The sequence below is a fragment of the Patagioenas fasciata genome, chromosome 2 (assembly GCF_037038585.1).
Source record: "Patagioenas fasciata isolate bPatFas1 chromosome 2, bPatFas1.hap1, whole genome shotgun sequence".
NCBI classification, from domain to species: Eukaryota; Metazoa; Chordata; class Aves; order Columbiformes; family Columbidae; genus Patagioenas; species Patagioenas fasciata.
Genome location: NC_092521.1, coordinates 117,993,532 through 118,137,710, shown reverse-complemented (window position 1 = coordinate 118,137,710; position 144,179 = coordinate 117,993,532). Strand labels below are relative to the sequence as shown.

At 42.1% G+C, this 144,179-nt stretch overlaps 2 protein-coding genes across 10 annotated transcripts; one reads left to right on the top strand and one right to left on the bottom strand.

The window, feature by feature from the left end:
• Window positions 1-75,548: 75,548 nt before the first annotated feature.
• On the top strand, window positions 75,549-112,507 carry STARD3NL (STARD3 N-terminal like). 9 transcript variants are annotated; one of them, XM_071804815.1, is made up of 11 exons: window positions 75,566-75,646; window positions 81,644-81,761; window positions 86,974-87,143; window positions 97,329-97,625; window positions 101,392-101,469; window positions 103,332-103,409; window positions 105,124-105,177; window positions 105,280-105,397; window positions 108,051-108,149; window positions 111,135-111,204; window positions 112,021-112,507. In XM_071804815.1, exons 4-10 carry the CDS (start codon window positions 97,401-97,403, stop codon window positions 111,185-111,187), a joined length of 705 nt encoding a protein of 234 aa, XP_071660916.1. In that variant the 5' UTR covers window positions 75,566-75,646; window positions 81,644-81,761; window positions 86,974-87,143; window positions 97,329-97,400; the 3' UTR covers window positions 111,188-111,204; window positions 112,021-112,507. The 9 variants fall into 9 exon arrangements, with proteins under 9 accessions (XP_065688014.1, XP_065688018.1, XP_071660919.1 ...); XM_065831944.2 differs by lacking the exon at window positions 75,566-75,646 and adding an exon at window positions 80,840-80,969; XM_065831943.2 differs by lacking the exon at window positions 81,644-81,761 and having other exon boundaries at window positions 75,553-75,646.
• A 3,283-nt stretch (window positions 112,508-115,790) lies between these two features.
• Window positions 115,791-134,948, bottom strand: MLH1 (mutL homolog 1). The gene is made up of 19 exons (XM_065832119.2): window positions 134,492-134,948; window positions 133,275-133,365; window positions 133,066-133,164; window positions 131,542-131,615; window positions 130,392-130,464; window positions 129,244-129,335; window positions 127,659-127,701; window positions 126,941-127,029; window positions 125,365-125,477; window positions 124,694-124,787; window positions 123,656-123,809; window positions 122,582-122,937; window positions 121,648-121,796; window positions 120,021-120,129; window positions 119,131-119,194; window positions 118,518-118,682; window positions 117,752-117,844; window positions 117,262-117,375; window positions 115,791-116,759 (listed from the first exon to the last, which is right to left on the bottom strand). The coding sequence occupies exons 1-19, from the start codon at window positions 134,596-134,598 to the stop codon at window positions 116,592-116,594; spliced, it is 2,247 nt and encodes a 748-aa protein (XP_065688191.1). The 5' UTR covers window positions 134,599-134,948; the 3' UTR covers window positions 115,791-116,591.
• Between the last annotated feature and the right edge of the window lie 9,231 nt (window positions 134,949-144,179).

Genomic DNA, 144,179 nt, shown 5'->3' with positions numbered 1-144,179 from the left:
CTGGAGGCAAGTGCAGGATGTTTCCACATGACAGGCATGTCAGGAAACCATCAGCTAGTTGCCTGCTCCCTAGCCACAAAGAATAAAGATTTCAAAAGAGTACCCTCACGAAAAGACAGAGGTCTGTGATTGTAAAGATCTTGAAGTCTCTCTCAGCTACCTTTCCAGGAGATTGCATGTAAGGTATGGACTCAGGCACATACAGATTTAATCTTCACATCTACGCTTGGGCATAGAAACAAATTAAGCAAGCTTGGAGGGCTCTTTAAGCACTTCTTTAATGCCTTGTAATGGGAGAGGGAGAAAATCTTATAATCCAATGAGTAGTCTCAGAAAATAGTGACTAATATGTAAGATAAGAATGATGAGATGCTACTATGAAGCTGCTAGGATAAATTTGCAAACATCACTTTGAGAGGATACTGATTTAACATGCTCCAGGGTAATGATCCATGTAGTTTGATATGGCTGTTTCAGCATAGAACCTGTAAGAGCGTACTGAATGAAATTATGCACATAATTACAGTACGATATTTTGTTTGAAGTTAAGGACAAATAGCCCAGCAGTGCACATTTTGCAGGCATGAGTGAATGACTGGTGACCTATCTGTTTAGCTGCAGGGAAATACGTGCTTTTCAGGAGGGATGCTGCTTGCTGCCTCTCAGAGGAGGCAGAGCACTTTGGAGGACAAAAGAATCACTCTTCTTATCATTCCATCCATGGGAACCCGCTTTGGGGTCCTTCCTTTCCCACTCTGCAAATTGGGAACAATAATTCTGCTTTTCACCTGCTCTTGTCCCAACTGTGACAGCTCTGGGCCAATGTCATCGCCTCAGCCAGCAGGGCCCTTGGAGGCCTGGAGGCGTTGCTGCAGGAACATGAATGTCATAGAGGGTTCTCAACCTCCGCCTTACAAGGTGTGATAAAAATTAGGCGTGTGCGTGTTATACGTGTGGGCTTACCCTTTGCACCCCTGTGTGCTCACTTGGTACATGGGGCTGTTGCTCATGCGCTCAGCACCTGGCTGTCACCATTAATTGGGCTCAGCTTGGGCTTCATTGACGCCAGGCAAAGAGGGCTTGCGAGCAAAAGGAAAAGAGAGGAAAGGAAAGCCTGCTGGGCTCACCTTGCTCCCTGCCAGGGTTTTTGCCATGCTTGCCCGGTGCTGATAAACAGCTCTGACATTCCTGAAACAGCAGCAGCTGAGTTGCCAGTGTCATGCTGAAGGAGAGGGCTGGCTTTCACCCTCTTCACTAAAATTATCCTTAAGGCCAGGCCAGGGAGTCTGTTTTGGTGGAGAAAGCATATTTGCTTCCATCATATCCTCTGCTGCCATCCCAACCTGCCTGTCAGAGCCTTGTGCCCACAGCACCTGTCCCCATCAGCAGCCTGTGACAGCCCTGGGCAGCTGAACAGTGCTCCTCAACCTGTCCCCACTGTCCCCTCTCCATCTCCCACTCTGCAAGACAAGCAAGGGTCCAGCATGGACCTCACTGTCCCCAAACAGACACTGGCAGGTCTTCTCCTCTTTCCTGTAGGGCTTGCAAAGGTTGGGGGAAAGCTCTTTCTCTCTCCCCACTGCTGTGCCTTTTCAAAATCCATTTTTGATGTGGTTGCATCAGCTGTTTCTTTCTTCTTTATATGAGAGCTCCTTGTGTTAATTTGATGGGGTGATTTGTTTCAGGGATGCTGAGGTTGGGGTTTTTTTACCACCCTCCTGGTACCAGGTAGCAACACTTGAATATTTCTGCAATATCTTGGTGACATTCTTGGTGATGACAGCAGCTGTCACTGATAAGAGCACAGGTGGTGAAAATACTGGAAGTAATGAGGAGTAACAGCAGACATACTGTCAACTGGTGGCCCAAGTAGCTGCCATGTACCATGACTGTTAATTCTCTGCGGAGAGCACTCTGGAAAGGCCGTTGAAGCTTCACCCCAAGAAATACTCTACACTTCCCCAAAGGAAAACCAGGACCTTTGCTGGGCAGACCACATTGCATTCACTTTATTAAGTTAGTATCTTGTACTAAAACCTGTATGCGTGATCACATAGATCACTCTTGAGCATTTGCTTCATAGGACAGAAAAACAGATGTTTTCTCCCAGTATGCTTCTACAGAAATGATGTAGAACTTAGTTATCTGCAGAAAATATGTTGACTTCTGAATTAAAAAATGGTTTGTAAAAAGTTCCAAAGACTTGTAGTGAAACAAAAGCTATATCTATAAAGCACTCTGTAGCTTTAAGCTATTTTTCAGCCTTCGAACTTCTACATCACCATTAATAAATAATGTCAGAAGAACTGAACTCTGAATAAAAGTTCTCAACAGGCATTGAGCTTTGAGAGATGCTGCTTCTGTTGTGGGCTGGAAGAGGGGCTCTTGCCTAAAGTTTGCTACTTTTTCCAGCCATACCTATTGAGCTAATAAAAGATATTGCCTCTTCCTACAAACCTTGTCCTATCAAAGGATGGGGTTTCTTTACTTGTGTGTACATCTGGTACCCTGAAGATTTCCAAAGAAAGACGATGCTTATGCCAGCACAGGATTTTTTTTTTTGATTGAATGAGCTTGCTTGAACAAAGAGCAGGCTATGAGCAACAGGCAGTGTCCCTTATCGTGGGAGAAAGCTTACCCAAACTCATGACATTTTTCCCTGTTCCTGGTGTGCTAGGACATCCTAGACTGTAAATCCCATTCAAGGAATCTGTAAGGTTCATGTTCTGTGTAGATGAGAATGAGAGAAAAACAGAAGTGCAAAAGTGAAGGGAAAAAAATGTTAGATGAGGCAAAATCAGAGTAGAAGTGGTAGCCCAGAAACCAGTCAACCATGCCTCAAACAAAAGAAGGAAAATTTAAAACAAACAAAAAACCAAACCAAATAGAAACAAAGACAAAAGAAAGAAAAAAATAGAAAGACAACTGTCTTTGCTAGCCCCTTCTCAGCGTGCTTTACACGTTTCTAGAAAATACATGGGGATCAACTCCAAACATCACCAAAATTTATTTTCCGCCAATATAATGCCCTGAAAGACCTGACAGAGCACACATGGGGTTTGTTCACATGGACACTGCTCAGTCAGCATCCAGTGGTGCCATGGGGACCAGTGCTGGGCTTTTGGGTGCCCTGTGGAGCGAAGGAAGCTTTGGGTGGGCCTCCACCTTCTCCTTGGGAAGGAGGCTTTGGGTGGATTTGACCTTTCAAGCTCACTTCAAGGAAGCATCAAACATTTGCAACTCGCACTGAAGTGGATAGACTGAACACAAAATCATCTCTAGCCAGTGGAAATCAACAGTCAGCGCTTATGACTCTGTTCTTTCCTTTCCAAGAAAAGTGTTCTTAGTCAACTGAGTTGCTGAATTTGGACACTGAAAGCACCTAACTCCTCTCCATTTAATTTCCACCTTGTGCTAGGTCATGCTGCCAGAATGATATTGTCCTCAGGAATATTTGTTCCACCAGTCTCGCTATTACAGATGTGGATGAAAAGGACAGATGGTCCCTGTGGGAAACATCAGCAGCAATAATCAGAAGGAGAGCTCCAGAATGAAGCAAAGCAGGACATGTTCCGTGCACCTGCTGCCTTTCCCATCACACCAGCCACCCCAGCTGGACTTATGAAACGGGCAGTCGCAAAACTAAGCCAGAGGAAGCAAAGTGCTATTGCGCTTCATAAATTTGGGCTAATATTGTCTGTATTAGAGTGGCACTCACATGATGTCAAACATATTACTCACTAATGAAATCTCCCTTTCTGGAAGATTTTTTTTTAAGAGCAAAGGGAAACGCTGGATATTTCGAGTCCTGTCCCAGACAGCCAAAAGCACCGGGCAAGGGTGGCCAAGCACAATACAACTTTAAAGCTTCCTTTGTTATTCCTACAGCAGCTGCCTGGCCTGAAACACGACTCTCAAAAGGCTTCAGAGGAGGAAAACATGTGGCATGTGCTTGGTCAGGTGTCTCAAGTGCTACAATGAACTTTGGGCCACCTGAACCTGAGGGTGTGAGCAGAATCATTGCACTCGAGTGCTGTAAACAGCATTTGCTTTGCACTAAAAACTCTCACACTGAAGTGCCCTGCTGTGTAACAGGCGCTCACAGCAAAACATTTGGAATGAGATATAAACCTCAGATCAGGCCATCAATGGCCATGGTTGAAAAGAAAAGCCAAGAAATTGTTAGAGAAAGCAAAAAGCCAAGTAACACCTGCACTTCAAAAAATTTCCATCTACATTGGCCTAAAGAAATGACCTTTTTTTATTGATGTGGCAGCCAGCGCAATTATCGAGGAATTTGTTACTTCCAGTCTGGATTGTTGCTAGATACAGCACAGTATGGGAATGCAATTAGGACAACTAGAGCGAATTGTTTCAGGATGTGCTAGTTCAGCACTCATTTGCCTTCTGGAGCCCTTTGGATAACCCAAAGTGTGGTCTTAAAATGCACTGGCTACCTGTTTGTTTTCAGGTGTAACTCAAAACATAGGTTTTAGCTTAAAAATTCCATATAGTCTGAAATCCTTGCTACTGACAGAGTAGTTTTTTCCTCAAAGCCCTCTGGACAGGGGACACTCATGGCAAGGGAATTAATCTCTAGCTTCACTCTGCCTGCTGATCCATCAGATCTGTGTTTGGACACATGCAAGGGCCTGTCCTGTCACACTGAGCTTGCACTAAAATGTTCAGATTCTTTAACTGAACAGAAATAGCCTGGCAGGTTTCTGCAATCATTGCACCAGTTTTACAAACGGATTAATCCCAAAGTGCATGTTAGAAGATTGTTTTCTGCAGTTTCTTTCATAATTAAAATTAAGTTCCTTTGTATCTGGATGACATAATCAGCCATGTCATCATGCCGACATCCTCAGGTGGTTTCATGCAGGCATACAAAAAGCAAAATCTTCAGTCCTTCTTTGCAGCTATCTTAAAAGGAACATAGGGCCCCTTAAAGGGAGGCAGTTGCCTTTTAGTGTCAGATGGACACCTGACCAGACACCTAGTTACCCATCTCAGCATTACCAGCAACAACCTTCATCTTAACTGAACACCTACAGAATTAATTTAAAAAATCATCAGAAACCTTTGTCCATGCTACTGGAGAGTCACAGTGCCCCAGGACAGGATAAAAACTGCAAGCCTCCCTTGTCCACTGCCAGAGCTGCCTGGGGGGCAGCCCAAAGACATATGAGAAGAAGTCCCTGAGGAGCTGGTAGAATCACTTAGCAGGGGCTGAGAGTAGGTCACAGGAGGACTATAAGCCACAAACGTGATACAGGCAAATGCACTCTGGTGTGTCAGGCAAGGCATTTCCATAGGAAAGGCAAACCTTGAACAAAGCCCTGGTGAGAACTCACCTCGACCACTATGGACATTTCACATTCCTCGGGTTCAGGAAAGATAAAGTCCATCTGGGATGAAAGCGAACCAAGACTAAGTAGCTGGTTAGGAGCATGGAGGGCCTTCAGAAGAAGACAATGACTAGAAAGAGCAAGACAAAACCTCAGGGGTCTGCCATAACTTTCTAGAAAGATATCAAGGATGAAGGCCAAAGGAGGAAAAGAGCTATCAAGTGCAAGGAAATATATGGTTAAAACCACAAAACAATACCAGAGTTGCGTTTGGAAGGAATAGTGAGGAAATCAGGCATGCTCTCGACGTCTTTTTGGCTTTCCTCCAGGCTGCGGCTACCGAAACCAGCCCCTGCTGTACCCTCAGAAAAGGCTTTGTGTCCCTAGTCCTCCTTGCTGCAGGGCTCCCTGGATGTCAGCGTTGGTGCAGAGAGGTACAACAGCTACAAGGGGTGGTCTCAGGGTGAGCTACAGGGTGAGTTTCTGCTCCGGCCCAAGAGAAGAGGAACAGCAGGAGGTTTGTTCTGGGAAGCCGAAAGGCAGAAGAGGCATCAGGGATGCACAACAGCTGTGCCAGTGCATGGCCACCAAGGGCAGGGACAACTCTCTGGGCCTCCTGAACACAAGGACTGATTCCAGGCCAGCACCTAAAAGGCTGCCTCCCAAGGATGCTGGGTGGAGGCGGGGTGGGTGGGGCTGAATACCTGTGGCTCTGTCACACCCATGTCACAATGCCAGCACCTGGCAACGTTGAGGTCACAATGCCCTGGGGCACTATAAAAGGGAGCAGCCTCCTGTGTCTACCGCCAGAGCTGGCCTGGGGGCAGCCCCAACACATCCCCGAGGAAGCACTGGAGCAGCCGGTGGAATCACAGGGCAGGGGCTGAGGGAGGAAGACCTTGCATGAGGCTGCAAGGCGATCTGCTGACAGGGCCACCTTCCAAACTCATCTGATGCGTGGAAATCCTTTCCAGCTGTATAGCAGTGGCAAGACCAAGGGAATTCCTTCTTGAGGAGCAGTGCAGAGCTCACCATTCTCATCCCCTGTGGGACCAGGGCCAGTAGCTGTAAGAAGTGGGATGCCCAGATGTTGAAAGGGGGCCCAGGGCTCTCACCCCCATCAGAAGGTACGTGTCTCCTTGCCACAAGGTGACAGAGCCAGTGCCGAAGATGGAACACGCTTCAGGGTATTCAGTGCCTTCTGGTAGTGCAGGGATAGGAAGCAACGACAGCAGAAATTTCTTCAGCATGTACTGCTAGGGAAAGGAGGAGGTAGGAACAGAAGGAGAGAAGACTTCAGCTGGAAGGGACCTACAATGATCATCTACTCCAAATGCTTGACCACTTCAGGGCTGAACAGAAGTATTAAGGGCATTGTCCAAAGGTCTCTTCAACACTGACCAGGTAAGGGGCATCAACCACCTCCCCGGGAACCCTGTTCCAGGGCTTTGACCACCCTCTTGGTAAAGAAAAGCTTCCTCTTCTCAAGTCCAAAGCTTCGCTGATGGATGCAGCTTTGAGCCGTTCCCACACCTCCTGCTCTTGGCTATCAGGGAGAAGAGACCAGCAGCTCCCTCTCCATTTTCCCTCCTTGGAAGCTGTAGAGAGCAACGAGGTCGCCTCTCAGCCTCCATCTCTCCAAACTAAACAAATCCCAGGTCCTCAGCATCCATCAACCTTCTTCTGAAGCTCTAGCTCACAGAGTAGTTCTACAGCCCCCATACTCCTGCCCACCCAAAGCTCTGACACAAGAGAAATCCCCTACATCGAGAAACCCTGCGTGAAGATCTACAGCCTAGAAATAGGGAACACAATGTCAGACAGAGCACCATCAGTTTCTGGCACTGGCTGAACACATCGGAGTAGAAAAATGCTCCTGGAGGCACAAGTAGGTCACAGCATGACGGTGAGCCACAAATGTGATACAGGCAAATGCATTCTGTTGTGTCAGGCAAGGCACTGCCACAGGAAAGGCAAGCCTTGTGCAAAGCCCTGGTCAGCACTCACCTGGACCACTAGGGACATTGCTCCTTCCTTGGGTTCAGGAAAGATAAAATCCATCCAGGATGAAAGCAAGGATGAAGGCCAAAGAAGGAAAAGAGCTATCAAGTGCAAGCAAAGATAGGGTCAACAGCACAAAAACAGTCAAGTCTTCTCCCCAAGCAGACAACCTCACCGTAAATGACAGCACAGCAGCACGTGTGACTTGCTGCATTGGGAAGGAACAGCACAGGGACTGACAGGGCAACCTTCCAAACCTATCCGATGGATGGATGAACGGATGGATGGATAGATGGATGGATGGATGGATGGATGGATGGATGGATGGATGGATGGATGGAAAGCCTTTTCAGTGGGATAGCAGTGGCAAGACCGAGGGCATGGTGCCTTCTTGAAGAGCACTGAAGAACTCGCCATCTTCATCTCACGCGCAGACAGGCTCAGGAGCCGTAAGAAATAGGATACAGAGCAGTTGCAAGGGGTTGCAGTGCTTTGGAGCACTCACTGGTGTCCTGACAGGCACAGGAAGGATTCTTGACCCCAAGCTCCATCAGCTCAGAGGCATTTGGGCACTCTCAGAAGTCCGAGAGATGGCTCCAGGTGGAGGGAGGATAGGATAGGATAGGATAGGATAGGATAGGATAGGATAGGATAGGATAGGATAGGATAGGGCGTGGGCAGGTCCTGGGAGGCGTGAGCAGCCTGTGGGACAAGGAGCCAGGTCTGGCTTACATGCTCAGGGAACAGCCGATCGCCAGCACTGGGGTCAGGAAGGAATTTTTTCCCCCGGGGCAGATTGGCACTGGTCCCCGGGGGTTTTTTGCCTTCCTCTGCAGCATTGAGCATGACCACTTTGCAGAGCTCCTCTGGGCCCTTTTGGCTCGGATCCTGCCTGCTGCTCAAGCACCAGGAAGATGGCCTCTCGTGCCCTGCAGCTGGGGGGAGGAAGGCTTTTTTTTCCCCCTATGTGGGACACCAAGTGTCTCTGGGGGTTTTTTGCCTTCCTCTGCAGCATTGAGCATGGCCCACTTGCCATGGCTTCTTTGGGCCATTGTGGCTGGGTGCCTGCTGCTCCACGAGGTGGCCCTAAACTTAGCTAGAGCAGCCTACCTAAACCAGCATAGAAAAACTCACCTAAACCAACCTTCAACAACTGGAAACAACCAACCTTAAAGAACCTAAACCAATCTGCCTTAAAAAACTTCAAACAATCAGCCACAAACAACCTAAAAAGAACCTTCAACAATCTAGAACAAATTACCTAAACCAACCTAAATCAAACAAAATAAACCAACCTAAACACTCTAAAACAAACCCACCTAAAACAAATGACCTAAGCAATCCTACCTAAAACAACCTAAAACAACCTAAACCTGCATTCTTCAACCAACCTTCAGCAACCTAAACCCAAACAAGCTAAATCAATCTAAACCAACCCATCTTAAACAACCTAAGCCAGCCCTTAAACAATCTCAGACCACTTAGAAACCACCTAATAAAGTATAAAACCACCTGAAACTACCAAGCTAAACTAACTACCTAGACTAACCAGCTTAAACCAACCTCAAAAATATGAAGCCAAACAAACAAAATATGAAGCCAAACAAACTCCAACAAACAAGCTAAAACACTTGAAAAAACCTACATGACCAAAACCCAACCAACAAACACCCTACCCCACGCAGTGCCTCACTTGGATGTGCCTGCAATCTCGAAAGCTTGACTACCCCAGCCAGGTGCTCCTACAAATGCACCTTGAGCTTCTTTGAAGCTTCTAGAAGGGGAGCGCAGCTACCGTATACCCTTGACCCACGAATGGTACCCCTCCCACAGGGAAGGTCATCCTCTTGGAGTGATCGTCTGGCTTTGGGAAGGACACACGTGGAGCAGGGAGGGAGGAAGGGGACACCTGTCTAGCCAGCCACATCAGTCCAATCAACCCTGGCCATCAATGGCGTGACAGAGGTCACAGCCAGATTGCTCTCACATCCAAAACAACCAACTACAACCTAAAACCAACCAAAACCACCAAAACCAAAAGACTTACACGATCTCAACCAACCATCCTAAACAATCCAGCCTAAACCAACCAGCCAACCTGCAACCATCAACCTACCTACAAACAAACAAACAACTAAATAAAACTAAATAAAAGAAACAAAATCCTGATCCCACTTTTCCTCTTTGTGTTTTGTGTCCTTGAAAGTGGTTTTGGCGCTAAAACCCCCCTGGTATTTCAGGGATATAGTAGTTTCATTGTTATTCAGTTCATGGTGAGCAAATAGAATAGAAAAGCTCTGCTCTGCTATGCCTGGAGTTCTGCATGACGAGCTCTGACCCAGCCCTGAGGGCTCCCTCCATCCAGGAGAGCCGCTCTCTGCAGGGCAGGGCCCAGGCCCAGCCTGGGACAGGAGCAGAGACGAGATGGGCACACACACCTACAACACGGCTCAGGCAGGGACTCAAGGCCCCAGGCTGAGCTGAGACAAGTCCCCTGGGCACCCCCAGGACCCTGGCAGAACTAGGCTTGCAAACATTTCCTTCCATGTCTTCGAAATACATGCTGACTCAGGGACCATAAACGATACATCTGGCTACATCAATGACCCTGCTGTGCTTCCTCACCATACCAAGCACAGGCTCCCTGAAGAAATCTTGGGTTTCCTCTCTCTCTTTGCACTGAGAAAAGGAGATGTGCCAGGAGGCAGCAGACGTCCCCACAGCAGCCGGGTCCCTGAGCGCTGGGAGATGCAGCTGAGCTGCCGGGGACTCTGGGTTCTCCAATGGTCCAGCCCGGCTGGGAGCTCTGCCAGGGCTCTCTTCTACATGCAGCCACCTCACCTCAGAAAACAGCCCCAGCTTTGGGACCTCTTGCCTGTTTCCTCCTCTCATGCACTAAAAATTGTGAAGGCACAGAGTGAAAAGATGGCCATGAGGGGGACTGACCAACCTGCCGGCAAAGAGACGGCTGGGATCACACGCACACATGGGCCTCTTCTCATCAGCCTCAGTCCTGCACAAGTCAGACTAAACCCAACACAATCAAGCTTCACCTTTTTATTCAAGATGCCACGTGCAATTTACAGAAAAAACAGCAAGACAGGAACATTTTCTCAATTAGAAAACTCTGTGTGTGAGTTCATAGCAGACTGTTTCTCAACTGTTCATTAATTAGCAGCTGCTCCCAGCAAAAGCAAGCCCCCCAAAACATGATCTGTATAGAGCATAAAGAAACACTACTATAATGGCTGGAAACAAAACGCACCACTGGACTGTATATATGACAACTATTGCACTGTTACCTTCTCCCCATCACATACTGTCAAGAGCTGCACGGGAAGGGTTGATTTGCAAACTGCACCCGAGCAAACAGTTTGCTGTGGAAGCCACGGTCGTAGGGCACGGGTAGGAAGGTCCCAGTGTTAGACACTCACAGAGAGAAAATCCACCGAGTCCCCAAACCCATCAGTGCCAAAACATCCACTGAGGCAGGAGGTATCTAAGGAAGAGAAGAGAAGGTCAAAACGCAGTGAGTCATTGCACAAAGTGCACTCTCAAAGCCCTTGTGGTGGCTTCAGGTCAAGGGAGAACAGAGCTCAGGCATTTCCTGGGCAGTACGAGCAGCCTGTGGGACAAGGAGCCAGGTCTTGCTCTCATGCTCAAGGATCAGCCGATCGCCAGCACTGGGGTCAGGAAGGAATTTTTTCCCCCGGGGCAGATTGGCATTGATCCCCAGGGGTTTTTTGCCTTCCTCTGCAGCACTGAGCATGACCACTTTGCAGAACTCCTCGAGGCCCTTTTGGCTTGGTTACTGCCTGCTGCTCAAGCACCATGGAGATGAAGATGGTCTCTCATGCCCTGCAGCTGGGGGGAGGAAGGCTTTTTTCCCTCCATGTGGGGCACCAAGTGTCTCTGGGGGTTTTTGCCTTCCTCTGCAGCAGTGAGCACGCTTCCTTGGCCCTGGGCCGCCTTTGGGCCATTGTGGCTGGGTGCCTGCTGCTCCTGCTCCACAAAGGTGGCCCTCGTGCCCTGCATCCGGGTGGGAGGAAGCTTCTTGGACTCCCAGGTTGAGGCCCAAGGGTGCTCTCGGGGTCCTTCATGGACTCCCTGGGGGAACCCCAAGGGTGCTGCCTGGGATTGCTTCTTGTCCTCTGTTGCACTGAGCACAGCTCCTCTTCAGGGCTCCACTGAGCCCTTTCCCCTCATTTCCTGCCCACTGCTCTTGCCCCTTCAAGGCACCACCTGTGCCCTGGCTCTCTCAGGCTCTCTTGCCCCATGTGAGTTTGCAGCAGGAGCCAGCTCTGCTCTTCCCTGGGCTCCATTTCCTCGGGAGTTCTTGCTTGTGCAGAGCAGTTTGTGCTTGGCAGGGACCCAGGTTCACTGCACCATCCGCAGCTGCCACTTGTCAGCTCTCCCTGCGGGCAGTGCAAGTGCCGGGCAGCGATGAGAGCGCTTTGTCGTACATCCCAGGCCAAAACACCCAGTGGTGGAGCAAGTTTCAGAGTGTAAAATTTGCTTTCTTTGCAGACCAAAATACAGAATCATGTGAAAAAAAAAAAAAAAAATTATCAAAAAAAAAGAATCACATTCTTAAAATTTTGAGTTAGTTGTAGAAAGACCTTTCTTTGTTCATCAGTCAGTTGTCTGCTTTCCTGTTTCATGCAAAGTTTAATATTTTATTGTTAATTTCGGTGTTTTTTTTTTTTCAATATCAGTTACATATTTTCAGGATTGTTGTGTCATTTGTGGGTTGACCCAGTGACTGTTCCTGGTTTGAAGGAGGCTGGGTTCAGCTGGCGCTCCTTCTTTTGGCTCCAGGCAGTCCCATGTTTGGGTTATTTTTTATGGCAGGCTTCAGGAAGGTTATGTGTTCAAAATGAATTATGTCCTATGAAGGAATGATGTTTACAGACTGGTATGTTCATTCTCTGAAGCTCCTGGGTGAAGGACATTCACCAGGAAGATAACAGCCTGTAACTCATGATATTGCAAGGAACTCTGTGGGCAAACTTGCCTGGAGAGGCAGAGTTCATAGCAACTGTGCTGTATACTTTACTGTGACACTAACTCTTTGTCACAAGAGACATATGATTGAGCCAGAAATTTGTATTCCCCATGCAATCTCAATGGCACATGGCTCTCCACAAGATATGAGGGATTTGCGAATTTCTGTAGCTCTCCGACTTTCCTTTGCCAGACCTCAAGTGATATTTTTTCAAGCTAAACTAAGGATTGGGTAGGCCTACTCCTGGTTACACTTGTGCCTTGTGTTAATGCTTCTGAAAAGCTGCTCTGAAATGGAGATAGAATAAGAAAATAAAAGCCTGTTTCTACTTGTATCCTTTGTGTTATGTGTCCTTGAAATTTTTTTTGGAGCTTAAATGGCCCAGACAGTTCAGGTAAATAACAGTCTCATCGTTATTCAACTCATCATGAGTGCAGGAGAATGGGGTGGTACCAGGGAGAAGACATCAGCACCTCCCTCTCCACGTCCCATCCTCTGGAGTGGTACAGAACAATGAGGTCGCACCTCAGCCTCCTACTCTGCAAAGTAGACAAATCCCATGTTCTCAGCCGCTCCTCAGAGGACACATGCCTTCCAGCCCCTTCACCAGCTTTGGTGCCCTCCTCTGGATGCATTCAAGGACTTTCATATCCTTCTTAAATTGTGGAGCCCAGGGGAGTCCAAGGGGAGGCAGCAATGCTAAATACAGCAGGATAATCAACGGGTTATGCTGTGTTCAGTGCACCCCAGGATGGGGTTTGCCCTCTTGGCTGCCAGGGCACACTTTGCTGACTCCTCCTGAGCCTCCTGGCAACAAGCACCCCTGAACTTCTTTTTGCAGGGCTGCTCTCCAGCCATTCTTCTCCTCATTTAGACTTGTGTCTGACATTACTCCATCCCAGCTGCATAATCCTGCATTTGTTCTTGTTAAATGCTCTGCCATTAATGATTTTCCAGTGCTTCAATCTATTCAGATCCATTTGCAAGGCCTCATGTCCCTCCAGAGAGTCAACAGCACCTCCCAGTTTGGTATCATCAGCAAACTTGCCAATGGTCCATTCAACTCCTGCCTTCAGATCATTGACAAACATATTGAGCAGATCTGGCCCTAGAATTGAGTCCTGAGGAATATTGCTGATGACCAGTTGCCAGCTAGATGTAGCCTCACGTGCTACAACCCTTTCAGCCCTGCCCTTCGGCCAGTTCTTCACCCAGTGTACCACGTACGTGCTCACAACTTGTCCAGAAGGAGTCTGTGAATGACAGTGTCAAAAACCTTACTAAAATCCAGGGAGACTATCCACTGCTTTCCCTTCACCCACTAGGCAGTGGACCTTACCATAGAAGGATAACAAACTAGTTAAACAAGATTTTCCTTTTGTGAACCAATGTTGACTGTGCCTGATGATTGTGTTGTCCTTTAAATTACTTTCAATAACACCCAGTATGATGTTCTCCATAGTTTTTCCAGATACTGAGGTTAGATTAACAAGGCTATAGTTTCTGGGGTCTTTCCTCACACCTTTCTTGTAAACTGGAGTACCATGGGGACCTCTATTGCATAAAAACCCCTTGTTCCATCAGCCTGCTTGCTGGAAGAGTATAATTGACTAACCGGGCTATAAAAAGGGAGTTTAAGAACGCTTTCAAGAATATAGCTCTTGCTTATTGGTTGTAATGGTTATATACTTGTAATACAGCCTTCTGTGAAGAACACCTGTACTATCGCATTATGGTTTTTTGTATTCTTTTTTTTTTTTTTTTTTTAGAAAATGAAAAGCCTAAACTTTCTGTGAGTTTATGCAAGTACAGAGCCAAGGACAATTTAGTTGGACTTTCAGATATTCTTTATAGGAGACATATCTTGGAAGATTAATCCAAGGAGTCAATTTTTTCATTTGCTTGGAAGACAAATCCAGGGAGTCCATTTTTCTATTTCATTGACAGAAGTTAGGCTCACTCATTGCGTAGCATCAAACAATAGAAATAATCAGTTTCAGATCAGACTTTCAGTCAGGTTTTCCTGGCAAGTATGACAAGAAAGCAGACATCGCAGCAGACAATTCAAGCTTGACAATGCAAGACTCAGTAGCAGGAGCCTCAAGGGCTCTGTAATATGGAGATGGGCATGAAGGAGCATCATGAAAGAATCTATTAAATATCTTTGATTCCAGGTCAAATATGGTAATGATCTAGGCTCCTTATTTGTTCATTTTTCATTGCATTTTTTAATTTTCCCTTATGAAATATCTTTCTGGAAGACTAGAAAACTTTAAGAAGAAAAACTTGTGTCCTGAATTCATGCAGTTCCTGGAAGGGCAGAGGCCCATTGGCTCTGCAGTTCCTAGTATTTTATTTCAAGTTATCTGCAGTAGCTGCAAAGCACAGCTGCCACCCGTTGAAGTTTAAACTTATACTTTCCTGTCTAAAGTCCTTCTCTACACACCCTATGGCTGGCCTGTGCTCCAAGCTCTCTCATACCAATTTGTTTTTCCACTTACTCCACCTCATTGCTTCCATTTTTTTAGTATTGTTAAGCACTCACAAGCATGTTGTAAACATTGCTTTTATGCTACTAAAATGTTTGATCCCTTTTCTGATGGTGGTTGAGAACACCTCACCCTTCACTCTTAACAGAGTATGATATTACAGGTGCATGTTATACATATATGTACAACACAAGGACAATACATGTAATTGCCAAGTATGAAAGCACTAATCCTTATTACTGTGGTTATTTACATGAGAACTTTTGTTCAGACTGTTCATCTCACATGCCACAGTTATAACACCATGTTTGGAAGTTTCCACCACTGCTACGGTCATGATATGAAGTATTTGCAATCTTATTCTGCTATTTTTCTTTTCCTATAAAACTTTGTTTCGGTCTAACATTAAAAAGGTTGACCTTTGATCATGAAATTCACTTCTATTTTGATGTTCCTTTGTAGCAAATCCTGGCAAGGATATTGGCAAGTGTGATGCTCTGTATCACTGTATATACCCTTAAAATACATTTATCACAGAAAGCTTTTCATTTGAACTCCCACTGCCCTGGTAGGGGTCTTCCTAAGTTAAACACAGCATCTCCAGGAGAGAAGTCTTTACAGATGGTGTGAGCTCATTCTCATTCTGTGTTTAGCTTTAGGTTTGTTTCCACAGGATCTAAAGATGGGCTGAAGTTAAAAAGCAAGTGGAAGGCTAAATCATGAGGGAGATGGAAAAGAGTGTTTTCATGAGATCTATAAATCTTCTCGAGACATTCTAAAATTACAGATAGCTGCCTTTGCTGGGTTTAATGCTAGCAGTCAAGAAACTAAGCACTAATTTTGCATTTTTAAATTGTCTTAAAACTGTTTATTTTTCAGTTGGAATGCAGATGATTCACAGCAATCAGGAGGCCCAAAAGACCATGTGCCAGATCCTCAGACGGCGCAAACTGGTGTCAGTCCATAGCATCCAGTGAAGCTACGTTGTTTGGCACCAAGCGAGCCACTGACTCTTACCTGCTATTTGCTAACCATGAAATCCAGACAAACAAACCTTTTGGGGCTGGGGATTCTGGGGATCTCCAAGGGCCATGTTAGAGACCTCCCTTTATACACCTTGTTCAGTTTTATCCCTGTTTTTGCTGACCTTGGCAGTGGTGTGTTGGTCAACTGCCTCTGAGACAGTATGTGAATCCCCTCAACTTTGCTGGTGTGTCCGTGCAACTACCCCAGGGGACATGTGACGTAACACCAGTGAAGTGACCCCATAACATTGGCCCGTCTCTGGCATGATGAAAGCAGGACATTGTCACGTAAGCGGTAGACAAGCGCACACTTGAATTTACTGACATTTCCCTGTCACCCTGCAAGGCACAGTAGACGCCAGTGCTGTCCACAGTTGCATAAACACACACGCCATCAAAGACCTGGAAACCACATGCTGGCGCAGCGCACAGGCAGAGCTTCTGTTCTTGTAATTAATGAACTCCTGGCAGGAGGCTCAGCATCCCCTAATGAGCACATGCCAGACCACGCAGGGGTGGCATTCATTGCGACTGAAGACACGGGTCCAGTGAAAAAGAAAGTGGAAGCAAACAGCAGCCTTCTGCCAAGGAGCACATTTCATAAGGTCAAGGCTCAGGAGCCGTGCAAGCTGCTGCTTTGCACAAATTGGATTTTTTTTACTCATGCTCAGCTCAGTGCTCATCAGCATCACTCACAGGCTATATGATGTTGCCTGGGTGTCCTGTTTGGTATGCAGACCCCACAAGTCTAACCTCTGTGCACCTGGAGCACCACAAAAGGTAGTCCCAACCCAACAAACAGAAAAGGTAAAGTTTGGCCCGCCAAGGTGTGGTGCATGCGTGCAAATCCAAGAGGTCCCTGTTGCTTGAGGTTTCCATACAATGTCGTTTGTGGCACCCTCTGTTAATAATATGGATAACCAGTTCCACTTAGAGGAAATGCCTTGAGAGGACCCAAGCTCAGCCCACAGGAATGTTTGTAAGGGTGCCAGTGGAAGACCTGAACCAGAACAACAAAACTGAGATAAGCTACTGAAAAATCCAATGCCTAATGCTGTGCTAACACCAGGATATCACGATACTGAGCTACGCATCTGTTCAAGGTGAATGAACTCAAAACAAGAATCAAGTCCTAACCAGAGGATTGTGAATGGGAACCTTCAAACTCAAGCCTAAAGGTTAACTGAAAGCCACCAATGTAACTCCAGAGCAAGCTTCACTTTCCTGGGCTGGGACTGTCCATTTTTTTTGCTGTTGTGGCACTCAGCATGCAATTTCTCAATCTGAAACGCAGCATGTTTGCTCTTATTCGATGCTCAACACGAGACTGCATGGGGCAAGCAGGAAAATGTCCCACTGTGATGCCTTGCCTTTGTGAAAGCTGCTGGCACATAGACAAGGTACAGTGGATTTCGTGGAATAATTTGTTGAAACAAGAATTTCTCTGGCATAAACTCCATGAGTCTTACTCCTAACCCTTATTTCTTCAGTGCCAGCACAGCTTCAGACTGTTTTATACCCCCATTTCTAACATCTAAGTTCTGGTTTATAGTCATAACCCTTAATAATCTTCAACTTTCCAGCGTTGGAAGCTCCTTACGACTCGTTGTACAGTCATGGTAAGCATTAAGAAACCAAATCACCTCGCTATTTCTGGCTTGAATGGAATTTTAGTGTTAGAAATTATGCTTAACCTCTTATTTTCTGATCTTCTTTGCCTATGTTTTCAACTTAGAAAGAAACTTTGGGTAGGGGTTATTTCTGTTTCAATGAGAGAAATGCACAGCAGAGATGTGCTTAAGAAAGAGAGGGCAAATCAGCCACAGGTAGCAGACATACCTAATGGATTAGGAATTCTTTTTACATTTAATTTGGAAAGTCACACATACTTTGATAAATAACCTAAAGCCAAATTATATTTAGTTCTGACTTCTGGAGAAAACCTATGTGAGTAATCAGACATTTAGGTCAAATATTTCCTGAGTCATTTAATATATGAAATAAAAAGTTCAGCAAGAATTATTAAGCATCTGGGGGAAAAAAAAAAAAGTCATAGGTTAGTTTTCTCGATTAAAAATCACTCTGATACTTTCAAAGCTACTCGTGCAATCTAGACCATTTTTGGTAGGACTCATTGTACCCAGCCTTAGGTATCAGTACGGGAAGCTCTATGTGTGGCTGAGCAATCTCTGTTTCCCATAGAGGCAAAAAATAAAAAGAGGTACTTTATGGAGTGACCTATGTGACCTGAGTGAGAAATCTGCTTTAGGAGGAGACAAATCAGTCTCTCAGAATGATGGTTTATAACCTGCATTGACTGAAAAATTAATCTCTTTAATCTAGCTGCAACACAAGTAACTTTGGTGACACCTGCCATGGACCTTGTGCAGCTTGTCTCTGTTTTCTACTGTTGTTAGAGGAAATTGCCCAAAGTTCCCAGATTTAGACACCCAAACTTGAATATTTTTGTGTGTGTGCAAGTATTATTGCCTCATATTGCATATTTTAACAAAAGTTGCTATGATTTTCCCTTTGGGTAGTGATACAGATCTTGCACTGTGAAGTGATTAATTTCGTAGATATTTTTTCATCTTTCTTTATCACATAACTACTTTCTCAGGTTATTGTTATCATTACTATCTGAACTGAAATTAAAGGTTTTTAGTCTGTAGACAGGCTTCTCAGTTACTTAAATGTGGAGCAAATATTCATACAACTGAAGATAAAATGGGACCTCTTTTACTTCAACAGCTATTTTCTTTTTTACCAAAACCTGAGGAGGCAAATATCATGTGTTTGCTAATCTCTGCAGCATATGTTTTTTAGTGAAACTGTGTTACCAAGAAAGTCACCTCGGAGTCCATGTTCTACACACTGAGCATTGGCTTACTGAGATAAAAATCTTAGGACAAAAAAAAAAAAAGAGAGGCTGGGCGCGCTAAGGAAATGAAGAACAAGAAAAGAAAGAAGAAAAAGAAGGGGCTTTTGGAAGCAGCACCTTATGGACAGCAGATACCACTTTACATTTCTCCACTCTTTGGGATGTGTGGTTCTAGGGAGCCATCCAAAATCACACACCTCCCAGTGTTGCCAGAAAGTTATTAAACAACATATCAACTCCCAAATATGAGTTATGTCTCTCTTGCACTGAAACTTACTGCTAACTAAAGGTGATGGAAGATTTATCTGCCTATGTAATAATGTAAGTTTATTCTACCTCAACCAGAATATGCGCTGAAACCTAACAAAAGCACTGGAAAGATGCCTATTGACTTTAAAGACGTTTGGATCTGGTCCTGATCTGAATGTTAAAGAAAAAAGCTATTCTTCCTCTTCCTCTTCTAAAATGAATCTTGAATGTGATTGCATTGTCATGATGGAAGACAAGTTGTGGTAACATAATAACAGATGACAAACAGGCATTTTTGTGTCTCAGTGCTTATCCCATGTGTCAGTGTTCTTAACACGTATCACAACCTAACAAAGACTTACACAGTATTCTTACTCACTTAAGAGATTTAACTACTTCTATGTCTCTTGTGGTATGCTGCTGTATGCAATTGTCCAAAACAGGTGGGTTCATAAATGTATAACTGAAAAAGGACCATGAATCTCTTTTCCATGGCTCTGGTCAGTGTAGGGCACAGACTGGCTTACATATATACTGCGCAAAGCCAAAGGAAAATTTTGTCTGGTTTCTTAAAACCTTTTTTATCTCACACACACTACAATAACTTGTCTCTGTCCAAGGGGAGTGCAGGGGCTGGACAGGCTTCCTGCATTATGCTCCCAGAGTCTTCTGGCTTGGGAAGTGACAACATCTTGAACTAATTTTTTTAAATGAGGGTTGATTTTAAGCAACATATTTTCCAAACTGCTTTTTAAAATGTAACTTTAATTCTTTTATTTTATTTTATTTTTTTTTTAATTTGAACCTCTTGGCAGAGGGGAGAATTCTGTGCAGGCCCTTGAATGGGGGACAGTCAGGGCAGCCAAAGACATCAGACACATCTGCCAGCCACCTCTGGAAGGCGAGAGCATCACTGAGGGCTGGACGTAGGCTCCTCGATCGGCAGAGCCCTCAGCCGCAGACAGGATCAGTAACCGCAGCCCAATCTGCTGCTCTTTCTGCAGCAGACAGTTGTCCTTTTCCACACAGTCAGGTACATTGCTTTTGGGACAAATTTGGGCGTTTTCATCACCGACAGTGAGGGGGTGGGAGAGAAGCTGCATCCAAATAAAGGACCACCACATGCTGCGCTGGAGTAGAAAGATCCTCTGTTAGCCAGGCTGTGGATTCAGGGATAGGCTTTCTCTGTAGTTTCTCCTCCTGAATGTTAGGAGCCATTTGAAGGGCAGTGAAACACACAGCCAATGTTTCTTCCACCCCCGCTACCTTTGTGCAGCCACTCATGGGGCTTCCTTGGCACATTATGAGTCTGCACGACAGGGAAGAGGACACGACCAGCCCCAGACGCCTTGAGCTTTGTTGGCTCACCTTGCATGGAAAATATATAAAGTGCCAAATATCATCCACTGAGGCTGTTTTGCCAGCGCCAAGCATTCAAAAGTCAAGAAAAATGTTCACAGATATAATGAGAGTGGCTTAAACCCCCTAAAATTAAAGCGTATGAGCTCGACAGCAGATGTGCAATTGTTTCTTTGCGACTCATGGTTGGACACTCCAGCATGCCAACAGCGACACAGTTTCTTGAAGGGACTTGTTTTTTCTTATGCTTGTCTGGTGCAGCGAAGTGGAGAAGATGCTGCAAGAAACCCTGAGGTCCCTGCCAGTGGGACAAGATGAGGCCCTGTGCCGTGGGCAGGGCTATCGTCTATTGTGGTGCTCGGGAGGGCGAACCCAGATTCTTCGCATAGATTCAAGCTTTTCTCATTTTGTGAAATTTTCCACCTCTGCAGACAGGCTTCTCTGGCTCTAGGCTGGTTTCCATGAGGCTGGACAGGAATGCTTTGCAGCAGCAGGATGTTTTATTGCTGCCTTTTGTATTTTGCCCAGACAGCATTCCTCTGTCTGTGTGCCCAGTGTCGATGACCGTAGATTTTTCTTTGGTGCATAGAATGCCTTTGTCTTCCTGGAAAGCCTGCTCTAAAGACTGTGGCGGACAGGTAGCTGACATTGAAGCTAGGAAGCACTGTGAAGGACCAGCCTCTGCACAGTGAGGTCTGGATCCTGCCCTGAAGCAGAAGGACATTTGCCACATGGCTCCCTCGAGCGAGGTGGGCAGCCAAGAGTATGTCCTGACATCCAGCCTAACGTCTGCAGGCAAATAAGTAGGCTTCCTGAAGCAGGGAGGAGCTTTTTGACTAGATTTGGTGTTTTGCCCAAGGACAGGAAATTCATAAAAAGTATTTGCCCAAAGGGTATCTTGGTTATAGCCAGCTTTCCAGGCTCAGTAAAGTTACAGCCTCCCTTTCCACATCAATTTCATGTCTGTCACACACCTTAACCCCTTATACTAGGCAAAACCAGGCTGCAGCTAGTTTTAGCACCTCCACCTCTCCAGCAGTTAAGATAGAAAAGAGTCATTTGAAACAACATAATGATAGTTTCACCCTGTAAGCAACATATTTTTCATTGTATACATTGCTTTACATTCACAAATGATTTTGGTCCAGGTCTGCCCACAAGCATTAGTCTGTAAAGGTCTAGGCTTTTTAGGGAGTGAGTAATTTGGAGACAGGGGAAAGGAAGTTTACCATAAACATTCATGGCACTGTAGCTGAAGTACTAGGTTCAGGCTTGCTACAATAAAACTGTAACGAAAGACCTCAGAATGAGTTAGGACTCACATGTAATATTTAGAGATTATGCATACAAATCAGATGGTACTATATCAAAATCTTACTCAGAGCGAGCATGCACACTGGCGATCTTGAAAGGCTTGCACCCAGCTCTTCGTGTAAACATAAGGATGAAGTGGGGAAAAGAAGCCAAATCAGCAGTTTTGCATTACAAAAAAAGGGAATAAGTTTGTGTTAATTCGCTCAGCACCAGGCAGCAGGAAGGGCTCAGACTTTGGCTGTGCAAGTGTTCCTAATGAAAGAAGCACGATCAGGCAGTGTGTTTTGGTGCCCAGCTAATCGTTTCACAGCAGATGTTTTCATCAATTATTCAACTATGTCAGAGCATTTGTCGCCAAGATTGCCACTGAACTTCATCTAAATCTCCAGAAATCTGTTGGGAAACACTCCCATTGTTATAGGCCTGTGCATCATTACTTGGAGCTGGAGCAGACAGGAGCACGGTTTTAAAATTGCATTTTTGCCATTATAAGATGCAGACGTCCAACGTTTCAGAACTTTTTTTTTTTTTCTGAAATGCTTGGGATCTGGTAGCCTCTAGCCCACAAAAAACATTTAAAATGTAATGCCTTTTTAAACACTATGGGGCTGTAATGATTAGCAGACGCAGCAGTTTTGGCAAGAGACAATGCAAATTCTTCGCTTCACCAAGTTCAGCCCCTGCCACCTAAAGCACACACAGCCCTGCTACATGCAGATGTAAAAAGTTATGTAAATACAAAGGACTGAATGGGAGGCAAGGGTTACAGTGCCTGGGCTGTGGATGGGCATGATGCCTCCTGGTAGTGACAGACCCCACTTCTGTCTCTTCTCCCTGCTCCCAGCAGCAGTAGGATGAATACGCTGGCTTCTCCAGAGCTTCTGTCCTGATTCCCTTCAAGCCTTGGGATTTTAGCTGTGCAAGATCGACTTGTGTTGATGCAAAAACAAAAGAAACACGAAAGTAGCTGATTGCCATATGATGCCAGCACCTGTGAGACAAGTGAGCATCAGAAATATCTTTTATTTCAGGTACTGTTTTGACTTCAAAGTACATTGCAGGTAGCTGAATTAGATGGAGCTAAGAACCTCATACTCCATGGTAAGACATAACACTGTATTTTATGCACTTGGAAAAACTGAGATCAGGCATAGCAGTGTGATCATGCCAAGCAAAGAGCTCAAACTCAGTACATGGACACCTAGAGCTACAATTAAGAGAAGCTAAATCCTGGACGCATCGCAGATGTCTCCTGCAGGTGCATTAATCAGGGGGATGGAGGGGCTGCAGGAGTCTTGGGGCAGATCCAAGAAAGGACTTTGCTCTTATGGAGGATGACCCAATGCTCCTGTAAGATCTGTGACCTGAAATGGTGGCCTATGCACCCAGTGACAGAGGTGATTGTCAATGCTTGCCTGCAGATTTTGTGGACTATTTGCCACAGCACTGAAATGGGATATATATTAATAGCACGTGTCACTGCTGCACCTCAGACCAAACACTCATTGGTTTCCCGTTTCTGTGAATATCCCTCTTGGGAACAGAAAGGGATTAAAAAGACATAAGCACTTACACATTGTTTATCTTCTGAAGTCCAAACTGAATTCACTGGAAAGGTTCCACTTAGCTTCATCTGGCTTTGTACCAGTCTCTCAAGGAAAAGATGCAAACTTTGGTTTGCAATCTACTGTACCATCCACTTGAATTAGTTTGGGAAGCTAACTTGTAATTTAGAACTTCAAACATTTCAACCACTGTTACTGAGGAATTTTAAACCTAAGCAATATAAAAGGTCATTACTCTTGGACTGCTTCTTAAAGTCAGGTATTTAATTTGTATTTAAACTATTATTTTACCAAGTATGATCTTCCTTTCTAGGTGAGACTTCAAATTCAGAAAAATGGTAATTTATGTTTGCATATCTAGCAGTGGACCAGAAAGCCTCAACTGATGTTCATAAAGCCTTATGTTAACATGAGATTTAAAGACTCTGGTAATTTTGCTTATAAGATACTTTAGGAAGGGATTTACCTGACTTCTTTTTAGAGTATTTTCAGCTTTAAGAAGTTCGTCACTAGAGCTTGCTGCTAACTTAAGGATTTGAACTAAATCCCTTCAGAAGACAATGAATTTCTCACTGTATATTGCAAAAAGTGCATCCATGACAGAACTTTACAGAGTATTTTCTATAATCTGAGAATCTGAACAAGATTTCAGTTCTAAACCTTTCTTCCAAACTAATTTCTCTTCTTTCACTTCATCCCTCTGAAGGGTATGAAAATGTTTTATTCAGTCTTTACACCTCTACCCTATCTGGATATCTCACATGACAGTCATTGACACATGGGATAGCTGAGTCTGGAAGTGACAGCTGGTGGTCCTCACGTCCAACCTTGCTCATTGCAGGGCTATCTCCAAAGAGAAGTCAGGTTGCTCAGGACTATGCCCACCTCTGTGTTGAGCTTCCCCAAAGAATGCATCTCCAAGGATGGACTTTTCCATCTCCCAGGGCTGCACCATTCCCCCAGTAGATTTTGTTTCTCCTTATGTCCAACCAGCAGCATTTCCTTTGCTGCAAACTTCAGCTGTTGCCTCCTGGCCTTTCCCTGGGCACCTCAGAGAACCTAGCTCCATTCACTCTCTAGCCAGACCTCAGGGGGCTGAAGGACAGCATCTACCCTCCCCCTTTGCCTGCTCTATGTGCCCAGCTCAGACGTGATGTCACCACTTTGGTGGGTCTGGGGTACCAATTGCACCTCCAGGTCACTTTCCACCTCAGGCACCCCAGGAAGCTCTCTGGTTCTGGTATGCACCAAAAACTCCCAGGGCTTCAGATCCTGGCAAGCACCTTCTTCTTCATGACTCTAAGGGCATTTGGGTACCAAAATGTTGGTCTCTGCCACCCTTGCTGTGTGGTCTTCAGGGGTTTACAAAGTCTGGACGATGGAATCCTACACCTTGATCCCCTTCACTGTTTCACCTAAGCTCCCTTCACTGTTCTTCCCCTAAGGAAGAACAGAGGAAACAACAAAATAACTCCAGAAAATCTGAAGAGTTGAAGATTTGTTTTATATTTTCAGCAGTATTTTACAACATTTTCCATTTTTCCTTTGAAATCAAGCTTTCTAATATTCAAGTGAATTTAGGAATGAAATACTGATCTGTTACCAAAGGCAACCCATATTTCGACACATAAAAGAATGAAGAGGCATATGCAATAGATGAAATCCCTAGATATGGCATGGTAAGCCACATATGTAGACAGACTTATTTTGTAAAATGAAGAGTAATTAATGGTCTCCTATTAGAGCACCATTATTAATAATACTACACTGAAAACAATTTTCAATAGCACCAGATACAATTTTAGATAATTTACTAAAAATCCAGGTCTTCTAAATTCAAATTACATTTTCAAAATATCACAAAACACAAATGCAGTCATAAGAACTGATCACCTTCAGATCACAGAGGAAAACAACTTCAACTTACTTGACACGTTTTCACTGCCATTTAGACCAAGCAACATCCTCTGGAATTGAAATTTCAGTTTTCTGTGGCAAATACTCCAATTTCTGATGCAGTGAGGCACAAAAGTTTATGACTTCCACTGGAGCAAGCAATTTATTTCTCTAATGACAATAGCAGTTATAGAAAAAATAATACTTAGGTTGATACACAGTCATGAACTGCTCTGCTTCACAGTGCCTCTCTAGATTTTTCTCAATCAAGTGAGAGCATGGTCCAGATCAAAGCTGTAAAAGCTACTATTAGCTTACTATTCAAACATTCAAAATTGATGGGTAACTGAAAAAAAAAAAAAAAAGAGAGAGACCGAGATGTTAATCTCAGAAGTATAGAGAACAGAGACTTGGAAAAGTCAGGCAAATTTTAGTCTTGAACCTAAGCAGTTTCTCTAAACATAACCTCAGTGGCTGATGTTAATTCACGTTCTGAATTCATAACCAATAATTTAATATGGGAGTATTTTGCTCTAGCTGAAGTGGAGCATTCACCCACCTCTGAACTAAGTAAAGCACCTGGGTATATAATTAGAGAGACCAAGCATTCTCCTCAAATTTATCCACTTCCTCCAACGACCCATGACGTTTCCAGACGCAAATTGCCATTCTGTACAACTCAAGGCAATACATTTTGGCCCTAATCTTCCAGACCAGGCTAGATCAGCCATCCCCAGGCAGGCAAGAAACCAAGAGCTACTCATTGGCACTTTAAAGCTCCTGCTTAGGCTTTCTCTGAATCTTTGTCCTTGTGTATAAAATAAATGGCATTTTTTTCTAACCAGCACTTAAACCCTTCAGAAGAATGGCAGTATTTATGCAGCAGATAGTTATTTACAGATTTGCCATAAAACCTTTGGGTATTTAGCATCCTTTTAAAAGACCTAGATGGAGAAAGTCTGCACCGGAGGGGAAGAATGATGCTGGTCCTTGCAGAAAGTGTCCATCCCACCAGTACCGCCGCTATTTCATTCACACATCATTTTGAAAGAAAAGGGAGGTGCTGAGCAGCCCTGAATACATGCATTTTCTAATGACCCTGTGAAGGATTGCTTTCTCCTCTCCTCTGCTGGCCTGTGCCCTGGCCACAAAGGGCTGGCAGTGACGTGCGTGCCCTTGGCCCTCTGGAGATGCCTTCAAGGACTGTACCTGTCAACAGTATCAAAAGGAGATTTACTGACTGATAAAATACAAGTCCTTTTGCTGACCTGCTCTGGTCAGCTGACAGCAAAAGTTAGGTGTAGCTGAATGTCCTTTCCTAAAATCTGTTTCCTCTGCACTGAAGATAGAGCACTTACTGTAAAATTATCATTGCCCCAGAAGGAACTCTAGACAGATATTAGACTGCATCTGAAGGAATAATTGGATGAGAACTAAAAAAACCTATTATTTACCAAAATGCTTCCAACCCAAACCACGACAGAGACAAAGCCACTACATTTCACAAGACTGGTCTGGAGGGAAATTCTTGTGCGTCATTTAAAAGGCCATTTATTTTTAAAATACAGGACCCTCTAATGGAATAAATGTTTCACCTCCAGCTCACTTATATAATTTTTGACATATTAAAATTTTGCCTTCCTTCACGAAGACTTGTGACCATTCTTCAGAATTGTGAGAGAGAAAATCCAGCAGGACCGTCCCAGGCTAATGATAGGGTATCTTTGTTTTTACTGAAAAGAATTTGTTAAGAAAGTTAGAGAATAAAAACTTCAAATATTGACCTTGCCATCAGCTTCCAAAAGTATTTTTATTGGCAGAAGTATTTCTATATTCCTCCCAAATAACCCTTTGATAATATTTTAACTTTATTTTTACATATTCTTTGAAAACAAACGAGTTTGTTGAATCTTTTTTTTTTCCTGCAAATTGAACAATCATATGAAGCCTTCAGTTGTAACAAAAACAATATTTTAACAATGAGACATCCAAAGCTTCCTGCAAATAAATTATCACATAGTGCAACCTTAAAGAACAGTAATTACAGCACTGGCAAATTTACCTTAAAGGTTAAAAGACCTTATCATAGGGTAATAGTTCAGTTTGCTCCAATCATTTCCTCTAGAAGGTCTACAGAAGTAGAGAGGTGGGTGGCCAGGTTTGAAGAAGTCTGAAAATCCCAGACTGCAGTACAGGAACTGTTCTTCTGAATTTCACCCCAGGTTTTCTTGTAGGACCATGCTTTCATAAAGATATAACATTTTACAGTTAGAATACTGGGGGCTTGTAAAGAGAATTTAAGCTAAGAGTGTTACATCTACAAGGGGTGAGCAGACAAGATGGGAATCTTTCCTGTACATATTTTTAAAATAAGAATATATTTGTAATTAAAAAAAAAAAAAAAAGAGTTTGAGTTGTTGAATGAAGGAGAGCATGACTGTAGGAGCCAATGTACTTTCCCCTCATTTTTAAAGACATGATGGAAGTTCAAGGGCAGAGTAAGCTCAGGCAGGATGTGCTCAATGTCAGGCTTTGAGATTGCAAATTTTGAAGCCAATTAGAAGCAACGAAGACAAATATAAATTTTTTATATAAGTTTTTCAAAAACATGAGCTTTTTTCCTGCTGATTTTTTTTTTTTTAATAAATAATCCATTCTAGAAACACTGTTTTTGTCTAGTTACTAATAAATCAAAGAAAAAGCAGCTAAAAAATTAGTGTGTAGTCCGAAGTCAGATGCAACAGAGTTAATCTGTACCTTCAGGAAAGCCAGAAAGCCAAATGCCAGTAGATTTTTTCCCTGTCGCCAAAAGAAAACTGTATCATCTATCAGTGAACAGGAATCCAGCTCTGACCATGACTGCAAACCGCATGGCACAGGAAGAGACAGAGACCAAGATAAATAATTACAACCACGTTAAAGGCTTTCTGAACAAAACCCAATATGACAAAACTCTACTCAGCATCCAACAGACGCTCATTTCGGTTCCCAGTATGTGGGTGTGATGCATCGTGGAAAGGCACAGCCTTCGGTACCAAGCTGCGATCTGAATCGTGCAATGCCTTCCACTTTGGGAAAAGCATCAGGTGTAAGCAAGGCTTGTCGCAGAAATTTGGTCCAAAGCTGACAGGTGAGGAATAAAAACATTCCTCTACACCAGAAACCTGTGATCACCAACAGCAGTGATGACTTTATATTGACATGGATGTTAACTAACCCCTTAATCATTGCTTTTCCAGGTGATATCACTGTGGAGATCGCTTCCTCAGACTGGCTGACATGGAAAACTACTCATCACCTTTTGCAAAGCGAAAAATTTAGCAGATAATCTTCCCTCTGATGAGCATTGCAGAGTTGTTTAAGCATCTGCCAAATGGTTTCCAAACATCCTATTCTGTATTCCTGAAGATGGTCTTAATTTAGGTGTCAATTTGTTACAACCAATACATGCAGAGTAAGCACTACAGACATGGAGACTTATTTGAACACTTGTTTTTCTTATCTGGACTATCCATTAACACTGTCCAACAGTTCACATTGCAATAAATACTTTGAAGTGAAATCTGGAAGAAGCAGCCACACTTGCTTTCGCATAAAAAAATCTGTCTTCTGTTCCAGACCTGTAGCTGACTTGCTGCGACTGTTGGCAAATAGCTTAAACCAATCTTGCTTTTACATTTATTGAGTTACTTGTTAATACTGTTTATTAATGTTTATCTTTTAAGAAGGGTCCCACTTGCTGCATATGTAAAATATTTTTGATGGAAGGTGGTGGCTGATACTTAAATCTGGAGAGAAATGGCTCTTGGGAATTATTTCATTTTGCAGAACGCGCAGCAGTACACCCTACTGAAGTACAGAGAAGAAGACTATTTAGTAAGACATTCAATAACAACACTATCCCGTCATCACCACCCCTGCCCCCTCCCCACCACCCCCCAAAAAAAAACAACCAAAAAAACAACCAACCAACCAACCAAAAACCACAAAACCAAGACTATAAACAACTAGGTTTAGGTATATAACTAAAAGAAATAATGAGAACTACTGTAAAATATTCTAATTCTGTATAAATGTAGCAAGCACATCAATCAAACGTGCTTCCAAGTATTCCCATTAGTATTTGCTCATCATATTATTTGGAAAATGGCTCCAGAAGATGGAATGTTGTAACAGTTGTCTAGGGAGTTGTAGGCCAAGTCAAGATAGAAAGCTCAGCTCAGAGGCTGAGCAATCTTGGAACTGAACAAGACAAAGATGTATTGTGAGATGTGAGAAACATGGCATCATATATGGAAGAGCTCCCTTGTTTTCTACTTTGTCAAATCCCAGAATTACATCATATCTTTTCAGAGGAAGAATTGTTTTCTAAACCTAGGCACAGAGCACATGAAAATTCAAGGAGAGTGAGAGATCCTCAAGCATGACACATAAGTCCTTCCCATGGCTTGGCTGCTGTTGATGACAGCCATCCTTTTTTAAGCTATGTTGACCAGTCCAGATGTTCATCTTCAACACAGTGTCACAAAGTCCCTATGGGAACGTCTGTTATCTTGACTACAGAGAGATGATAAACAGTATCTAGGTCCTGGACATAAACAGTAAAGTATAGACTATCTCAGCTGTATTACAGAGATCATGGGATGTAGTAATAGATCCCTGGTCTTAGTGAAGGCTGGTGGTATTTGGTAGTGGGTAGGAAAAACTGACACAGGCAATGCTGGAAGCCAGTTTCCAGCCTTGGGTAAAGATCCTACTGTAACAGCCTCAAAACAGGACAGGCAAAGCCCATCCCAAGGAGCCTCCGCTGACTCATAGGTGTTAGTGGTGTCAAACTTAACTGGGATCAAGGAACAGTTGCAGACAAGTGGTGAATCATTCTTCCAGTTTTATTCTAGGCGAAAACTCCCCACTCCCCCAGCCATATTATTAAAGCATAAAACATTTCAAAAACTGCTTCAAACCAACTTCAAGACAACAAAATGTTTCCTCCCTTGACCCTTCTCTTCTCAGTTGCTTAAAGTAACTTGTCTCTATCGTTCCATCTTTTTCTATCTGTTTCTATTACATGAAGGATTTCACCTTCAGATACCTATCGAGGAATGTAGCGTATACAAATGAAGCATTAAAAATATTCCTCAGAGATATATTTATTTCTTTTGAGCAGTACATTTACCTTGGTTGGGAGAGGGGGGTTATTTTAACTGAGTTTGCAACAAGTGATTCACTGTCTTATAGTGTTACTGCTACCCAAATAATTAGTAGCAGGCTCTCTGCAGATGGTTTTACTTGTTAATATAAAAGGATGTTTCTGTAATTCTTTCATTATCTAGAATGTGGTTGTTAAAAAACCTGAAGATTTCACAAAAAAAAAAAAAAAAAAGAACAATTACTTAGGTAACTAATTTCCTATTGAGGTCAGCACAAAGTTGGGAAACTAAATACAATTTGGGACCTCAGAAACCTGGCTGACTCAAGCTCCTCTTGGCTTCCCTTGTCTACCATGACAGATTAGGTGAGCGATCTCCGGTTTAGCATCCCATTTGTAAAAAATAAAATAATAATAATAAAAAAAAAAATTGCAAAGTTTTTTTTTTTTAATTTCAATATAAAAGCTATCTATCTATCTATCTATCTATCTATCTATCTATCTATCTATCTATACGTCTTTCATATATACAGAGCTTCCCAGAGGAACTGCATTGCAGAAAGTTCAAAAAGTTACATGAAATAGAAGTGTGCCAGATGTGCCTGGAAGACTACACATTTCTGATCATCACATTTCCAGTTTTTTTTGGTCTGATACTCAGACTAACCACTGTCAAACTTCAAGCTGATAAAGTAATTTCCATTATGCCTTGATGTTATGAGAATAAAGTCGACAGTAATTGTCATGTAATACCTGAAAATGTTCTCAAGTTTCACACATTGAATGAGTGCTGTCAAGGCGTTATTACTGACAGCAGTCATGCAAGCTGGGGCAAATGGGCAATCAGAATTATTCACAACACTTTGTATTTCTGACCACAGAAACCTGTGAAATAAATTTTCTGTCCATTTGCAGTTGTAAATTCATTAAACTCAGTTCTGGCACTACAGCGGACACTGTTTTCTGCTTTCACTCTTCTGAAAGGAAACAGGAAAAAGAAAAGATCATCGCACTAAGATCTAGGAGATAGTGTGTTATGGAGCTTAAAGACAGACTTGTCAGCCTCACTCTGTTAATCATCAAACAGATGGAAAATTCCAACACCCAAATGCAGAAGGTGCTAATCATTACAAGAAGTGTTATTCAGACAACAAAAACTTGCTTGATTTTGCTAGTGTAAGAAGTGGAGTTTTTCCACCAACTATGTACTACTTAAACTTGAAAATTAATCACTCCCTCTAAGAGACCTCTGAATTTCTTCCTACATGGGCTTACTAAACATCCAGATGTTACCACCTCAGTGGCTGATATTTGACCTCTTTCTCTTAATGGTTTCCCACTTGACATTTCCCCTGTCTTGTGTACCATCTGGTTGCAATGAAAGCATTCCAGGGGTTTGCACGCCTTCTCAGCCTAGAAATCTTATGTGAAAACCTGCTTACGCAGCTCTGTAAATCTATTAGATCTTTAGTGTCTTGACCACTTCAGCAATACCTTCTGCCGAATTGTTTTTGCTGAGACTGAAACTAGTGCTGGGTAGGAAATCTCTTTCATCCATGTCATAGCAGCCTGCTGTGGTATAATGGATGAGGAAGATCCCCAGGCAATATAATTCTCTGATTAACCTCCACTCCTCCACGTTGCTGTATCTTTGTGCAACTTTTGATGACACTTCGACTAGCTTCTGTCTTTCCAGGACTTTTCACAGGCATTATGGAGGTTAAACTTCAGAGCCACTCATTGCAAAACCTTGATAAGTAAATGTTCATAGTGCCTCCGTAGAATTTTAAACAAAGGCACAATTCCAGTCCTCGGTGAAACATTCCATGTGTATCGAACCATCAAAATAGTATAAAAATAACAGGTGTTTGTAGCACCGGAGTACTTTTAATCAAAATCTATTAGACACATTACTCTTCACATTAATTCCCCACAGTTTTTAGATGCTGCCTTTTACCCCAAGGCATTGTCAAAAGCTGTTTCACCATAAGCACTGGCACTGTTATGTGCTTGAGCACACCTGGTTTTTTGGGGAGACAGTGTTTCACTACGTCATGTATTACATACCACATAAACATGGCCCGGAATATGTATTATTGGGGTTTACTCCCCCTTTCAGTCCTTTCACACGATGAGAGCCCTGTTTAACAAAACCTTTGAGAACACCAGCTCTCCAGTTCTGAAAGTGGTGCCAGGACCAGTTCTAACGATGAATGCCTGGATCACAGGATCCACAGGTCTGGTTTTGATCCTGCTTTTTTTCCCATAGCCCCAGACTGATGCAGTTGTTAGGAGAGGCCAGAATGGTACCTGAAAGGCACATTGAACTTATCCGATGTGGTGGTAATGCTTGATGACAGCCTCTGAAGTTACCGAAGGAGGGGATTTCTGGGTAGTTCAGGGACATTTGGGCATAGATACCCTATTTTGCATCTACTCTGAGACATAAAGCAACCCAAAACAAACTCCATATCTCTTTTTTATTGCTTTTCTTTGAAGATCAAATGCTGCAACCTAAGACATGTGGGATAAATGGTTTCTTGATTATGTTGCAATGGTGAGAAGACATAGACTAAACCAATAGCACAGAAACTTTTTGTTGCTGCTGTTGGATGGTAAGCACTGAACCTTTGTTTTCTGGCAATTGCTTTCAAGTGGTATCATACAGACCCATCTCCCCACAGTACAACTGCCCAGCATTTTCAGGCGGGCACAAAACAGCTGTGAAGCTGTTGTTTCTTTGAAGTGGTACAGGCTCATTTTAAAAAATATCCTGGAGCCCCCATCCATATTTCCCAGTGTTGTTTTACCAGGTCAGTGATTTCCAGCTCGCAGGGCTGGATGGTACCTCAGCAGGCTGTTTAACCCACTTCTGCTGCCCCATGGCTTGGTCAGCTCTGTCTGCTTCATTCCGGATCCATGTTTAACCATTCTGCTCCTAGCAGTCTCCAAAACTAAAGACCTCACTGCCTCCTCTGGTCATCTATCCCATGCTTTACTTCCCAGGTTCCTAGGAGCGTTCTAGCTGATGTTTAGCCCACAGTCATTTGTCTTACCCTATGGGTATTGAAAAATTATTGTTCCCTTCACCATTGCAGCAGCCTTTCATGATTTAAAAACCTGTGATATACTTGCTTAGTCATCCCTTCCTCAGGGGAAACACAACTAAATTCAATTTTTCTTCAAACACTGTTTTCTAGGCTTCTGCTCTTTGTCATTACTCTTCTCTGGACTCTTTCCAAGTAGTTATATCCTTCTTTATGTGCAGTCCCGTTCACCTGTGGCTATGCTGTAACACAAGGGCTGGGTTTTTCCATCCATGCATCTTTTAGGTCATCCTCTTGTTTATGCAGCCCAGTTCTTACTTTTCTTGTAGCTCTACAACTTTGTTGACTCACATTCAGCTTGTAGTCCCTTTCCTACTGACATGCTGCCTAGCCAGTTTTTACTCCTCAGTATCTGCACACTCCACAATTGTCCCTCTTTCAAAGTGTTTTCTTTCATTTTGTTTCCATAATATATTTCAACTTGGCAAGTTTTATTTGAGTTCTAACCTTGTCCTCTTTCCCAACTTGGTGTCATTTGCAAATTTAATACAGTACTTTATTCTGCCATCAGGTCATTCATGAAAAAGTTGCATAGTGTCAGACTTGGATTAAGCACCTGCAAAATCCTACTCACGGCATCCCTCTGACTTCACAGATGATATAGTTTTCTAGAATCTTTACCACTTCACCCCCCAAATATTAATTTAATTTTGACCATGCTTCCCTAGCTTATTTATGGGTGTTATATGAAACATGTTTAAGATACATGACACCTAATGCATTTGCTTTGCCCACAAATTCTATGACAGAAGGAAATCAAATGGGCTTGACAAACAAATAAGAGCAGAGAAAGGTATCTAACAGCTGTGGTGAACAGTAACCAGGTAGACCTTCTCTAGAAGGACTATCTGGACCAGTATTTCAGATTGGAAATGAATTTAATTCCTGACAGTGTACCCTGACAGTAATCAGCGTATCACAAATTTTTAGCTCAGCGGGTGCAGAAAACCCGTTTTGGTAGAAGGTCAGCCAGACGTAAAGGAGGTTTTGTTGAACACTCACACAGAAATACAGGGAGGAGAGGGTAAGTGCTCTGGCAGCCACATTTTTAAAATTTGTGGATTTTATACATGTTCATTAGAGAAAAATGAAACCATCTGATGTGCCTTAAATGCTGGTAGCTCTTGTGGCACAAAGGTCATGAAACCCCAAAATCCAAGACCTGTTTACCCAATAGTAGATAGGGGCAACACATCTGGTTTTGAAAAGGTTTTGTTGTTGGTATTTTTTGTAAAAAACAAAGAACCCAGAAACATGACACTTCTCTTCAAACATTTGGTTATAACTGATGCTTAATTGGGCAAGGAAAATGTTCCCAGGGCTTCATTAGCCACAAATTAAATTAAAAAATAGAGAGGCTGCATTTTTTTTTTTTAATGAAGTACTCTACACTTGAAGCTGTGAGTGTTGCCTCACTCATTCACATTGCAGGAGTCCCCTACAATGTATCTCCAGTATACAGGAAAATGAATTTTTTTGCCCTATATGTGTAAGCAACTTTCTTAAACTCACACTTCCTATGATCAAGGAAGCACTAGGACCTCTTGGAGCACCAAGGCCAGGTCCTTCTGTTACCACACCTCCCTTTCACAAGCACAGGATTGCTCCATCTTAAAAACAGTCATGTTGTTTCGTCTCCTGCCGCTCTTATTAATACGGTGTTGCAAGATCTCCCCACTCTAATAATTAGAAACCTCCTGCTTTACAGCTTTAATTTATTCATGCCTACTTCATACTCCTTTGCTGTGCATGCCTCTCTTCTGCTTCCACTTTTGCCCTACCAGGAACTGATATATGGTGAAGTAAACCAATGGGGAAAGCCACAAGGGTTGTGCTGGGATCTTGCAAGTACTGGATGTAACATTAACTGAGCAATGTCTGAGTCAGTAAAGCAAAGAATTCACCCTCGCACCGATTATCTTTCCCATCAGTGTCAGCCACTTAAGCTCTCTCCCAGAAATTCATCCAGCTTGGTTAAAATTTCTGGGAAGCAAAGGTTTCCTCCGTTGCCTGTCCAAGTCCACAGCTCTAGGAGTGGAAAACATCAGGACAAGTTACTTTTAGCAGATGGATAACAGAAGTTGTGTTTCTTTCTGGTTCTGTGAAATCTTTTCTTCTCCCACACACGGTTCACATGTGCTATGCAACTATCATAACCATGGTGTACTGGCACCCTCCTATGCCTTTCATACCTTAAATATAAGTCCTTAGGTCGATAGGGAAAATCTGTAGTCTCCATGAGACCTCCACTAGACACCTTTCCCCAGGGCAGTGAACAGTAACAATGATACGAGACCAGGTGAAGTCATGACCCAAAGGCAAAGTCTTTGAATGTTTGTACTCTAATGTTGCCCAAGAGTTTGGTTGTACAGCACCATCTAGCTTGATTTCTCAGGCCAAACTAACCTGGCAGGGTCACCAGGTATGGGACCTCAGTGCAGCCTCTTGGGGTGCAGGAGGAAGTTACAAAGAAGAGGTCATCACCTTGGAGGCTCTCAAGACCCAAGTGGACATAGCATTGTGCAACATATTCTGAACTCAGCTCTAACCCTTCTTGGACCACAGACCTCCCGAGGTCACTTCCTGCCTGAGAAACTCCATGAGTCCATGCACACAGAATACACAGATGAGTGATCTAATCCATTATCAACTCACTGGCTAGCATACTTCATACATACGAATTGCCAAGTGACAGGCACTAATAAGCCCTGCAGCTGAGAGCTGGAGATGAAGGAAAGTAAATAATCCAACACTGGAAATACAGAAAGCAAGATGAAACAGCCGTGATTACTTCAAAGTAGGTACCAGATGCTGAAAAACTTAATCATGCTGAAGAGCTGTGTGAAATAAGTTGGCCTCTGCCTTCAGTTGCAGAAAATATGCCTTCAGAGCCTCCCACTGAGATTCTAGCAGGCATCGTTCCTGGACGTGATCTATTGGAAAATGATTGATTCCTCTTTGACACAGCATCAGAACATCTTTGGAATTTGAGTCTCCTTATGTTTGGCAAGCACTTTGAATTATTAAGAAATGGAAATATCAAAATGCAAGTATTCAGTACTCAGTTTTATGACTACCTTGCCTGAGTGACAGATCTATACAAGATTGGAGACCTATTAACACTAGCTGTTTTTAAGCCAATAAAAGCATTGTTTTACCTCTCAGTATTATTGTTCTCTGAGAAATTACCCAACATAACACTTCTAAATTCCAGGACTTCTCCATGAAGTTCTTTGCACTCATAATGTTGCAGGCAGGAAAGCTCAAAAATTACTATATATCACAAAAAAACCCAAGAAAACTAGTGTTGCCATTGCTGACCTCACATGCTATGTGGTCAGTTCTAAGCTGATAATTTATTTAATAATTTAAAATAAATTACTCCAGAATTATTCCTTCATTGTGCTCTATCTTGCAATCAGAAAGCTGAACCTAACAGGGAGCGTGTATACAGGCCCTTGCTTAAACATGCAGCATAGCAGTAAAAGACAATGCACATCACTACAACACAATGCATTGGCAACACTCCTTCAGTTTGTTCCATAACTCTCATACTAATGCTTCTTCCAAGCAGAATGGGTGATCTCTTTTTCTGTATTTGTTTCATATAATTCACCTGGGTAAATTCACAAGGCATAAATGCTTAATGAGACTAGACTATTTCTCTCAAACAAAATGCAAATTAAAAATAAAAAAGATCCAGAAAATATATTCCCTTGTCACAGAAGGAGGCTGAGGGAAGACCTTATCCCTCTCTACAACTACCTGAAAGGAGGTTGTAGCATGGAGCATGTCAGTCTCTTTTCCCAAGTAACAATTGATAGGATGAGAAGACATGGCCTCAAGTTGCGCCAGTGGAGGTTTAGATTGTATGGTAGGAAAAAATTCTTCACTGAAAGAGTTGTCAGGCATTGCAATAGGCTGCCCAAGGAAGTGGTGGAGTCACCATCCCCAGAGGTATTTAAAAGATGTGTAGATTAGTTTCTTAGAGATGCAATTTAGAGGTGGACTTGACAATATTAGGTTAACGGTTGGACTCAATAATCTTAAAGGTCTATTCTAACCAAAACAATTCTATTTCTCTTCTGTCTCCACCAAAGGCTGTAGACTATAATAAGATGGAGCTTTTAAGCCTCTCAGATTCTTGCAAATGCATAAAGATTGCACATTCATTTTTGGCTGCAATAAGTTATCTCAATTTCTTGTAGAAAGGATATTGAAATATTTGTTTCAAAGTTCTTGTTCAGAGGCAAATTATATTTCCATTCTCTCTCAGTCTTCATTTGACAGGTCTCAGTTCCTGCTCTTCCTCTGCCAAATGCCACTTGCACCCCTCCATCCTAGCTCGGAAAACTGCTGTTTTCTGCTCAGTTGCTCTAAATGATCATGCTACAGCATCACTCAGGGGATGGAGACTCTTTTAAGGGGGATCCGGGAGCACACAGTTCTAGACACTGAAGGATATTTTCTGTTTTGAGGTGTGGGTCAAGGAGGCCCAATATTGGCAGCCATTCCTCAGGTATCCAGTCAGGGGATGCCTCTGAAAGCACCTCAAGGCTGTAGCTAGGTCAAACTCGGACTTCACGCGTGCTCTACGCTGTGCTGGTAGAGAAAGGACTGAGCATGAAAAACAGCAGCAGGCCAAGGGTACAAATGGTGGCATTGTAGGTCTTCTGCAAGCTTTGCTGAAGCTTTTTTGAATATTTGATGCTGGGAAAACTTGTACACTTTGGAAAGGTGCTGTCCTGTGAAAAGTGGTAGTTTGGTTACAGCTTCTTTCACCAGCCCTTGGTCCTTAAACACACTTCACTGTCAGTCTGCTCCAAATTAGGCTTCCACAACTACTCCTCCACTGAAAACCTGCCAGAAGTCTGTTTCCCTGTTTTGCTTACTCAGGCCAAACACTATATTGCCCCAATTTCAACTTCTCCAAGTAGTTAACTCCACCAGTCACTGCTGGATTTTACCCCAGGCCTTTTCCAGTCTAAGTCCCAAGCCCTGCTCCCAGGCCAGCACTTGGGGACCCTTCAAAATGTCTTTTATTCCATAATTGTTTCCCACAAACCACACACCGCCTTCATTGGATGCTGGAAGGCACATAACAGTCTTGCAATAAGCTTCTGACGCCTCAGACTCACAGGGTCACCATCGCTGCCCACAGCAAAGCAACTTTGAAGCTACTCAAGGACAGAGGGCAAGTCCTGGGATGATTCGGCTCTGCTGCAGCTGTGTGTTTCGCTCAGTTGACTTCTCTGCAGTGTACATGCTACGGTAGCTGAGCAAACTTCTGGTATTAATAGTGACCTACCTTTCTGGAGCTTGATTTAAGAAGGCAGCTGTTGACCCTGGCTGTCTCTTCTCTGGGTACATTGGCCAGTTCCAATCAACAGCAAGCCGACGGCAACAGGCTCTTTGCCCAATTGTGCTTGCCATGTGACCACTACCATTGCATCCTGTCTTTTCCCTACAGCTGAGTTCATATTTCGAAAACCTTGCTTTTCATTATTCAGGCATTAATTACACAATCAAATTACTCTCTACTTTAGCTGTGAAAAACATGTCTGCAAATTTTAGAAGTGCAAGTGGAGATGGAACACATTTTCTCACTAGGGAAAATCCTGTAACCGTGTACTTATGTACCCCAAGTAGTTTCAGAAGTTTTTAGAGAACTTTACTCTTAAGGTAGAAAGTTCATCCACAACTTGGCAGGAAATGTATCTCTCAGAAGTATTTAAAGGGAGCTTATAGTGTTGCTGTAGATTTGCTGTTGGTATCTGGAGAATGAAGAAAAGTTTAGTCATAAATAACTCCCAGGCTTCATGTGCCAGCAGAAATATTGCCACTTTTTCAAGTAAAACCAGATTCAACATAAAAATCAGATCTTATCACTTATTCAGACAGTCTGATTTATAGGGACTAATGTGCTCAGTGCTAGTCATCCTGATTGCATCCTTGTACTTTTTCATATGTTGCTAACACTATCTCACTTTGTGGCAATAAAATCTTGGGGTGCAACACTTTTATTGGGTAAGAGCTGATTATAACTAGTCACTCAAAGTCACACTCTCTATCATGGAGGGCTATTTAATAGAAATACGCTTAAACAAATGAGATATTAACTTTGACAGTACAGTACATTACCTTTTGTTTGTATGTATCCACATATCGGTTAGATAAGAAATACATAAAATAGAAACACAATTAATACCACTTTGTCATCATCCTTCTTTCCTTGGGTGAAAACTTTCAGGGATAATATAGTGTCTTGGAAGGACTAAGTGGGTTGATCCTGCCTCAGTAGGAAATTTTACATACAGTACTCATTGCCAGGCAGTATAGATTGCCAGACTGTAATCAATTTACGGAAATCTTATTTTTTCCCACCTCTTCTTCCAAGAAGGTGGAGTACCCCTCTGTGGACTAGGAGGATTTCAACCCGGCTGTATTCCCAGTAGTCCGAGCCTCATTCTTTTCATGTGCTGCTGAAGAAGAAACGGTCATATATTTGGGTTTTCTGGGAAGGCAGAGACTATTAAGCACAGGGTCTGGAAGAGATGGGATGTTTTGGAATTTCTAGAAAAGGACGGTGGTTTGATTTACATAGTTTTGCTGCTGTCTGGTGGCACGAAATTCGGACAGCATCTGTTCTGTTGCATCACCATTACTGGACATCACGTGATATGATAAGACTGACCCACCCTGGAATGACTAATCGAGTGGGATGCTTGAAAAGGTTTTTTTTCTTTTTTACAACCCTCAATTAGAGAAACCACATTTTCCAGGGAAAAACAGTAACTTTTAAGCGTGTGTGAATGTGTATGTGTGTTGTGCTTTTTGTTTTTAGGTTTTGTTGTTTTTTACAAAGAAGGTTCTCCTGCCCACTAAAGAATTTGGTCAGAGAGGCTTTTTGTTTTTAAACCTGTAGTGAATCAACATGAATCATCTAATTTTAACCAGCAACTTTATAGTTTGAACCAAAAACTAAGACTTACTCCCTAGGCAAGGCAAAAATGGATTTCCTGGCTCATGCCGCTTGTCGCCCCATTTGTTGTGAGATATACAACCGCGTTACTTTCCCTGCTTTCAGCCATGCCTATTGGAATTGCAACTACGCCATTTCCCAAGAATATGCTTGGTGCGTCAGCTAACCTTTAAATATTAAAAATGGAGAGTGGCTTTGCAAACTTATGCCAAAATGGAAAGGTGTAAGGAAACCGCAGTCTGGAACACGAGAACTTGACATTCCTCATGCTGAGGCCCCTCTGCATCTTTCAACACTGAGGCCATGGGTGGTTTCTAGAAATAATATTGTGTTTGTAGCTGTGGACTGCTAGAAAATGGCTTTCAGACCTACCTGTTTATGATAAAGCTCTAAGCAATAACAACTGTCTTTCTCCTCTACTGCTGAAGTTGGCGTGCTTAACGCCTCAGTAAGGACTATGTCACATTTTGCCCCTCTGTCCCCTTGCAGGATATATATTCTACTGGCCTCAGCAGGGCTTAACTGTAACACCCAGCAGACTGAGTGTGGGACACTCACTATTCGAGATGTTCAGCTGTGTTTATATCTCTTCAATAGTTTTGTAAGAGTTTTGGAGTAAAAGGCATTATGAACCACAGTTGAGGTAGGGATCATCCATTCCCTGTGTAAATTTATCATGGAGCAGATTGAGAAGACATCCTACTAGCCACCACAGTGCAATAATAACTATCCTTACAGCCTGGTTGTGTATGCTAAGTAGAGCCTTTGGTAGAGCAGGCAAACAGTTGCTGATCCAAGTCTTGGTCTGCTGATTTTGGAGATTACTGTCTACCAGGCAGTCTACAGAAAACTCACAATCTTCCACAGAGATTGAAAGGTCAGACATCAGATGTGGCAGGATCCATAGTGTCTGGCCGTATCCATAAATAACTGCTGGGCTTTACAAACCATATTAATATGTGGTGCATATGGTTAGAGGTGATTTTATTATTATTTCTTCGTGCTCTTCAACAAGGTTTGAATCTACACAAAACTGGGGGATGGAGGTGAGACAGTCTTTCATTTAGAGCATCTATCCACTATCACTACAAGAACACATCTCCATAATAATTATCTGCTTCTTGTAGGAGCTTCAAGACTGTTCCTGCATGTTTTGTATAGACAAAGATTTCAGCAGTAGCATGGTGATGGGCTCTATGCTAGTAACCTGCTCAGCCTTGCTCTGCTTGAACCTACTGGAAAGCTGACTGGTGGTAAAGGACATGGGGATGTTGGTTGACAGCCGGCTGAACATGAGCCAGCAGTGTGCCCAGGTGGCCAAAAAAACCAACAGCATCCTGGCTTCTATCAGAAACAGTGTGGTCAGCAAGACTAGGGAAGCAATCATGCCACTGTACTTGGCACTAACGAGGCCCCACCTCAAACACTGTGTTCAGTTTTGGGCCCCTCACTACAAGAAACACATTGAGGTCCTGGAGAGAGTGCAGAGAAGGGCAATGAAGCTGGTGAGGGGCCTGGAGCACAAGTTTGATGAGGAGCGGCTGTTTAGCCTGGAGGAAAGGAAGTTCAGTGGAGACCTTATCGCTCTCTACAGCTACCTGAAAGGAGGTTGTAGCACAGATGGCGTTGGTCTCTTTTCCGAAGTAACAAGCAATAGGACAAGAGGAAACAGCTTCAAGTTGTGCTGGGGGAGGTTTAGACTGGATATTAGGAAAAAATTATTCATCAAAATGTTTGTCAGGCTTTGGAACAGGCTGCCCAGGGAAGTGGTAATCACCCCTGGAAGGATTTTAAAAGATATGCAGATATGGTACTTAGGGGCTTGGTTTAAACGTGGACTTCACAGTGTTAGGTTAATGATTGGACTAGAGGTACTTAAAGGTCCTTTCCAACTTAAATGATTCAATGATTCTACAATACTATTGGGATGACAGAATAGGCCATTAGGGTCTATTAATAGTATTTTTTGCTGAAGAAAGTGTCTTCTTACAGCTCAAATTTAGCTAAAATTCCTTCTAGCCATGCTTTTTAGGATGTGCTCTCGGATGTGAAAACAGCAATCTCACAGACAGTTTCGGAGATGAAACATCTTTTCTATAATTTCCTAACCTGATTCACACACTCTTTCTTGACACTTGTAGGGTGGGATGACATATTTTCTGGCAACATATTCTGATACTAAAGTTACTTTAAAGGAGTACAAAAGATGTCCCACTCCTCTGAAAACTTCTCCCTCTAGGTAGCCCCAGAGAGGAAAGCTGCAGCTCGAGCTGCTGCCATCACCTCTAGGGAAGCCAAAACGAAAGCAAGCTCCTTCAGGTAAATCCTGGGTTAAAAAGAAAACAAGCAAACAAACAAACAAACAAACAAAACTATGAAACACAAGAGAACAGTTGGGAAAGCACAGCTAGGGCCCGCAGGGCTTATATTCCCATCAGGTACATGCTCTAAAACAGTGGAAAAGGGTTGTGGTTTGTAGCTTGTAGTCAACTGGTGGATTTGAGCTGCCCTCAGGGCCCCCGCAGGCTGTCAAAACAAAACAAATGGTTCCTGCTGCAGCTGCTGCCCGGGGAATCCCTTGGGCTGTTGGTCACGGTCTTCACGCCCCAAGCTTCAGACTCCCAGTAACAAAACAAAACACTGAGGAGCTTCATGAGACATCAACTTCCAGCTCATACAGTTGAAGGGAGACAGGTTCTATAAAAGGATCCTAATATGTTATGGGAAGGATCTCATCCTGCTGTAAAGGTAACAGTCTGTCTGCAAAAACCACTGGTATTTTAGGGAGTTTTCCCGCTCACTACAACAGCTTTGTTTGAATCTACACAGTCAGGGCTGACAGGGAGCAGAACAACTGCTGGTCACCCTTTACTGCCTCCCACTATAGCTGCCCCTTCTTCCCAAGGTGCATCTTTTGAAAAAACAGGGTTTGCATTAAGTCAAGGATCTTAAAAAAGGAGTGAGAAATACATCTCAAGGCTTTGCTGATTTATTAAAAAAGACTGACCCTTAGGCAAATGGCCAAAGACCACCCTTAAAACACTCTGTAGACAAAGCCCAGGTTATTTATCAAAATTGCTATGCTCCATTCTTCCCTTTCTTCCCTAGAAACCATGATGTAGTTGACAATATAGCTGGAAGGTTATGAAGAATTCAAGAATTCAAGCACTACATAACCCCTCTTCTTCCTACCTAAACCTACAAAATAGTCTGGCTTCAGAAACTTTGGAGAATGAGCCAAGGTTTTAGGACAACTCAGAGATCATGCTGTGCCTTAGCACCCTGCCTTGATGGGCCAAGCAGGTAAATTCCTGCTTCCAGGGCTACCTATAGGAGATGTGGCTGCTGCCCTCTCCTTCTGCTCCTGCTGACACTCATGCTCTTCAGGTCTCAGCAGGACTCCCGTTGAGGTCTCTGGATGACACCTTCAGGGACTACTTGGTCCCTATTGGCAGCTCAAACAGCAGTCCCCCATCTCCTCTCAGGGAAGGACAAAATGGATTGCATCTTAGGCGCTGCTCACAAATTTATCAACTACAGTTTTTGGTCTTCCTATTCTTTATGAGAGCAAAGTAGATTAAAAGGTTTGAAAAATGACTTGTTAGAGTTCTTGTCAAAATCTCGCACTCGTTTGGAGATACTGATGGTGTTTTTGTGCTAGATTTTCAGTTTGTGCACTGCCACAAATTTCCTATGGCTGTAAAGGCAAATACAACCATGTAATTATCATGGTTTTCATCATTCAGTGGCATTAACTGGCTGGTTATGGCGGCTTTTTTACCCCGGTTTCTAGCCACATTCTAACATTCACTCATAAATTTGGTCCCTGAGTCAGATCCACATTTCATGTCTTATCATGGTAGATTAATGTTTCCTCTAGCTGTTCTGTACTTTGCCAAGTCTGTGCATGCTCACAGTTACTGTATACATACCCAAAAAAAACTTAAGCAAAACTTAGAATAAATACAGAGAGAACTCAGCATGGATACTGGTGAATGACTGATTTGAAAGAAAGATGTACTTTCATTGAGAATGTTATTAGATGGGCTTTTAAAGTGTTGGACAGAGTACAACAAAATAACCATTTTGCAAGGAAATCACAGGAGGTCAGTGGGATGGTTTGTTGAATATCTACACATTTATTTCTTAGCAGAGGTGGTCTGGTCATGGAGGTGGTAGTGGAGCTCCACAGTTGTGCCTCCTCAGTGGGGACAGGCAAGGTAAAATCTTCCTTGTGCTTTTGAGAATCCACACATAAATCTGTGCTTTACTACATTCAGAGGAGATAGAGTTTGGATTACTTTTGTATCACTTACTCGCTATAATTGCCATTTTCATTTAAGGAACAATAAATCGAAACATTTTTATGGGGACACAAGTTTTGGTCAATGGACAATACTATGGTATGGAAAAATTTTAACTCATTCACCAACCCATAGACAAATTAAATGCACGTAGCAAATAAAATCAGTGGAACATGATTTAAAATGCCCCTTGAAAAGACATGGCTAGAGCCCTTTCAGTTGTAAGTGAAAAACATGAAAGGATTTTATATCAGAGCAAATAAACTTCACATGGTTGGACTGGCCATAATAAAAACCTTGTTGTCGATTCATTTGGAGCATGATGAAAACGCATAAGCAGTAGGAATCTTGACATAAAACTTTAACTACATCAGGCAGAGGCCCTTTTAAGAGTCCCAGGCAGATGCAAATCCTTTTCTGCAAGGGAAGTTTCACTGTGAACTGGAGTGGGAAGAAAGGTGCAGCAACAGGAGAAGGTTACACTCTCACCTTCATAACCAGTCTCTGCTCAGAAGCTGTATAGAATCAAATTGTCCATAATATCTATAGATAACACAACTGAAGGAGGATTTTTTGCAATAAATCATTAGCTGTGTTTCATGCAGTGCCCTGATACTAGAGACCATCCCACTAGTGAGCTGAATAACACAACTGGCCCCACCACACCAACCAGTTTCCTTCCTGAACTGAAATCTTCTCCTTGAACAAGACTTTTCATATTTTAAGACTAAAATATGAAAGCACTTGATCAAGAGAAAACCAAACCAGTGGCATAGCATAAGGGTCTTCACATGTTCTAGAATAAGACACATCCTGCCTTGTCCTCCAAACTCTGACATAGTGCTACAGGATGATTCATATCAACTAGAATAAAAATGCCAGGAAATATATGACTACCAGGTGAGTGATCTTTCTTCCCTCCTCCCCATCCCTGCCTCTCTTCCCTCCCAGATCCAAGAGGTTAGCTGATTAGAGACCTGTAGCATCAAGTATATCATTTCAACTGCTGCTACAAGAAGTGAAAAGATTTACAGATGGTGGTGTAAGCCAGCAACTCTTGTTCAATTTCTCAGGTTCATTATTTGAACAATAACTCAGCACCAGGGTCACACAGCTTCTTCTGTCCATAAATCTCCTTAAACTCAGACATTGAAAGCCTTGTCCTCCACCTGAATGTCTTGTCCTTTTTTTTTTTTTTTTTTTTAATAACTGAAGGTGGTACCTCGGAGGTCCAGTACGAGTAGTATAGAAATATTGATAATAAACAGAATCACAAAAGGGTATTGCAATTACCAAAGGCACCTGTGGGCAACTCTCATTGTTTTTAAACTCTGCTTTCTGCCAAAGCATTATACAGCACTAGAAAGCTGTATAGTCTAACTTTGACTTGGGTCTGGCAGGTGGAAAAGTTATTAAAAGAAAGGCTGCTGTGCCTGGAGGTTTCATTTTCTTGTACAAACATAAGGGTACATTGGAGCATGTGGTGTTGATGATATTGCGGGGACAAAGCACAAACTACTTAGGCCATTAAAAACCCACATCCCAGACTATGCCACATGGCAGCACAGAAGAAAAACCAAGCATTTCTTGCTAACACAAACCAATTATATTATTTTTAGCTTCTACGAAAACAAAAAACACAGCAAAAAAGCAGCCACACAGGTCACTAAGACAATAAGTATTTCTAAGATTAGCCTTGAAATTCTCTAAATACATGCACCCCCCCCAACACCTCCCAACCGGAAAATCATAGAAACCATTAGGGTGCCTGCGTTTATGACTAAAGCCCATAAAACAATGACTTAGATTAAATGCTGAAGGTTTTACTTCACATTCTGCTGTGCAAAAGGAGCATTTTACTCTTCTTTACACCAAATAAAATGATGGGTAAGGCCATTTTCTATGACTGCATATTCCTCTGATTTCCCTGTCCCCATGTTTTTTTTCATCAAACACAGTAAATTGGGATATTAATTCTTCTACAGTCTCTGCACCTTGTTCTTGGCTTCACAAGAGCGATTCCGGTAGCTCAGTTCCCCAAGGCGTGCATTGTTCTCCCCTTTCCTCTGCCTTTACCATGAAGTAGTTCTGCCTTGAGATTTTTATTGAAAAATATCATGCAAGAAAAAAAAAGTAGGGAATAATAAAACCAAGCATATCCTGGATATGCTTTATTTTCTTGGGAAACAAGTTAATGGGTGTGTCTTTGTGTGTCTCCATATAGATGTGCATAAATACATTAATTCACATGTATGTGTTTGCATATGTGTATCTAATGATCCTGTCTATGGACGGTAGGGCCAAAATGTAAGAAAAGGAGACTAGAATAACATTTTTTCATAACCTGTGAGTATTCTTAAAAGCAGACCTGAGGTTTTAGGGGTTTTAGCAAAGCACTCTGCAGGCTTGTACAGCGAAAATATCCAGTAAAGGTGCCATGATGATACTCATTAAGGAAACTTAACTTGTGGAAGACTTTACAGATGGTTATTATCTGAATCCCAGAAACAACAAAAGAAATAAGAGTGGGACTTAGATACTGTGTGTTGGTGTTCTTCAGAAATTTTCCCGTTTATAGCAAAAAGATGAAATTGCTTTTCCGCTTAATTAACATGTAGTGACATGAGCTGTTACTTTTTTTTACCTGAAATTAAGTTTGATACTGATTGTTGTAAATTTTGCAAAATTAAATGTATAAATATACATTTTTTAAGTCTTTGCATGTAATGTAATTTTCAGAACAGCTGGTTTAAGCAATCTCCCCTTGTCTTGCTGACTGACTTACAGGGTAGCCTTCAGACAGCTGATGCAAAGGAACCGGTGGGCAACCTTATGTAGATCTAATTCATGTCCCTTGATACCATATTTTGGGATATTCCAGTTAAAAACCATTGGGTTCCTAAAGGTGTGGAAACTCGGATGTTCAGTACCCTGTGGAGAAAACCATAGGCAATTCCACTGTGCATGGCATGCTTGGAGTGAATTGACACTCTAATTAGAGGTTAAAACCATAGATTAGCAAAACGTTGGGCAAAGAGTTTTTAAGAAAGGAAAAAACTCCTTTCATGAAGACGTCATTTTTTATGTGGCAAGGACTCTGTGTGGATCCTGCATGCCACTGCATCCTTTTTAAATAAATCAGTTACTGAAACAGGCTTCTACGAGGTGCACCCAGCCAGTATGGCCAGAGGAAATGACTCGATGAGAGCAGGGCAGGCAAGCCAGCCAGCTGTAAAGGTGCTCAACAGGCAAAATGAGCATTCATGGCCAAAAGCAGTAGATGGTGGAGAACCTTGTCATAGGAAAGCTTAGCAGCAGCAGATCTCAATGGCCTGTGGCTGCCTTCTTCCCTACCACAGTACGCTAGAGTTAAAAAAATAATATTTTACAGCCATGTGTCCTCTACAACAAATCTTCACTGTGTGGGATGACAGATGGGGCAGGATGTATCCTGCTGGAGGACAGTCGTGGAGTGGGTCAGTTCTCACCAAGAGCTTTATTGAGGGGAAATGCATGCAACCAGGCATTACTGTTGGATCATTCATTGGTGCTTCTCTGGTGGCTTTGGAAGGCCTTGTGTTTTGCGTCTCACACTCCTTTCTGTGTTTCCATGTTGCTCACCATTAACACACATCATCACGGCGAGGCTTGGCTCAGCAGCCTCTGCTCCTCCAGCTCTATCTTGGCACCGAGGAAAAGCAAGCACCGCCCTCCCTGGTGCCAGCCCCTCTGATTCCTCACCACTAGCAGAGCAACACTGCCTGACACAGTCCATCATTTTCAGCCATCTCCTCTGTAGGCTGGATAAGCCTTGTAGGCTCAGCTGATGCATCTCAGCAAGGTGGGGGGGAATATATGTAATTTCCATTTTCTACCTCGTTAACTTGATATGGGTTGTTCCTGTGATCATCAGAAAGAAACCCAAGTTTAAATCCATGTCCATCTATACATTGTGCTGTTTGGTCTTTTAACCTCTGGTGATTACACGCTGTGAATCCTCCTAATTTTTCAATTCTTCCTCCTTCCTCCTTCTTGGTTGTCAGTTCCTTTTCTTAGCAGTGGTAGCATGCTTCAAATCAGAACATCATACTTGGCATCCCTGATGCTTTGCAGTGGCAGTACTTATTTTTTCAAATTGCAGGATTTTGGTTATTATGAGAACACTTTATTTAAAGTGCCTTCTGGCAGCAAATTAAACATGGCAAATTCACTGCATGACATAAACACCATATATCATGCCACTGATTACAAGACCACCTATGTAAGTTCTTGAACATCCTTGTAAAATTCCCTGTTAGCAAAGCTGTTTTGTCAGAACATTGACTCTGAAGTCTAATTTCATGGAATCTGAGCAATTACTTCCTTTCTCAAGGATGGTCAAAGATGGCAAAGCCCAATAGGCAGTCCAATGGACATACCACATGAAGATACATATTACAGATTCTTTTTTCAAGTTACTCATAATTAATCAGTTTGTTTTTTGTTTTTTTTTTTTTTTCAGGATTTTCATTTTAGCTGTTCTTATCTACAGAATTTTACTTCAGTGAGTTTCAAGTCTCCCTTCAGTTAATGCCATAATTTGGTCTAAAATCCTGTCCTGACAATTCATGTTGCTGACTTCAGGGAAAATGGAGATGCCTATTCTAATTAACACAAATTATTCTATGGTCTGGGTCAACAATTATTTCTGAAGACCAGCAATTTCACTGATTTTATCTGCGTTTTCCTTAAAATGCAATGATGACTCTGCAGTCTGTCTTCCCACCTCAACCTTCAACACCCTGTCGTCCCAGTGAGTCATTTCAGAAAATTCCCCTGCAATTGTTCAGTGTACTGATTTTTGTCTAACTAAGGGAGAAGCTGCCTGGGCTACTGCTGTCTATCAAACAAACATGGCACATATTTTAGTGGGTCAGTTGCACAGGTATCACCTATAAACTCGTTAGAGATCTTTGTTGTTTCTGCATTTAATTATACAAAAAATTTTTGTTGTACAAGGTTCAACATAATATCAGAATGATTCTTCTTGGTTTTGTAACGTTAAACAACCCTTTTATGTTAATCTATATTATTGTATTTCATTGGTGGCATCCATTTTCATAGAAAAAAAAGGTACTTAAAAATTCATTATATGCCATTTAACAATAAAATGGTTATATAATGCTTAGTAACATTTAATTTTTTAAATTTTATTAAACTAAAAAAAAATATTAATGCATTTTTTTGCGTGAGAATGTTTAATAAGCTAAGGAAAAGTTTATATTACATACTCTATTGCATATACAGGCCACATCAACCATGTGAGTACCAGAAGTCCTCTCAGAAATATTTTTTGGTCACAAGTTTCAAACCCCACTTTGAATACTGGAAAACAAATACTTTTATTTCATTTCATGCCTAATCATTGTAACTAGACCCTGTGTCCACACTGTGAAATTTTGCTCTGGTTTCCTCCACAGCAAATGATGGGATCAAGTACAGTTAGTCTAAAAAGATGTAAAGGTTACCAGTGGCTGGTTAATTAGGCTTCATGGAAGTTATGAGCATATAGTCCAGATACATAACCCCAAAATCTTATTTGAAAACCTAAAGGAAAAACTTGTTGCTCTCGCTGGAGTGTTTCCCACATTTATAGTCCCTGACTTTATCATATGTTTACACAAATTTGTGCATTACATTATTGTGAATGAAAGGTTTGAGGCTCTTCAGTATCTGCCTAAAAAATGAAATTTAAAAAAAAAATAATAAAAAGACAAAAACCAGATTTGCAACAGCAATTTGTCAGCAATTTATTAACAACACTCTGTGCACTTCATTTCTTCAGACAGACTGATAGCAGCAGTCTCTAGTCCTCTTCTGTCCCATGGGGCTTCTCGTAAAAATGGAGAGAGGAGGTGTCTGCTTTTCTTCTCAGCCCACGCATGAGCAAATAAAGCTCTCCTCTTCATTCCCTTCCCTCCACATATGATGTTTATTCACAGTTCAACAGGGTGGAGTGAGCTCACCAGCCCAAGGGCCATTTGCTGGGCCTGGATGGTCCTCACATGTTCTCTGGGGGTGGCCTGTCACCCTTCACTCTATATGATGATGCACTTAATGCTGTGATTAACATGACTGGCAAAAGATGATGCCTGCTGACATTTCTTTGGTAACTAATACACTGATAACAGCTTCCTTCTCTGTGATGATCGTCTAACTACCTGCAGTTGGGCTTAACTTTACTTTCTGATGTTTTTTTTTTAGTTTTGCTGTGGGTGCTGAGGCTTGTGTAAGCACAACATAAATGCAGCTGGAAGCACACCAGTCCTTTGAACTCCTCATTTGCTCTTCCCAGAAGGTCTGTCTTATTAGTTTTCTTCAAGGATACGTGAAGTTGGCCGCATGCCTAGATTTGCATCTGGTGTCTTAAAAAGAAAAATAACAATTTGCTTCAACACTATATTTGTAGATGACAGAGGACAAGAAGAAGCTGAGTCTGAGAAAGCCATTGTCACAGAACTGAGCAGCCGCAAACATCCTACCGGGAGTTTGAAGATGTTAGTCCTGGGCCTAAGAGCAGGGGCCAGGGAATACAACTTTTTCCTTGTATACACGTCTTCATAAAAGCAAACTGCAATAGACTAGAATGTGATTTTTTTCAAGAACCTGCCAGCTTCTAATTATATGCTATGATTGCTTTGATTGTAGAAGTCCTCCAGACAGGTGGAGCAATGTTCATCCTCCATAGACTAAGGAAGATTTGTGCCAACTTGCCTCTCCTCCTCTAAAAATTTCTTGAGGTCATAGAGATAGTCTTTTGGCATCACAGTTCTTCAGGAGATTCAGCAGTGCATGGGAACATTATGGTTCTTTAAGACTTTAGGTATACCCAGGAAGAAAAAAATCATCTCTTTCTTCAGAAGCACACAAATGCACTTAATCATGGAAAAACCAAAGAGGTACAAGACCCTCTGCTTTCCTTTTTTCTGTGATGGAAAATTAGCAGTAGCTTATGGATAGCATCCAAAAAACCAAAACATTTCTCCAGGGCTGTCAGCTGAGTGTTTCTACTTTTGACTCCTTCACAAATTGCTCACAAGGTTAATTTCCTGCTGGTAGGGCTTTAGCACTTCAGAGACTGTCTCAGTCCTCAGCCTGCTGTACACTTTTTGTCAGTAGACTTATCAATACTTACAAAATTCAGTGCCTAATATGCAATAGCTGCTTCCTCTTAAAGATGACGTATTTGGTTGAAGCCCAGCTGTCTCACACTCCTGCTGCCTCAACTATGATGTGGAGCCTGGTCCTCTGGGTTTTTTTTTCATCCACAACTTGAACCATTGCATTTCACTTACATATCAGTATTATAAGCACTTCTATCCTGAAAAGCAGATGAAGGAAAGGTCTGATGTGCCTGATTTCTTAGATAACCAAGGAAGCATAAGGAAAGCGTGTACTTAATTGCTTTGCAGTGGAAGACTTACTGCAGTGAGAGTGTTTTGCATAGTGTCAGCATCTTGGCTAGCTAATAATTAACCTGTAATAACTATCCTGTTCTTACCACAGGATGTGCAGCCTCCTAATTTTTGTGGGAGAGATGATCAGTTTTCGCAGGATGAGTATTTCCATGGATTGGATCCTATTTTGCTGAAGTATGACTGTGTGAAGGAAAAGTCACTCCTTTCCCAGGCTTGAGATCTGCATTGAGCAGGAAGACAATGGTCACTCTTCTGAGACTAACGACCAAGTGAAGTTTTCTTTCCTCAGGCAGTTATTTAGCCAAAACTATCGGTCCGAGTCTTCATTCATGCTAAGTCCTAGCATTATTTCAATGCCTCTTTAGGGAAAACAGTGTTCATATTACTTTAAACATAGATTTATAGTAGAAATGCATATTTCAAATGTTATCTATGTATTGTGGCCATGATATACTGCGGATGTATTTCTATAACTACACCCTAAAATAACCCAGAGGAAGACCAGATGGAAAAGATTTCTAAAGCCTTCATAACAAATCCTAAGCAATTTCCAGAAACTATGTCAGTTAGCATAACAATAATTGCACCCACAGTTCTTCCTTCTCGAAAGATTTGATACTGTATGTATAGGACTTCATAGTCCTGTATTGCATTTCTACAGCTTTTGAAGTCTGATTTAAAGTTTGGAAAGTGAAGCTATTGGAAACTTGGCTCTTCCCTTGTACTTGATGGCCAACCAAAACACTGGGTATGTCTTGTCAGATGTAAATGATAGGATAGTATGTTGTGATGTGTGTATTTGAGAGACCAAATCCTTGTTTGTAGAGGTTTTATGTTGACATGGGAATCATGCGCCACTTCATCAGTAATTTCACTCTCAAACCAATGTAATTATAATAAAATACAATAGAGTAGAACCAAGCCACAACTGAAACATCAGCTTTCTATCCCATCCCATCCCTTGTGAATGAGATGTAAAAAGTTCAGGCTTACGGTAATTCTGTGCTAGTGCCCAATACACAGGATTTTGATCAGTAAAAACAAATATTTTCAAGTCCTTATTGCTCTTTTTTTTTTCAGGTTGCAAGCCAAACAGTCTATAAAAACACCCTCATAATTCTAGCAACACATGGCTTGCTTAGGTTTGTCTTCTTGTTTTAGGAGATACAACTCATACATCAGTAGAACATGTTTTTCTGAGTTGACCATCTCTTTTAAAGCTTCCTGTCCTGATTGTCTTTTTGTAGGGCATCTGCCTGATGAAACATGCTTGGCTGAATTCCTCTTTACTAAGGTACCTATTAAATAGAAAATTTTCTTCAACATTTCTACTCATCCACACTGTTATTTTTTTCTCCACTGTTTTGCTTCTATGTTATCTGCACTTTTGGCATCCTTAAACAGTCCCTCAGCTGTACTTGTTAACCTTGTGAATTTAGGGCACAGATAACAAAGTTGCTGTAATGTTTTCATTTTTATTACCAGAATGATCCCAACAATAATCTCTGGCAGATCTGCATTCAGGTCAATAGTCAGTTGAACTGACTTTGAGGCATTGGTTTAGTATCTTGCTCTTGCAGTAGTGGCAGTTCTTGGAGACTCATCTTGTTTTCTGTACTTTGTACCTCACCTGCACTTCTGTAGTTACCATCTCATTTAATATCTTCATCAATTACATAGACAGTGAAACTGAGTGCACCCTCAGCAAGTTTACAGGTAATGCCAAGCTGAGAGGTGCAGTTGACACACCTGAGTGATGGGATACCATCCAGAGGGAAATGGACAAGCTGAAAAAGTGAGCCCATGTGAACCTCATGACGTTCAACAAGGCCAAGTGCAAGGTCCTGCACCCAGGTCAGAGCAACCCGGTACCAATACAGGCTAGGGGATGAAGTGATTGAGAGCAGGAGAGCAGACCTGACGAGGACTTGGGGGTACTGGTGGATGAAAGATTTGACATGAGCCAGAAATGTGCACTTGTAGCTCAGAAGGCAAATCGTATCTTGGGCTGCATCAAAAGGAGCATAGCCAGCAGGTCGAGGGAGGCATTTCTGTCCCTCTGCTCTGCGCTGGTGAGACCCCACCTGGAGTCCTGCATCCAGCTCTGGAGTCCTCAGCACAGGAAAGACATGGCCCTGTTGGAGAGGGGCCAGAGGAGGCCACAAAAATGATGAGAAGGCTGGAACACCTCTGTTATAAGGACAGGCTGAGAGAGTTGGGGCTGTTCAGCCTGGAGAAGAGAAGGCTCCAGAGAGACCTTTTTGTGGCCTTTCAGTAATTAAAAGTGGCCTATAAGAAAGATGGAGACAGACTTTTTAGCAGGTCCAGCCTGGATGGGGCTCTGAGCAACCTGATCTAGTTGAAGATGTCCCTGCTCATTGCAGGGGGTTGGACTAGGTGAGCTTTGAAGGCCCCTTCCAGTTCAAAGCATTCTATGATTCTGTGGTTCTCCTCTTCAAAGTGTGTTGCCACACACCTCGTGCAGTCCAATCCCCCTTCAAAAATCAACAGCATCACTGTGTTCATGCCATGAGTTGTTCTTACTGACTTTCAGAATTAACTAACATAATTCAAAATGCAAGTGAACTAGTTCACGCATCACCAGTAATTCAAGATACTAAAATGTTTCTCTAATTAGCCCTAAAAGCATCATAAGTAATCTTCAAAAATTAGGAGGCTTTCCTCCCAGTGGGTCACAGTCCACATCAGCATAAATCCCAACCACTGTAAAGAGGTCAGTGTCCATGCTCAGCTGTGATGGGTATTTGCTGTCATCCTTCATCTTCCTCCTGGGAAGGAAAGGACAATTCCAGCAACAGTGCTGAGAAGGAATGGTAGGAGCACCACATGATTTCATGATGGCCATTTGGTGATTGCACTAGAAATGTATTTATCCCTGAGCAGTGAGTTCTGTTTGGAAGCAACCTGTCCTCATTGCATGGAGTCACTTCACTGAGGAACTTGTCTCTCTGGCTTTCAGTGCTGGCTGGAATTGAACACTCCTGTGTCTGGAGACTCCACTGCTCTTGTAGAAGATGTGTCTGGTAACTTCATTTGGCCAGTTGTTTAGTTAGCTTCAGAGTTCTTCATGTTAGGTACCATCAGAGAGGAAAACAGGAAAACGGGCATTTGCTGTTCTTTTACTTTAGCTAGAGACTTGCTGCACAAGCTTAGATAACTTACTTTCACCTGCAAATGTGGCTAACAGGGAAACTAAGGCTTTGAAATATTTCTGTTTGGTGTCGTTATTTAATGTTACATATCCTGAAAATGTTATAATTCTTCAACATAAGGTTTTCTTGAAATGTATTTTCTTGAAGATTACCTGTAGTCATATCCCACTCTAGCAAGCTTTTGTATGCTGGGTAAGCTTGTGAACTTAAACACTCCTGGCTGAAAGTTGTTCTGTAGTGAGTAACGTATTTGTGTCTGTTTTCTCTTTTAGAACATTCAAATTGCAGGCACAAAATGCAGCCATCTCCGGAGGGGTTTTTTTGCAATCACCTGCTGTATTTCTCTGTGACACAGTTGTACTCAGCAGCACATGGGCCTTATTCATGCTAGAATTTAATTAAATTGCAAAGTTCTCAAAAATTAAAATAATGACATACTGTGTAACTCTCTCTATAAAACGCACCACTGCAGACTGCCTGTAGGTGTCAGTCGAACATAACTGCTTAGTTTTTTTGAATTTTATACTCTTCATCTACAGACCGCACAGATTTTTACAGAAGGGCTGAGTAGTGGTACTTGATACATACTTCAGATGGAGCTGTAGCTGCTCAGCACTTTTCAGAAGCAAGATCCAGGTGTGCAGGACCCAGGAGAGCATTATAAGGCCCAATTTTAATGGGTAGCTAATAGGAGGGGTTATAACAATTCACTGTGCACTATCCATATACTGTGGTATTGTTTTCTTCCTTCTAGATGATTCTATTGAAGTCCTTGCATGCAAAGTGCAGTGCAAGAGTCATCTGACACCCATTATAGGAGGCTTCGTTGTTGAGAAATTTGTGGCCACCACGTACCATTGCTTGCAGTTTAATTATTATAAATGTAAGTAGTGATTTAATGTGCTTAAATAACATTAGGATGATGTGCAACAATTTGCATTCATAATCTTTTCCCTCTAGTTCTAATGCTTTAGGATGTACATAGTGGCCTCCAGAATCTGCAGTTTAACCTGTTCCAGGACAGAAAGTCTGGGCTGCCTGATGTCTCTTTTCTCCCTATGTAACTGTAGTTAACAGGCAAAGGAGAGAAATGTTATGTATAGAGCCTGTGCTCATCAAATTGTCCACAACAAAATAAATCACTGAATATTAGTCCCATAAGGGCTGGATTTTGCCCAGGGCAGGCACCTCTGAAGTTATGCACAGTTGTGACTGATCTCCACTTGGGTGTAGGAAAAATGAGGCAGTCTCAGAGTGTGATCTGATCCACCTCTGTCCTTCATTCTGTATATGATACCTACTGCCAGCACATTTGATAGGTAAATCATTCCACAAAAGTTGTGGTTTCTTGAGGAACTACTTGCCCTTTACGTAACACATGTGGCCCTTATAGCTGTTCCTGCAGGCTCCGACATCAGAGGGCAGGCACATCCAGACATCTAGCACCAAGCCATGAATGACTTTTGCTTCTGTTGTTTAGCTACACATTTTACACATTGACTCTGTCGGTTCTAGCACAAAGAAGTGGCTTTTTCTTTTCTTGCTTTTTAATAAATACCCCAATAGGGATCACCAAGCTGTGCGCTGATGGCTCACTGATACTGGGATACTGGCATTGCAGGAGTGCCAGGGGCTCTCAGGGACCTCCAAAGAGCAGCAACCTTCAAGCAGTGCTGCCCTCACAGCCAACACTAGTCAGAGCTGGGCATCCACATCAACCTCGGGCAGGCCAGGCAGGAAGATCAGCCACTGTCAAGCCACAGATGAGCCTGGCTTCCCACCCTACATCCCCACCCCTCATGAAGGGGGCATCTCCTCTGCCCTGAGGAAGAGGTGAGGAGAGGGGCTGCCATCTTCTCACCAGTAGTTCCAGAGCACCAGGAGAAGTCCCTCAGAGCCACTGGAGACCACAGGACACCACAGAAACAAGTATTTCCATTAGTTAGATTCTGTCAACTTTTATGGTGATTTCGTATAGCCTATGTGAGGTACTCGTGGTAACAGAAACAGTGTTGGCATTTGATTGGGTCCAGTCACATGCAACTATGGGTTTCCCTCATTCTTCTCTTCCACAGTTCCCAGTTATGGAGCTTGGGACAATCAGAGGGTGTTTGAGAAGGCAGGAGCTGCTGCAAGAACCTCTACCTTTGTTACGGGGTTCACGTGTGCTCTGTACTGCAGAGACTCCCTGCACATGGAAGGGCTTTCCTTGGCGGCTTTTGCACAGCTGACAGAAAAGGGACCTGTGGTGGTTTGGGCTGAGACTGAATTAATTTTCTTCACAGTAGCTATTAGTTTGGGGCTGTGTTTTGGATTTGTGCTGAAAACAGAGTTGACAATACAGGGGTGTTCTCATTACTGAGAAGTGTCTACACAGAGTCAAGGCCTTTTCGGCTTCTCATAGTACCCACCATCAAGTAGGCTAGGGGTGCACAAGAAGCTGGGAGAAGGTATAGCCAGGAGAGCTGACCCCAACTGACCAAAGGGATATTCCATGCTCCACAATAAAAGGTGAGGGAAGAGAAAGGAAGGGATGGATGTTTGCAGTTATGGTGTTTGTCTTTCCAAGTAATGGTGACATGTGATGGAGCCTGGCTTTCCTGGGGATGGCTGAGCATCTGCCTGTGCCTGGGAAGTAGTGAATTAATCCCTTGTTTTGCTTTGCTTGCATGTGCGGCCTTCACTTTAAAGTGTCTTTATCTCAATCCATGAGTTTTTCTCAGTTTTACTCTGCTGATTCTCTACCCCATCCCACAGGGCAAGAGTGAGCGAGCAGCTGCTTGGTGCTTAGTTGCCTACTGGGGTTAAACTACAAGGGGAACATATTAGAGACTTGGAGACAAAGCTGTATGAGGTATGCTTTTTATTCAGAGCCTGGTCTTTTGGAACTGTTCTATTACTTCTCTTATTAGGTGAGATTCAAGGATCCCATTTTCTTACATGCTCTAGCCTCTCACTCTCCTTTCCCTCTTGCTGTCATCCTCCATCACCTCTGTTCTGACCTCTTAACACATTCTGTAATTCTCACCTCTCGGGCTTTTCCTTGCTTCACGAGTCCCTGTAAATCACAGACAGGAACACACCTGAAAGCCCCCGTATGAAGATCACTGCCGGAGCTGAGCAGGTGCAGAGAGTTACTCAATTGCCCGAGAGGTGGAGCAGCCCAGCTCACAATAACTCGGACACTCGGGGTAAAGATCCCGATGAAAATCTCTTTCACCACCTGTGCTTTACACTCGCGTCGCAAAGTCCCGCCGGCCGAGCAGAAGCTGGACCCAGACCCGACCAATCGCTGCCGCCTCCCGCAGAGACCAACCCAGCGGCCCCGACGAGCGGATGGCAGAGCCGTCGCTCCTCGGCCCCTCCCCGTGTGCCGGTAAACGCGGGAAGGAGCGGGAGTCGCAACAAACGGGTGTCGCGGGAGTCGTCCGTGTTGGCTGGGTAACAATAGAGAGCTAAGGGAAAAACGCTTCCCACCCCACGCCCCTTCTTCTTCAGCCGGGTAGCCTCCTGGAGCTGCCACCGGTACAACTGGTGCGAACAGCCCGGTGGCCCCGATATGCCACCCCACCCTTAAATCGGTCTTGTTGTGTGGAGTGGCAGGTGGAGGGGGTTGATGTGCAGCATGTCACAGCTATTTTATGAGCTTTTTTTTTTTTTTTCCCCCCCAGATTTGGTCATGAATTCATGAGAAGGCTATTGCAAAAAGGATTGTTCTAAGCCCTTTAGCAAATATATAATCAGCATGGAGCTAAAAAAAAACCCACCAGCTGTTCAAACATGCTTTGCCTGCTTAATGCTAGAGTATTAAAGAAAATTGGTGGTTTGATTTCTAGAGCCATTCTGTGGAGGGTCAGATTCCAGAAGAACTGAGCCTTGATAAGCTCTGTCCTCTGCCTTGGAGAGTAATGCTGCCTGCAAAAAATGCCCCCACCTCTCAGAGGAGGGACAGCTGCTGGTGTCACGGGGCTGCAGGCTGGGATCTCAAAAGATCTTAGTTCCCAGGTAACTTCCAACACTTGGGCTTTCTGCTCCTGAACTGAAATACAACTTTTGCAACCACCTGATGCCACTGCCCTGCTGGGCTGGGCACAGGAGCCCTTCTCCGTGACCAGGGCAGGGAGATGCAACGCTGTGTTTGACTTGCTGCGGAGCTGCAGGGCTGGTGTGTCATCCTGCAGCAGAGGGGGATGATGAGACAGCTGGGGCACTGACAGTGACTGTGCCAGTCAGCGCAGGGAGGAGTCCCTTGGAGCCACTGCAGACCGCAGGACACGGCCAGAGACCCCAGGACACCACTAGAGCTGGAGCTTGCCTTCAAGGGAGAAGGTTTACACATTGCACAAATAATTCTGACTTTTCTTTCTCTTGCCTTCTCCCTATATATGTATATACAGACTAGATAGTTAACAGAAACAAGTACATATAGAAAATAAAAACTAAAAATGCGTGTGCACAGAAGCCCACTGGAGACTGCCAGAGACTGCAGGAGACCGTTGGAGACCGAAGGACACCGCTGGAAACCACAGGGCACCACTGGAGAACGTGGGAGACCAAAGGACACCGCTGGATCTGAACCTTGCCATTGAAAAAGGACAAGTTTTTTCCACATTTCACAAATACTTAAGACTCTTTCTTGCTCCCTCCCTCCATAAAAAATAGAAATGCAGTACAGGAGGAAGGGAAAACAATGTCTTCTTTTTATCCTAAAATTTTAACATTAAAAGAAACATGCTCCTAGTGATGCAGCTAGTAATAAAACACCAAAGATTTGCATCAGTTCTAGGGTACCATTGTATCTGCTGAGACTATGGTTTCGATAGGTGTAATGTTTGAGAATACATAGGCTGCAGGAAAGTTTGTTGATAGAAACTGGGAAACTTTGATTTTTATTTTTTTTTCCCCAGTTAACATTTTTTTCCCCTTTCCTCTTCTTCCCATCCCTGTTTAGGCTCATAACCTTCCCAAAGCTATTGCAGCAGCTCACACATTTCTTCTGATATAATTCTTAGAGGCTCAAAAGACTTTTTGTTTTAACATTTTAAGTACCTTAAGCTTTTGTAATGATTGATGCAAGGCTTGATTCAAAGGGACTGCAACTTGCTGCAGGACCATGTATTAAACAGATTGCAAACTTGTAACTTGTACCATGTGTGGTTTCACCTGAACTAAGTCTCCAAGCCTGGGCCGCTCGTTTCCCCTCTAATTTATGGGGATGGGACACCCCGTGGCCCCTGCGCAGCAGCCTCAGGATGCCAGGCCCTCTCCTTCCCTCTGCCCCTCTGGGCTCCTGATGGCTGCGGGGACGATGCCACTGGCATGGAGCTGAGCGGCTGGAGGGTCACGGAAATCCCCCGAACCTCCTGGGACACTGTGGCTGCTGTCCCATGAGGGGACCCCAGGCCTGGCACCAGGAGGCAGCTGGAGCCCCGGGCACACAGGGGCAGCTCTGCCTGAGGGGCAGCATTTCTCACAGGAGAGCAAAATGTCCCCGCAATGGGGCCTTCATGGCCTTGTGCGCTGCCCATGCTGGCCACCGCAGCGTCCATTGGGGACGCCACCAGCCTCCGTTACAGCAGCTGGAGCACAGCTGTGCCAGCTGCGCCATCGTTGGATCACGCTCAGAGAGAAGAGGCCGCAGACGACAGCACCGCATCGACCCAAAGCAAGAAGAGGAGCTTCAGGGACCCCGTGAGGATGGCTCCGCCACCCAAAAAACGGCGGCAGCCTGTCGGGAGCAGCAGCGCTTCCCACAGGTGAGAGGAGCCAATGGATGTTGACCCACCCCGGCTAGAGGAGGAGCCCATGGACACGGATCCGCCTGGGGAGGAGGAGGAGCTGATGGACCTGAATCCACCCCAGGCAGGGCTGAGGGGCGGGAATGCCTGAGGGGTGGCATTTCTCACTGGATGGCAAAATGTCCCCACAAGGGGGCCTTCATGGCCTTGTGGGCTGCCATGCCGGCCACTGCAGCGTCCGTTGGGGACGTTACCAGCCTCCGTTACAGCAGCTGGAGCACAGCTCTGCCAGCTGTGCCAGCGTAGGATCGCGCTTGGAGAATAGAGATCTGAGAAGACTGTGCCTCATTGAGTAGAAGAAGAAAGAGGAGGTTCAGGGAACCTCTGAAGATAGCTCCACTGCCCAGAAAATGGCGGCTGCCTGTCGGGAGCAGCAGCGCCTCCCACAGGCAAGAGGAGCCAATGGAAGTTGATCCTCCCTGGCAAGAAGAGGAGCCAATGGAGGTGGATTCCCCCGCAGGAGGAGGAGGAGGAGCCCATGGAGGTAGATCCACCTCAGGCACGGCTGCTGAGGCACAACACCACCACGGCCGGACTGCCTCCAGCCCTGTGGTGCCTGAAGCGCCGCTGGATGGCCGGGGGCTCTCGCAGAGCCCCCAAACAGGCGCCTGGCAAGAAGCCGCGCTGTCCCTGCAGCCCATATGAGCTGGAGGGGGCAGCACAACCACCTCCGGGGGATGGGCCGGACCAGCAGCTGCTGTGGAGCCACAGGTGAGCCCGGCTTCCCAGCCTGCACAACGGCCCTCATGCCGGGGCATCTCCTCTGCCCTGGGGCCTGGGGAAGAGGCAAGGAGAGGCGCTGCCATCTTCTGGTTGGCAACCCCGGAGCACCGGGAGGAGTCATTAGGAGCCACCACAGATCGCGGGACAGCACCAGAGACGCCAGGACACCCAAGGACACCGCTGGAGCTGGAGCTTGCCTTCGAGGGAAAAGGTTTTCACATTCCAAAGATAGTTCAGACTTTTTCTTTCTCTCGCCTTCTCCCTGTGTATGTGTATACAGACTAGATAGTTACTAGAAACATGTACATATAGAAAATAAAAACTATAAATGCATGTGCACGGAAGCCCACTGGAAACAGTCGGAGACCGAAGGACACCGCTGGAATCCACAGGGCACCACTGGAGAACGTGGGAGACCAAAGGACACCGCTGGATCTGCACCTTGCCATTGAAAAAGGACAAGTTTTTTCCACATTTCACAAATACTTAAGACTCTTTCTTGCTCCCTCCCTCCAATAAAAATAGAAATGCATTACCGGAGGAAGGGAAAAAAAGTCTTCTTTTTATCTCAAAATCATTACGATGCTATCTGCAACAATAGTAGATTTTAACATTAAAGGAAACATGCCCCTAGTGATGCAGCTAGTAATAAAACACCAAAGATTTGCATCAGTTCTAGGGTACCATTAATCTGCTGAGGCTGTGGTTTCGGTAGATGCACGTTTGAGAATATATAGGCTGCAGGAAAGTTTGTTGGTAGAAACTGGGAAACTTTGATTTTTATTTCTTTTTTTCCCCAGTTAACTTTTTTTTCCCCTTTCCTCTTCTTCCCATCCCTGTTTAGGCTCATGACCTTCCCAAAGCTATTGCAGCAGCTCACACATTTCTTCTGATATAATTCTTAGAGGCTCAAAAGACTTTTTGTTTTAACGTTGTAAATACCTTAAGCTTTTGTAATGATTGATGAAAGGCTTGATTCAAAAGGGACTGCAATTTGTTGCAGGACCATGTATTAAACAGATTGCCATCTTGTAACTTGTACTGTGTTTGGTTTCACCTGAACTAAGTTTCCAAGCCTGGGCTGCTCATTTCCCCTCTAATTTATGGGGACAGGACACCCCATGGCCCCTGTGCAGCAGCCTCAGGACACCAGGCCCTCTCCTCCCCTCTGCCCCTCTGGGCTCCTGACGGCTGTGGGGACAACACCACTGGCAGGGAGCCGAGCAGCTGGAGGGTCCCATCCCTGTTTAGGCTCATGACCTTCCAAGAGCTATTGCAGCAGCTCACACATTTCTTCTGAAGGATCCAGATGCTGAAATGATGCAAAGAAATGTGGCCTACTGTCAGAGCAGACCTGATGCTGAGGAGCAAATTAAAGCCTTGGAGACAAAACCTTATGAGGTACGCTTTTTTTCAGAGTCTGGTCTTTTGGAACCGTTCTTTTACCCCTCTGACTGGGTGAGATTCAAGGGTCTCGTTTGCTTATGTGTTCTGTGCTCCTCCTGTACTTTCCCTCACGCTCTTTTCCTCCATGATCTCCGTTGTCTCTTCTTGTTGCATTCAGTTATTTTCATCTCTGGCATTTTGTTTTTTTCTTCCCAGGTTTGGTCATGAATTCGTGACAGGGCTGTTGGAAGAAGGATTTTTTTCAAGCCCTTTAGCAACCATATTATCAGCTTGGAGCCAAAAAACTGCCAGCTGTTCTAACACACTTTGCCTGCTTAATGCTACGGCATTAAAGAAAATTGGTATTTTGAATTGTAGAGTTGTCGCACATTGTGTGATGCTGGGCTGGGCACAGGAGCCCTTTGCCGTGACCAGGGCAGGGAGATGCAGCGCTGGGCTTGACTCGCTGCGGAGCTGCAGGGCTGGTGTGTCATCCTGCAGCAGAGGGGGATGAAGTGCCAGCTGAGGCAGTGACAGTGACTGTGCCAGTCAGCGCAGACAGGTCGCAGGAACAACCATGAAGCCACACATGAAATGCAAAGAGTGCATGTATTTTCTTTACCTCGCCAACCACAGGGTCTCCAAAGCAGCACCGCGGTATTGGCACAGAAGCTGTGATGCAGGCTTACATGATGGCTGGGAACCCTGGTCTTCAACTCAAAGAGTTGCTTCATGGGCAGGGGGTTTAGGTCCCTTAGAAAGAGGTGACCCCTTGTGCATTGAGACCCCCCTCCTTCAGTCACTTAACTGAGAACCTCCAGAAAGCCACCCGTCTCACCTAACGTGTGACTGACATTTGGTTCCTCAGCAGAGTTCCCCGCTGCTGTTAATCGCCAACCCCGACAGAATGACACCCCTACTCCAGGGCCTGCCTGATTCCCTGCAGCTTCATGTCGTACAGCTGCAAGATCATCTGCCTGATGCTTTAGCCCCCAAAGATGGGGGGTGCGCTGGAGATGCAGCAGCATCGACTTGGGGGGAAGAGGCGCAAGAACTGGGTGGCTGTGGGAGGCGGATGGGGTCGACCGGCCCTAATGCTGAACAAAAGACCGTGGTGAGGTGGGCTGAAAATCATGAGGGGCCATCTTCTGCTTCATGAGCCTCAGGGGCCAAGAGAAACCTACTGTGGGTGGAAGGAATCAAAAAGGGATCTCATGGACTGTATGCCTACTGGAGCTGTAGAAAAGATTGCTGGAGCTTGGGAAACAAAGGGAAGATGACTTCCTTGATCTTCAGAGAGGAAACTGGACGTGCTGCTCCCAGTAAGTGAGCCAGGGGATGACCAGTGGGCCCATTTAAGAAGTCTCATGGAAAATAAGATATGGGACTTGTTGATTACTTTTCCCCTTGGCCCCTTTTAAACCTTAATCAAACCGGTCAGGTAAGGGAAGCCACTTTGCTGCTGGGGTGGTTCAAGACTGGGCCAAAAATGGAGGAATTCAATGGGTTTTCCACACTCCCTACTATCCTCAAACTAATGGGTTGCAAAGCAGTCAAACAGGCTCCTGAAAAAAGGGTTTAAACTTCATGAGCCTGGATGGGTGTCACAATTATGGGATGCAGTTTTCCATGTTAACAGTCGATGGGCGGCCAGTGGTTGTCCCCAACTTAATCACTTTCTGTCCCCAAGCCCCCTCTATTCTTCCAGGGAAGAAGGAGAACAAGGACCCGTGGCCCCACTCCACTACACCAGACAACCTGTCCTCACAGAACTACCCACCCTTGGCACTGTATATGTCTTTGGAGAAATAAATCTGCAAGTTTGACAAGTGTGAAAGATGTCTTTGCAAAATCTATTGGCTTTAGGTTTGTCACTGATGAAAGAATGTGGGGCCCATAAACAGGGGTGAGCTCATGAGGAGAGGGTCACTCTGTCTCTCTCTGTTTCTCACATGACTGATGACCTCTTCATCTCACTCTCCCTCCTTTCTCTTCAAGTTGTTAGGCAGCGTAAGGCTTACCCCAGTGTAAGGTTGGTGTTTGCATGAATCCGTGTAGCTTATTGAGGTAAGTGCATCATTTGGGGTAAGATATAATTCTTAGAGGCTCAACAGACTTTTTGTTTTAACATTGTAAGTATGTTAAGCTTTTGTAACGATTGATGCAAGGCTTGATTCAAAGGGACTGCAACTTGCTGCAGGACCATGTATTAAACAGATTGCCAGCTTGTAACTTGTACCGTGTGTGGTTTCACCTGAACTAAGTCTCCAAGCCTCGGTCACTCGTTTCCCCTCTAATTTATGGGGACGGGACACCCCGTGGCCCCCGTGCAACAGCCTCAGGACGCTAGGCCCTCTCCTTCCCTCTGCCCCTCTGGGCTCCTGCCGGCTGTGGGGACGACGCCACTGGCATGGAGCTGAGCGGCTGGAGGGTCACGGAGACCCCCGAACCTCCTGGGACACTGTGGGCACTGTCCCATGAGGAGATCCCAGGCCTGGCACCAGGAGGAGCCCACTGCAGCGTCCGTTGGGGATGTTACCAGCCTCCGTTATGGCAGTTGGAGCACAGCTCTGCCAGCTGAGCCACCGTTGGATTGCGCCTGGAGAGAAGAGTTCAGTGAAGACAGCGCCACATCAAGCCGATGGAGCGAGAGGAGGTTCAGGGAACCTCAGAAGATGGCTCCACTGCCCAGAAAATGGTAGCTGCCTGTCAGGAGCAGCAGCAGCACCTCCCACAGCATTGCTGATTTGGTCGCTTTTTCTCATAACTGATATTCTCTTATTTATATACTGTTTAAATAAATGGTGTTCTCTTGCTTGTATTTCTATCAATATGTGCAAGTATAAGATTATACAAAATACATCACTGTAAAATCTCTTAACTTTGCAGAACCATTTATTGCAAATAGATTACAGCTGAATACATTCTCAGCATAAAAGGGAATAAAATGTCTCTACTTTTACATATGAAGTACCTTTAATAAATGTGAAGAAAGGCAGCACTCTTGATGGCTGCTGAATCAATTTCTTTATCCAAATTTATCTACATCGGTACAAATGATTATGAAATGCAATATGATTCATATCTACATTACACTAATTAAAAAATCCTTTAATGTCTCTAATGCATGTGAGCTTGATCTGTTGGATCCAACCCTGTTTTTAGAAAGTAGCAGTCCACAGCAATACTGATGTCATAACTGTCTTTTCCAACAAAAAGATGGCCGCACAAAACAAGGATTTTCCCCTGCAGTGTTATTTCCTGGAAAGAAGGGAAAACTCCTGGACAAAAACCTGGAAATAATGTTTCTTTTTCTCTTGTAAAGCCTCTACGAGAGGTAGCTCGAATACAGCTGCAGTGGGTCAGACACTATTTTAAAATTTTCATAGATACCTTTTTTCTTCTCTCTGTAGTGCAATTGTTCAGGATTGCTAAACTGAACACTAAGAACGAGAACAGCACAGTGTTTTAGCTTGGCTGACAACCAGATGAACACTGACAAAATACCTCATGCATCTGAAGGCCTTCTGTCAGGGTATGCTCTTCTTATATATCTTTGCCTCCAGCATCCAGTTTCTACATTTTGATGACCAAAGGAATTTCTGAATTTCATCCTTTCCAGGATATCTTTTGCGTGATGAGAGAGGTAGTATTTTCTTACATGCCAGCATTTCTTGCCATGCAGAGACACAGATGACTTTCATGGTCCCTTCCAATGGCTTCCTGTCCCCCAAAAAAATGCTTCAGGCCCCTTTTCCTGGGCGACGAGGAGTGCAGCCATGGGGTGTGGGCAAGGGGACCCACCAGCCCTCCGCGCCACCGGCCCGGCACGCACCCGGGGTGGCTCACGGACACCAGCTCTCAGGCTCCCGCTGCTCTGTCCATCACCCAGCCTCTGGTCTGCACTCACCATAAATCAGCTGATGCCCTCCCCCAAAACAAGCATTTCCCCTGAGTTTATCGGTAGGACAAGCACAAAGGACCAGCGTCCTGGTTGTACCCATTCATGGTGAGAGATCACCAAGTTTCTGAGCAGCTTGAAAGATCCCACTCTACTCAGTGCTTGTCACAGCACACGTAGAATGTTGTGTTCAGTTTTGGTCCCTGCTATACATAAAAGATGTGGACAGGCTGAAGAAGGTCCAGAAAAGTGCCACAAAGATGACCAAAGGACTGGGAAGTTGCCATGTAAGGAAAGGCTGAGGGAACTGGGCTTGTTCAGCCTTGAGAAAAGAAGGCTTAGGAGAGACCTTATCACCCTGTTCCAATATTTAAAGGGTGGCTACAAAGAAGATGGAGACTTCCTTTCTAAAAGGAGTCATGTGGAAATGAGAAGAGGTGATGGGTACAAGTTACTCCTGGGGAGATTCAATTTGACATAACAAGGAATTTTTTCACAATGAGGACAATCAGCCATTGGAATAATCTCCCCAGGGAAGTGGTTGATTCCCCAACATTGGACAATTTTAAGATTCAGCTGGACAGGGTGCTGAGCCACCTTGTCTAAACTGTGTTTTGCCAAGAAAGATTGGACCAGATGATCCTTGTGGTCCCTTCCAACTGGTATTCTATGATTCCATGATTCTGTGATCCTTACTGCACACCCTGAGTGTGCCTCTGATATGTTTTATATCCCACTCGAGCCAAAAGGGGCTTTGCAGGGAACCCATGTGATGGAGTAGGTGCTATGCCAGCACAGGTCCTGAACAGCAGCTTCAAAAAGAGCATCTCAGGTTAGAGTAACTCACCTGACTAGATTCAACTGAAAATGCACCCAATACATTGCATGTAGATCCATGTATATCATTTTAGAAAACAAACTTAAACTGCATGGGAATTTCACAAGAAACTGCAGTTGTGGAAACAGCAAAAGAGATGGAAAGGAGTACATGACATTTTCAGATAGTAGTCAGTTAAAAGAACAGAGCAAATAAGCTTCATTGAAAGGGCTGGGTCTCTTCACTCTGGAGAAGGGCATCGTATCAATTTTTATAAATATCTCAAGGGTGGGTGTCAAGAAGATGGGACCGGACTCTTTTCAGTGGTGCCTAATGGTAGGATGTGGGGCAACGGGCACAGACTGAAGCACAGGAGATTCCATCTGAATATGAGGAGAAACTTCTTTACCTTGAGGGTGCCAGAGCACGGGAACAGGCTGCCCAGAGAGGTTGTGGAATCTCCTTCTCTGGAGACATTCAAGACCTGTCTGGACACATTACTGCACAATCTGCTCTGGGTGAACCTGCTTTAGCAGGTGGGTTGGACTAGATGATCTCCAGAGGTCTCTTCCAACCCCAACCATTCTGCGATTCATTAAATTTGAGCACAGAAAATTAAAAGGTGAATTCTGCAGTTCATTCTGTGGGTTTGTGTATATTGTTTCGGGAAAAAGGACTGTAGATATTTTAAAATCTGATACCCATTTATATGGTCATGTGCTAAAGCATGGAGAAAAAAAATAAAGCACAGGGTTTAGTCATTTGAGTTTTTCAGTTTTCCTTGCCATCTGCATAATTCTGCTTGTCTCATTTTTTATTTGCATGATTTAATCTTTTTTTATCCACTTAGTCAGAATAGCCCACAAATGTTTTGTTTAGAAAAATATTTGTCACTCAGACAGGAACAACATTTTTTACATTAGTGGTGTTCCTATTAGAACATCCTTAAAGCAAAACAGAGAGGAGGAAGAGCAGGGAGGAAACTAGGGTAAGAGGGACCTACTCACTCTTTAGCCATTTAAGATTTAAAAAAATGGATGGTAGCCATTTCAGCACTCCTTTGAAACGGTTTGGAACAGCTTTTTTTGAAATATCCTTTTAAAGTAATCCTTTTGTTGAAGCAACATGTCAGCATTTTCAAGCTTTCTAGAACTGATGTTGCTCTAAATATACATTAATTCCTTAGAGTTCAGTATATTTATGTTCAGAAAATGTTATTGAACATAACTGGGGGTAAAGGACTTTGCAAACATTTAAATTACCCAGGAGACAGTTACTCTCTTGTTAGTATTGCATTGTTAACCATGTACGTCTAAAATCTGAGAAGTATTGACTATCTACTTAGATTATTATAGTCATACTGATAAAACCATAACTGTAAATTTGTTTGTTGAAGGCTGTAAATCTACTTAACTCTGTTGGTGTGATGTCTCAGGCTTTACAGAATGAGCATTATGAAACCTTTTTGGGTAAATCCAGTTTGGTGAAAAACTGTCTTGCTTACAGGGCGGTTTCTCTACAATAATCTGGACATATTTCCTCTTTTAACAGCACAAAGCATATAAAATGGTCATACTTAAAACTTGCAGCCCAGGATGTTGGGGTATTTTCGTAATTTTAACTTCTCCTTTTTCAGTTAAATATATTTGTTTCAATAAATCTCATCACAAAAAGGACAAAAAGAATATCCTTTTAAGCTTCATAAAACGATCAGATGTTTATTTGATCATGCAAGCATATGCCCATATTCCTAAGGTTAACCTTAGATGCATAAAGGAAGTTATTTAGGTGGAATACATGGAGAATTAAAACCAGAAATATATAAAAAGCAGATAAAAGAGGATAAAGCAGATCAAGAGAAGAGTATATATATATATATAGTAGTTCATGCACAAAAACATAGCTCATGGCTAAAAAGGGGATAATTATTCATGTCTATGAGGTCTGCATATACAAGGTTTTTGATAAAGATAGCAAAATAGCTTTAGGCACAGGTAGAGGGTTTATCATCAGTTTCTAAGGAAAAGAAACTGTGAAAACTCCATTAAATGTTTGAAACTGCTCATTCTTGCTCTCATTAAACTCAAAAACTCCCACTGTGGGTGAGAGCACTTTTCCTGGGGGCAGAGGCTTGATATAAAAGAAAAAGGAAGGACAATCTGAAAAAGTTAAATAGAGAAACAGGGCCTCTGTAAATTGAATGAAGGGGAACTGATGAGGGTAAAAAAATTAATAGAAAATAATAATATGCATTAGAAAGATATGGTAATTGAAGTGGAAAAGACAAAGAGTTTGTAGAGAGATAGAACATGAGTGTGCACAGCCAGAAAAATGAAAAATCAGCTGTGAAATGATCTGGCAGCATTCTGTGTGCTCAAAGGACTTTCTAAAAGTCAACAGAAATTCAAAATGGTCTTCTGTTTAAAACTAAAGTACAAGTATTTCTTGCTTCTATCCAAGTGAATGAGCTCCTATCTTTAAGATAGAATTTGTCTTGCTTTGATGATGGCAAGAGCTCAGAGAGGAACATTTCCATCACTGGTTTGACTAGCAAGCTGCTATAGGTTTAAGCCAAATAAAGCTTCAGTTGACATCAGAGAGAGTGGGATTTGGAGGCTGTTTCTTTTCCAGGGAAAAGGTTCCCTTTAGATCCCAGGGTTATAAAGTTTGATTCATGCACATGTTAGAAATTTGGGGGCTTTTAGCATTTGAGAAAACAAGTGTAGGTGGGAAGTATCTAATTTCATGGCATGCAAAAGGTACCTTTTAATACAGTATTGTTGTGAAATATTTTGAGCAGAGCTGCTCAGCTACTGCACTGATTATTAAGCAGCAATTACTGCTTCCACTAGTACCATCACGTCATCCTAAAAAAAAAAATCTAAAAAAGAATGTATTTTATTTCAATGCCTGACAAATGGTTGAAGTTTGGGTCTTGGATTCACTTAGTCATTTTCTTGTCACAAGGTAAGCTTACAGCTCTGAGTGGTTCGTTCCCTTAAATTGAACCACATAATGGAAGAAAGCATTAACACCAGCTTTAACATTGAAGTGTAATAGGCAAGTTATATGAGAATCTTAACTCTATAATCACTTCATAATTTCTCATGCAAAAGGGATTTTTCTTCCTGATCTGTTGCAGAAATACTTAATCACATCCTACCCATATTATCTATTTGGGAGGCAATCTGATCACCCCCAGTGTAACCTACTTCATTTTTCTTGAAGGAAAAGTAGACATTAAGAGCTTATTCACCAGAGAAGCAGAGTTGTTAACTCCCAGCTAGCCAGGGATGTCTTTGGTCATGGGTTTGCAGCTTGAGGTTTGACAACCAGAATGTCTCATCACATCCTTAAATGTATTTAAGCAGATCAGTTCCTTTGATTTCAAAGGAGATTTGGGGGTATAATGACTTGGTCCATCTTAGTGTCTATCTTTAGCTTCTGTGTTTATTTACAGGATTATTTGTTTATGTTCTGTTGCATGAACCAACCAACTCATTTTAGCTGTTTACCACAGCATGAAAGAGCAGGAAGAGATACTTGACACTTTTAGATCAGAAAGTGGCTCATCTTGCATCCATCTAATTGATGTAATGAGGCATATTAGAGATAACTGTTGCAGTGCCCAGGTTTCACCCTAGAGCATTATTTGCTGTGAGAAAATTAAGTGATGTCCCAAAGCCAGGGTGGACAGCAAAGAGTAGTGTCTTGTCTTAACTGAGACACCCTGTCTTTAGACCTGCTAAGTCCTCTACATAAAGGATCACACTGAAAAATGAACCATATTCCAGTTCCAGCACTGGCTAGGAAGCTCTATATCGCTACCTGCTCCCCAGGAAAGCCAAGTGGCAAGACTCTTGCTCCTTCCCAAACTCCTCTCCACCGTTGCCGCAGACTGACACAACCTCTCTCTAAAGAGCAGCATTAGGAAGAGCTCAGACATATTTGCCTCATTTGGTATCCCTCTTGCCTCACTCTTGCCACAGCTTAAGGCTGAATAATCTTTAGAAATAAATTTAGATCCAGCGGTGGTAACACTTCTGAATATAGAATTAGGATTCCTTCAGCCCTCAAATAAATACTGAACCCGAATGGTTTCTCCCCAGAAAAAAAGAATTTAAAGCTGAGAATAAGCATGTTGAAAAAAACATACATAAATATTATTAAACTGTCCTGGTTGCTGGCTACTTACTCTGCCAAGGCGCATGTTATTGCCACACACTTTTTACAGCGGGGGCAGACCTAAAGGCTGAAAGTAGGAACTTAAGTAGAAGCAGCAGAAAACCAAATGAGGAAGGCTGTAACTTATGAGTCCTGACCCTACGCTTCCCTCTCCATTCCTCTTGCTCTGGAAGATTCCGCACTCTTTCCTCAGTGCCCTGTAATAAGCACACGTGAACAAAGTCCAAGGTAAAAAATGAAGCGGAAAGTTGCCCAAGACCTACCTCCTTTGGAAGGAGGAGCAGGCACTCCATTAACCTGCACAATAAACTCAGTCACTCACATTCAAACATCAGCATCAGGACAGAGAGACATGCCTCCGTTTATAAAACGCTATTGAAGAAGCTGCAGAGTCCTTTCTTACATGATCTGACGTTGTCTGTCCTTCCCTACATTCAGATCCACTAAAGTTTAGGAAAATATCTCTGCACAGCCTGGAAAAAACTGCCCATTAGCCCATGCTCAGCTCATTTTTTCCAAGTCTGCACTGTTAAATGACCTCTCTTTGGGCAGCATTGCAATCATAAGATTGCTTGATTAAACTTGTTCATAAATAAGGATTTTCAAAGATAATTTCTATATAATTTAATCTGTCCAGAGTTACCCAAGTGGTTTCTAAATATAAATCCATGAATCTCTCAAATTGTTATCCAAAAGCAGAGGTTGATTATCAGCTCTCAAAATTAAGGTGTTATTTAGCTCACTAAGATGATCTGAAATGAAGGCATTCAGTAATGATACTGTGTGTGATACACAATAAGATATTTTGCTTCTCAGAATTTCAGTAGATTTGAAAACATAGCCTTAAAATATTGTGCTAAGCACTTTAATTGTTTTTTCAACAAACCTTACTTGAATTTCCCTGAATAATGCAAGACATGATCTTTGACTCCTTATAGCAGGAACTTAAACAGTTTTTCACCCATCAGGATCACCTTCACGCACCCTGAAGAACAGGAAAAGCAGAACAAATGCTGTTTTCTCCTCAGTGAGATTCTGTAGGGTAGTATTTTGACCAGTCTAGCAGAAGAGAGAAGATAGGCCATTTAGGAGGAGGAACAGACTCAAACATTAATCTGACAGGTCCTTAGACACCAATTTTTTATCTTAAGACAAAGATTTGTCCTCTCTCCTAGATGTGATCCAGGATCCCTTTTCACCCTGCCTTCCATAGTTGCCTCATGCCTTTTCCTTAAAGCCAACCACTCCTTTCCCTAGCTCTGCACATCTCTAGAGCTTAACCTCTCCCAGTTCCCACCAGCAGTCTAGAAGAGCTGTCAACAGGACAAGAAGCTTGAGGTGAGAGACAAGTTGCACTAGCTAATATTAATAGTTTAAAGAAGATGTTTTTTCTGTTGATCTCAGTGCTACTTTACATTACTTCTACATTTTCAGGAATTTAGATTTGAGAGGTTTTTGCTATTCTTCTAATACCATATCTATCGTAACTATAAACCAGAACAGCCATTCTGAAGCTACAAACTAATCACCTTCTACATAGTTCTTTCCTTGCAGCCAGATCTCTGTTTTATGATTAACCAGTCAGCTGCCTGGTTCTGTGAATATGTAAGGTTACCAGACCTGAGTCTCAGACGATTATGACTATGATGTGCCTTTATTGTTTTATACCAATTTATTCCATTAGTAATCTGCAGGAATATTGAGGGTTCTGCTTGACTTGCAATATTAATGGTTACACACAGCCTGCATAGGTTTTAGCTAGCTGAAAGCTAGCCTGTATTTATTGAACCTGGCTATATTTTCAAGATGTAACACTGGGCTTTTTTGTGGTTTGATAACCACTCATCAGGCCTGATTAACAGTGGCTTCTCATGTGTTTTCACAAATTATGCTCCTAATCTGTTCAGCTAAACATCAACCACACTTTATTTCAAGACAAATTTATTTCAGCGTATGCAGTGACAAAGGGCAGCTGCTTTTGTTTTGCAATGTGTTAAACAATGTGTATCGAAACTATTTGGGGACAGGAAATTCAACTACACGCTGCCACTGAGATTCAAAAGTCTTTCTCTTTGCATTTGTGTGAAAAGTAACAATAAATCCAAAATATAGCTATGTGCCTGAATGCTTGAGGTGGTCTTTAGTACAGTAACTCTGAAAAACTAAAGCAAAACCAAAAGCGAACAAACAAACAATATGATAAAAATAAACACAGGCAAAAAGCATTCAAAGTCCATAAAGTGATTGTGTGCTTACTGACTGATCAAGAAAAAACTATTAGCAAAAAAAAAAAAAGATCTTGCAAGATTTTCCTCACAGCTAAAGGAACCCCTCTCCTTCCCATTAACAAGATGCAGTAGTGGACAGAGCATTTTATTGCAAGCTCTGTGTTTGTGGAAGGGTGAAGGGATTCATCTCAGATATTATTCACCAGAATGTGTTTTATTAGATTAAGTGCTTAGAGTACTTGTTTTTCACCTGTGTCCTGACTGCAGGTCAAACACCTCAGTAGTCAGCATCACCGTCCTGCAGCTGCTGTGCCGTCACCTCCCTGAAGACACACGGGGGTCCTGCAGAACCAGGCAGGGTGGGGTGTGTGTCCACTAGCTGGATAGATGCCCTCTGTTTTCTTAGACCCCTCCTTTAAGCCTTCTTCCTCCATTTCCCTGCTGTAATGCAATAGCTGTGATGAATTTTATTTTGCTCTTCTTTTCCCCGTATATCTTGATACGTACAGCAGAGTAGAGTATTGCTGTTAATTTCTTGTTACAAGAGACATATCTTGGATCTAGCCCTCAACACTGAACTGCAGGCAAACCTTATGATATATACAAGCATTTGCCAAGCTTTGGGCTTTGATAAGGACACAGACCCTACTTCTTCAAAGAACAAGATGGTTTTCTTAAGTGGCTGGTTGGCTGAGTTTCTGTCATAGTCTCACAACAATGCCAATCACACTCCAATTTTCTGGCACTAATCTCTGTATAAGGACTCTACTATGACAAGACACAGGAGCTTAAGCAGAATTTAGGCCAACGACAGATACCCAACCTCACTGCTCCTTTTGAAGGTTTCATTGCAATTCGAGAGCTGCCCACATGTAAAGAGACGAGGCCTCACGAGCAAGGCACATGGCCAGTCATGATCCATCCGCACCCTCCCACCCTCAGCCCCCCGCGCTGTTCGGCCGCTCAGCCCTCACACCGCGGCCAGGCCGGGGCGTGGCGTGGCGTGGCGTGGCGTGGCGTGGCGCAGCCCGAGGCGGCAGCGACAGCAGCGTGGCAGTACCGAGACCCTCCCGGTGGCACTACAGCACATCCCTCTCCCTTTAATTAAGTTCAAAATCCCGCGCCGCCGCGCCACGGAGAGGGCAGTGAGATAAACCCCGCCCCTGGCACAGGCCCCGCCCATTAACGGCGCATGACCCCGCCCCCTACGGCGTATGGTCCCGCCCCGCCAGTCCCGGGGGCCTGCGGCGGTGCCTGGCCGCGGTGTGGTCCTCGCCCTCGGCCGGAGCGGTGCTCCTGGGGTAAGCGTCGGTGTCGCTCCTCGGTGAGGAGCGAGGGGAAGGGTCGAAGGGCGGGAAAGCGCCGAGAGGGATACGAGGCGCGCTGCTGACGGGCGGGCGGCCTGGCCGCACCTCCAGCGGGAGCCGCCGCCCCGGCGAGGAGGCCGCAGCTGAGGGGAGAGGGGCGAGGGCGGCTCGCGCGGGCGGGGGGGGCAGCGCGCGGCCCCGCTCCCCCTGCCACCCCTTTCCCCTCCCTCCCGCTTTCCCTGGGGAGGGGAAGGGGCGGCCCGCTCCCTTAGGACGGCTTTGTGCCCCCATCCCGGTACCGCAGTCGCTGTCCTGCCGATGCGGGAGGGCGAGAAACGGCGCTTGGTGGGGGTGGAGAGAGGAGGAGGAGGAGGAAGAAGGAGGTGACGTGCTGGAAGGACGCCGGGAGGGGCGGGGGTCCCCTGTCCGGGAAGAGGGGTTTTGGGGGATGCTGAGGGGCAGAGCTGCGTGTGCTGCCTCTCCCGCTCCCCCGCCTCCCTCATGTCTCTCCTTCTGGTGGCGGACCTGAAGGCTGGGGTGTGGGAATTGCTTTTTCCTTCTGTCTCAGACCCCAGTTCAGCAAATACATCTTAACGGAGGTATAGTGACTTGTTCGTCCTGCTGATAACGGCGTGAACAAACCAGGGCATGCAAAACCTCCGGTTTCCATCAGGGAAAATGTTATGGTGAGGTTTAATTTTAGCGTTGGACTGAATTTAAGCAACTTAAGGGAGGCACTGTGTGATTTTAGCATCCAAATGAGAAGTGGGTCATTCATTCCTGAGGTGTGATATTTTACATGTATCTCAAGGGTTACACTGGTGTGTCCGCAGAGTGAACTGGTTAAGCTTAACAGCAGTTTGATCTGCACTAACAGTTAAAGTTACTCATTGATGAAGTGCTAACTTTGAGTCACTTCTGATTTTGTGGTGGTCAGGTGTAAGTAGATACAATGATTGACTTTAACTTGGAGAATATTCACCAGAAATACTAAACTTGGAGAAAGAGGTTTTGTTGTTGTTGTGTTTTGTTTGTTTTTATTTTTAAATCACGTTTTTGTGCTTAGAGGTATAAGCCCATCATGGTATTTCTGCATAGTGTTGCCAGTCCATTTTATTATGCATATTTTTCATCCTGACTTTTATAATGTGATGTAGGATTGTGTTGAGCTGTGATTTTGCTCTGGAAATCTCAGTGTTTGGGGGGATTGTTAGTCAATCCAGCATTGCAAGAAGGCTCATTTCTATCTATAAGGCAATAGTTCGTTTGTTTTTTTCTTTTCAGTAGATGTTTTTCATCAGCTTTGCAGTTTTAAGTAGGCCAGATGCAGAGTAATCGGGTTTTTGTTTGTTTGTTGATAGTGTTAAGGGCCATATACTTTTGGTAAGATGCACCAGTGTTCCTCTTGTTATGACACAGATCCTTAACTTCAAATATTTGCTGCTATTTGTGTGTTAGACTTTTTCAGGATGAATGTTGTTCTTTATACACTTGTTTTGTCAGAAAGGAAATATTTGACCTTTTTAACAATGCTGAAATTTGTGAATTAGTAAACTCTTAGTTCAGATGGATTAGGCATTCTTTTTGGTGCATTCAGGGGCTAGAATGTGGTTTTCTTGATGTGATGTGTTCTAATTTTCATAAATACTCCAGTGTTTAGCCATGACTTTAGCACAGTTGTTTTAGGCCTTGATTCATGTGAAAGAATGTACTGAGACTTTACTATTTTAAACTGACCATCCGAGTTAAAAATACGTTTTAATAAGTGTATTTGTTGAAATGTTTTACAGGGCTAAACCTAATTTCTAATAAGCAGGGTTAATGGATTTGATTCAATGAATTAAGTCAGCAAGCACAATATTATCAGTGCTTTTGCAGAAGCCGTTGGTGATGTAATGGTAAATCATACCTGTGACAACAGAAACTCTGATTTCGTGTGGTTAGATAGCAGCATCCAGTAACTCAGCTGAGTTATTTTAAAGGATCACAGATGTATTCCTTGTTAAATGTTCTCTAATTTAACTCTGTCTGCTAAAAATCTGTTCTTAATTTGAAATCCTTAGTGATCATGTTAAAAGACAGCTGGTATATTACCTCTCTGCCTCAGTATGTTAAATTCAGCTAGGAGTAAGATTGAAAAAAAATAATCTTAGCAATGAATGAAATTAATATCTGGTAATGGCATCACACTTTTCGTGTTAAGATCAGCTACTAGGTCATCAGCTGAAGGCCTGAAACAGCATCACTTAAGACATCAGGAGTTAATTTCTATCTAGCACTGACAGCAAAAAAATAGATGAATTATGTGGAGGTATGTCAGAATAAATATTTTATGCTGAAGGTTCAGATGTAGTTCTTTGCTAGAATTTGCTGCTGCTTGGACTGGGTAATCATTCCCTTACATTACACTGTAAGCCTTATAAAGAGAAAAATGTAGGTAATATGTAAACCCTGATACTTTTGTTTTGAGGGATATTCAAGAGCTACAAAATAGGAGTTAAGAATGAGAAATCTTACGAAAGTTTATCTTGTATTCTAAAATGGACATCAGTTTCTTAAAATACTGTATTTAAGAGCTCTGAAGAATTTCTGAAGCTTTAGTTTGCCGGGAGAAAACTTTTGCACTGTTTTGTTGAATAGTTTTTGAGGGGGTGATGGAATGCTGAGCCTTTCGCACTAATACATAAAATGACTGACATATTTCAGAAAGAGTCCTGCAATTCTGTGCCAGCAAAATAAGAGCTTTTCTTGTCCAAGTAGTACTTGACTAACAGTCCTGGGGCATATGTTTGTTGTTGAGTTGGAGAAAACAGACAAAGGTGTATGAGTATCCTGTGTAATAAACCAGTCTCATGCTTGAAGTTCAGGGCAACCAGATATTTGGTCTCTTTAAGGAATTGTATTTTGTATTCAGAGAAATGCTGACGTGACAAAATATATATGCTTTTGACACCTAAAAGGTTTATTTGACTTAACAGCATTTTTTTTTTTTAATTGCATGTGGCTATGGCATGTTACTGGCTCTACATGTACGTAAAACATACAAAAATACTGTACACATATGTTAATATGGGGAACTGATTGCATTTAACCTTAAAATCCTGACGTAGTTTCAGGTCTTTGGCAAGACCAGACTAGAACATCTAAACCAAAAAAGAGGTGGTTTATTTTTAAGAAAATAGTTCTGGTAATTAATTAAAAAACAGAATAGTATCAATTGGAATGTATTGGTCTAAAACGAGATGATATATCATCAGTTCTGTAACTGAGATACTACTTTGTATGTTCTAAGGATGTAACTGGTAAAATGCACGCACTTCAGTTTTGTAGTTTGCCGTGGTTAAATATCTTGAGTGCAGCTGAGATCTGAGGCAAACCTTCAGAATGTGTTATGGTGCATCTTTTTTCTGTGTTAGTTTTTAGTATTTTTCTTAGAATATAGTTGCATACTTAAGATCACACTCTTGATTAAACAAAAGCTGAACACACATTTTGAGTTCTGGCAAATGTGTTTTCAAGTGTGTCATGAATTCAGGATAGAGTATATTTTTGAAGTCATTTTGATTTAACTCTGCAGAACTGTTCTTTCGTGTGCTGTTCTCTGTGTCTGGTTTGAGTTCACTCATATGTAGGTACAAAATCATACATGCTCATTTTAGAAGTAAAAAGTCTGGGATTTGCTGTTAAAAAGGAACCCAGAGGGGGAAGAGGCAATGGAGAGAAAAGTAAGGCAATGCTGATACCGAATTTGCAAGTGGTTTACTCTGCCATTTTCTCAGCTCTTGTAGAACCAGAAGTGAAGTGATTGTGAAAGGACAACTGCGTTCTGCAGGACACTGCTTAGTAGCAGAGCTTCTTCAGCTGCAGGGAAAAATTAGTCCAAGGTTAGGGCACTTTGATTTGACTTTGTGAATCTGTGAGTCTCACTCTTGGGATGGGAGAAGGTGACGTTGCTGTTTCCTCAAATGTCCTACTGACGCAAAAGTTTTCCTTTTTTTCTTTCTCTTTTTAGCTTGCAAATTGTGCCATGCATGCTTCAGCACCACCTTCCAATGTTCTGAGAAGAGTATTGTTCAGTATGAACATGGGATGTGTGCAACTGCCCTGTTTTCTTAGGTCACCATTAGAGTATAGGAAATTGGAGAAACATATTTCTCAAAGAAATTAAAAAAACAAAACAAAAAACAAAAACCCACACAAAAAACAAAACAAAACAAAGCTGGTGTGGTGGGTTTAATCTGTTTTTGAGGGGGAAGAAGTTGTCTAAATATCTTTCAAATGCAGTTCTTGCTTAATTAAACAGCATGACTTTAGAATTAAGTTGTGTAATCGCTTTGTAGAAACCAAGATTTAAAACCCATGAGAAATAAATAATAGGAAGTAGGCAAAATTAATTTGCTAGCAAAAGCACAAATGCTCATGTTTCTGCTTACTTTGTAACCAAGGCAAGATAATGGCTCTTTTTGCTTTGCTCTTATCTGGCATCTAGCCATGTGCTTCATGGCGTATCTTTCAAAAATCTTGGCGATAAGTTATTTCAGGGCTCATTGGCATGAAACCAGATGTGCATTATAAATGTAAGAGTAATTTGCATGATGTATAAGCTGTACTCAAGTATATTTTGTGTATTCATCTTGCGTGTTAGATGAGAAATGTTCTTTTGGCCTGAGGGGTAGGTAAGAGCAGCTATTTCAGGGTCAAGCAGAGCTACCTTAGTTCTGAATGCTCAGAGAAAGCAAAACTTATTGCAAGGAGTTCTCTCCTGTATGCTGGTAACTCTAGCCCTGCCCCTCTGACGGGAAGTCTTCCCAGTCTTTAAATATGTCGCATATTTGTAACTTGTAATTCCTGCTGTGTTGCTTAATTGAAAATCTAGAGTGTTGCCAGAAAGTTACATACAGCATCTTGTGCTTGTGTTTGGGGGATTTTGTGAGCATGCACGGGTTTCAATTTTTAGTCTTATTTTGATTAAAGTCTCTCATGTCCATTGAATACAACACTATCTAAATGCCTTTCCCTCTCTCCCCCCCAAATAACTATCTAGGAACTCAAGAGGACAGAGTGTAAGATAAGGTGTGTCTTTAACTGTGTGAATGTTGGAGGAGGCCATATCCTACAGACAGAGTAGGAAGGTGTGCTTTACTACTTTGCAGGAGTTTCATGAGAATAAAGCTGAAGAGGACAGGAAGGAAGCCACGGAAGACAAATTGAATGTAAAGGAGATACAATCCTGTGCAAGTCAGGAACAACAAACGACAGACTTGGGTTGAGGGAAAACTTTCTTTGGACTTAACAGTTACCAGAATTACTATCTATGGTACAATTTTTTTTTTTTTTGCGTTAGGCTTCTCCAGGCGGTTTTTGGGAACTTCATATTGGTTCATACTAATTAATCTCACTATTCAGAACTTGGGCCTCTTGGTGCAGTGTGCAGCTAAGAGTTTTAAGTTGTGCCTGCTCCTGAGACACAACCCGCTTAAAAGCAATTAAGTCAAATTAATATTAATTCTATAAGTGGTCATTCTATGTTTGGGTCTTCTGATGATATAATGTGACCTGAAAGTTAACTAGAATGTCAAATATCAATGAAAATGGCATATCTTTCCTATTTTAGTCCCCTTTCCAAATGTTAACTGCTGTTCTTTTAGCTTGTAGTTGGTTATTTTGTAGTTCTATATTTTTTCAGTAGATTTTAGTTTTGAATAGATATGTCCCGTACCATGGTGTACCTATTTGCTTGTCCAGTACCATAGTGTACCTGTTTATATAGTTTAAAAATTTCTGCCTCCCTATTTTAGAACCAGCGATATAAAACCAAAGTATTTTTGTGGACTCTGTGTTTTAACTGGAAGAACAACATCTGTAGAGAAAGGATGCAGGGTAGTCTTAAAATTCCAAAATGTGCTGTAAAGTAATTAATAGGCAAACAGATAAGTTGGATCAATTTGAATAAGTACAGCATCAATTTTTTTTTTGTTTCATCTAATGCAGGATTCAGGTGCTGTGCCTCTGATCTAATATGTTATGGAATAAACAGGGTTATGAACTACATGATATATCACTCATTAGGCAACTTCTCATGACTCTGAAGACTACTACTATATGTCAGGTAGGTGTCTTCAGGTAGTCCTGTAAACCTCTGAGTATTGTTGGTTATTAGAGTTATTGCCAGTAAGATCTCCCAACAAATCTTTGCCTTAAAAAGATAGCAGGTTGTTTTTTTTCTTTGGCAAGTCTGTGTGGTGTGGTTTGTTGTGGGGTTTTGTTTTTTTCCTTTTTTTTTTGTTTTGTTTTGTGTTTGTTTGTTTGTTTTGCCTGTGTTTGTTTGTTTATGTGGTGGTGTTGGGTTTTTGTTCTGTTTGGTTGGGTTTTTATGGCTTCCTTTCATGCCTGAATTTTGGCTAACCACTACGTGCCGCTGAGCTTGAGTATTAACGCAGTGACAGATGAAGCCAAACTCAACTCAGCTGCAGCAGGCAGCAAAACAAGGGGCAGCTTGTGAGACTTGGGTTGAACCATAGGAAAACTCTCAGTGGGAGTTAGTGCAGCACATGTCGCCTAGAGACACTGTTAGAGGCTGGCTAGGGCAGTGGCTGAGTCATCATCCCTGGAGGTACAGACATCCTGCTTAGGGACATAGTTTCGGTGGACTTGACAGTGCTAGGTTAACGGTTGGACTTGATGATCTTCAAGGTCTTTTCCAACCTAAACGATTTTATGAAGCTGTTTCTTCACTAAAAGGTTTTCAGGACTCAACTGTCAAGAGCTTCAGCTGATCAAGCATCAGCACTGGTTAAGTCCAGTGCTGGTCCTGCTTTTGGGAGGAGCTTGGACTAGATGACCTCCAAAGGCTCCTTTCAGCCAACATTTCTGTGATTCTGTGGCTACACAAATCACTGAGTTTTCATTCTCGCGTTTTTCTGTAACTATGCCTGCTTCATGTTGGCCAGGTTTTCTATGAATTTGTCTTTTTATTCTGGTTATGCTCTTTGTGTCCATGTGCAGGAGTTAGTAGACAGTTGTTGACCAGTCTCTGGACAACTGTTTTGTGATAGTGAAATCTAAGGGCTTTATAATATAGGTTCTTGTTTAGCTAAAACACACATTTGCAAGACAGAAGTGCATCTGGACATATTTCCATTTACCAAATTCTGTACTTTCAAGGTCAGGCTATAATATCAAGTAACTGAATCAAGTTTGGAATTAAGGTGGTGTATTTCTTCAAATGTATGCTGTTTATTTATTTTTTTTTTATGTTCTCTCATGTTTACAAAGGGACATTTGTTTCAAACAGCACATTACTTTGGACTGAAAAGTATTTTAAAGGAACTGAAACCTTAAAATTCTTCTGAGACAATGATGTGTTATAGCTAGAGACAGAATGAGTGCAGCTTGGAAAGGATTTAAGTGCCCTTCAGGAAAGTGAGCAGTGACTATCAGGAGGTCACTAGTAATGTGTTCACTACTATACAAGTGGATTTAATGAAAGTCAGTTCTTTCAATTATATAAACAGAAGAGGGAGAGAGTGTCAACAGAATGTTTCTGGTTCATTTATAGTAGAGAACAGTATAAAAAATGTGTCTGGATAAACTTTGCAGGCAGTCTCCAGCTCTAGGGATTGTTTTGCCCCCCTGAATTTATAGTCAGCATTACCTCATCTTCATAGAATTTGAATGTGTCTGTGTTGGCTCTTAGTCTAGGTTTATACTGGCACTGTCAGAAAACACACTGAGGAAATTTCGCTAATACTTCTGCAGGTTAATACAGGTTCATACCAGATATTCTCAGTGTATATATGGATTACCAAAGCAGTCTTTACAGTTGAGTATTCTGTCCAAAGTGATGGCTCAAGCAACCTCTGTCTATGACTAGATAAGGAATGAAGTTGGAGTTTGTGATGGATGAAGAGCAAATGGGTATGACACTTAGTTCCCAGACCCCAAGGTCTTTTGTTGCTTCCCAGATAATGTGTTCAGTAAACTCACATCTAGCATAGTTCACTGTGCTGACAGAATAAATCCTGAAGTATTGGTGACAGCCCATTCACTGTGTGGTAGCTACTGCCCACACTGGGCCTGGGGTGGGGTAATGCCCAGGGTCCTTCTCACTTGAAAAGTTGCTGATTCAGAGCTTGCTAAATTGAAGACTCTTTTTCTGCAGGTGTTATGTTGCCTGTTATGCTTATACATAATTGTCTTTTATGCTACACAATGTATGTTAAAATGATCTGAAATTGTCTTTACGTATAACTTAAATATTTGAACATCAGGGATATAATACCAGTTACTGTATTAAGTTCTGGTCTTGTAAGGAATTTTGGTGTTGCTAGGCTATGTAGTGTGTTCCTACAGATGAGCAGGTAGTGTAAGCAGTAATGCAAGTCCTTTTAACAGAAAATCTTTTGGTAAGGGGATGGAGATGTAAAAAACTGTCATGATTTATTTATCTCCATATGAGGAACCTTTCGGGCAAATAAGTGCTTTAGTTTTTTTGTTTTGTTAGGGATGAATACTGTTCCAGTGTCAGCTCTCTCATCAGGAAGAACTTCTAGTACTGAAAACCTTGTAGTTTTACAATACTTTAGCATCCTGGCCACTATATTGGCCAAGTAATCCTATTTTACTCACTGAAAAGAAAGAAATACTTTCAGATTATTTTTCTAGCCTTCACAGAAAAGCTATTTATGATTGGAATTCTTGGGAATTACTTAGTGTTGTCAGAAACATACATAAAAAGTATTCTAGGTTTTCAATAGGTTTCAACAAGTGTGACAGAATGTTTGTTTGTGTGCCTGTAGTTATTTTATGCAAATATGGTTTCTCTGATATTTTAAACTAAAACAGGGTTGCTGTATCCTAGAATTGCCTCCCTGTGACACTCGCTTTCAATTTTGCTGAGCTGTAGATAGCCCTTTGAGTAAGCCTCTTTTTTTTTTTTTAAATCACTTCTGTTATTCTTTCTCATTAAAGTTCTGATGTGTGGTTTTTTACCTTGGAAAGAAAAAAGCAACATAAATTGTGCTGGTGCTCATGAGTGAGACATTAACATATTAACATGAAAATAATTTAAAATAAGGACAATACAATGGAAGAATAGTGATAGTATAATGATAGGAAAGAGAAGAGCCGTTCTGATCCTGCATCTCTAAGATATATGTAAAACTGATGTGAGCAGTGCATGCCGTCTGCTGCTCACAGTATGAGTAAAAATAATGGTGTTAATTGTAAATGTAACCTGAAAATTATGAGCTAACTCTCAGCATGTATTATTAAACGCCTTGATAGACTTTAAGGGCAGAGAAGGAGTATAGTCCTAAGCTTGCTAATTTTAATTAACTCCTTTACTTTTCACTTCTTAAACTACTTAGTAATAATAATGAGAGTAAAATCTTTAGTTCACTAGGACAAGTTTTGGAATTTAGTTCTGTTTGGAAACCTTAGTCATGGCTATAACAAGTGTTAAAAAGAAGAAATCAAAACACACATTGATTTTAAATTAAATAGATACCAACTTTGCTTCTTTCCAGGAAACAAACAAACAAACAAAACTGTTGTTTATGACTTTAAATAGATCAGTATAGAAAACTTAATTAGCTAAGTATTTTAGTGGTAGAAGTTGAATGAAAGTGAATGTATGCAGTTATGAAGAAAAGAAAAAAAGGTAAAATATTCTCTTGAAGTCAGGAGGAGTGAGGGGAAAGTATATCACAACTACAATAATGTGGATACTAATCTCAGACTTTTTATTTCCCTCTTAAATGTTTTGACATTGAAGAGAGCTTATAAATTCTGTCATTTCACCTGCTTGAAGGGAAGGCAGTGGATGGCGTTTTTCTGGGTTTTAGTAAGGTTTTTGATACTGTCCCTCACAGCATCCTTCTGGACAAGTCATCCAGCTGTGAAGTGAGCAGATACATGGTGCACTGGATGAAGAACTGGCTGAAGGGCAGGGCTGAAAGGGTTGTAGTGAATGAGGCTATGTCTGGCTGGTGGCCGAGTACCAGGGGTGTTTGTCAGGACTCAGTTCTAGGGCCAGGACTGCTCAATATGATTGTCACAGATTTGAATGAAGAGCTGAAGGCACCATTGGCAAGTTTGCTGATGATACCAAACTGGGAATTGCTGCTGAATCTCTTGAGGGACAAGAGGCCTTGCAAATGGATCTGAATAGATTGAAGCACTGGAAAATCATCAATGCAAAACATATAATAAAAACAAATGCCTGATTCTGCAGCTGGGATGGAGTAACGTCAGACAGAAGTCTAAATGAGGAGAGGGGTGGCTGGAGAACAGCCCTGTAAAAAGAGGTCCAGGGGTGCTGTTTGCCAGGAGGCTCAGGAGGAGTCAGCAAAGTGTGCCCTGGCAGCCAAGAGGGCAAACCCCATCCTGGGGTGCACTGATCACATCATAACCAGCCCGTCAAAAGAGGTGATTATCCTGCTGTATTTAACATTGGTGTGGCCCGCCCCTTGAGTGTTGTGTGCAGTTCTGGGCTCCACAATTTAAGAAGGATATTAAGGTCCTTGAATTCATCCAGAGGACAGCACTAAAGCTGGAGGGGGCTGGAAGGCATGTGTCCTCTGAGGAGCAGCTGAGGACATGGGATTTGTCTACTTTGGAGAGAAGGAGGCTGAGGGGCGACCTCATTGTTCTCTACTACTTCTGAGGAAGGGACATGGAGAGGGAGGTGCTGATGTCTTCTCCTTGGTGCCCAGTCCCAGGACGTGTGGGAATGGCTCCAAGCTGCATTCGTTGGGGAGGTTCAGACTTGACATGAGGAAATATTTCCTGAGAGGGTGGTCAAACCTTGGAACAGGCTTCCTGGAGAGTGTTTAGACAATACACTTAATACCATGCTTTAACTTTTGATCAGCCTTGAAGTGGACAGGCATTTGGACTAGATGATTGTTGTAGGTACCTTCCTGCTGAACTATCCTCTGCACTAGCAGAAGGCATCAAATACCCATAACCAGGTCCCAGCCTCAGCATGGGCTCTTATAACTTTATGGGAAAGGGGCACATAACTTCTGATGGGGTGAGAGCTGTGGACCATCTTGAGATAATTGGACTGTCTGAATTAATTTGCAAAAAGCAAGTGTAGTTTTTGGAAGTCTTCTGTGTTCATCGAGTTCAGCTGCTGGGTTTACACAGGATAGCAAATCTCCACAACTCTGGTACTGGCCAAGCTGAAAGATCCAAACCTTGGTCTGAAGCAGGATGTGCGCCCCAACTAGATGTTAGCAAATGTTTTTGAGGTGAGCAATACCTGTTCATTACCTGTGGATTTATTTTTTTTTTTTTCTCCTTGTACTCATTTTTAGAAATGCCTGATCAGTTTCCTGTGGAAACACATACTAAATCAAAAGAGACTGAGAACAACAGAACTCCATCAGAGAGAAGGTCCATCTACCTCAATGCCCAGTCTTCAAAATTGAGAACCATCCATGTCTACAGAGGAGCACATAAGCAGCACCAGTCTACTTCTGCCAGGGTACTGGGTCCACGCTTCCAGGCCTCAGTGGCTGGGACCGGCTTCCCCTGGGACCCCCACCCACTGCCACAGTCTCCTGCCAGGGAACGTGTCTCAGCTCAGCCTGAGGCCTTGAGTCCCTGTCTGAGCCGTGTTGTAGGTGTGTGTGCCCGTGTCATCTCTGCCCCTGTCCCAGGCTGGGCCTGGGCCCTGTCCTGCAGAGAGCGGCTCTCCTGGATGGAGGGAGCCCTCAGGGCTGGGTCAGAGCTCGTCATGCAGAACTCCAGGCATAGCAGAGCAGAACTTTCCTATTCTATTTGCTCACCAAGAACTGAATAACGATGAGACTACTATATCCCTGCAATGCCAGAGGGGTTTTAGCTCCAAAACCACTTTCAAGGGCACAAAACACAAAGAAGAAAAGTGGGATCAGGATTTTGTTTCTTTTATTTAGTTTTATTCAGTTATTGAATTTTGTTTGCTTGTTAGTTTGTTTGTAGGTAGGTTGATGGTTGCAGGTTGGCTGGTTGGTTTAGGCTGGATTGTTTAGGATGGTCGGTTGAGATCGTGTAAGTCGTTTGGTTTTGGTGGTTTTGTTGGTTTTAGGTTGTAGTTGGTTGTTTTGGATGTGAGAGCAATCTGGCTGCGACCTCTGTCACGCCGTTGATGGCCAGGGTTGATTGGACTGATGTGGCTGGCTAGGCAGGTGTCCCCTTCCTCCCTCCCTGCTCCATGTGTGTCCTTCCCAAAGCCAGACGATCACTCCAAGAGGATGACCTTCCCTGTGGGAGGGGTACCATTCGTGGGTCAAGGGTATACGGTAGCTGTGTTCCCCTTCTAGAAGCTGCAAAGAAGCTCAGGGTGCATTTGTAGGAGCACCTGGTTGGAGTAGTCAAGCTTTCAAGACTGCAGGCACATCCAAGTGAGGCACTGCGTGGGGTAGGGTGTTTGTTGGTTGGGTTTTGGTCATGTAGTTTTTTTCAAGTGTTTTAGCTTGTTTGTTGGAGTGTTGTTGATTTAGCTTGGTTGTTTTAGGTTGGTTTTGGTGGTTCTATTTTGGTTTAGGTCATTTGCTTTAGGTGGTTTTGTTCAGGTTGTTTCTGTTGTTTGGTTTCATATTTCTGAGGTTGGTTTAAGTTGGTTAGTCTAGGTCGTTAGTTTAGCTTGGTAGTTTCAGGTGGTTTTATACTTTATTAGCTGGGTTTTAAGTAGTTTGAGTTTTTTTTAAGGGCTGGCTTAGGTTGTTTAGGATGGGTTGGTTTAGATGTATTTCGTTTGTTTGGATTTAGGTTGCCAAAGGTTGGTTGAAGAAGGCTGGTTTATGTAGTTTTAGGTAGGATTGTTTAGGTCATTTGTTTTAGGTAGGTTTGTTTTAAAGTGTTTGGGTTGGTTTATTTTGGTTGGTTTAGGTAATTTGTTGTAAATCATTGAAGAGTTGTTTTAGGTTGTTTAAGGTGGTTTGGTTTAGATTACTTTTGCTTGCTTGGGTTGAGGTTGCTGAAGGTTGGTTGAAGAACGCTGGTTTAGGTCATTTTAGGTAGGATTGTTTAGGTCATTTGTTTTAGGTAGGTTTGTTTTAGGGTGTTTAGGTTGGTTTATTTTGTTTGATTTAGGTTGGTTTAGGTAATTTGTTGTAGGTTGTTGAAGGTTCTTTTTAGGTTGTTTGTGGCTGATTGTTTGAAGTTTTTTAAGGCAGATTGGTTTAGGTTCTTTAAGGTTGGTTGTTTCCAGTTGAAGATTGGTTTAAGTGAATTGTTCTATTCTGGTTTAGGTAGGCTGCTCTAGCTAAGTTTAGGGCCACCTCGTGGAGCAGCAGGCACCCAGCCACAATGGCCCAAAGAAGCCGTGGCAAGTGGGCCATGCTCAGTGCTGCAAAGGAAGGCAAAAAAACCCCCGGAGACACTTGGTGTCCCACGTTGGGGGAAAAAAAAGCCTTCCTCCCCCCAGCTGCAGGGCACGAGAGGCCATCTTCCTGGTGCTTGAGCAGCAGGCAGGATCCGAGCCAAAAGGGCCCAGAGGAGCTCTGCAAAGTGGTCATGCTCAATGCTGCAGAGGAAGGCAAAAAACCCCTGGGGACCAGTGCCAATCTGCCCCGGGGGAAAAAATTCCTTCCTGACCCCAGTGCTGGCGATCGGCTGTTCCCTGAGCATGTGAGCCAGACCTGGCTCCTTGTCCCACAGGCTGCTCACGCCTCCCAGGACCTGCCCAAGCCCTGTCCTGTCCTCCCTCCACCTGGAGCCATCTCTCAGACTTCTGAGAGTGCCCAAATGCCTCTGAGCTGATAGAGCTTGGGGTCAAGAATCCTTCCTGTGCCTGTCAGGACACCAGTGAGTGCTCCAAAGCACTGCAACCCCTTGCAACTGCTCTGTATCCTATTTCTTACGGCTCCTGAGCCTGTCTGCGCGTGGGATGAAGATGGCGAGTTCTTCAGTGCTCTTCAAGAAGGCATCATGCCCTCGGTCTTGCCACTGCTATCCAGCTGAAAAGACTTTCCATCCGTCAATCAGATAGGTTTGGAAGGTGGCCCTGTCAGTCCCTGTGCTGTTCCTTCCCAATGCAGCAAGTGACACGTGCTGCTGCGCTGTCATTTACGGTGAGGTTGTCTGCTTGGGGAGAAGTCTTGACTGGTTTTGTGCTGTTGACCCTATCTTTGCTTGCACTTGATAGCTCTTTTCCTCCTTTGGCCTTCATCCTTGCTATCTTCCTTGAAAGTCATGGCAGCCCTCTCAGGCTTTGTCTTGCTTCTTCTAGCCGTTGTCTTCTTCTGTAGGCCCTCCGTGTTCCTAACCAACTACTTAGTCTTGATTTGCTTTCATCCTGGATGGATTATATCTTTCCTGAACCTGAGGAAGGAGCAATGTCCCTAGTGGTCCAGGTGAGTGCTGACCAGGGCTTTGCACAGGGGCTTGCCTTTCCTATGGTAGTGCCTTCCCTGACACACCAGCTCTGGCGGTGGGCACGGGAGGCTGCTCCCTTTTATAGTGCCCGGGGGCATTGTGACCTTCAGCGTTGCCAGGTGCTTGTATTGTGATGTGGGGGTGACAGAGCCACACGTGTGCAGCCTCGCCCGCCCCCCATCCTCCGCCCAGCACCCTTGGGAGGAAGCCTTTGGGATGCTTTCCCTAAGGCATTTTCTATGCCCTGAAGGCGCAAGGAGCTGTCCCTGCTCTTGGTGGCCATGCAATGGGCACTGCTGCTGGGTGTTCCTGTCCCCTCATTTGCCTCTCAGCTACCCAGGACAAACCTCTTGCTGTTCTTTTTCCCTAGGTCCACAGCAGAATCTAGCTCTGTACCTGCTGTGTCCTCCCCTGGTAGCTATTCTCTCTCTGATCCAGAGCTCATGTCTATGAGGCCCTACAGCGAGGAGGACCAGGACCACTCTTTTCCTGCTTTGATCTTCATCCTTGCTATCTTCTGTGAATGTCATGACAGCCCTGTCAGCCTTTGCCCTGCTGTGTCTTGTTGTTGTCTTCTTCTGTAGGCCCTTCATGTTCCTATCCACCTAATTAGTCTTGGTTTGCTTTCGTTCCAGATGGGTGTTATCATTCCTGACCCCCAGGAATGAGAAATGTCCCTAGTGGTCTAGGGAAGTTCTGACCAGGGCTTTGCACAAGGCTTGCCTTTCCTATGGCAGTGCCTTGCCTGACACACCAGAATGCGTTTGCCTATATGACATTCGTGGCTCACCGTCATGCTGTGACCTACTTGTGCCTCCAGGAGCATTTTTCTACTCCGATGTGTTCAACCAGTGCCAGAAACTGATGATGCTCTGCCTGACGTTGTGTTCCCTATTTCTAGGCTGTAGATCTTCACACAGGGTTTCTTGATGTAGGGGATTTCTCTTGTGTCAGAGCTTCAGCTAGAAGGCAGTATAGGGACTGTAAAACTATACCGTGAGATGGAGCTTTTCCTGGCTCATGGATGCCATGAAATCCAGAATGTGATGTACCCTATGTATGTATCTTTTGGACCAGACTGGGAGCATGTCTCTAGAGGTGGTTTTCTGCAGTCTAAATTCAAAAGATCTGGCCATGAACATTATTGTTTCATCCATTTGATTACTTCAAGTCATGAAGCATGGAGCCTCAGAGATGTGTTAAGTGCGCAGCCTGCCAAAATCCAGTTCCACACAGTCAAGTTCAGCAGATTCTGCCCTCTACCAGCTGGTTGAGCAATGGACAGGCTGTGTGGGTGTGCTCTGAACATGAATCTGGTGGTGTCAGTCCAATCACTTTCAAGATGGCCATCTGCCTCCTGAGGATGATAATATCCACAGCTGACATGAACTGATCTTCCATTTTGAAATTTCTTTGGAGAAAGTACCAAATCACCCCAGACATGGAAAAAACTACAAGACACAAAACACTGGTGCGTCATTGTGGTGGATTTCATGGCACTGCTGTCTGTGGGGATATGCTTGACTCTCCAGGAGTGTGAACAAAGGTCTCTGATGATTTTTAAATTAATTCTGTAGGTGTTCAGTTAAGAGGAAGGTTGTTGCTGGTAATGCTGAGATAGGTAAGGAGGTGGCTGGCCAGGTGTCCATCTGACACTGAAAGGCAACTGCCTCCCTTTAAGGGGCCCTATGTGCTTTTTAAGATAGCTGCAAAGAAGGACTGAAGATTTTGCTTTTTGTATGCCTGCATGAAACCACCTGAGGATGTCGGCATGATGACATGGCTGATTATGTCATCCAGATACAAAGGAACTTAATTTTAATTATGAAAGAAACTGCAGAAAACAGTCTTCTAACATGCACTTTGGGATTAATCCATTTGTAAAACTGGTGCAATGGTTGCAGAAACCTGCCAGGCTATTTCTGTTCAGTTAAAGAATCTGAACATTTTAGTGCAAGCTCAAGTGTGACAGGGCAGGCCCTTGCATGTGTCCAAACACAGATCTGATGGATCAGCAGGCAGAATGAGGCTAGAGACAAATTCCTTTGCCATGAGTATCCCCTGTCCAGAGATTCTTGAGGAAAAAAATAGTCTGTCAGTAGCAAGGATTTCAGACTACATGGAATTTTTAAGCTAAAACCTATGTTTTGAGTTACACCTGAAAACAAACAGGTAGCCAGTGCATTTTAAGACCACACTTTGGGTTATCCAAAGGGCCCCACAAGGCAAGTGAATGCTGAACTAGCACATCCTGAAACAATTTGCTCTAGTTGTCCTAATTGCATTCCCATACTGTGCTGTATCTAGCAACAATCCAGACTGGAAGTAACAAATTCCTCGATAATTGCCCTGACTGCCACATCAATAAAAAAAGGTCATTTCTTTAGGCCAATGTAGATGGAAATTTTTTGGAAGTGCAGGTGTTACTTGGCTTTTTGCTTTCTTTAACAATTTCTTGGCTTTTCTTTTCAACCGTGGCCATTGATGGCCTGATCTGAGGTTTATATCTCATTCCAAATGTTTTGCTGTGAGTGCCTGTTACACAACAGGGCACTTCAGTGTGAGAGTTTTTAGTGCAAAGCAAATGCTGTTTACAGCACTCGAGTGCAATGATTCTGCTCACACCCTCAGGTTCAGGTGGCCCAAAGTTCATTGTAGCACTTGAGACACCTGACCAAGCACATGCCACATGTTTTCCTCCTCTGAAGCATTTTGAGAGTCGTGTTTCAGGCAAGGTAGCTGCCCGGTGCTTTTGGCTGTCTGGGACAGGACTCGAAATATCCAACGTTTCCCTTTGCTCTTAAAAAAAAACTTCCAGAAAGGGAGATTTCATTAGCGACTAATATGTTTGACATCATGCGAGCGCCACTCTAATATAGACAATATTAGCCCCAATTTATGAAGCGCAATAGTGCTTTGCTTCCTCTGGCTTAGTTTTTGCGACTGCCCATTTTGCAAGTCCAGAAGGTGCACGGGAACATGTCCTGCTTTGCTTCATTCTGGAGTTCTCCTTCTGATTATTGCTCCTGATGTTTCCCACAGGGACCATCTGTCCTTTTCATCCACATCTGTAAGAGCGAGACTGGTAGAACAAGGACAATATCATTCTGGCAGCATGACCTAGCACAAGGTGGAAATTAAATGGAGGGGAGTTAGGTGCTTTCAGTGTCCAAATTCAGCAGCTCAGTTGACTAAGAACACTTTTCTTGGAAAGGAAAGAACAGAGTCATAAGCGCTGACTGTTGATTTCCACTGGCTAGAGATGATTTTGTGTTCAGTCTATCCACTTCAGTGCGAGTTGCAAATGTTTGGTGCTTCCTTGAAGTGAGCTTGAAAGGTCAAATCCACCCAAAGCCTCCTTCCCAAGGAGAAGGTGGAGGCCCACCCAAAGCTTCCTTCTCTCCGTGGTACACCCAAAAGCCCAGCACTGGTCCCCATGGCGTCATCGGGTGCCGAGTGAGCAAATATCATGGGTGCTCTATCAGGGTGATGAGGTCTTTCAAGGGATTGTATTGCCTGAAAATAAATGGTGATGTTTAGGAATCTTTAAATTTTTATTTAGTCCCCATGTCGTCTCTAGAAACAGGCTGAGAAGGGGCTGGCAAAGACAATCCTCTGCTACCTTCCTTGGGTTTTTTTTTTCCCACCTTTTTTTTTCACCTTGCCCCGTTCTCTTAAAAATTAAAGTATTTTTCTATCCAGGCTTCCTGCAGAGGTGGTCGATGCCCCGTGCCTATCAGTGTTTAAGAGGCATTTGGACAATGCCCTTAGTACCATGTTTTAACTTCTAGGCAACCCTGAAGCAGTCAGGCAGTTGGACTAGATGAGCATTGTTAGTCGCTTCCAACTGAACTGAACTGTTCTAGAGAACTGAGAGTCTGATGGTACTGATTAAATTAATTGTAGTTAGTACTATTTCTTTGTGGGGGAAGAGAGGATAGAATAAATGGCAGTTCTTCAGGACTTTTACTCGATTTTCAAAATGTTGTTCTTCAATGAAGCAGCGTGAATCTTGGGGTATGGAGTAGTCTTTCTTAGAGAATGTTATGAGATAACCATGTTTCTGTTCAACTTTAATGAGTACTGTACTGAAACATGTCTTTGGATAGTGAATAGTTAAATGATGTTTTGTTTTGAGTAGACAGGTGTTTTAGGTAAGGTGGATATTATAAAGCTAACAGATAAATGTGTTTTGTAGAATAAGGTTTAGTGGCTGGTTTTTGAAATAAAGCTATAGAAGTAATTGCAAAACAGTTTCTGACTGAAAATGTATATCAGTCTACAATAGTTGGAGAGAAGCAGGTTCACTGGAATTCTTAATGTGGAGTAAGTCTCTGTTCATGTTCCTAGTGTGAAGCTTCCTAGAGTCCTTCCAGTACTGTAACTATACATTTGTTTGTTTGTTAAGGTAGAAATGTGATACAAGTTCTGTTTAACTTCAAAGTTTGACCACTTGTCTAATGGTGTTTATAAATTCTAATTTGTGCACGACTCAGAGGAAGGGAGGGAGCATGTGTTACAGAGCTGAGATTAGTACTTTCTGGGAAAAATCATTGCACAAATCCCGACACCTCTTACCCAAAGTTCGCTGAACAAGAGAGTGACAATAACAAGTAATGAAGATACTCAGTTATAAATCTGCTTGAAAAGGTCTTGAAACACAAACGAGTGCAGAAGAACCATTCCTGTTTTTTTTTTTAATTGCAGTTAATAATGGAACTGACTATTTCATATTTCCACTTTTAAATTTCTCTGGTGTCGAGGTTTTGATTGCGGGGTGACAATAAAACTGTGGCATATATATTGTTGACCTCCTCTCCCCCCCGCTTCCCCCTTCGGCTCCTCCCTCTCCCCCCTTCCCACTAAGGACAGGCGATTGGGAGGGAAAGAAGGACAGAGAGAGGAGAGTTGGAAAATTTACAAATGTTTTACTAATACTACTAATAAGAATAGAGAAAATAATACAAAATATACAAAACCAATCTTCAAAGTCTCCGCAACCGCAGAGGCAGCACCCAGAGTCCTGGATTGGGCTCTGCAGCCAACCGGAGCTGGATTGAGTCTGTCACTAGGCCTCAGTTCGCAGGGACGACTAGCAAGGTCCTCTCCTAATGTCGGCCATAAGGAAAAGGACGAGATCCTCGTGATCTCCCACTTTTATATGAAGTATTCACGTGAATGGGATGTTATACTTCGTTGGTCGGTTTCTTGGTCCCCTGTTTCTTGTTGCCCCTCTTGTGAGAGGTACATCCATGCTTATCAATAACTTCGCATTCCATTGCTAGATTTACCAAAACATGTATCTGGTTCTCCAGGAAAATGCAGCTAATATGAAAGCTTTAGCTGACAGGCAAATTCACTTAAAGAGAAACTTGTTTTTAACAAAACCAGGACATCTGGCCATGTGGACTCTGCTAGCACCTCTCTAAGGGAGATTAGGCCCAACAAAAGGCCTGATGACTCTCCTAGTCCCATGGCTTATGATAGAGAACTGTAACACATATACCTTGGGTTGGCTTTGGAAAGCCATGGGCAGGAGCATCCTGGGGTTGATTGCCAGACAGGAGCAGGATGGCAGGAGCCTGCCTGTGCTTGTGCTTGGCCTTGTGCTTGGTTTGGCCCACAGCCAGATGCCACAATGAGATAGTGATTGATACCGGCGTGGTTTGCCTTGGATTGCCTGTTCCCTGCAGGCAGAGACTCAGCTGGCAAGGTGGTTTCTGTTTCAGTGTGGGTCTGTTACTGTTCTCATGACGTTGCCCAAGAAAAGTGGACTTTGAGCTACCTGAAGGCTGCATGTGTGACTTGACCTAGACATTGGCCATCCCCAGCTGGCCTGCCCTTTGCTCCTGGCCCCAGCTTTCCTTTTCCCCTGTGTCGTCGTACCCTCGTGCTTGCCTGGCAGTATGTGTCAAGGTTTGATTGCAGGGTGACAATAAACCGTGGCAGATGTTTTGTTACTCTCCCCCCCTCCTCCCCCTTTCACCTCACCCTCCCTTTCCCACTAAGTACAGGTGATTGGAAGGCAAAAAAGGAACAAAGAGAGAGAGAGTTGGAAAAATCAAAAATGTTTTACTAATACTACTAATAAAATAGAGAAAATGTTACAAAATATACAAAACCAATCTTGATCTTGAAAGTCCCGGCATCCTTATCAGCGACCTTGCATTCCATTGCTATGTCTACCAAAACATGTATCTAGCTTTCAGAAAAGTACAGTTACTAAGAAGACTTTAGCTGAAAGGAAAATTCATTAAAAGAGAAACTTGTCTTGTTTTTAACAAAACCAGGACAGTATGTTACAGATCCCCTGTTGTGCTTGGGCTGGCTGTGATTTTGCAGACTTGGGAGTTGAAACACTGTTGAAATAAGAAGAGTGGGAAGGGTTTCTCTTGCTGTTCTGTGGTTTGTTGAAAGACAGCCCACACAGGAAAGAGACCAAGTTTTGTTCTTGTATCTCAAAAAGTTATTGCCCCAGCATTAGAGAAGCTTGGATGATGTGATTTGTATTGCAGGTTGTATAGCTTCATCTTGTTAGTATTTTGCATAAAATTAGAGTGCATTTCCTTGACACTTCTGTGACACTCTTAGTCAACTCTTTCTAGAAGCTTTAATTGGAAAAAAGGTTCTCATGGAGTAATGTAGTGAATTGTGCATCAAACTGCTGCAGTTTTATAAGAAATTTTACTTTTTTTTAAGTTTTATCATCAAAAGAGATTTAGGATTTAACCACTGGGTAGCATACAGTTTTTTCAGAGAGACCCTGTCTGGCAATGTAAGTTGTCATAGCAGCTGAACTTATCTATAGAGCAATTATTTGCTTTATAGGATGATTACGACACTATTTAGGGTTTTTAATGCACATTTAATCTTTTGATTGGGTGAAGTCTGGATGTGCTTGTAGCTAACACTGCCATTTCTGAGAAATTGTATGTGAAACTTCCTTTAAGTTGGCTTCCTATTGATAGCATTTAAAGCAGAATTGCAAACCTTAAAGATGTACAGTGTCATGCTTATTATTGATTCCCATTTAATGATCTCACTCTTAACAACACGGAGAATGGAGCCTTCTAAATCTAGACAGTGTTTCCTTATTCCCACCAGTCTAATTGAACATTAATTCTCTTGTTTCACAAATCCTTTGAGAGATTAATAGCCTAGATATATTTTAGAAACAATTTTTGGAGCGTACTTGCCAAATTATCTTAGTTGTCAGTCAAAAAGAGAACTTAGATGATAAGATGAAATTACCTACTGGAATTCTGGGATTTTGGTGACTAATGTGTTTTGGTTTTGTTTGTTTGTTTAGACGTTCTTCCTATATGGATCAGCTGTCTAGTGATGGTGAAACTGGAAGAAGACCACTCTAAGCAAACCCAGGATGAATCGGGTGCCAGGTGATGCAGAAAATGCTCACAGTAGCAGCGTGGAATCCTGTCCTCCCTTGCGGGATGTCCCCTCCATCAACCCAACGCATCTGATGGCAAGGATTGAGTCATATGAAGGCAGAGAGAAGAAAGGCATATCAGATGTCAGAAGGACTTTCTGTCTGTTTGTTACATTTGATCTCTTATTCATAACCTTGCTGTGGATAATAGAATTAAATGTGAGTTGGCTTTTCAATGCCTTTAGACTTTATTAATTTGTTTATTCACTTCAGGAATGGTTATTAAGTTACCCTTTTCTGTCCCAAATTATAACCTTGGTTATTGATCTGACATTATGAAGTTTCAGGAGCTGACTGTTCAAGTAGTTCATTGATATAGTGAAAAATACACTTTCTGATTTTATTTTAGAAAGCAGACTTTGCTTGCCTGAATGCTGTGATTTTGGGGCTAGAGCTCTGTTGTCTCTCTAGGTGGGAAGACCGTTGTATCTGGTACCTAAAGTTAGCTTGTCTCAGAAAAGCAGCATAGTGTTCTGATGCATTTCTTTGTTTAGGCCAGTTTCTCAACAGCTTGTTCAACTAAGAGGAGCAGAGTCTGGGTTTGATTCTCTTGTGAGGGACTCAGAGTACAGATTTTCATATTAGCACTTTCAGAATATTCAGAACCCACTATAGAAAATACTACCAACTCATGGTGTTTCATTTTGAATGCTGTAGCATAATGGAACCTCAAGATCCTAGAAGGGTTTTTTTCTGAAAAGCTTAATTTTGAGGATTATGAACAAGAGTTTTACACTGCCAAATGTCATCAGGAATGAAAACCAGTTCTTTGTCTTCAGAAGTCGTAATAGTAGAATTCATCATTTGAAATCTGGGATCTGGTGCTTGGTTAGTTTTGGTTTGGTTGTTTTGTTTTGGTTTGGTTTTTTTTTGTTTTTTGCTTTTGTTTTTGTTTTGTTTTTTGTTTTTTGTGGTTTTTTGTTGTTTTTTGTTGTTGTTGTTGTTTTTTAAATTAAGTTTTATTCATTGGTAGGTCAAATAGTACTGTGTTAGAACTGTCCATATCTGGTACATAAGTAATAGGACTTCACAATTACTGCCAGAGTTCCTGTAAGTATTGTTTTCCCTTTGTCACTGTTATCCAGCATGCTTAGATGTAATTTATTTTTAAACACTTCAGGGAGTGGTTCCGTGGCAGTTCAAGCAAACCCTAAATCAAGGCTGTCATGGTTCTCTCTTCATCTTTATGTTAACATAGTGCTCATCACAGTATCACAGTATGTTTGGGATTGGAAGGAACCTCAAAAGATCATCTAGTCCAATCCCCCTGCTGGAGCAGGGACGCCTAGGAGAGGTCACACAGGAATGTGTCCAGGTGGGCTTTGAATGTCTCCAGGGAAGGAGACTCCACAACCCCCCTGGACAGCCTGTTCCAGTGCTCTGTCACCCTCACTGAGAAGAAGTTCTTTCTCAAATTTAAGTGTAACCTCTTGTGTTCCAGCTTGATCCCATTACCCCTTGTCCTATCATTGTTTGCCACTGAGAAGAGCCTGGCTCCATCTTCGTGGCACTCACCCTTTATATATTTATAAACATTATTAAGGTCACCCCTCAGTCCCCTCTTCTCCAAACTAAAGAGACCCAGCTCCTGCAGCCTTTCTTCATAAGGGAGGTGCTCCACTCCCTTAATCATCTTTGTTGCCCTACGCTGGACCCTCTCCAGCAGTTCCCTGTCCTTCTTGAACTGAGGGGCCCAGAACTGGACACAATATTCCAGATGGGGTCTCACCAGGCCGGAGTAGAGGGGAAGGAGAACCTCTCTCGATCTACTGACCACCCCCCTTGTAATACACCCCAGGATGCCATTAGCCTTCCTGGCCACAAGGGCACAGTGCTGGCTCATGGTCATCCTGTTGTCCACCAGGACCCCCATGTCCCTTTCCCCTACACTGCTCTCTAATATGTAATTTCCCAACCTATACTGGAACCTGGGGTTGTTCCTGCCCAGATGCAGGACTCTACACTTGTTAAATTTCATCAGGTTATTTCCCGCCCAGCTCTCCAGCCTGTCCAGGTCCCGCTGGATGGCAGCACAGCCTTCTGGCGTGTCAGCCACTCCTCCCAGCTTAGTGTCATCAGCAAACTTGCTGATAGTACGCTCAATTCCCTCGTCTAAATTGTTAATGAATACACTGAATAATATTGGCCCCAGTACTGACCCCTGAGGCACTCCACTAGATACTGGCCTCCAACTGGACTCCGCACCATTGACCACCACTCTCTGGCTTCTCTCTTTAAGCCAGTTTGCAACCCACCTCACTATTGTCTAGACCACACCTCCTCAATTTAGCTGTGAGGATGCTGTGAGAGACTGTGTCAAAGGCTTTACTGAAGTCAAGGTAGACCACATCCACCGCTCTGCCATCATCCATCCACCTTGTTACATTCTCATAAAAGGCTATGAGGTTGGTCAAGCATGACTTACCCTTGGTAAAGCCATGCTGACTGCCCCTAATGACCCTCTTATCCCTGATATGCCTTGAGATGACACCAAGGATAAGCTGTTCCATTACTTTCCCAGGGACAGAGGTGAGGCTGACCGGTCTATAATTACCCGGGTCCTCCTTCTTGCCCTTTTTGAAGACTGGAGTGACATTTACTTTCCTCCAGTCCTCGGGCACCTCTCCCGTTTCCCAAGACTTGGCAAAAATGATGGAGAGCGGTCCAGCAATGACTTCAGCCAGCTCCCTCAGCACCCGCGGATGCATCCCATCTGGACCCATGGATGTATGGATGTCCAGACTATTTAATTGCTCCCTAACCCAGTCCTCATGCAGCTGCACAGTGAACAGCTTGGCAGAGGGGAAGCTGATCTTCCTTATTTATGCTGGAAACAGATGATCACACCTGATGCTGTAGAGCAACCAAGGGGAAGCTATATTTAGAGAGTTTTTTTGTCAGGTGACCATAGAGGGGTGGGAGAGGAAAAGAAATAGAAGAAATTTGGGGTTGGGGTGCATAGGCAGTCCAGCACTATAGTTGGGAGACATTTGGAAGTGTCTAGACTGTATTGCTTTGAGATGGTGAGGATATGTTGCTGGCGTGCTTTGGTACCTGCTTTCTTTGAAGGGATGACAATAGTAAAACTCAATATTAAAGCCTTCTGTTGGTGGTGTTTTCCAGTGCTTTACATAACTATTTCATGCAGTGCCTATTTAATTTAATATTAAAAACGATAGGATGTGGACACTAAGATTTTTCGCTCCCATCTCAGATATGTGCTCCTCTTACTCTGACTCAATACATCCTAAATTGTTTTCTTACTAACTCAGTTTGAACAGGAAAGTGGTGAGTCATTCCATTGGAAAGGAACACAGTTGCCAAGGAAGATGCAGTTTTGAATCCCGCAAAGAATTAAACTTGGGTGTTAGTTATTTGTGGGAGAATGGTCTAATAGTTGCAGCTTCAATGTTTTTTACAATGGCTTTTTTTGCCCTCTTGAAACAAAGTTTGTGTATGCTGATAAGGAAAAGATCTGGAGTATGAATTCAGTGAATGTTTTGTTTCCTATTTGCTAAAATGTGACTAACTAAAGTGAGTTTCTGGGTGGCTTTTTGATCAGCTGTTTTGATCCTTGTTATAAGACATAAAATGCTCTGAATTTGTGTAACAGACCTTACTTTTAATCATTTCTTCCTCCCTCAACAACTTGTTTGCTTTTATTTTGAGGCAATCTGAAATATAGCTTGCACAGGCTAGCTCATAATCCTAAATGTTTTCACTTTGAAAATTATATGTAGTCATGAAAAACAAATAAGGACACTAAACTTGAAATTTATATTCTTAGCATATATGTCCTCTGTACTTAGTTTCTGGTTGTTTTGTACATCAGTGGGAAACCGTTAATTTCATCTTTCAGATTTGTGTGTATTTTGACTTCAGTAACTTCTGTTTTAAAGCTGTGTGTGGTGTTTTTTCTTTGCAGGTAAAAGGAGGCATTGAGACTACCTTAGAGAAAGAAGTCCTACAATATGACTATTCTTCTTCATATTTTGATATATTTGTAAGTGTTCTTTAAAAAAAAAAGACAAAAAGTATAGATTTTCAACATTCCTTCTACCAAATATGTTCTCTAGTTTGAGTCCTGTGAAAGGGTTGATCTTTTGTTGGTAATTTAAACCAGAAGAACTTGTGCCAAATTTCACCCATCTAGGAGTTGCCCAGTCCTGCTTTGGCAGCAGGCTCGTGGAGCCTGTCGATAGAGATGCTTAGGCACACTTAAATTGCATCTTCTGCTTTGGGGGTGGTGGAAGAGCAGATGAAAAACTCAATCAAAAATATGAAACTGATGCAGCATAAAGATAATTCATTAAAAGAACAATCCCAATAGTCATGCAGCTGTAAAATAGTTTTGTTTAAACTGGCATTTTTGTTCTCCCACAGAAATAAGTCAGTTGCAGTGAGGAAAGACTTATTCCCAGGTTGGCCTGTATAGGTCATTTTTTTCCAGATTTCTGTGTTTTAACTCAATCAGGATTTTTTAATGTTCTACTAAAAACAGATCACATGAGGTACGATTCTCCTTTACTATGTATAAGCACCTTAAGCACATGGGATGAGGTCCTACTGCATTAGGAAATTTGCCTTTCAGCAAGGCTGTAACTCTGTAGTTGCAATGCATTTTGCACTGCGTGGACCATGTTACTGATGTCTAAATAAAAGCTGTTTCTTTACAGTTCTTCTAAAGGGCCCCGTGTTTTTAGAAGATCATTAATTCTACCAGATCTTGTTTGCCTGGCAGAGGTGAATTGGTTTGGTATCAGTCATGTTATATTGATTACTCTATCCAGAATGTCTCTTTGAAACTAGGGTAAAAACCTGTCCTTGCTTCTGTATTGGACCATTTACTGTGTCAAATGGAATGAGATACTGGACACAAGACCTTCATATGCTAGCAAACTATGCTACTTCTTGCTTTCTCTCTCATAATTTGCTGTCAGGTTCTCCATGATACATACCTTACTGCAGAAAGCAAAAAATGTTACGTGATTGAATTCTGCAAAATGATTTGTGGGCTAATACAGACTTTCTTGTGTTTCTGCTACACATCACTGGAACATATAGATTTGCATAAGATTAAATGGATTCATTGTACCTCTGGCCATGGCGGTCCTTGATTTCTATTCATTTTTAAGTGTTTCACTTTTTTTTAGATTCTGAACACATCTTTTAACTGTTGGAGGCAAATGAGGGCTAGGGTCTCTGACTCAGAACTCTCATCTGTCAGCTACTCATTTCATTTTCTGGCCTAGAAATACTGTAACTTAGCTTTCTTTACTCCAAAATATTTGGAATGACTTGCTTCTGCAGGTGTCTCCATAAAGAATAATTGATTGTTGCAGCACTAATATGTCAATAAATGCTAAAAATATAGTAAGTAGAAAATAGTTTTTAAAAACTCTTCCCATTTTCCAGTTGCATTTGTGAAGTTTTTATAGTTTTTTTTATTATATTCTTGTGCAGCAGCATGCCACTAAGATTAGTGGGATGCACAGTGATGTTCAAGGTATTTGCTGGATTAACTGCGTCTAGATTTAACTGCCTAGATTCCAGTCAGGTAAAATGATCATGAACATCCTTTGTGTAGCTTGCTTATGTTTCTAACTTATTTCTGGAATTGCACATGCTTGCATATTTGAGCCTACGTAGGCATAGGCTGAGTAATGCCATTTGCTTTACAAATGGGAAATTATGTTCTGTTTCTGGTTTATAAGCACACATTCAAATTTGTTTCTCAACAGCAGAACTTAGATTGCCCTGTTTTAAGTTGTTTTGTAAGCAGTTAGTATTTTCAGTGAGCTGAGAATCTTGTGGTTCTTCTTTGTTCTGAATTAACCAACAAATATTTTTTTCCTTTCTCTATAGCTACTGGCAGTCTTTCGATTTAAGGTGTTAATACTTGCATATGCAATGTGCAGACTGCGCCATTGGTGGGCAATAGCTGTGAGTAGTAGCCAAGCATAATGCAGTTTTAACTAGAATGGACCAAACAGAAAAAAATTTTAGATGCCTCTTAACGCTTGTATGTTAAGAATCATCTCGATGCTATATATAAAAATTTGCTGTACAGTAACAGATTAAAAACTTCTGTTCTGGAAGATTTTCAGCCTAAAGACAAGAATTTAATAGCAGAGTGGGTGTGGTCCCTTATTAGGTATCATGTTAATACAAATCGAAGACATATTTTGAATCCAGTATGGATGGCTAATCGGAACCACTTGTTACATCTGACTTGTTAATTGATGTTTGAAATATATTTGCACATGAAATTGTGATCTGTATTTCAAAAAGAAGAATTGGTGTTATTGTACCAGAGATCCAGCTGTCCATTAACTCCCACATTCTAGGCTTTTTAGTTTTAGGTGCCAGCCATTGAGCAGTACCATTGCTTCATGCTCCCGTACAAAATGTTGAATATGCATCCCGTCTTAGAAAATAAATTCTTGGCAACTATGGGTAATGATAATTTTTTTCAGTGGATTGGACCAAAGATCTTTTATGCAGCTGTCCTGTGTAGATGAGAAAGAATGCATAACCTGATGACAAATTCATATTTCCACCAGTTAGTACTATAGATTGTGAAACAATAGGTATGTTGCTGGCTTAGTGCATTTGCAAATCTTAGACTTGTTTTCCCCCTTGCACTCTGGTAGGTGCATGTAGAATGTTTTCATTTATAATTTTCTTCAAGTGAGCAGCATGCAGTTTGTTTAGTAGTCTGAGATTACACATCATGAGTTTTTTTAATTGTATTATTAGCATGGCACAAACACATGCATAATATAACTGCTGCTCTGTGTTTATTTTTAAGTGCATGCCTGTCAGAATCACTTACTCTTAGTTGTGTACCTTCAGAGTATTTCTTCCAATAACATCCTTCAGCCTGATGCTGTTGGTTGAGAGGTGCTGAGAGTGAACCCATTACAGTGGTAAAAAACAGATATATAAAACTTCACTGAAGGTTTTGCAGAAACCAGTAATCTTAAAATCCTACCTGAGCTTAACAGAAGCTGGTTGGGTTCTGCTATTATTTAAAGTATTGCTGGACACAAATGCACTTAGAAGCCTTGCTTAAGTGAACAGGACTTGTCCACTGCTTTTTTTTTTTTATCAAGTGTTTTATGCAGCCTACAGTTTTTTACATGTCAGGGAATATCAAGTCTTCAAAGCGATTAATTTTTTCACAATCTCATTACGTGAATTTAAATATTAGTTCAAATTTACTTATGCAAAGATGTTTTGTCATTTGAAGTGGATCTTTGGATTTGGATGGTAGTAAAAAGCTTTTGGAGCAATTGCTGTTTGTTTTTTCCCAAATACATAGATAGATGATTTTTTTTTAAGGGACTTGATGAATAAAATATTGCATCTTCATTCTACAGTAAGATTTCAATTTATATAACAACATCTGTGAAGCATCTATACTACCTATCTGCTATGTGGAATTCAACATTTGGACATGTCTGTATTAAAAGTTACTTATATTGAGAAGAATATTATAATAGTACTTGAATTCTGTCATACCCAATATGTTTTTATTAATCTATGATCTTGCTGTTGTTAGTAAATATTTAAAATTGTAACTGATAGATAATGGCAGAAATGAGAAAGTAAATCCAGTTTTTAGTCTTAACTGTTTTTACCCTGTCTCTTTCAGTTTACAACAGCAGTGACCAGTGCCTTTTTATTAGCAAAAGTAATTATTTCCCAGGTACATATTCTAATCACATGTTTGTTTTACTTTGTTGTTTTCTTGAAAGTGAGATTCTTCTGGGTAATTTCTGTAATTTTGTGTGGTTTTGTTTCCTTCAAGCTGTTCTCACAGGGTGCTTTTGGCTACGTGCTACCCATCATATCCTTCATACTGGCCTGGATTGAAACTTGGTTCTTGGACTTTAAAGTGTTACCACAAGAAGCTGAAGAAGAGAACAGTAAGCTTTTGGTTTTCCCTTCAGTGACTGCATTTTGCAACATCTGATCCTGTGTTATCTGGCAGAAAAACGCTTCTTTTAGCTTCTCAAAATTTGAAGAGCTGTGGGAAAAATTAAATCATATGGCTTGATTTTTCTGTTTCTAAAAAGAAACATGCCTTCAACAAAATAGGTTCTTAATGAATTTAAGGAGGCAAAGTTAAAAGTTATAAGGGCCAGATAAGTAATTTGTCAAGCACTCAGGAACGTATATAATTTTGTATCCTTCAGACATGAAAATTTAACTGACTTGGGCTTCTAAATTTTTTGGGGGGGTGCATAATGCATAGAATAAGTTGCTGATTGCTCTTTTAGGAAGAGTAGGCACAGTAACCAGCTCCATGTCACTAACCTTTCTTTTGAGGTGGAAAAGGGAAAGCAAAGAAGTCTTGTGGAGAGTCTGCTTCACGCACAGACAGAATGAGACCAGAACAAGTATGAATTTCAGCCTCTTCAAGATGAGGCAGCAGGTCATCTGATGCTCACTGTACTCAACTAATTGGAGGAAACCCACTGATTTAGTCGAAAGAGAATATTGCATGAGTGGTGAGGAAGAGAAAGCATAGATTTCTCCTACAGATGTTTTGTTAGTTTCAACAGCAGGAGAGTAACCGTACAATGAACCTGTTGTTCATCACTATCTGAAATGCAGTCTGAAACTGTGTTCGAAGGGCATAGTTGCCTGTTACTTAAAAATGAAAACTTTACATGGGCATGGATGACTCAATTTTTCTAGCGCTCTGAAATGTGGTCTTTCTGTTTCGGTCCCTTCTGTCATCTTTTCCACCACTCCAAGAAAGAAGTTTGTTGAATTAGTATGTTGGGTTTTGCCTAAAGAAACAGAAACTTGGGGTACCTTTTCTTTTTTTTGAAAGCGGGGGGGGGGGTGCGGTGAGGAGATACAGCTGCATCACACCTTTATCTCAATGGATAAGAAATCTAACCAGTTCAGAGACTTTTGCATGTTTTATAGTGAATATTCATGGACAAAGCATTTGATACATACACATATAAATACTTGATGATCATATTAATAAAGTTGAGATATTATAGGTAAAGATACTTAATTTTTCTTCATTCCTTGAAATCAATGGTATTTATTTAGAAGTATGAGCTTTTAATTTCAACTTTACATATATGCCAAAAAGACGGGGTTTCGCTGGAAAATGCTGATTTTAAGCAATTAAGTCAGGCAAAAGTTAGGCATGGTTGTTTTGTGTGGTGGTACTTATATAGTGTCTTATTTGCTCTTAAATCTAGGCAGATAATGAAGCCAGATTTTAATAGTTTTTTATTTTTGACCAGGTATTTTTCTCTCCTGTCTTTCACGGGAGTGGAAACCTTACTGGTTTTTGTTTGTTTGGTGGTGGTTGGGTTTTTTTGTTTTTGTGTTTTGTTTAATCACAAAACAGAAAACAAACAAACAAACAAAAGCCCAACACAACACTAAACCAAAACAACAACAAAAAAAACCACACCAATTTTCTGCCTAATTTCAACAGTGGTCATAATCTGGAGATGTTTTGTCTGTAACTTAAAAAAAAAGACTAAACTGTCTTTCCACTGCAGATTTCCAGCTCTAGAAGTTTCCTTCTGTGAGCAGGATTTAAATCTGAAATCCACCCAGTATATATCTTCTAGTATCTTATGACTTGTTGTTAAGTATGGAGACTGACATTCCTTTTTTTGACATAGTAGAAATAGAAATAAAATAGTTGTCTCCTTTGGAGGCTTTATAGAGTAACAGAATCATAGAATCATTTAGGTTGCAAAAGACCCTTACGATCATCAAGTCCAACTTTGAACTAGTTAAAAAACTGAAATGAAATGAAATGAAATGAAGAAATAGTATTTTGAGTTGTAAAGTGTTGTTTTAAGAACTGCTGTCTACCTCAGATAGCTCTCCTGATTCAGTAAAACGTAAAAGTTTTCTTTATTTTCCCAGTCAGTCTTCATGTGACAGATAGTAAATGATGGGAGTTAATAGCCATATGTTGACCCAAAATGCCATTTCTGCCCTGTTATTATCAGACGACCTGTTGATGGCAGCAAGGGTGAGATGAATTACTTTCTCTCCCAACCCCTTTTGGTTTTTATCCTGTATTAAACACACCAGAAATGCCCCATGTCATTTCCCAGTCACTAGAGGTTTCATCTAAAAGGAGTTGAAGGTTGGAATAACTAGGTATGTCGAGAGAGGTAAGTGAAAGCAAGCTGTTAATGAGGAGTCTTATAGTGGCAAAGTGAGAAAATAATTCATTTGGTTATGTGTTGCAGCTCAATGATAAAGAAATATATATTTCAGAGTTTTAGTTACCCAGTGGATATTGATGAACAGAGTAGCAGGAAGGATTCTTTAATTCATGTATACAGTACCTGTGTTTTGCAGTACCTGTTTCTAGCTGCCTGAAGTTATGTGTAAGGCATAAATGTTAAATTCACAGTTTGCTTTTTTCTGAGATATTTATTGATAGAACTTGTTAGGGATGCTAATACGACACATCAGTTTTCAAGATTCTTCATCATTACTTGATCTTTAAGATGCTATGTGATAGCATTAAGGATTTGTATTTTGTCTTGTTGTTTGTTTTTTTATTATTATTATTCCTTTTAGGATTTTTGATAGCACAGGATGCTTCTGAACGAGCAGCTCTTCTTCACCCGGGAGTCCTCTCTGATGGGCAGTTCTATTCTCCTCCTGAATCCGTAGCAGGTAGTTGCATTCACATAGTGAATGATTTTTCGTATTGACATTAAACTCCTGCATATTTCTCCCCCCTCAGAGTAGAGTGAGGGAAGAGTGAAGGGAAAAGTATTCCCCTTTTTAAATGAAAAGTGTACTTTACAGTCCTAAAACGAAACACTCGTTTTATTCAGTAATTCAGTTTGGTTACTACCTATTAGTTGAATTACAATATGCATAGTTAGTGGGGCTTCTGACATGCCCCAAAGGTTTTAAAAGCGATGTAAATCTGAAATAAAATGGTACCGCAGCTGAAAGGAGGTGGTTATTGTTTGTTTCTTCCGTTGATGATCCCTATGGGTCCCTTCCAACTTGAGATATTATGTCATCTCTTGTCTGCTAGCAATAGTGTTTGCATAGCAATGCACTATTAAAACCAGCCTGAACTTGGCACTTTACAGTATCTTGGGGTAGACAATGAACCTGAAACTGCTCTAAAGCAAACTGAAATTTCAGTCTGAGGCTCTTTTTCTGTCTCATGGCAAAAAGAAAAAGCCCTCTCTGTATAAAAAGGCTGACTGTGTGCGTACATTAAACTGAGGGCAAGTGATAATTCCATCTTAACTCTGCATATCATGTGCTTTGTTCTAGTTGAGTTATGAGCCATGTAAGCGAATAATAAATGGAAATACTGCAAGATTTAAGAATGTGTTTGCAGTGATTTCAAGGAAATAAGTAATTTATTTAAGGGCTGAGTGGATTTGAGTTATTTGAGTGTGAACCTTCAAATCCCACGTCAGTCTTTTTACCCTAAAACGTTAATCTCTTCTGTAAAGCTGTGCCATATTATGCAATATATTTAAAATAATATCTGTTAATTGTTACTGATATGTTTGCCTACTTTGCATTGTGGAGTGATAAATGTTGATGTTTTTCAGTTGAATAGCTGTCTCTATGGTTGCTGAGCATCTTGGCATAATGAATGAGTTAGAGCTCCATCTAGGGATGGCAAAGCATTAAGACAACGTTGAGTATAACTAATGATTCAAAATGAAAACATATTTTAGTTAGAGCTGTGAGTCTGTCTTGAGGAATAACGATTGGAAGTATTACACTGGATTCAGCCTGGGATATTTTTGGCTATAGAACATACAGTGTAAGAGGAGGTGTAAGTGGAGCAAACATGTTTTGTGTGGCAGTTTGGCTGAGTGGGTGTTGCACGTGCAGTGGGCTGTTGTGCCTCAGCATGCGTGTGGTACCTACAGGTATATGATTGTGCCACCACTTATTGTGTCAGCTTATTGAATGGCTGCTTGTCACTTGGGTTTCAGTAACAGCTCATGTGCCTTCTCCTCGTTTGCCCTAAATGCCAAGTTAATTAGTTTAAGCATCCCTTTATGGGTATGAGAAGCAAAAGAAATAAATTAATATATTCAAGCTAAAACATATAGACACTAGCAGCTGCAAAGTATTTTGAAACTGTTAGATGATATACAGAAAAAAATCTCACAATTAAAGATTTTCTTCAAAATTCTGCATTACTTTCAGATAAGGTAAATCAGAGAGTGTTCTAAGAGGATAATTTTTGGTTTACTTACCTTACATATTGGTTGGAAAAAGAGAGAAACTATTCCCCCTGATCATGCAGAGAGGAATAAATTCCTCTAAAAACAAATCCTTGCTGTCAGGAGGTGACATTTAAAACAGGCTCTGTTGGAATTTGCAGCATATTTATCCTTTTATGTCTTCCTTGAAGATGCACGTGTCCAGGGCCATACCCTTTTCCATCCACTTCTTTATATGGGTTGACCCTTCATCATCAACATTAGACTTGGTTTCCAAGTAATCATTCTGGCGGTACCAAGTGGAAAATCAGCCTGGAAAGAGTAAATTTCTAAACTTTCTGTACAATTTGAGCTTCAAAGTGAAAGGCAGGTATCATATTCCAAGAAAGGAAAGGACTTCAGAGTAGTTTGACCAAAAAAAAATGCTTAACACCTTTGTTTTTATTTTTTGGTGTGTGAGAATGTGGGTCCATAGTTCAGCTTTAAATTGATGGCAAAAGCCCAAATAAGTCTCCCAGGCATTTTATCAAAGACACTTCTTTACTAAGTTTTTTATTATTTTTTTTTTTTAATTTCCCTGTGGGAGTCTCATTTAAACTACCCAAAACATTTATGGTGAAATGCATGGGCTGGTAATTTCCTCAGTCATCCCTGACAAGGGCTGACTACTGCAAGGACCAGCTGCCACCTCAGGTGTGGGCAGAGCCATCCGTGGCTTGGATCGGAGCTCCAGAACTGCAGGCTGGCGTTGCTCACCCTGCTTGCTCGGGATCTTCTTGCTCTCCCTGAGACGACTGACCCATGGAGCCACCTTCCTGCAAAGCGGTGCCGCCAGCAGTAGTGTCTCTGGGCACGTAGCCCTGTGACCAGTGAAGCTTTCCTTCTGGGAGCTTCCAGGGCTTTGTCACAGCAGAGAGCTGAGGGCAGGCAGGGGGACGAGGAGAAGAGAACTGCGCAGGGAGAGGCAGCGGGAGCTGTTTGCTTTCTGGCTTAGAGCAAGAGAGTCTCTTGCTGAAACACTAGATACAGACATTATTAATTTGTAAAGCAGTATTTCTGGTGGCTCTGAAAGTGTCTTCTGAAGTTTTCTTCAAAAGGGCAGAATGCAGCAAGTGGGAAAATCTGCTTGTCAGTGAGCAAATATGGAGTTAATTGTCCTGAGTGTGTTCTAGTGAAAACGTGAATCTGCTTTGCTAACTGAATCTGTTGACAGGGTAGGTATTTCAAGAATAAGCCCAGTGCTAGGTTTTGGGTTTGATAACTGTTAAAAAAACCCTTCAATATGAAACATCCCAAAAGATGAGGAATCTCAAATAAAAGGAAAATATTTCTATGGAAACTAGTTGCTTTGAATTGTCTTTTGACAAGCCATTACCAGTGGTGGCCTGTATCTTTTTTTTTTTCCTGCTTTTCCCAACTGATCTAATGGCATTCCTGCCTTCCTTTTCAGGATCTGAAGAAGACTCTGAAGAAAAACAAGACAGTGAAAAACCAGTTGTATAGCAAATATGAAAAAGCCAGTAAGTTCCTTTGCATAGGACCTGGATATTCCTAAAAATATTTTTTCTTTTTATTTCCTTCCTGAATAATTTGAACAGTGGGCCAACTCTTAGGAGTTCATCATCTTTGAACCAAATCTGTCTGTCTTAGCAGCCTTCAAGTAGGAAATCCTGCCAGGCTCTTGAGAGCCTGTAGTTGGGCTGCTCTGCTGCTGAGTTCTGGTTAAGCCAGGCCCAGGGTCTGAGAGCGCTGTTCTGGAGTACAGCATAAAAGGCTGCAAGCTCAGGATGGAAAACTTCCAGCGTTTATTTGTTTATCTGTTCTGGAAAGGACAGTGGTGGACCAGCTATGTAGAAGCTCCTTATCTTGGAAATGGGGAGACATATTTCTTTGGAGATGGCAATGCAAGAGTGCTAGGAAGAAATTTTCTTCTAGTTTAGGTCTAGGACAAATATACTTATCTTGGAGATTGCATGGGCAAAACTACTTCAGTATTTCCCCTCAGTCTGTTTAATACTACAAATGGGTTACATTGGAACAGCTGCATCTTAAGATTTTTGTAATGTACTTTAGTTAAATATGAGACATGATTTCCTTATTTTGGAAATTACTTCATTTACTTTTGGAATTATCTTGCCCCGTGCTTTGACTTCACCACACATGGCAGAACTCAAGATAGGGGAGGTATTAAATGTTCTTGAGAAGCTGAAGCTTCTGATTTGAAATAGTCTAGTGCCTGTCTGGAAGAGTGGATGACCTTTTCAGCCTCCCCATTTTCAATATCTGTTGTCTTGTCTTGCATCTTCATTCATCGTGACTTTTGTGATCTGTTACAGGAAGAAAATCTCTGAGGGAAGTTCTTGGGGTTTGGAATTGGCAAGAGAGTCTGTGGCAGACTTGCTGGTGGAGCTGCTGACGGGAGAATTTGTCCATTAGAAAGCAAAGGGAATGGTTCCCATGTACTGTAATACCTCACGAAGATGTTCCTTGTTGACATATGTATATTAGGTTGCCTCCAAGGTGGTATGAAAATATTTGTCCATAATGTATTATTATTCAGTGATTCCTGAAGTTGATCTTCTAATGACTAGGTAATTACTGAAAAGTGTTGTCTTGTGTACCTAATCGAGAGACTGGTAATATAATGAAGTAAAACTTCTCCACAGTGGAAGTATATTTAATGATTGTTGGGACTTGCTAGGTAAAATTATTTTATGTCATTGCAAATTTGTCATTAATGTTTACTTTTTTTAACTCCATGCATTTTCTTTTTTAATGGATATGTTCACTTTCTAAAATAAAAATGTTAAAACATGGGTGATACATTATGGTATTTTGTTGCATTATCAACTTAAAATCTGCATGTACCACTCCTTTATTTCTTGTGAGGCAATTAGGATTCCAGTTTACATAGGTGTTGTGCAAAATGTGTTACAGTGTCATTTGGTTGCCTATAGGGATGCAGTGTTAGTAGAACATCATTCTTTGTTGCATGCGTGATATCAAAAGGGTACAAGGAGTTATTTCGAAAAACTTGTTTCCCACTCCTGTACTGGTGGTGGATGTTACTTCAGGGTCAAGGAAGAAACTGGAGTGAGCCTTTACATTACACCAGTAGTAAAAGGAAGGCAGTCAATCATTCTATTTAAGTGTTTAAGTAGAAGATACTTATTTTCAGATACAGATCTTAGGCATTTTCTGATGCTTGATCAAAAAAGTTTTGGGTAACACCTAATTCCTACCTAAAAGGGAATTAAGTGTTGTAGCTTTCCTTGTATAGCCATTAGGTTTTATTGGCAAGTCACGCAGCAAGTAGTAAGTACCATGTTAACTCACACATATGGACTATATTGCTTTGTAATATTTCCATTGCTGTGGAACAGAAGCATAGTAGGTAGAAGACAGGATGGTCTGTGGGTGACTCTTCAGGTCACAGCTTTTCCTTGAGCCAGTACTGACTGTTCAGTGCAAGTGGACGGGCAGATCGGTTACTGAAAGTGGGCTTGCATCGTTAACATGATCACTTGTTTAGTTGTCCTGTTGGAGTTGAGGCTATGGCACCAAATAAAGACCATTCTGGGGGCAGTACAAGGGGACAGAAAGTGGTGGAGTTGGAAGTGATACTCTGGAAGTCTGCAAGAGCTACATTTAAGAAGCTTTAGAAATATCTTTCTTCTGCCTTGAGGAGCAACATGGGCTCTCAGGGACTGAGAACTGCATTTGAAGAGCGATCACTGCTCATTTTGGTGTCACCTAGAGAGGTCCTGTGGCAGATGATTTTTGAAATGAAGTAGTGTGATTGAACCGAGCTAGGCTGTAACAACTGGAAAGAAGGAGCTGGAGATGAACGACCTTGCATCTGGCCTGCTGAGATTTGGGGACAGTACAATACTGGGTGTCACAATAGATTTCTCAAAGCTGATTTATTTTTGGTGGTGCAAGTTGTGCTCAGAAAAACAACAAAATAATAGCAGAATCTAGAGCTGACTGTGAGCATTTAACTCAGCTGAACTAATGTATGTCAGGCCTGGAGAACTTTTTTTCATCCAATTATTGTATTTTCCTTTGAGTCATGAGTAGTAATTGAGTTGATTTGAGTAATTGAACAAGCTGGCAAGAAAGAAGCTCACCCTGAAGTTTTCTGGTTTTGAAAAGCTGAATGTGTGAACAGTTGTAAATGCAGAAAATGTGGCTGTGTGCTGTTTGTAATGTGTTGGGTTTGCTTTTTATTGGGCTTGAAAATATGATTTGAAATGAGTCTCGTTTCAAGAAGCAAGGATAAGAGGGTCATTAGGGGCAGTCAACATGGCTTCACCAAGGGGAAGTTGTGCTTGACCAACCTCATAGCCTTTTATGAAGATATAATGAGGTGGATAGATGATGGCAGGGCGGTGGATGTGGTCTACCTTGACTTCAGTAAAGCATTTGACACAGTCTCCAACAGCATTCTCATAGCTAAACTGAGGAAGTCTGGTCTGGACGATCAGGTAGTGAGCTGGACTGTGAACTGGCTGAAGGAAAGAAGCCAGAGAGTCGTGGTCAATGGGGCAGAGTCCTGTTGGAGGCCTGTATCTAGTGGAGTGCCTCAGGGGTCAGTGCCAGTACTGTACAGCATATTCATCAATGACTTGGATGAGGGAATTGAGTGTACTATCAGCAAGTTTGCTGATGACACTAAGCTGGGAGGAGTGGCTGACACGCCAGAAGGCTGTGCTGCCATCCAGCGGGACCTGGACAGGCTGGAGAGTTGGGCGGGGAAAAATTTAGTGAAATATAACAAGGGCAAATGTAGAGTATGGCATCTGGGTAGGAACAACCCCAGGTTCCAGTATAAGTTGGGGAATGATCCATTAGAGGGCAGTGTAAGGGAGAGGGACCTGGGGATCCTGGTGGACAGCAGGATGACCATGAGCCAGCACTGTGCCCTTGTGGCCAAGAGGGCCAATGGCATCCTGGGGTGTATTAGAAGGGGGGTGGTTAGTAGGTCGAGAGAGGTTCTCCTTCCTCTCTACTCTGCCCTGGTGAGACCACACCTGGAATATTGTGTCCAGTTCTGGGCCCCTCAGTTCCAGAAGGACAGGGAACTGCTGGAGAGAGTCCAGCGTAGGGCAATGAAGATGATTAAGGGAGTGGAGCATCTCCCTTATGAGGAAAGACTGAGAGAGCTGGGTCTCTTTAGTTTGGAGGAGATTGAGGGGTGATCTTATTAATGTTTACAAATACACAAAGGCCGAGTCTCATGAGGATGGAGCCAGGCTCTTCCCCGTGACAAACAATGGTAGGACAAGGGGTAATGGGTTTAAGCTGGAACATAAGAGGTTCCACGTAAACTTGAGAAGAAACTTCTTCACAGTGAGGGCGACAGAGCACTGGAACAGGCTGCCCAGGGAGGTTGTGGAGTCTCCTACTCTAGAGGCATTCAAAACCTACCTCAACACCTTCCTGTGTAGCCTCATCTAGGTGTTCCTGCTCCAGTCGGGGGATTGGACTGGATGATCTTTCGAGGTCCCTTCCAATCCCTAGCATTCTATGATAAGCAGATGAGAGTGAAGAATCTAAAAAGAAAAAAAAAAAAACCTCAAACCTTCAAAATGCAGCAGGCTGGTGACCAAACTGATAGCATTAGCTGGCTGTCATTTGTGTTGATTGATGATTTATCACTATCTTAACTTCAAAATAGATTTTGCAAGAGAGCTTTCCTGCATTATTCCCATCAGGAAGACAGTTTACTTGAATGAGGTTGCTTAAAGGTCTGACCTATCTATCAGAAAGTGGTTTTAGCCTTACGACAAGTAGTTTGAATTTTGTGCTAGAAACCTGGCATTATGTAACCAGGTTTCCATTAAATACCTCAAAGGAGAAAAAATTAATACGATGTAAAATATACTTATGATTTTCTGGGTTGTTAGTTTTGGGGGGGATCAGAAACATGCAGAAAGGTGTGATAAGGACCTGGCACTTTGGAATTTGTTACAGCGCCTGAGTGTGCACCACCACTCATATATTTAAGCATGTCTGCGCACATTTGTTGATGTTTCTCACAGATCCTTATGTCAGGTTCCAATACTCTCTAAACAGCTTCTTTTAGATATTCCATAGAGGGAGCTTTTAATGTTTGTTTCATATCAAATTTAATATATTAGGCATTACATGTGATTTGCATTTAGAAAAGTCATACAACAGTATGCTGAAATCACAAGACAACCATAATATAACAGTGGCCATATACAGCAGACTCACTATACAAGTGTGATTCCCATTAGCAGTCCTGATCTGCTTCATCGTCACCAGGAAGTAATATATGGGTCCAATCCAGCTCAAGGCAGTTGCTCACTGCAAGTTTCATTTTGTGGGTTGCTCCATTGTTACGCTCTGTGCAGGCTGAGCCATGTGTCCACTTCTCCCGCTCTGGTCTGGCTGGCTCAGGAAGATGTGACACTCCAGTGTTTACCTCATGGACATGGTACTGCCATTAAAGATGGGCAGTACAAGGAAGAAGGTGCTTTCTGAAAGGGTGTGGGTTTTGTCCATAGCCTACTCTCCACAGACAGTGAGTGCTGTTAAGAACTTCTACTCTTTTCTAGGTGTGGGAAATGAGGGCTCACATTTCAATTAAGCTCTGTCTCCTTTTATAATTAACCAAATTCTTTTTCTTCAGGGGAAGTTATATTCTCTTAGCATATTGCTTAATAATGAGAAGTGGAGGTTTTATTTTAGGAACGTCAGTTGGGTTTAAACATAGCTAAAATGGTTCTTTTCATTCTTTGATCAATAGAAGAAAAATACACCATTTGCTGTCATGTTGGTATTCCTCCATCAAGATTCCAACTTAGTCCTCTACTAAGTAAAATGGAAGGTAGCATGAATGTTTTTTAGATATCCACCAGTCTATAAAAATACTACTTGCTCAACACCTCTCAAAAACTTTATACAGGTCAGGCAGGTTAGCAAGCTGCAAAATGTTGCCATCTTCTGCAAAGTGTTTAGGAGGTAAAAGATGGGTCCTAAAAGCTTTGTAAAGTATATGTTCCACAGTCCATTTCCATGTTGTTGAACCAGAGTCAGAATCTTCGTTCTGGAATACAGAAAAAGATAAAAGGACAAACAAACTGGAGTTCTCTTGTACTAGAGGGAAACACTCAAGAAAATTTAGTAAGACTAGAGCGATTGTCAAATTCCACTAGTATTAGAGAAGTTAATTATATAGTTAGTTTTAAGCTCTGGGAAGTTACTTGCAGAATGGACTGGCTTAACTAAGTGACTAAACTAATACTTAGACACAAGCAGGCTGTATTTTTAATTTATATGCATCCTTATTCTTTAGAAATTTATCATAGCTCAAGAGGTTAAAAAAATACATCCCAAACTCAGATGCCAAGGACCACTGAAATATTAAATGCATTGCAATACTCAAGAGGTTCTCTTAATACTTATAATACTTAATATAAGTCTCAGTCTTCCAGAATCTAGCTACTTGATTCACTTCACTGAAAGGAGAGTTGAGATTAGAAGGCTATAGTTGAAGTTTCCTGTGTGGTGTTAGTTCTTTGTTCATGACTAGTTTCATATTCTTGTACCTGAGAGTCTGTTGGGTTGGCTTCATCTATTATATATTGCTTTCTAATAGAGTAGAACATAGCTAATTCTTTACTTAGGCTTTCAAAACACTCCTTTTCTTCATCCCAGTTTACCTGTTACAAGAAAGAGAGGTCACTTAATAGAATCTGGGTCGCAGTCAGAGACTTGATAGAAATTCTTAAAATCAAAAAGTCATAATAATGTCTTGGCCATTTTTGTGCTGGTACGGTAAAGGCATAGAACAACAACAAAAGGGTAGAAATGCAAGCTTTCAAATAAAAAAATATATTCTCATTTGAGCAGGAGTTAGGAATGCAGAGGCAAAGCACAACTCATCAGTAAACACAGCAAAAATATCTGGAGCACGTTACAGTACTTATAACCAACTCCAGCCCTTCCTTTGCAGCTTCTGATGAATTAATTTGATTCACTTCATTCTTTCCCAAACAGAAAAAGTCATTTGTGAATGAATAAATTAAGAGAATATACCTCTGTGGCCAAGCGAAGGATAAACATAGGCAGTCCTTCCAGCGGTGGAACATAGTTGTCTATCAGAAGTGGTAACCCAGTAAGGTTTCCTTCCTGCAAGGCAATGCTGCTGCTTCAGTAAAAGAAAAAAAAAGTTCTTTCTTGCAATAAATGCACCAAAACCATTACCTATTTTCAGACTGATTCTTACCAAACTTAGTGAGCCTTAGGGGTGTCTGAAGTTACAAGCTTTTAAAGCCTGATGCCAGGCAGATGTTGCAGGAAGAGGGTTAGTGGTGGTGTTTAACTTTACAAGGCCTGGATTTGAGCCACTCAGCTCAGGGAAACCTGAATTCAGCTTCCCCCCTCTACCTCTAGCCACTGACTACACAGATGCCACTTCCAGGGAGAACCTCTGAATGAAGTGTCTTGGGTGATATGACCCTTGATGAAGCTGTTCAGTTCTGTATAGAATAACAGATTCATTAGGCCACACACAAAAAAGACACATTGAAAGCAACGGTGATGCTGTAGCCCTGCCTGGCTAGAGACCTAGTTAAGCTGCACACCTTGTTGGATAAGAGATCTGCATTCTAGTTACAGAAGCAATGACTAAATTATTTTATTAAACTTATTTGTGTAGCCCACTTTTAAAAGCAGCATTAAGTGCTGAGCATTTTCAATGAAAGGGGCAAGCCATAGTAAGTACTGCAAGCAAACCACTGCAGTTATTTGTTAGTAGAATGTAACAGCGTTCATTTACTGTTGAAGTAATAGCAGCAGTCACCTCATCAATTTCAAGAGAAAAATAATCTTTCAACATTTCACTCTTCTTTTTCAGAAACTCCACAATGTACTCAGCAAGCCCTTCTTTTGGGCCATCTTCTTCTGTCCAGCCACTTTCAGGATTCTCTAAAGCAAGCATGGAAAGCTGATATAAAGGAGCTGGCTCCTAAAAATGGAGAAGGGAAAACTGTTGTTAATGATCACCACACTCCCCTGGAAATCCATAACTTCTTCCTTCACATATATAAACTAACTGTAATACACTGTTTCTGGTCTGCAGAGCAAACAGTTCTGCTTATCATAAACAGTCTAAGAAGTATGAATTTATTTCTGATATGATTCTGTGCTGTCTACAATCCTGCAAAGACGTGTGATATTTACAGGATAAGCACTAGCACTCAACAACTTATTTCTTATAGGCAGGATGACAACTTAGAGCAGCAGCTACAAAATTACTAACAGAGTTTTCTATATTCTGTTACTGTAAAAGAATCAAAACACCACTCTTCTAGTGGACAAAAAACACCCTGTAAGACTATACATTTTTCTGAAATGACAGGCTTACTATAAATAAAAATATTTTTATCTAGAATATAATGTAAAATCATACTTACAGACAACCTTAAGACTCCAAAGTTTGCAAAGTCATAAATAAGTATCTGGTAAAAGAGTTCTTGGCTAAATTGAAATAGAAAAATAGTTAAATTGACAGCATCACATTATCTCCAAGTCACCTTGATTAAGAGTGGAAAGTAAGGGTCATCTTGGAAATATCAGATGTACATATCCATCCATATTAACAAAAATCTTACTTTAACTAAACAATTTAAGATTTACACATGCTATCTAGATATTTAAAATTAAATCTGTTTCTTGCTTTCTGCCATCACCCACATTTTTGCAGAAATGTTACACACTCAGCATAGAGCTGCTGTCAGTTTATTCCCAGATACCTTGTACTTCAACCTCTTTACTCCTTCGCTGCACTGCAAGAAATGCACAGGATCTTGGAAACTGATAAGACATGTCAGTCTTAAGTGTATTCTCTTATTTGTTACAAAATTAACACACTTGGCCCAGTAAGAATGCATGTACAAAAATACAAACTTTGTGTTAGGATCATATCCTACAGCTTAAGGCAACTGGACACATTTTACGTAACTTTTCTGAAGCCTTTCCTTGCTCATTTTTGTACAGGGTGCTGTAGCCCAGTTGCTGTTGTGGACAACCATGATGCATGTAAAATGTTTTTCCCCTTCTCCCAGTCTGTGAGCATGCAATACAGTAGCTGGCATTTTAATTACACTGATTCCCTGCAAGTTCTCCCAAGCACACCAGACTTGTTTCCACTGTTCTGAACTGATTGCTTAATCTTTGGCCTCTTGACTTTCCAGACAGGCAACAAGAAAATGATCTTGTGTTCCCTTTCATTTTCTGCCTTCTTCTAATTAGCTTGGTAATCAGTAGTTGTTTCCACTGCAAACAAGTCTAACAGCTTCTTTACCTGAGTTTTGTTGTATTGAGGAGATACAGTTTGGTCTGATATTGGGCCAGAGCCCACTGAGGACTGACGCAGCCAACAAAGGAATGATCATGTAGCATCTCCTGAAGACCTGCAACGATTGGGCGGAGAAGAAACAAAAGGATACAATTTTTATTTGCAACCCTGCCCTAATGTATTGAGTTGAGCACTTTGTGTCTTTTTAGTGTTAAAGCCTCAGATTACTGTTCAATCACCGCTCCCCCCCTGCTGCTTTTTGTAGGCCTGTACTAGCAATTATCCACATTTTGAAATATTAATCATGTGTGTGCATATACATATACTCACATATATTAAAGCGTAAGTGAGAATAGTTACATAACAGTTAAACTACAAATACAAATTTTAAAAAATTAACTGTTTGCCTTTAATAACCTTTCAAAATTAGTTTGCAGCCACAGGAGATGAATAAGGGAACACAGACAGACTTCAAAGAAAACTGCAGTTGTAAAACAACTTCAAACAAAGTCTAATGTTGTCAGACTACAATTCTGAAAGTATGATAGCATAGGTCCACAATTTATTTTTTCTCCCAAAATAAGCACTGCAGTCACAGCTGGTACAAAGTACCATGCTCACTACCCAAATTCCATTGTTACCTTTTTCCAAAGGAACACAATGTTACGAGCCTTTCTTTCTTGCAAAGGTCTCTTGTAGGTATTTCTTACACATGTGAAGATAAAACACATCCTCAAGCAGCTGCACAAGTTCTACCACGTATTTTGACACTTTTTTTTGACATTTTATGGCTCAGGGACAACTGTTGGATTTTGGTATTCAAACAGGAACAGTCAGATATGGAATTACCAGCTCAGAATTACCATCCTAATTAAAAACATTTTTCTGGAGCACAAGTGAAGTGTAAGTACAAGCTTTCTAAAGATCAAGAATTTATTTCCCCAATTCTTACTACCAGAAAAATGAAAATAAATTCAACAAAAAACCCAGAACACAAGATTCCCAACCTTTAGACTAATTGGGTTATGTGACTCAGTATGACCCTGATGGCAACTGAAGGAGCTAAGAGGGAAACAACTCTAAGAAGAATTGCAAACCCTTTACCTTTTTCCAAAATAACTCTTAACAGACGAGAGAATAATATTTCACCAATCGTTTCATAGAAGTGGGACAGATACAAATGAAAATGAAAAGCAAAAGCAGTGAATAAAAACGATTATCAAGCCTGTCCCAGTCTACTTCACAATAATACAGCTAAGCAATTTTTTTTAATGACCATATTTTAGCTGCCACCTCTGTTTGAAAATCACAAAATAACTTTGCTTTTCAAGCTGTGATTTTACAGTGTTATGATGCAAGTTAAGGTTTGCAAGCTATTTAGAATGCACAAAATGTTTATCACCTAACAAGGTACACTAAAGTTTCAAGCAGTCCTGCAGTGTGGCTCAGTGAGGCAGCTCCCTGTTCGAAGACTGGCCCTTGACATTCAACAAGTGGTTTTAGTAAAAGCTGACTTAGCAGCACAGTGAGCTGACTGGGCCACCTTTTAAATACTTTTTTCCTCAGCAGCTCAAACAAATCATGTTTAGTTGGTGGAATAACAATAATCTTGAGAAGCAAAAGCCTTGTTTACTTGCATGTGCCTGGTTACTAATTTCCTCCTGGAGAGTCAACACACTGGTCAAGTTGATAATTCTTCTTTTAGGGGTGCAGGCAGCTGTCATGTCCTTTCTTGCATCATCTTCCTCCATTTCTACGTCCGCATCTTTCCGTGGTCTCTTTCTGCAATACCGAAACACAATGAATGATGTTCAATTCTCCTATAGTTTTGGCAAAACACACATGAAACAGATGGGATGTTCAATTCACATGCTGTATGTTACCACACGAAATGCAAAAAATTTCCCAAAGCTTCCCAGAAAGAAAGAAAGAAAGACTGTTTTCTTTTACTTCTGAGGCATCATTTGCTAGGAAAAGATAGTTCATAGAGAATTTATGAGTGTCTAATACCAATCATATCAGACATCTGTTGTTTAAGCACCAGGATAATCGGGCTCTAAAGGACACAAAAATGTTGGTATTTCCAATTTTTTTTTAATTATAGTTTTTCTGTAATACTGGTGGGGTATTAGATTCCCTCAGAAGACTTTAGTTTCTTGTAACAGCTCCTGCAGGAGCTATAGAAAGATTACAGCGCTTTTATCTTTACTAGGGTAATGTCTGCAAAATTCAGTGATGTAGATTCTTTCTATCCCCTCACAAAAGGATGGCCTCCAGATTTAACAGACCAGTATGATCTCCCTAAAGTAAAGTTAATGTTGTTATTTATACTGTTTCCTGCCTTCCTGTATGCATGGAAATCCCATTCCAGTTACAAAATTTATCATGAGTTATGTAGTTTACAGTTCACAGATGAAGTTAAATTTCTCATTAAAATGCCATGGAACGTTATTCCAGGAAACTTCTTTTTTTTTATGAAAAAGCAAAAGTGTGAAGAGATCAGAAAAATCTTCAGTTTCAGGGCCATGACATAAACAGGTAGCCTTGCATGGACAGATGAGACTTACCGAGGAGGCACTGTCTCGGGAGACAAGTGTCCACTCTCACTCAGCCCCCCAGGCACCACTGTGTCCTGAACATCAGCCACTTCAACTACATCACTGACATCTTCCATTTCAGCATCCTGTGGCCTGTCCACACCCTCCGGAGGTTGCGCGTTCACCTCCGTCGTCCCTTCAGTGGGGCCTGTACTTAGGGGGTTGTTCACTGGCTGAAGAAAAGCATCCAATTTCTGCTCTCGGGAATCGGTGCGGACCATCTGATGCGCGTAAACTTTGTCGCTCGTTCCTTTGGTGACCGCAGAAGAGTTTGCTGCTGATTTCACAACCTCGCTTGAAGAACAGTCGGCCCCCGGAAGCAATGTCTTTGTTCAGATATGGGAAAGTAAAGAGAAAAGATTCAACAACAATAAAAAAACCCCACCACAAAGATCAGCTGCATTTCTTACAGCATCTTACTGCTTAGAAGTAAGTAACTGCCAAGCCCTGCAAACGCAGTGTCAGCTGCTTAAACAGGCTGCCAGTTATGAACTCACTATATATGTAGCACAGATGTCATCATCTTGGCAGTTAGGGAAATCATCAGCTAGCATGCCCTTGTCTCAGAGAAAATCTTTAACTTAAAAAAAACCACATAGAATTTTTTTTTTTTTATACAATTCTTATACTATGCTCTATATAAAGAGAGATTAGGACATTTTTTTTCTGATTTTTTTTAATTTAGATCAAATAAAACATATTGTCAAATACACAGAACAATCAATTTCCTAAGCCACATTTCACATAAACAAAGGCAGAATAAAAACAATTTACCACACCTGAAGGCTAATATACCTTGTCAAATAAAAGACCGAAAAGATGCTTGACAGAAAGGTACATAAAATACTTTTAAATCCAGCAAAACTGGCACATTAACATGGGTATATTATGGCAATCTCTTCCCTGAAACAGAAGATCTCAAGCCACCAGTACAACACTGATGACTATTCATCACTACATAAATTATACTACTGAACTGAGTAAACATATCCACAACAGTTAAAACAGTGCAGAGCTGTGGTCACTTGAAATGTGTATTCTCACCTGAGTGAAGTACATCCTTGAAGAATTAGAGCCCAGTAACTTGTTCTCTACATGTCGTTGCACATGCTCTAGAATACTGTCTTCATGAAGGAAATGGACCTCATGTTTTGTAGGGTGCACATTCACGTCTACATTTTGGGGGGCTATTTCCAGGCTGAAAAACATTTCAAAATAAATTAACCTAAAATTTCCCATGGATGGCAGAGAATGCACAAATTGGTTCAGTACTGGGGCCATTACTCCATGCAGAGAAGCCAAAATAGTTCTGAAACCTCCTAAAGTTACACCAAAATCTGCTTACAGAGGTAAGCTTAAACCAAACTCCCCATTGTACAACTACAAAACAGTTTTTAGAAGTATCTTTTACTTGCAGCATCTCATGAGTTAATGACTTTTGATGCTTTGTCATTGTAATCCCAAGCAGGAATTCAATTAAATGCTACAATGCAAGAACTTTATTGTTAGAAAGCACTGGATATCACTAAGTTTCATTGGTGAATAGCAACATTCAACTGCTTAGCAATTACAAAGCCAGGTTTTCCTTTCTATGTCCTTTAAAATTTGGAGAACAGTTTCTGTTAAATTTCAGCTATTACTTTACCCTAAAAATTTATTTATTTCTTGTAAAAAATATGCAATTCACTTTTTCCTGCATTAGCATACCAAAACCAGTAACTGTTGAAAATACAAATGTAAATCGTAGCAAGGTAAAACATTAATGAGTTTGTAATAAATGATCTGACTGGTCCTAAATGCTCTGCTGTATTCCTACTGTAACACATTTTCCTAAGAGAAGAGCATCCATAATATGAAAGGACTTAAGCTGAAATTACAGACACTCACTGTTTCTGAAAATAAGCCCATCTTCTTAAGATTCCTTTAATGTGATTTAATTATCTCCTGTCTGGCAATTAGGTACCTCAGTGCAATGCTTAACACTACTATCAGGAACACAAATGCCCTTCTAAACTTACTCACCCTAGCTATACCACATCCTACATGATAGTTTTAAAAGGCTACTTCTTCCCATTGCTTTACCTTAAGTATAGGAATGGATGCGTACTTTTTGGCAAATAAGCAGCATACACAGTTTCTATGGCTTTCCGCAAAGCGGCTGACTCAACCAATCGATCTGAAACACAGAACAAAATGCTGTTTTCAAAGAGCCCCACTGAAATACACTGCACAGTGTCCAATTATTCCTTCAGAACAACTTCATCACAGGGCAACCATTATAATAATTTTTCCCAAGACCTATTTATTCTTCATATAAAACCAGGAAAATGCAATATCTTCTTAGTATGTTTTATACTTAGAAGTATTTCTTTTCCCTCAAATACTGAAATAACTAGACTACCTTTTCATTATTTCATACAGTCAAGGTTTGTTGCATCCTATGTCTGTGTTGCTACACAATGGAGAGACCACTCTGTATAAGTTGCAGAACACAATTATAACCTTGATACTCTGCAAGTTTAACTTTCTTAGGCCTTTAGGCCTTTCTTAGCTGCTTTCACTATTCAGAATACAAAACCCGATGCACATTACAAACAGAAAAACACCTTAAGCTCTACAATTAACTGTAATACTTATTCTTCAGTGTTTTTAAGAATGCTCATGCATTTTATAGTTATTCATAAAGTTTTTATCTTCTGATTATGTAAGCAACATATGACTGTACAACATACTGCTTTTTTTTTTAAACTTACGGTTTATGAAGAGTAAAAATATACATTTCTTCACAGAGTAGTTTGCATTTGTGATGTAGCCTTTCATTTTAAAGGCCAGACTTGCATCTTCACAGCCCACTTCTATCAGTTCCCTATTTAAAGAAACAAACACAAACTGACTTTTTCTGTTGATGCAAATTTCAAACAGTACCCACAAGTAGCAACTGTTCTATATTCTATTTATATCCCAGTTCATGAAAACATTAGAATTATCAGAGAGTTCAAACATTCATTGCTGAGTCACAAAAATGATTTAACCTGAACTGCATTGTTTCTTTTTTCTAAGTAAATGTAAAATAGTGACACGCTATGATTGGAGTCTGTAAAACTATCAACAGTATCTTTTTAACACATTCATATATCACAGTATCCATAATATTATAACCATTTATTGATAGTTCTAATATGCACTTCACTGTTTAAGCCATTGACAGTGATAGACAAGGACACCTCAAAGTTATCAGGAGCCAGGGAAAAACATTTATTTTCTTGAACAATTTTGTCCACTTTCACTAGGCTAATATTTATAATTTTCATAATTCATTAGTCAAGGAAATCCACTTCGGTAGCAAGCCATGATGTTAGCTTCTAAAGTTAGTATATAAAAGGCTTATGGGCTACTTATTTCCAATTCAAGCCAAATATATACTGAATGCCATTTTTATTTGTGTTCATTTTTTAAGTTACAATAAAAGCTAGATCAAACACCACCTTTCAAAACATCTTATCAAAACATTTAAGCTGAAGTGAACAATTTATTCGGAACTGTACAAAAGAAAAATTGTATCAAACAAATATTAGCAATAACAAAAAAAATGCACAACAAATAAATACAAACAACACTGCAAACCTTATCATCAAAAAGCATCTCTAGTTTGCTGTTTCATAAAGGTGTTTCCTTGTATTAAAAGTTACATTCCGTACATGTGAAGTGTGACTTCAGTAAATGAATCAACACCCAATGGGACAAATCCTTTCCAGAAGTCCATTTGATTAATTATTTACAGCTGAATGTCTTATAAAGAGAGAATTTTTCCTAAGTTGGCACATACATTTTTAAAAGATGATTGGTTTCATTTGTTTTAAACTTTTCTGCCTGGCTTACTCAGTCTCAGCTAATTTAGCTTTTGTCAAAATATTAAACAATAAGATTTCAGAAAAACAAATTTGAGGAGACTTCAAAATTTATTCAATAGCAGACTATGTAAGAAGTGGTCATATTTTCATGGTCTAGGAACTTGTAGAGAACAAAAGTACAGCTTGCTCTTTTTAAATGAAAGTTACAAACAAGTGGTTCCCTTTTAGTGCATTAAAGGAACAACTTTGCAACTTCCCTCTTCAATATACTAGGAAAAAAAGTGTCACACATTCTACAAGACAAGGAATGCGTAACTGCAATGTGAATGGAGGAATGTGAACTGTAACTGCAACACTCCCTGTTCTCTGTATTTCGTGTTGAAGGAAGCAGGGAAAGTTAGCACAGTCCATGTTCTTTAAAAGAGAAAGAGATTTACTAGAAAACTTGTCGTCAAAAGGAAAGTTAACATCAACATACCTGCTAACAGCATTTCCAAAGATGGACCTGATGTTGTCCACTGTTGAGGCATTTGTCAACGTTCTAACATCTGACATGGTATCACCTTGCTAAAGAGAGCAGAAATGAGTATGATCAATTCACAGTTCTGGTTGAAGTTTTAAAAATATATTAAACTTAATAAACACATCTCTAACACAAAGGCATGAGACTTATAATGTCCTGTAGTATTATTTTCTTATTTGTGTTCAGAAAAACAATAGATGGTAAATGGCACAGGATTAAAAGACTTGCTAGATCACATCAGACCCATTCAGCCAGTGACTCCATCTGTGAAAGTGAGGAACAAAAAGAGTTCAGTAAATATAATCAAGAACGCCAAAGGATGAAGGTGCTCATCCCATCCTCTTTCACACAGTTATTAACAATGGGACTCTCAAAAGCAGCTGAAACAAAATAACACATCCACCACATAGAAAACTCAAAACTCCAAACAAATACGTTTTTGTCTTGTTTACTTTTAACTAATATGTTTTCTATCCAAATTGCATCAACATACCTGTCAGCATTTCAGTACAGGGGAAGGCTCTGTACACTTTTCCCATTGCAAAAGATGCAGTGCAAATTTTCTGGCATTTCATATATCCACATTATTTATGTGTGTGTGTGTGTGTGTGTGTATACATGCACAAATATATAGAGACACACAGTGAAGTTATAAAAAACTTATTTGCATTACCTTTTTAACTGAAAAGCTGATGCCTGAGTTATGGATGGCATACCTAAAAAAAATACATAACCATAAGACTGCAGTATGTGAAAGGTTGCTTTCCCTGAATGCTGAAAAGCAGCTAGCAATAGGGGCAAACAATTTCCTTTCCTGTTACACAGTAAGGTGATTTGAGCCAAACTGAGCTTTTGTAGATTAAACAGCTATACACATAAATGTTTTTTATTTATAAGTGACCTGTAACAATATGAAATTCAAGGATCAGCTTAGCTTATTTCTCAAAAAAAACCCTGATCAGCTTCTATAGACCTGGTTAGTTCAGTTTCATTGCACAGGTTTAACTTGAAGCACAGGAAAACTTCCTCAGTTTAACAGCATCAAGTCTCAACTACCCTCTCTCTCTGAAAATAAGACAGGGTCTTATATTAATTTTTGCTCCAAAAGATGCTTACTTTTTTACATGTATAGCTGCCTGTACGCTACTTACTTTTTTTATAAACTGTGACTAGGGCTGATTTTTGGAGTAGGGCTTTTACTTTGAGCATCCTCAAAAATCCTGAAAAATCATGCTAGGGCTTATTTTTGGGGTAGGTCTTATTTTTGGGGAAGCAAGTACTATAGAGAAAGATCTGAAAAATTGCTGTCTCAACCTTCAACTTCCCCTATCCAGATGGTTCCGCTGTCTGAGACCCCAGGGCCAAGTTCTAACACCCTACAGCTGCCTAACCCTGGCTCAAACTTCTAGGGAACTTGCTAAGTTGTGAGAAAGACCATACAGTAGAACCTTGTAAGATGAGAAACATAAAAGTGCAGACAGAGGTTAAACTGTTGTCACTGGGACACTTAGTAACTCAATAATTCAAGAGGGGGAAAAAAAAAAGTAAAATCCTAATGGAAAAAGCACCCAACAAGTTGGAAGCTGGTAACTCAGCAAGACCTGAGATCAGCCTGTTCCACAGAGCAGCAGGACCTGACCCTTTGCTCCCAGCTGCAATCTGCCTGGCCACTAAGCACTCCGAAGTAGCTCATTCGGGGAGCAGACTAACGCTTCACATACAGTCTTGCTGCTCTCTGCTGGCTTTTGTGTTTACTGAAAGCATAAAGCAGCTATTTTGGCTAAATTGTGTAGATCCTGCTTGCAAAGCCTTCACATATGGCGAAAGATCTAACAAAGGGACCAAGGAAGAGAACATCTGGTAATTGAAGTTATACTAGTTTTGTTTTTCAGGACGTGGAACTGCCATTCAGCTCTTTCATATTCAGCCAAATCTCAATACCCTTGTACAGTTTTTACTTGGATTCTATTCAGTCCAAGTTCACTGAGAGTTGACTTGGTCAGGTCTATCACCATTTGTTTGCTGGAATCCAGTCATAGACTGAATACGGTGTTTCTCCACTGGATTTTCTGTATCCAACTGGACTGTTATATTACACCATATACTAACAGACAGTTAAAAAAAGTCTCAAAAACAACAACAACAAAAAAATGACAACACATACACACATATATGCCAGTCGGTCTAAAAAATCACAGTACTCTCAATGGCAGCAAAAAAACCCCAAAAAACAAATGGAGCCTCCTATTTTGGTTTACCTGCTAACAACTTCTACTATTTTTGCATATTCTTCATTTGGATTTTTTAAAGCTTTCCTCCTTGTATTTACATTGTAAAACAGATCTTCGACCTACAGAGAAAAAGATCACAATTAAAAGTAATTTAAAAAATCTTCTCTCACTATATAATCCATCTCAATCCATCCTTTTAATAGATAATAAAAAATTTTCTGAAAACATTTTAGTTTAGGAAGAATCAACATTCAGTTTACTTCTTACCTGCTTAGCTTCACCTAACAAAATGCAAATCCAAAGAAACGTATGTTTTCAAATATTTTGGTATATCAGATTTTCACCAATAACAATAACATACAACTCACTTTTCCATTGCAGATGACAATGGATTCCCTGATTACACTGTGTTTTGATGAAATGCAAATAAATGTTAAAACAGTTGCTTCAGTCAAGGCCATTAACGTCATTAAACCAGCAGCTTAAATTGTTCATTTTCACTGTTTATTTAAACAATATGCGATTTATTTTTTTCTGCTATAGTAAGAAAGGCAGAAATTTAAAGTCCAGCTTCTTTTTGACAATACATTATCCTAAATATTGACATGTGAAGCTTTCTGGGTGTATACTCCTGCTGCAAGACAAACACACAGCTGCAGACTTTCAGGCCAAGCTTCCCCTTTCACCCTACACTGTGCAAAGTGCACACTCCTTCCCATTTTGTGCTCTTTATTCATCACAATCCCAATTCCAACCCACATTCAAATCTTGGTATATGAAAAATATGACTGAAAGACAGCAGGCCTGCAGTCTATGTCAGCGCTCATTGTCCCACTCTGGCTTGTAAACATAAACCACCCTGCTACTACTATTCTGAGCTTCTTGCAGCCCTAAATGTCCATTTAGGCCTTCAGCAGTCCAGGAGGGTTATGAAATATTTCTGATAGTGTATGACTATGCCATCCTCAGAAGAGAAAAAGAGGATCTTCTGATATTTACCTGTCTTTGGGGAAAAAGACATAGCAAAAAAACCAAACAAAAGAATATAATTTCGAAAACATTCTACAAGGTGATACTATCATACACCTTACAATGTAACATGTACCAGTAAGTGGTACAAGCGTAACAACCAGGGAGCAGAAGAGGGGCAAGAGAGAACACGCACAAAAACCTACTGTGATCTGAGTTCCTTGGTTTCCAGCACAGGGTTTCGGAGGGCCTTTAATTTTTCCATCACTGTATACAGCTCTAAGCAGAAAACAATAAGTTGTAAGACATCTGGATTGGGGAGTTGGGGACAGAAGACAACAGCCAAAGGGAGAAAACAAAAGAAACCCCATCATCATCACTCTCCTCCCAGCAAAGAACTTGGGATACAGACAATTGGCTGCAACTCCCTCCCTTCTGCTAGAGGAAAACTGTCTTCACTGACTGTAGAACCAGTGGGAGAGTGGGAATAACAGCAGAAAAAATGTGGCAGAAAACGGGATGTGTTTTGAAATTCCATTACCGAGACTTTTCTAGTAACGGCAGAATTATCGTATTCTATCTTTCTTCAGTGACTAGACCTGGACTAGCAATAATTCTTCCACTAGACTTTACACTTCAGTTATACTAATAAGAAATTATTGAATTTACATATAGATACATTTCCTTTTCACTTGTAACAGCATTTTTAGCAGAAAATATTTCTGTCACACATAGGCCTTTCAGCAAGTTCTACAGATGCATAATTTCACAGGCCATACATTTTGGCCTCTCACATGCCCTACATACTTAATGCAAGAAACCATAGCTACACAATCTTTTGAAAAAAACAAGATGAAAAGCTCTTTTTTTTTCCTTATTTTTCTTAAAAGTAATTGAGAAGTTAATTGATAGGTTTGCTTATATTCAGATTAAGTTTGCAGAAAAATATTCAAAACCTTTTCTGAATAGGATTAGGCACCACACAAAACCAACCAAAGCTGTAGGTTCGTGTGTTCAGAGACTTATGAAATTTGCAAGACATATTGACTGTGTATATACATAATTTTATCCTGAAATGGAGGGGAAAAAAAAAAAAAAAAAAAAAAAGAGGCAAAAGCTTACCCTACATTGGCTGCTGAAGTAGCCCCATATACACACAATCTTCTAAAACATATTGTTTAGCTAAAGCTTACCTTTAAAATGTTCCCTCAAATTCTGGGTCTTTTTTGTAGCTACCCTAGAAACACATAATTCCTTACACCACCCTCCTCTTTAATAAAAGTACTGAAAAGATAATTAAATGCATCTATTCATTATCACATGTGGCAGAAGTCACTTGGATAATAGGTAGCATACCTGTATGCACACTTTGCATCAGCTGTTTTAGTTGTGACAGTAACATGGGCAACATGACTGATGCTGGCCAATGCCTAGAGAAAGAGAGAGCACATGTGTAAACTTTGCTCTGGAGACCATTGAGGAGTGTCCACACTTTAAACAGCATCACTAAATTTTGATACACCACTTGCAAGTTAATTAATAAAAACACTTACAAGAAAATGGCAGGCCAGGAAAGCTTTAACATGTTTTAGTACCTGTAACACTGACTTTTAGCCAGGAGCTTCTTTTGGCTTTTCTAACAGTTCGTTATCTCTGACAATGCAAGCCACTAACCATGTAACATCAGAAATCTGCAAAGTTATTACAGTTGTGCCCTTTTCTTTCTTCTATGTTAAGAAATACAGCTGGAAGGTTTTAACCATTACTTTCTCATCCCTGCTCAAGTTCTTCTCCTGACTATAGGCAGTATCACGAAGTTAGGTTACAATGGTTTTCTCAGAAAACTCAATGGACATGTCTACACAGCCTGCTGAAACCAGCCTCAGGACCAGACTCCACTGGCTGTGGAGCTATTACACTGAAAGTGTGTGAAGAGGGGACTCCGTCAGTCCACTCTCCGGTGCATGTGAGGATCTATATATCTGAGCACAGGCAACATACTTAAATATCTTGTTGTCCATCTGGAGGGGAAAGCAGAACTCATCCTGGGCTGTTCTTTCAGACAAGTTTAAATATAAGCTATGACAGTCTGGAGAACTGGTATATTCGAGGGGTCAGAGATACTAGATTTGACTAACAGCAAAAGCAAAGGAGGACAAACGTGCATTTCAAACAATTAATTTTGAGTATGGTATTCAGACAAATATCTGTCACCAAAGATTCATGTTCCACTCAAATCTTCCATTGTCTTTACCTGTAGGTTCCTGAAGCAACTTTTGAGAAGACAGGCCTTGTCTTACTTTAAAAAAAATAAATACATAGAATGATAGAATCATTTTGGTTGGAAGAGACCCTCAGGATCATCAAGTCCAACCATAACCTAACTCTAGCACTAAACCATGTCCCTAAGAACATCATCTAAACGCCTTTTAAACACCTCCAGGGATGGTGACTCCACCACTTCCCTGGGCAGCCTGTTCCAATGCCTGACAACCCTTTCTGTGAAGAATTTTTTCCTAATATCCAATCTAAACCTCCCCTGGTGCAACTTGAGGCCATTTCCTCTTGTCCTATCACTTGCTACTTGGGAGAAGAGACCAATCTCCTTTCAGGTAGTTGCAGACAGCAATAAGGTCTCCCCTCAGTCCCCTTTTCTCCAGGCTACACAGCCCCAGTTCCCAAAAACAATATATAGGTCTTCCTAGGCATTCATCTGATCTTGAAAGATACAGAAATGTATTTTGAACTATAGTCACCCAGCTGACTCTCTCAGAAAACAGAACCTTCTGGAAAGAGTATTGGGAAAGGGATAGTATATAAACCCCACTACAACAGGGTAACAAACAATGAACACTTTTAAAACCTCGCTGAAGAGCTTACCTCGCCCCTAAAACCGTATGTGGAAATGCTAGCTAAGTCTTCAAATTTTTGAAGTTTGCTTGTAGTAAATCTCTCACATACAATGTCCAGATCTTCTTTCTATGTGAAAGGGACAGGTAACAGTCACTTTTCACAGAAACATTTATAAGGCAAAATAATTTTTTAAAAGTAGCATTAAATGTCAGCATAGAGCTGTCAACTGTACTCACTCTGATACCACAGCCATTATCTTGGACTTGGATGAACTTCAGACCCCCTTCTTTAACTACTACCTGGATACTCGTAGATTTTGCATCCAAACTGCAAAAACAAAGAAAACTTTCAAGAGAACAGTAATTCTAGAGAATAACAGACTATATGACTTTGATTTTTCCCAAACAAGTTATAATTTGTTTCTAGTCTAATTGTCACTCATATTGGAATTAATTCTGTTTCAAACAAATGTCTACTGTCTCCTCACTTTTTCTTGTAACCACAGTGATATATTATTCTAAATCACCATCCACAACAATTATGAAGAACTTTCACAAACTTAAAAACTAAGAGGGTGCCTAGCCCAACAAAGAGACTGTCTCCTCATTACCAAAACCTGTTGCAAATTCTGCTGCTTGCTTTCACATGGCTGATACTGCTCACAACACTTACTAGTGAAAAGACACACATTTTAATCCCAAATTTATCTTCAAAACAAGTAACTGAATTGTTGACAATGCAAGCAAAAGATTAATAAGTTTATCAAACAACAACAACAAAAAACAAACACAGATTTAGACAGGCTTTTTGAACAGAGTTCCACACCGAATCACAGAGTAGTTTAGGTTGGGACTTTCAAAGGTCATCTAGTCCAACCCCCTTGCAATGAGCAGGGACATCTTCAACTAGATCAGGTTGCTCAGAGCCCCGTCCAGCCTGGCCCTGAATGTCTCCAGGGATGGGGCATCTGCCAGTTCCCTGTGAAACCTATGCCAGTGTTTCACCACCCTTATTGTAAAAAATTTATTCCTCATGTCCAGCCTGAATCTCCCCTCCTTTAGTTTAAAACCGTTACCCCTTGTCCTGTTGCAACAGGCCCTGCTAAAAAGTCTGTCACCATCTTTCTTATAGGCTCCTTTTAAGTACAGAAAGGCCGCAATAAGGTCTCCCCAAAACCTTCTCTTCTGCAGGCTGCGCTCTCCCTACCGCAGGCCCCACACACACGCTGACCGTCCCGCGTTACCAGCACCACCGCCTCACCACACGCCAGCTCCGGGAAGCGGCGGCAGCAGCCTCAAGGCACCCAAGGCCTCCAGCCCCTCCCACTTGCCCGGGGACAGGACCGCGCTGCCCCGGAGCGGCGGCGGCCCCGTCCTGAGCAAGGCCGAGTTGCGGCCCAGCGCCCGCCGCAGCCGCCTCTCCCCCTTCCCCGCCGGGGCAGAACCCTCGTTACCAGTTTTCGATCATCTCCTTGATGGCGTTCGCCGGCCTCTGGATGACCTCGCCGGCCGCGATGCGGTTCACCACCGTTTCATCCAGCCGCCGGATCACGCCGGCCATCGGTGCCGTGACAGGAGCCGGGCTGGAAGGGCGACGGAAGCAAAGGGTGCCCGAGGCGGGGAGAGCGGCTGCTCGGGCAGCCTCAGCGAACGGGGCTCTGAGGGAAGAGGAGCGGCGCTGGGGCTGCTGCTCGGCGGCGGGGGGGAAGCTCAGGAGGATTACTTAGGGTGCCCCTGTGGGCCAGCGGAGACCGCACGGCGAGTACGGCGAGGGGGCAATGCGGGTGAAAACAGCGAGGAGCCGGGGCCGGCGGGAACAGCGCGCAGAAAGCGGCCGAGTCGCGGCGTAAGAAAACGCCACGCGAACCCGCTCCGGCGGCTCGCGCCAAACCACCTCCCACAGCCTCCTGCCCCCTCGAGCGGGCGGCTCTCCGATTGGGCGACTCAAGTGTCCATCACACCACCGCTTTCATTTCCGCGGTAAAAATAAACACACGGAGTGGGCGGGGGGGAGCAGCGCGCCGCCTGGCGGCAGGAGGTTGCGCTGCTCGCGGGGTTGCTGCACGCGTGACGCCATGCGTCTCGGACATAGGCATGGCACGACGTCATGGCACGACGTCATGGCGGCGTGCCTTGGAGAGGGGCGGCTGTGACCGCAGCGTTTGTGCCGCACGCTGATGTGCCCGCAGCCCGCGTGTCTCTCCGTGCCTGTGGCCACGGGAGGTGCAGTGATGCATGTCAGTCACTGCAGTGAGCACTGTGGCGCATGTTCGTGGTGGCAGTGCCGGCTGTGCTGTGTGTTCACAACAGCAGTAGCTACTGCACTGTATGGCAGACCACAGTACCTGTTCCACTAAATGTCTCCTGTAGAATCTTAGAGTAGTTTGGGTTGGAAGGGACCTTCAAATGTCATGTAGTCCACCCTCTCTGCAATGAGCAGGGACATCTTCAACTACATCAGGTTGCTCAGAACTCCGTCCAGCCTGGCCTGGAATGTCTCCAGGGATGGGGCATCTACCCACCTCTCTGGGCAACCTGAGCCAGTGTTCTACCAAAATTTCTTAGTTATATCTAGTTGTGTGTAAATCTCCCTTCTTTCGACTTACAACCATCACCCCTTGTCCTGTCGCAACAGGCCCTGCTAAAAAGTCTGTCCCCATTTTTCTTACAGGCCCTGCTTAAGTACTGAAGAGCTGCAATAAGGTCTCCCCAGAACCTTCTCTTCTCCAGGCTGAACAACCCCAACTCTCTCAGCCTGTCCTCACAGCAGAGGTTTTTCATCCCTCTGATAATTTTTGTGGCCTCCTCTGGCCCCCCTCCAACAGGTCCATGTCTTTCCTGTGCTGAGGACTCCAGAGCTGGATGCAGTGTGCTTTCCGAGATATGTTTGATGACTGCATGCATAGGGATATGTGCCTATACAATCACAGTACACATTGTCAGGAATTTCTCAAAAATGTAAAGCAGACAATTATTTGTGGCACTGGTAAAACTTGGCAGCAAGCCCTGAGCTTTTGTGACTCCTGGGCTTTGGAGACACTTGCCTCACAGAGCTCTGGTTCTCTTCGCCAGTGCATACAGTCCTGCCTGCGGTGCTGGGTCTGGTGGTTGGAGCATGGCTCCCTTGATTGCAGCTGAGGAAGGGACCATGGCTGTGATTAAATGAAACCTGTAGTCTCTTGCAGTGATCCTGGCCAGGAGATAATTGCAGGTGAAGGCTTTAGTGGACCATATATGAGTTAAACTGCTGCACACCCACCATGGCCTTTGGGCCTGTGTTGCACTGCACAAATCCCTTGGCTGCAGGACAACCTCTGCTCGCTGTAATCAAGCAGCCTGCAGGCAGCTCCCCCTCCATACCAGCAATCACACCATCTGCGTGGCCTTGCCCTTATCTAGAAATGCAGCAATAAGTTCTCATGTGAACATCCTTCCTGTTTGGCAGTAGAAATGATGAATGGAGTTGTTTTTGTGCAAGAAAATCCTACAATAGCTTGGATGACCAAAATGAGGTAACCACTTCTATGAATGGGGTCTGCACGGTGCGCTGCACATGCACTGGAGGCCTATTCAATGCTGCACAACTTAAGTTTCCCAGCATCAAAAGACACATAATTTTATCTATACTATTCTCTCTCTGTTTATAGTGCTATCTCCAATAAGAGATGGCAATGGGATCATAACAGACCAGCACCTTCTGGAGCAAAAACAGCTCATCATGGCATTTCCCCAGGTACAGAAAATGCTGCTTCTCTCAGGCAAGCTGCAAATGGAGTTTTGGAGAAGCAAAAACTTCTCCAAGAAGGCAGATTCATTGCAGTGCCTTGTCAGGGTGGTATAGTGAGTGCATCACTGTGTAAAACACCACAGTATATTCATGTCATTTATGAGTTGCTTGTAGCTGCAATGCCAAGAAATGGAAATCACTCCAGTTGAAAATGCTCTACTATTAGCACCTCTTCATCTCACATAATGTAACTTAATTAACACCTCATTGTTTTCATGAACACCTGTCTTTATGTTTGGGACCATACATTTATTGCAAAGTGTTGACAGCAACCAATAAAGCAGTTTTGACTTTGCAGAAGAAAAAACTTGCAAACAAAAAAGAGAACAAAAAAGAACATCCTGAGAAGTAAACCATCACAGCATCACTTTAAACAAGAGGCTTATGGACTCATGGCTGTGCCCTGGCCAAGAGCATGAAGAAGATACAGGCACTGGAAGGAATGTGTGAAGCATGAAACAAAACCATTTTTTAGTGAATGCTAAGAATTAAGTGGATTGCTGGTACCTTGCTATAAGGTGCTTTGCCTTGCGAGGACATTTTTGTTGTCAGCCCTGTCTAGGATGGTTTCTACAAAGTGTCAATCTGTCTAATTCCTGTCCATACAGACAGGTGCCTGTGGTGTACCCAGGCATGAAAAATCTCCACAAAAGCCACTTTTACGGCTGACTTCAGGCTCCCCACTTCTTGTCCTTGGCAAAAATACCTGGGTGGACGGCAGCAGTCCTGCCCTGCCACCTCCCTGGCTGTGGCTTCCCAAACCTTCTGGTTATAGTGACAAATACCTGGGCCGCAGTGCACTTTTGTTGGATTGTCAGGTAAAGGTTTGAGACCTGAGTACAAGCCTCCCTTGTAGCATGAGCAGGGCAAGTGACAAAGGATAAATAAGCACAAAGAGATGACAAGTGACTGTGCAGGAACCTTGGCTGTGCACCCACCCGGCGAGCATCAGGAGCACAGGGAGCACTGAACATCAGAGCAGATGAATTTGGGTCTGCTCCAGAATTTGAGCCTTGGGGATGAATCTGGTTTGAGTGGCCTGGGACAGTCCACCACAAGCCTCGGCCAGAAAAGCTGGTACCAGGAGCAGGAAAGCAGAAGGCATCTGCTGGATCTTGGTGCACAATCTGGAACAGACCATATTTACTCAAACTCTTCCTTGTCTGTGTGGTTGCTGACAGCTATTTACACTGCCACCAACAAGCCAGCAGGAAAATTTCCACCTTTTATTATTTATATCTGTGTTTCAGTTTGTATCATACAGATGGAGTTCATCTTACTGGATGCTGCTTGCATGAAGATTAAAAATCTTGTGTTGTCTGTGCCAAACTCCCAACTTCCATGTTGAAGCTGATGTAGGTAAGTCTATTTCTGTTTGGCTGCAAGTAGCCATATTTGCATCTCAACTGGTCCAGCTGGAGGTCAGCTCTGTCTCTTCAATATCCTACAAACTTTGCTCTGATGCATTCAAATTTAAACTGTTGTTTCATGTGACAATCCATTAAAGAAAGGAAACATCAGGCACAATTAATTGCTAAAAATAATTTACCAGAGAAGCCTCGTAGAGACATATGTGTCATGGTAAAATACCTCTTTGATTTTTAGTCTTTTTTTTCTTTTTTTTTTTTTTTTCCATCTAAGAGGATAAAGAGTATGCAAATTTGTTTTTATTAAAGCAAATCAAAACCAAATTATCTAGATTTCATTTTGAATAATTCAGGAAGATTTAACCAGTATATTTTGATGCCAGAGCAACAGAAGTGGTATAGAACGAAAGAAAGAAGCTTCTTTGAATCTTAATGCTTTTTAAGATCCCAAAGAGGAAAGCTCATATATTTAGCAATCAATGCTAAGAAATTTCAGAAAGCGAGGATTAGTTTCATAGAAACATATGAAAATTAAAACAGCCTCACGATCACTAGAGAAATGTAGTGAGTTTTTGCCTTGGAGACACAGAGAACATCAAATAAAAAAGAAAAAAATAATGTAGTGGAAGAACTGCAGTCTTAAAAAAATCTTTCTCACTGCTGAGAAGATGCAGCCCAAGTGCCAGCAAACAATATGGATTTTGAATGCTTTGATTTTTATTATATTTTTTTTTTTTAATGCAAAGATCTGTCTAGTTTTGGGTCTGATAATCTTTACTATATTGTATACTATTTTCAAGTCTTACCCACTTATCTGCAAAATGTACTTACTATTCCAACTCAGACGTATTAAGAAGCTCACAAAACAGTTTTAAATTTATTTGTAATTTGTTAGTGACCCATTCAAAGTCAACATTGCTTTATTTGTCTTAAGCGATTAGAAGAGAGTATTAAGAAATAGCGAATAAGTTTTAAGGAAGAATTGGAACATGGGATTGTAGCATAGGGGAAAAAAGTAAATCCTGGTTGGCACAACACTATCTTCTCCTTTACAAAACAAGAACCCAAGACTACACCCTCTAACATGAGGCCAGGCTACAAAAAGGCAGAGACCTGCTACACTGGAGAAAGGACTGAAGCGTGATTAAATCCACTTGAAAGGTTACAATTATTAAGGATTTAGACTGCAGCGCAAGTAGAATAGGAGGTTAAAAGATGAGGATTGCTTGAGCAAAAAAAGCCTGATTTTTTTTTTTTTTTAAAAGAAGCAAGTTGGACGGCATTCCAGGAGGTAAGAGGGTGTTTTCTACACTAGTACTTTTATAAAATTTCTTGCAAGAAACAGCATTTTTCATAGGTGATATTCCAGTCTTTGGAAATGTCTTCTCATTTGCCCTTAAATAATTTTCCTTGATGTGCATTTTAATGGGACATAGTATCTTTCACTCTTCTTACAGTTTTTGCTGCCAAACAGCAGCAAAATTTATGACAGCTTCTTAAAACTCTCTCCAGTTGGCTAGAAAGAGATAACTGAAAGAATGCAAACTAAATAACCTTGACTCACAGACCTCTGCTTCTTTTCAGCTTGTCTAGACAAGCACCTGGAGTGTCCAGGCAGTTCTTTTAACCCTTACCGTTGCTGAATACAGACCTGCTCATCCTCCAGTGAAATTTCATGCAGCTTTAGGATACACAATAAAATACTAACACAAAATTTGTGCTGTTGTGGTTGGCTATATGCCAATACCAGAAGCAATAGCACTGCTGCTACTGCTAAATTACTAAACCTATTTGCAGAGAAGAAGCTGCTCCAAGTTAATGCAGTGCCTACCTGAACACCCTCCTCCCCCCAAAAAAAATCCCTCCCCAGAGACAGAAAAAAGCATCAGACTCATGTTCCATTGAAACCAAATTATCCCATATATAATTCAAGACAGTTAGTGTTGCTCACTTGACACAAGATCACTTGTTAAAATGAAGTAATTATATTCTGAGTTGGTATCTCACAGTTCAGGGCCAGGTGAAAATGTGCTTCTACAAGTCGGAAGAGTTGTGCAAGACCATGTGCCACATGCCTTTACACATAGGCTCAGGCATTTACACGTTGCAAGAGGAGTTTTTGCTGGAAAATATTGCCACAAATAAGATTGTTCACCCTAGTTTATAGTGCATTTTTATGAGTTCTGAAGGAAAGCAGGTTCTGGAAGCTCATAATGAGAAAATCACTTTGAAGTCCAAATGCTGTGTGTTTATATATTCTCATCATACTCTGTGCACGCAGTGCTGTCAGGTAAAGAATTATTATTAAGTCCACTTGAAAGGACCCCGGAGCACCCAGATGAGCAGGATGATTTGTGCAAGGCCCCATAGGACATGCCTCATACAATTTGGAAACAAAGTTCATTCTTTTTGTCAGCATGTTAAACATAAAATCACTTTTCTGCCTAGAATATGAGCTTTTATTTATATGGGCCTTAAGACATCCATAGTTGTCTTTCCTAGAGAAAGCATCATTTACTCTGCTGTCCACAGTATTGTTACACTCCAGGTCTTACAGGTGAAGTGGAAAACATTGCATATGTGAAGTTAAGCATTTATTCACATTCTAACCGACATCCAACAAAGCATTAATATTAGCCCAGTTGCAGTACTACCACAGTTCACAGTCCCAATTAGTACAGGGAAGTCTCACTAGTACAGTTAAAACAGTTACATGCAAAAGGCTTCCCAGTACCTACCCTCTTTCTCTGGTGTCCTGCTCCCTCTTCCAGCATCCCCAGCGGAGTCCATCACTGACAGATCAGCACCCCAGGCTCTTCCCTGGGAGGACGCTGATGCCAGGGTGGAGGTCCTCTCCTCCTTGGTCTTGGGTGCTGCCTGGTTTTAATTTTATTAATATGTATTCTTTTAACGGAATCTGTGAATGTGAACTTGCTCTTCAGTAGTTCTCACTTTTTCAGTTATCTGTTCTTTCTTCTATATCTAAACTGATGTAACAAGATTGCCCTCCTGTAATGACCACTGTGGTTTGTGTTCATAGCCTGGCACCTCTGGTACTATCCCATTTTTGATTATTGTACCTGCTATTTTGTTCTAGGATAACAGATAACACAGTCACAAAAAAACTAAAGCTAACCTAAACCCAACCTGACCACTAGTTAATTGCTATCACCACTAACATAAGGCAAAATCAGCTTAAGCCAATGTAAGCCAGACAAGTGCTGAGACCCTGCCCTGTTAAGCCGGTGCAAATCCTTCAGCCTTTCACTTGCAATAGCAAAAATGGTATTTACTTGGCTGCAGACAAAGTCCTGATTGTTAGGGAAGGCACTGCTGTAGGCAAAGCATTTTGTAATTTTTCTTTGCAAACATGCATGAACATGACTTGTTATCTCTTATTATCCTCTGACATTAAAAACTGTCACAAGCAGAATGCTTATGTAAATTAATCACACATTGATACAGAGGCAGCATTTTCCACGTTCCTAAAATCATACAAAGATGGAAATTATGAGACCAAATTTATGCAACCTTTCTTTTTTCTCCCATTACAGTAACTAACTGCTTTGTTCCTCAGTGTTTAAATTTTTCCAAGCTACTGTTCACGATGATGCTAGTTTTTCTGATATTTATCTTTTCCTTTGAAACTAAAAATCTTCTGGGCCAGTCAGTAAGCATGAAACAAAAGCCCTAGGTTTTTTTTTTTTCCTTCATTTTTGTAACTGATTTTCTGTGTGACTGTGTATTCTGCAGAATATAAGACTTTATAAAACCTTTTATGAGCTCTGGATGGCAACCTGTATGATCACAGTATCACAGTATCACAGTATGTTTGGAATTGGAAGGGACCTCAAAAGATCACCTAGACCAATCCCCCTGTTGGAGCAGGAACACCTAGGTGAGGTCGCACAGGAATGTGTCCAGGCGGGCTTTGAATGTCTCCAGGGAAGGAGACTCCACAACCCCCCTGGGTAGCCTGTTCCAGTGCTCTGTTACCCTCACTGAGAAGAAGTTCTTTCTCAAATTTAAGTGGAACCTCTTGTGTTCCAGCTTGATCCCATTGCCCCTTGTCCTATCATTGTTTGCCACTGAGAAGAGCCAGACTCCATCCTCGTGGCACTCAGCCTTTATATATTTATAAACATTATTAAGGTCACCCCTCAGTCTCCTCTTCTCCAAACTAAAGAGCCCCAGCTCCCTCAGCTTTTCTTCATAAGGGAGATGCTCCACTCCCTTAATCATCTTTGTTGCCCTACGCTGGACCCTCTCCAGCAGTTCCCTGTCCTTCTTGAACTGAGGGGCCCAGAACTGGACACAATATTCCAGATGGGGTCTCACCAGGGCGGAGTAGAGGGGAAGGAGGACCTCTCTTGATCTACTGACCACCCCCCTTGTAATACACCCAAGGATGCCATTGGCCTTCCTGGCCACAAGGGCACAGTGCTGGCTCATGGTCATCCTGTTGTCCACCAGGACCCCCAGGTCCCTTTCCCCTACACTGCTCTCTAATAGGTCATTCCCCAACCTATACTGGAACCTGGGGTTGTTCCTGCCCAGATGCAGGACTCTACACTTTCCCTTGTTAAATTCCATCAGGTTATCCCCCGCCCAACTCTCCAACCTGTCCAGGTCCCGCTGGATGGCAGCACAGCCTTCTGGCGTGTCAGCCACTCCTCCCAGCTTAGTGTCATCAGCAAACTTGCCGATAGTACACTCAATTCCCTCGTCTAAATCATTAATGAATATATTGAATAATATTGGCCCCAGTACTGACCCCTGAGGCACTCCACTAGATACTGGCCTCCAACTGGACTCCGCACCACTGACCACCACTCTCTGGCTTCTCTCTTTAAGCCAGTTTGCAACCCACCTCACTACTCTATTGTCTAGACCACACCTCCTCAATTTAGCTGTGAGGATGCTGTGAGGGACTGTGTCAAAGACTTTACTGAAGTCAAGGTAGACCACATCGACCGCTCTGCCATCATCCATCCACCTTGTTACATTCTCATAAAAGGCTATGAGGTTGGTCAAGCACGACTTACCCTTGGTAAAACCATGCTGACTGCCTCTAATGACCCTCTTATCCTTGATATGCCTTGAGACGACACCAAGGATAAGCTGTTTCATTACTTTCCCAGGGACAGAGGTGAGGCTGACCGGTCTATAATTACCCGGGTCCTCCTTCTTGCCCTTTTTAAAGGCTGGAGTGACATTTGCTTTCCTCCAATCCTCGGGCACCTCTCCCGTTTCCCAAGACTTGGCAAAAATGATGGATAGCGGTCTAGCAATGACTTCAGCCAGCTCCCTCAGCACCCGCGGATGCATCCCACCTGGGCCCATGGATTTATGGATGTCCAGACTATTTAATTGTTCCCTAACCCAGTCCTCATCGACTAAAGCAAACTCCTCCACTAACCTGGCTTCATCTGGGGTCTCAGGGGCACAGGGTTCCCCATGACAGCCTCCAGTGGAGTAGACAGAGACAAAGAAGGCATTCAGCGATTCTGCCTTCTCTGTGTCTTCTGCCACCAGGGCACCCACCTCATTCATCAGTGGGCCTACATTGCCTCTGGTATTAGTTTTATCTGCTATGTATTTGAAAAAGTTCTTCTTGCTGTCCTTGACCCCTCTCGCCAGCTGTAATTCTAAGGAGGCCTTGGCTACCCTAGCTGCCTTCCTACATCCTCTAACAGCAGCCTTATATTCCTCCCAAGTGGCCAGTCCCTGCTTCCATGACCTGTAAACTCGCCTCTTCTGCTTGAGCATACCCAACAGATCCCTATTCAACCACGCAGGCATTCTGGCTCCCTTCCTCGACTTCCTACGTGTGGGGATGCTCTGATCCTGAGCATGGAAGAAGCAATCTCTGAATGCAATCCAGCTCTCTTGGGCCCCTTTTCCTTCAAGCAGTCTTGCCCATGGGATTTCCCCCAGCAATTGCTTGAAAAGGCCGAAATTAGCCCTGCCAAAGTCCAGGGTTGCAAT

Excerpts from the sequence above, each read along its gene's own strand:
- MLH1 (XM_065832119.2), bottom strand. The coding sequence starts at position 134,598 with ATGGCCGGCGTGATCCGGCGGCTGGATGAAACGGTGGTGAACCGCATC. Across the intron at positions 127,702-129,243 it reads ATAGTAGAAGTTGTTAGCAG|GTATGCCATCCATAACTCAG; the intron begins GTAAACCAAAAT and ends TATTTTTTTTAG. Across the intron at positions 122,938-123,655 it reads CAAGGATGTACTTCACTCAG|ACATTGCTTCCGGGGGCCGA; the intron begins GTGAGAATACAC and ends ATCTGAACAAAG.
- STARD3NL (XM_065831942.2), top strand. The coding sequence starts at position 97,401 with ATGAATCGGGTGCCAGGTGATGCAGAAAATGCTCACAGTAGCAGCGTG. Across the intron at positions 101,470-103,331 it reads CTTCATATTTTGATATATTT|CTACTGGCAGTCTTTCGATT; the intron begins GTAAGTGTTCTT and ends CTTTCTCTATAG. Across the intron at positions 105,178-105,279 it reads CAAAAGTAATTATTTCCCAG|CTGTTCTCACAGGGTGCTTT; the intron begins GTACATATTCTA and ends GTTTCCTTCAAG.